Below are 121,896 nucleotides of genomic sequence, written 5' to 3' on the forward strand. Positions count from 1 at the left end.
ATGCAAAAAAGATAATGATGAGTTGATTTGTGGTGATTTTGGTTAAGGTTGAGTGCCCGACGACGGTCGACGATGTGCCACTGCATCGGTTAGTTGTGATTGAGCCATCAGACGGCTTGTTGAGTTTGGTTTTGAATTATGTTTAATGCTTTTGCCAAATATATAGTTCGCTTTCTACAGCTGGAGAGGAAGTAAAAAGCTTTAAATTTAGTAAATGGCATTCTCCGAAGCTAAATCGGCCTATATTCGCTGCATCTCCAGCTTCTGGATGTCTATAACAGCATTGTACGGGTTGGACAATTCTAAACAAGGTTTATAACTAGAGCTTATAAAGTATTCATATTCTGGACAAAAACATATTCTGCGTTAATAAGAGGATTTCATAATTTTCGGGCCCTAGAACTTCAGTTCTCGACTGTAACTCATTTACGGAGAAATTTATAAATGCTAATAAACGATCGAATGTTGCTAGATTTGGAAAAAAAAGAGAAAGCTTTGAAAATGTTTAGTAAACCTGTCATAAATTCACATCTAATGTTATCTAAATTTGGTTCCTTCCCAGGACGCTACTGCTCAGAATCTGAGCAGTTGCTCTAAATCAACAGCTGACATCAGGTTATTGCGCTCCGGAACAGAATAACGTAGCAATTCGTTCGATTGCCCACTTTCAGAACACATTCCTACAGCACACATCCAAGTAGTCATTTCGCATTTGTATCATTGGATCTTTGGAGATACTTCTACTACTCACAGGAGAGTCAGTAGGAGTCAATAATGTCTATTTCATCAGTATATCAAATAAAACAACCAAAACTTATCTGCACAAATAATAAGTAAATGGAATAACAGTTTTAGAAACAATATTATGTCCTAGGTGCCTGGGAACGACAAGCACTAATTCGGTTTCCTTTTTTTTTATTACGATGACACATCCAAACAACATCTTCGAAGTGAATTAGAAATGCTTCAAACAGTGGGCCAAAGTAACCACGCATACGCTCAAAAAACTTCGTGAAACTTTCATCGGACACCCCTTATCGGACGCATAACATCTTGCAACCCTTCATTAGACGGTAGCGGCGCGCTACCGAAAATATGCTAATAACGTGTGAGAAACAAACTCCACAACCCAAGACCGCTAGCGTTATTCCCATCGGCAGCAAAAAAAAGCGGTCGTATGTTCGGACGAGTTCAAAAGTTTTAAAATTCATTTCGCACTCCAAACGATCGAGCGATCTTCAACACCGATCAACACCGAAACTGGATGGAATGAAATGTCACCCCGTCAATCGGGGTGGTTGGCATGGCAAAATGAGATCGGCGCTGGTGGAAAGAGCGAAAAAATAAATCTAAAAATGTGGCGCGTAGTTTGGCACCGTCAATGGCGTTGTCGGCTGTCATACTAAACAGATCACGGTGCCGGTGTCGGGAGCTTTTATCGCACCCGAACCGTTTGCCACCATCAATTGCGAGGCGGCCTGCTTTGTTTGAGTTGCACATTGAGCAAGGGACAAAATGTTGGGTGTTGAATAGAGGGATACGTTTCTCCAACGGTTGCTTTGATTAAGTAATGCTCTGTTGCGTACGTATCTGGTCGAGACTCGTGAAGGTGGTGGAGAAAGAACAAATGAACTAACCAGGAGTGGATGAAGCCTCTGATATAATCAATTAGCAGCCGAAATGCGTCGCTTCGAATTGCTACTGAATCAGACGCTAGCGTGAAGGTGCATCACACAATCGCACGAACGATCGCCTAAACGATTAGGGACAATTTTCCCGAGGTCACTATCAAACCCGCTTGCTACCTATCGGTGCCCATCTTCCTCGGGTGTTGCTATTTCATTTTCACTGACACCTCACGAGCGTGTGGGAAATAAACGCACGAACAGAATCATTTTGCGCGATGCTTTGCTACCCCCGACACGGCACGGTATTTATGGTTTGGTGTTAATGAGTTACCCTTAGCATGCGGAAAAGCTCACCCGGGAAAATTCCCCCCCCCCCCCCCCCGAGGTGTGGAAGGCAATTGGCAGGTTTCGCTTGATCGGTTCAATTTCCGCGCACGGGTGTCAATATCGGTTCGGCGTTCGGTTGGGTTGCGGTTGAGTGCAAGAATTCGCTCATTAAGGGGCAAACAACGGCGGTACGTCGATCGAATTTGGGTGATTTTGGAAGTTTTGAAGCATAATTGCTCGTTCGAAGCAGTACAAGCGATGGCACACACGCACACACACACCGGAAGCGCACTGAAAACGGGTGTGAACGAGTTAAAAGGTTCACAGAACGCAGAATGAAGTCATGGACAGGGATCGATCGATTTTGTGTGTTTGCGTTCGTGGAGAAATTTGCTAATAAATCATCAATTTAAAGGAGGCCAATTTTACAAATAATGGTTATGCAAAGAAGTTTTTATGTTACAAATAATTAACAGAGTTAAATTTTAATACCAACTAAAGATGGTTAAAAATAATCACTTCAGTCACATACATTTAAGACTTTTACCTCTTTAATCTTAATCTTATTAATCTTAAGAATTTCTTTAATGCGAACAACGAAGATATGTCATTTTTAACATATTTTGTTGGCCATCAATCATTCAGAAATTAGCAATCAAACGAATATCTTTGTTCGGCAACCAGGTTAGCCTCAAGCAATACAAATCATGATCCTATTTCCTATGAGAGACTCAGGTCTAGTTGTGTCTTATCACATTCATAAGTAAGCAGTGCCGCCTGTGTAGATCATAGATCAAGGCAAAAGCTACCGTTTTTGGTCCCCGGTCGTGACAAAGACATCGTTTCGCAATCACCCCTGGAACCGAAAAAGCTCCAACCCAACGCCAACTCCCATCCGTCAATAGCTTTATCGGTGACCATTAAATGCTGCCCCGTCAACTCATCGTTTCTGTGCGAGTTCAATTGTAAAGCCGCAAAGAACATAATTTATGACCGCAGGTTCGGTATCCACCACCGTCGTGCTACTGTTCTTCCTAAGGTCTACCTTCCATTCAGCAGTCCACCGGGTGAAGATGGATCGATCGAAACGAAACACGCAGTAGCGGGTGGCGCTGACGGGAAGGGAATTGACTTGAATTACCAATTAGCTTAGTTACGGACGCGCTCCAGCTCTAATGTCACTCGGTGCACGAGAGCGGTGGCCACACTGCCGTGGAGCGTTCGAACAATAAATATTTCATTGTGATGCGTTGTTGGGGCCGGTCGCCGGAGCAGCGAACCAGCGTCTTTGCCGAAGACAGTCCGTTCATTTGTTTCTCGCCCGGGTGAGCGTCTCATTAAACAATGGTTTTCCGTTTCGAATAATGAAATGCGGCACTGCTAGCCGAATCGCTACAAGAGGCCACCAAACAGTTGTCGTAGACCTCGCAGCCCCGGAAAATCGGACCTATAATGTCGCCTACGCCCCGACCGATTGCAATCACGCGAAAGGAAAAGCCCCCTTTTCCCGAGGCTTTACTTCGTTCCCGGCGTTGGGACAAATGTGCCAGCCATCGGAGGGCGGAACGCGGACGAAGGTGCGGATAGTAAAGGGTTGATTTCTTAAATTACATTAAGCAGTTGTTTCTGTCATGTGGTGCCATAAAGGGGAATGGAGCAGCGGCGCCTTAACCAAGAGTAGCACCCGAAAACAGCGCCCCAGTCCGCGGGTTGTTGCCACAGTTATAATGAATAAACAACCATAAATCTGTAATGGAAAATCAAAACCTGCCGCCTGTTCCGATTGCTGCTGGACTTTTGGCGTGGGATGTTCTTTTTGTGAGTCGCCGGTTTTGTCGTCGTTTATTATGTTTCGATTGGAGAGTGAGAGCTTAACCAACGGTGCGATCATTTGGTTGACACCGATCGACCGGCGGTGCAGGTGAAGTAGTTGGCAAGGGTGCTTCAAGTACATCAGTATGACAGTATAAAGCATACGATAATATTTTAGTATGCAGTATAACCATTTAACAATATGTGATGTATAACAGTTTATTTTTGACGTATCTTTTTGACAGTTCAATTTTGACAGCTTCTGCGAAAAAGAATGTCCCAAACATTGTCAAAAGATTTATTGAAACCTTGGGTTAGTTTTTTATGGTTTGGTCTAATGTTTTAGTTCGTAGTATAACAGTGTACTAACATATTTTGTACAATAGTTATCGATTGGTTTATCTTTTGACAGTTAAATGACACGAAATTTTATTATATCAACAAGTATATATAAATAATTTTTAAATAAAGGAAATTACTAAACTAAAATGATGGCTTCTTTCTCTGATCATTACCCTGATCGCGTTTGTTGTGGGTGTAACTGTTGAAAGCTAGCGATGAACACCAAACAGCGAGATATGCACAACTGGTTGTCTCACAATGGAACGATAAAACTACGCGCCCGACCCAACCTAGGCAACACCCACATCACAGCGCGCCGACCGGTAAGTATATAGTAGTAACAAGGGCCGAACGGCGAATCAAACCTACACCTTTTTGTGCCCTAAACGCGAGCTTACGTACTTGCACTGTTTCCGCTGCCGGCGGTGGGAAGTGGGAGACAAAAGAAAGAAATCGAAGCGCTTTAAATTGACAAACTTCAGCGCGGGTGACACAAGGCAAACAGCACCGCCAGGAGAGAGATTTTTATCGCAAAATGAACCGAACAAATCGATGTTTGAGGCCGTCCGAGGTTTGCGTGGCAAAACAGTGCTAGTCGCGCATTGCATGTAAACGTACGCCTTTTGGGGAAGGGAGGGAGATTTTTCGTTTGTCGGTGAAAAATATTGAACTCTTTGCCGGGTTTTATTCCAACCAATGCCGCAACCTACACCGCAAACACAAACACAACGGTTTATCGATAACTTCCACACCGGCTAGATTCGCTGTATTGGCTTTTAACTAGTTCGGTCCTCCATTCCCGACAGGTTCACCTACCATTCTTTGTTGGGAAAGGGCCTTTTTTGCTGTTGGAAAACTGTAAAAAAAAAGATTCTATTCCTCCCACATGTCATCCAGCGTGAAACAAACCGAAAATGAAGGAGCAGCTAGCATGAAAATGATTTGCCGAAATATGTGCACCGCTCGTTGACAGGCGGGCGGCAAAAGCAAAAAAGGACACAATAAGACCATTATAAGTAAGATTTATATGACTTACTTTTTGGCTTCCAGCGTATTGTTTGCTCAAGGGTGGCAAGGCAAGTGCCATTGGGAAAGTTTTTACCAGCGATTCACCTTTTTTCTGGGGTGGGTTGGAACACAAATGTGCCATCTATCGGGTGTCCTTTCGTGAGGTTAGAAGCAGCACCAGGGTAGGAGTTGCGAGCAATTGGTTTGCCTTTTCGTGAAGTTAATTGTTTGATCCAATTAAATGAGGCAAGTTTGGCAGTTGTCAGTTTGTTTCGGCGGTAAACCTCCGGCAGGCACGCAAACCCGGTAGTGTAAATTTGTTCGGCGTGCGGTTATACTGAGCTTGGTCGAAGTAGGCTGCTTGTGAGATTGCTTTATTTTTTCCTTTCTGTTGACAGCTAGAATTTTCCGTTTTGTTTGGGATAATGTGAAAATTGGATTTAAATGATTTTGATTAAAATTGATACAACAGCTGGCAACTTTCGCATGCGAGGAATTTGTTTCCAAAGCGATCGATTCGCATAGCCTGCTTGAGGTAATAATAGAAGCAGCTGGAGAATATTCTACACCGGAAAGAGTCGAATAACATTCTGCAATAAGCCTTCCTCACCTTCCGCAAACGAACGTTAGCACGATAGAGGTGTTAAGGAATTCGGAAGTCGAAATTGAAGTCAGCTGGTCGGTACGATGTCTAGCGGGTGTCCTTGCCCTTGAAGATAGAGGCGTCTGCAAAATTCGGATGGTATGTGGAGAAATAACACTCTTCCGGCCCACGGTAGCAGTCCTGCTGACCTACTCACCATCTCTCGATCACTTATCTCCGGTCTCACATCTTGATTGGATCGAGCGTTATTTCGTTGGCTAGCTAGAAGATCTTGTTCACATCCGCTAACAGCCCAACGCTACCAGCGGAAGCCAAATACGACGGTGCACCATATGCATCGCGGACGCCAATGTCGGAAGATGGGGTGATAAATCGTGCCTAATTCCGTTAACGGTTTGGTGCATTCTGTCATGACGCTTAGCAAGGTGGAAGCATAATGGATGACGAGAAAAGAGTTATAGAGTTCGAAACCAGTTTTCATCCGCCGTAGTCTTTGCCATGTGGTGGGTGTAAAGACAGAGCGACGATTGTTGGACGGTGTATGCACCAAATGCATTCGATGCAGTAGCATGTGTTACGTTCTTTATGCAAATCGATGTCTAAGCATAAGGGAGTACCAAAAGTGGAATGTAATATGGATGATTGAGGCCACCAGGGGAAGGCCTGTGACAAACTTAATAATTTGCTTTGCCGTTGCGTTGGGAAAAGAAATTAAGAAAAATAATTAAAGTAAATAAATAATTATAAATATTTCACCTAACACAGATAAAACAACTTTATGGTCCATCATCAAACCGGTTCAGTAAGCGCATGCAAAATAATGCTACATTACGTTACATTACGTGCATCATGCATTGTATTGTATTGTCAATGGTGGTCACCTCTTAAATGAAAATAAAAGCCGTTAGCATGTGCGTTATCTACTATCTAGCCACAATGGGAGCGGACAGGAATGTAATAACTCACCGCTAACGAGCAACGCAAATGAGCCATCAAGCTACGCGGCTAGGGCTACGGTCGTACAAGAATAATCGACTCTCGAAGTAATCACGATCGCTGTCGCCGATGTGAATGCTGATGATGTGCTGTTGAGGACGGTGAGGAAGGAAGGAAGCAAGGAAAGGATGGTGAGGAAGGTGATCTCCATTTAATTTGTCCAAGCGTTGCTATTTGACATTTTTTATGCACCTCACACTGATCGTTGACTGTAGACGTAAGGGGTGTGTGTGTGGGGAAGAACTAGGTGAGCGTATGCAAGTGATTTATTAGCATGGGCCACGTCCTTTTGTGCGATCTATGCAGATCTATGCACGTGTTCACAAGGCAGAATTTCAGAATGAGATACGAAAGGCCTGTTTAGACGATACGAATGGTTCATGGTTTTATATTATATGTGTAACGGCCTTAAGCGGTTGAGAACAGGTTTTCTAATAGAAATAAACCTTTGTTTCGAATGTTTTAAAAACAAAATGGTTGGCTAATATGAAAAATAAAACAAATTCGAACGTAAGATTTAGTTTTTTTTTCTATTTTGTAATATTTTGAATTTTTATTTCTTAAAATAGTTTTTTGTGTTTTGTTTTGTGTTTCTTCTTTTTTTTTTCTTGCAGTTTGTAGTTTCATATATGTAACTTTCGCTCCTTTCTTAACTCCTTCAATTATTGCTCTTTTACGACTTACAAAAATAGTCTAAGGTTGTGTAGTTTTTTGTTTGTCTTGTTTGTGTTCTTGTATGATGTTCTAGTTGTCGGGTTTACTTGCACACACTGTTCTTTTGCCTTTTGGTCTTATTTTTTTGCTTTTCGTTTTTTTCAACTTTTCTTTTATCGTTTAACAAATTTCCACTGCTACTCTCGGATTTGCATGTGTGTGTTACACACGCAAACACACACATACGTGTCTTTCCATTACAAACTATCAAATTTAACCATCACTGGGCAGGTTAGTTAGTCTTACCGCAGACAAAGAATTCCACTAAATGCGTTTTTTTGTTGTAAATGTGTATTTTTGTCATTCATTTTTTTGTTGTTTTGTTTCGATTTTCCTTTTTATGTTACAGTATGGGACTGGCAGAACATTGTATCGATATCTGCATGCCTTTACAATTGTGTGTAATGTTGTTGTTTTCATTTTTTTTTCTTGATTCCGCCCGTTTTCTTTACCTTCTACTTGTGTTTTTAACTTTGTATGACTTCTTCTTGATACCATTATACCATTAAAGCCATGCCCTAATGTTGTGTTGTTATTGCGTCGGGGTAAATTAAAATAGAAAACAAACACAGCTGCAGTTGCAGCAGCTTGATTTTTGTGTCGCTTGTATTTACATCGTTCCATTGCGGCCATTTTTCTTCCCTAGGAACCAACGGATTATGCTACTTTACTTTGCCTTTTGTTTTTGTTTTTTTTTTCGTCAAAGGTGTCGAACACATTCAAACAAACTCACAAAGCAAATTGCGTACTAAAACGAACTAAAACGTTAATGGGGAGCTAGCCGAGCGATAAACCTAACACCATTTTGTCTACTTTTCTACTAAGCTCTGCCTTTTGCTATTCTTCGCGCTACGATCTCCTGCCATAGGGAGGAGCCTGGGGTGGTGAGGGGGAGGATTTGTATGATCCGATCAGCAAAGGTATTGTAAGTCAATAAATTATCACACTTGTCAGCTAATAACGTGCACCACATCACCGCCGTGGTGAGCAGAACGCGTTCATGGTAAGATAGGCTGAGGCCTCGCATCACGGTTAAACCTCATCCGTTTCGTTGCTGAACAGACTAATGCAGTAAAATAGAACAACAATCAACAAAAAGGGCAAAACAAAACTGTATCGTGTACTAAGTTTATTTTACTTTTACTTTACGTAGGTACAAAAAAAAAACATCTAGGCGAGGAACAGTTCAAAGGGTTGGCCAAAAGAACGAAAGGAAAGCAACAGTGATTGCGAAAATAAATAATGTCCTTTATTTTGTTTGCTTGTGATGCATTGTGTTTTATTTTGCTTCGTTTTTGCAGTGAATAATTTAAACATAAAACCGTCTTAAACGTTTTCGGCGAGACGAGACATTTCTAACTAGGTCTAAAATTACTGAATAGCTCGCAGTCGCTGAATAGTCGGCCGAACTGCTTACACTTTGAGTGCGCTTGAGTGTGTAACGGGGGGGTGGGTGTTTTTTGTTTAAAGTTTTAAACGAACAAATTAAATACTTCGACTCACGCCGAGTGTCACGACAGAGCCCAGAGCGGTAGGAAACTTTCGGTGCACAATCATCCGTTACGCGAAGCAATTTTAAAGAGTGTGGTAAAAGAGCAAAATGTGCAAGCCTCTATGCTTGTACCTTACCACTCGCCACCTAGTTTTGTATTGCTTTCCTTTGTCTGCTTTCTATTCTGATATCTCTTTTGTGTGTTTCATTTTTCTTTCTTTTTTCTTTAAATCCTTCATTTCTTTTTCACATGCAGATGTGTTTTGTGAGAGTTGGATGTTTTTTTCTTGTTTTTTCTTGCAGTTTTTGTTTTATAATAAGCTAATTATATCGGTTCTTCTTCTGTTTTCCTTACTCCAGTATGTACAACATTTACAATCTTTTCGGTTTTTTCCCCTCCGATTCCAGTTATGTTTGCTCTACGCGATTTATTCAATTACATCCTTGTAGCGTGTTTTTTTGCGTGTGCTTGGTGAGAGGCGAAACTGTCATAATGACGTCATAACTCGTTTGTTCCATATTGCGTTTACATCCTAATTGCTTCGGTGATCTTTTTCCCCACACCACGTGGGATGGTGACTTCCTTTAGTAGTGGAATAATTTCGTTACTTTAAAATGTCTTGCATCTTTAGGGGAGTCAAGTTGTGACGAGTGAGTGAGTAATTGTGTGTGTTTGTGTCATAAAAACCCCTACTCAATTGTTCTTCTGTGGTGAAAGTGTATGGAAATATTAAAAAAAAAACGACGCTTTCTTCTTTCCGGGCCTACCTGCCTCACTCACAGACCCCGACGGTACCCCTTCATAGCAGTGATGTTCTTTGGTAAGTTGTGACACACACGCGTTCTGCGTTATTCAAAGAAAACAGAAACAAGACGAGCGACGATGAATGGCGGCAAAATGGTGGTGGTGCAAACGAAGAGGACACGGAACACACGCTGCGGAACACTAGCACGCTCTGTGCCGTGGCTGAGGAGGCCTGATGGGTGCCTCTTCCGACTGAAAGGGCCTAAAATGTCTGTGTCTGCTATGTACAGAACGGTCCGCTTGGTTTGCGCACGCGTGCACTACGACATGGAGCCGTAGTGGAGCGCATCGCCAGGACCGATCGCTAACTGTCACATATCCTGGTCGAGATTGGGACCTCCGATCCCAGCACCAACACCGCTCTCGACCGGTACGCCCCGATCATACAGCCCGGACGTGGGATGGTACTCGCCGCTCACCATACGTCACTGATCGTGCGCAAGATGGTGGCTTTTCGCTCCATTGCTGTCGACGGTTACCGTGCTGCCGTTGATGTTGTGCTTCACCTCCAGCCCGTTCACCATCTTCTCGATGCTCTTCAGCTCCGACGGTGAGTTGGAGGAGGGGGGCGGTGGCCCTAGTGAGGGCGGTGGTCCAGCCGAAGCCGGAGACAGGATGGAAGCAGCGGAGGGTGGTTGTGCCGTCGGTGCGGAGGGTTGTGAAGAAGGTGGCAGCGGGGGTGGTGGTGGTGGGGGTGGCTGCGGCTGGGCTATGCTGCTGTTCGGGACCGGTGGCATGTTGGCGGCCGCATTCGCGTCCGCCGTCGTTGGCGAGGTCGGATGTTGGGTGGGAGTCGGTGAGACGGAGATGGGTCTGGTGGGGGGCGAGTTGGAGGCAGCGCGCGGATGGGGACTGCTGCTGAGGCTGCGTGCGCCGGCCGAGTTGGATCCGGGCGTTACCGCGTCGAATGCCGACCCCAGCCCCGACGGCAGGCTGTACGGCGAGAACCGGTGGCCCTTGAGGCCGTGGAGTGGCGAGGTGGGCGAGTGGCCCGAGTAGTGCCCGAAGAAGGCGGGATGTTGAGCGGCAAGCGCGAGCTGGGCGTTGAACAGCAGACTCGGGTTCATGGCAGCCGCAGCGGCCGGATTGTGCAGCAGGGACAGATGTGGCGGTGGGTAGAGACCGTGCGGGTAGAGATAGGGCAGCAGGTGAGGTGGCGGGTGGATCGGTGGCCCGACGGAGATGTTGGGCGAGGGGTAGGACGTTCCGGCACTGCTGGACGACTCCTTCGGGCTGCCCGAGGTCGGACGAAAGGCACCTGTGCTTCCTGACACGCTGTCCGAGCAGTTCGAGTCGCTGCCGTCCCGCTCGTTCTCGTCCGACTGGAGGCGCCTTCGCATCGCTTCCTCCGCACGCTGCACGTCTTCGAAGTTGAACCATCCTGAGGAAGCGTATGGAAGTGTACGAAAAGCAGAAAGAAACGATATTTGTGAAACATTCTTCGTGAACATTCGTCGTAAGCAGTTTTGGCTTGTTGGAGTTGAAATGTCCGAGGGATACTAACCTGACGCATGATGGTGCATCTGCTGGCTGAGCGAGAGTAGTGGGCTCTGCGGTGGTCCCACCACGTCCAACAGCTTGTCGTCATCGTCCAGCGCTGATATGCTATTCGTTCGGTGGTCCAAACCAGCTGGACCGCGCGAGGAGCTGACGGAGCTCGGACTGAGCTTGTCACCGTCGGAGCTTCGCTGTCCCATCAGCGATTGCCTGAAAGCAGAACAACTGAAACCCGTACTGGTTAGCGAGGGTTCGCGGGGTTCGCTTATTAGAATTCTTGTTTTCTGTTCTGAACGAGTCTAGTAATATAGAGGCTAGATGGTTGGTAGACGACGATGACGACATTCTTGTGGAATTTTGAGCTAAAAGCTTCAAGAAGGTAGGTTCTGGGAAGGTGACGACATTGAGTGCGGTAAGAAAGAGTCTTGCAAGAAGAATCTCCCATAGGAGGATGTCCTCTTTTGATTTTGATAAGGTTAAGTACTCAAAGTAGAAGAAAGATCTCTATCCTTCAAGGATTACTATCGACGGAGCTTCTCAGGATTAGACGACGAAGTAGTTGAACCAAATTCTGGCTCTTTATTGAGTTTTTGGTAAGGCTCTGATAGAGTGGCATAAGACCACATCGATACAATCTCTAGACGACTTATAAAACTTAACGACCAAACTAGCTTATTGCCATCTCTGTCTATTATAAATGAAGTCCTGAAGTCCTTGATCAATTCTTCGAAAAGGCCACTTAGAAATAGTTTTTTTTACCATAAAATTTTATTGCAAACAAATCAAAATGCAAAACTCCACATCGCAGTACATTCAAATCGTACGCACGACATTCACGATCCAGTTCAAACACCCAGGTTAATCGCTCCGTCATTGTAAAACTGCGCCCCGAACGGTACTACCAAACGTCGCAAATAAACTCCTTTTTCCGGCCGACGTGCAGATGCTGGCCGTTTTGTGAAAAGAAAATCACCTCCTATGATGACTCGCTTCGGGCGCTGCTCGAACACTTCACGGTGTGTTGCCGAGCAAAGGGTGCCAATTTGTACCCGGCAATGAATGTCCAACGGTGACAACAATGTCGCCGGAACCGGCCGGGAATGTGCACAACGGGAAAAAAAAAGAAAAATCTACAAATCATTCAACCACCGTACGATTTGGCCCCGGAGTCCGCGGGCGAATAGGAGGAAAACTGGTTTCACTGTGAAAGAAGGGTTCGTCCCATCCTTGGCAATGAGTGCATTTGAATATGGGTGCGCGGACGTGCCCGCAAGGATTCGATGCGGTAGCGCAATTCATCTCCCAATCGCCACAACCACCACAAGACCCCTTGGGGTGTTCGGTGACGGTATAATCGTTTCATTTCTCTGCCGGAGTTTGAGCTGTTTTGTCACCGGAGTTGTTCTTGCTGCGTGTGTGCGAAAGATTCTCCACCATGACGTCGCAAATAATAAACTGCTACGCGGCCAAACTCTAGACACGCTGTTGGCAGCAAACCGGAAACGTCCGCACGTGGAGGAAAAAAAGTCGCCACCGAACGGATCGATCCGAATTCGGCGATGAGTTCGTAGCGCCGCTAGAGCAAAGTGGAATGGAAGATGATAAATGGTAACGTCACGCGACCGGAAACTCGAATCAATTGCCAATGCTGTCGCGCTCGGCCATGCTGGTGCTGGTGTCTTTTTCATCACCTCGATAGTTATCCAGTTCGGGGTTTTTTTTGTGGAAAACGGGTGAACGTTAAAAAAATAGAAGCACACACACACAGTTATGAGCGGTTTTCGGTCATTTGTCGGTCGGGGTTTTTTTTCCGCGCGGTGGTGTTAGATCCGATTTGCCACACGGTCGTCCACGGTGGGGACCCATAAATCTTGCAAATGGGGAAGCGGATTTTTTTTCGTTTCGCCATCTCTGGCGGTACGTTTGTCACTCGCTAAATGCTCTTGCTTTCCGAAAGGCCGAAAGGATACAATCGCCGGTTGTAGGATTGAATAAATAATCACACCATCAAACTGGCACGCACTCGATAAATGTGCGTGACGGGTCGTTCCACCGGGAGTTTGTTTGTTTTTGCATTAGCTTCTCCAAGTGGTGTGGAGGGACCAAGGGGGGGTATAACTCTTTCACAGGCAAGCTTTTCTTGTTAGGCCGCGAGTGCGCTTAACCCCTTTTGTGTTTCCACTTTCACACACAACGACAGGATACCGCGAACGAACGGCCTATAAATATATGGATCCGTTCCGTTCGGATCAGTTTTTCCCTTTTTTTTTCCACCGCCTACGTGATGATCGAAATCAAACCATCAGGTGGAAAATGGGTCCCAACTTCACGCAACCAACTGTTAACTGCTGCTCATAATTTATCTCCCGGCCCGGCCCAGTTGTCAACACACACTCGCACGAATCGCCCGTGGACTCTTCTTTTCGGGCGTTCTTAGCGTAGCTCCAAACAAACGCAAAACAAAAGCACGCTTAAACGGATGGATGTAAACACCACCGTTTTATGAGCTCACCTTCCATAAAGTAACGAAAATCACACGCATCCGTGCGTGACAGGGCGCAAAAGGGTTAAGCGGCGGTGGTTTCGATTTTTCGACCCTCCCCCCCTGGAGAGCCGAGACCCCCATCGCACACGGAAGGTGCGCCAATGCAATCAAGCTGGTGCGTTTTCGGGTTTTTTTTCTTCTCTCTGCGTTTGAGGAGTTTTCCCGTGGAAATTTGCATCAACGTAGGCCGTTTTTTTGGAGTTTGGGTTTGGGCTTTGTCTTCCGTTCTATAACCATTGGTTAGATGGTCATATTTTTATTTATGTCTGAGCAAAAGGGGTTCCGTGGGTTAAATATTCCTATTGAGGTTAGGTGCTCAACACTTCACGTAATGGCGTAAGGGGGGAGTATTGCGTTTAAGCGTAGTTTTATGATCGGTTGGTGTCACGTGAAAGCGAAAAGGGGCAAACACCATCGCTAATCAATAGTGTTTTGCGTTTTGCTAGTACTATTTGACTTTGGTTAGTTGTGCTAAGAAGAAAGGGCCTTTTTGTACCTCCAAATAGTAATGCTCAAGAGGAGATCCGGCGACATTCGGTCGGAAAAATTTTGCGAAATTTTCCGGTAACATATTTGTTAGAAAATTTTGATCTGAGAAAACGCTACTTAAACTCTTGAAGGTCTTGATATTTTCCAACACAACGGACCCTATACCTTCCGACAGGTAATATTCGTCACAGCCTAACCTTTCGGATTGTTGCTTATGTTGCTGAACAGAAAACAATAATTTTAGCAACAATTTCATTGCTAGTCCAATCAGCAGCAACAACAGCATCATGCAGACTCACATTTATCAGCCTTAAACCATTCCATTCCGGCTGCACCACCTTAATTAGAGCACAAAGATTGAAACATATTCAAATCAGCGCTCCTCCCGCCCTTTACCGGTGGTCCTGTTGGTGGCCAATTTCTCACTAAATTAAACACACACACACACTCACTCGCATCCCGTCCAGTCCACAACGAACGAGGTCAGCCCACTACGGCGAGCGTTCCACAGGAATGATACATTGTTCGGGGGTTGCGCGGTTGTGCTTAACTGTCCGCCCGATGGCTAATGGATTGAATTAGAGCAGGGTATAAATTTTACACCCACGAATCAACGCTTCCAACGCCCACTGGCCGGAAGTTGGTTGGTTGGCTGGTGCCCGGGCCCTTTTGCTTTGCATGTCACGGAACGGAAAGGGCTCTCTCTCGGTTGCTCCAATCCGCCCGGTTCCGACTAACGATGTTCCGAAACAGCGACCGATGCCGTGTGGAAAATGTAGACATTCACCTCCACCCGGTGCTGGATCTGCTTTCGGAGGGCTGGTTTTTGCAAATTTATTGCGATTTTCTACCACCGCTTGTGTTCTAGCCTTGTATTAGGAAAACCACATCACCAACAACTAACCCATTGTGTGTTTTTTTATCCTTTCGGAGCAGTGTGGAGGTCGGATTTGCAGTAACAACTAGCAGGCAGAGGAGAGGCGAAAAAAACAAACCTCACACGAATATTGGTGGACTTCCGGTGGTGCACCAAATTTCCGCCTCCAAAATGAAGTAACATCCGCCTCCGATCCACTGGAGTACCTCGCCGCGTTGGATTGGTTGTGGGAATAAGGGGGCTTTAGTCATGTACGGGAGAGCGCAGCTACAGGCAAAGGCTACAAACTCCCATTACCAACCACTACACACTTTGTTGACCGTTTCGGAACAGGGTTCCGGGAAAAACTTCAAAACTTCTCCAATCAAACCACCACCACCAACAACAACTATCCCGTTCGGCAACATATTGGTGGGCCGGTAAGCGTCGTACCGGTACCGTGTGCCAATCTTTCGAACTGGCCGCATAAATCAGTACGGGCGTACGGGGTTGCAATCACGGAAGGCGGAAAAGCGGGAAAACTCCACACGATCCGGAAAGTAAACATAACCTTTCCGTTGTGCCGTTTGCCATGGGCACTGTTCTATCTGTGTAGCGTTGCTGCCAAACGTTGCTGCATCTGCAATGTGCATGTTAGACGATTTTCTATCTCGACCAGATTCGGGCTGCTTCACCACCAAGCGAGAAGAAGCCCAAGAAGAAGTCGTTGAACCGACGGTTTAGGTCGCCCGTCGACGCCGTCGGTCGTTATCACGATGATGTGTAAAAAGCTTATACACTGGGTGTGGTTTAATTTGCCACCAATTTGCATACTACATGAGCTCGGTTTATTTTATGGTTCAGATCACGGTACCGGAACGCTACTACCGGTGGGATGCACGGGTGTTGGTGGTGTGGGATGGTAGGGAAAGCGTAGCGACCACTCCCAGCGTTTTTCCGACACGATGATCTAGCGCTCTTCTTTTTTTTCTGTTTTGTTCTTCATCAAGGTTTTTCTTCTTGCTCGAGTGATGAAAATTCAATGATCTGTAAGCCACCGTTTGAACCACATTTGCTCGTGATGAGTTTGTGGAAAATTCTTGTAGTAACGGTTTTTTGAAAGTCTTGAAGGAATAATAATAGAACTGATATTAGACGGGAAGTAGTCATGTTACGGAGAGTATCGGAAATAAGGCAACGTGTTTCTGTTGTAAAGTTGTATGTTGTATGCTGGTATCTGAAGCATTATGCTTCTTACGGGAAAATGGGAAAAGTTAGTATCTGTTTCCTGTACGAATATGGGAACATGCTGCAAAGTGCTGTAGCGTAAGCTTCATATTCATATTCAAATAATATATTTGCAAATTCTTAGTTGAGTTAATAATTTTATAGCAATTATTACAGCTCTTTATATTATAGCAAATAGTACTAGCTAGTATAAATTTAAATAAAAAATTAGTAGACAGTAAGCTAATAGCAATAAACAGCGATAGCCATTAAAAAACCATCCGCACTTACATTTTTCTCCACCAACATGAATCACACTCTCCGTCTGTCTGCCTGATCTCCCCCTTCACTATCATCAGAGAAATACTATCAACAGCCATAAAACCATCTTCCTTTCAAAACAAATCTTCCTCCCGCATTACCGATTGCATCCGTAATTGGTGCCACCCAGCACGGGTCGCATTTGTTCATTTGCAGCTAAACTGTGCCTTTTACAGGCCGACATTAAGTTAACCAGTTTTCTTTCTAGGCGACAGGGAGAAAGGACGGTGCCATAAATCTTCCCGTGTGTCAACACACCAACCAGCCGTAGGCAACTACCAAACGACCTCCCTCCTTTGCTGTACGCTAAGTGATAACCGTTACAGCTCAATTGAGCTCGCGGACTATCAATTCCCGGTCTGCGAAAAACGGGGTGTCCCTTTTTACAGCACTTTCCCGAACAGCGGAGGGCACCGGATTAGGGTGAGTTTTTGTAAATGATACTGAAAAACTATTACGATAATTGACAAATATCGCTTCGAGCGTCCCTCACTCACCCTTTATTTTTGTCATTCGCCCATTAGCTTGTGGCACGTGTCCTTGGGACAGGATGAAAAAGGAAGTCTTTTGTCACCAAAACTCTAGCTGCCGTGTGGGAGAAATTCGCACGGATGAGTTGTTTGCTCAAGAGAAGAGCGAAGGACTGACGTTCGAAAAACAAGCTACATCATACTTTCTCGAGTGGAGGACAATTCAAAACCGATTAGTATGACTTTTACTTTAGCGGAAAATTTTAGCTAACAAAAAAAGAAAATCACTTGCTATTCTTTTCGAAAAATGCTATTTCATTTTTATCGTTGAGTTTGAGTCTTCAAAAGGACACCACAGCGCTTGGCATAAGGGCACACAAAAAACGTTCATCCACCGTCGGTATTGAGCATCCAAATCGCATAGTTTTTCGTCGCTGAGACACGTATGCCTTAGTTTTGCGTACTAAAACGACCTGGCACGATACAAAATGCCGCTTAGCTCAAGCTTCCCGCTCGATTATAAACTCTTTAAGCCAGCAGTTCTTGCTGGGATGTAAACAAATAAAAACATGTTGTTAAAACTCGCTTACAGTAAACGATCGTCGATTAAACTCTTGACCCATTTCTTCGGGCGAGTGGAAATGGCTATTCCTTGCCATGGAAGACAAAAAAAAAATTCCGCCTCATTTCGTTTGACCGAATGGATGTAGCGTATTTTTTAAACCAACCAATAACGACATCATCCTGTGTTGGACATCATTCACTCGGCAATGAAATTATGTCATATTGAAGCTCATTACATTGCACCTAGACACTCCAAGCGAACTCTTTTTTTTTACATCATTACGTGAGTGAACTTTTATTTAACAACACCAGGACGGGGGGAAAAACCCCCATCTCTTTGGTGACATTAAAATAAAAAAGCAAACAACCAACTGCTGCCTAAGTGGCTCGAGCGTGGTCGAAGTAGGCATGGCTTCGGACTACTAAAAGCTTTTTAATTGCCCACTTGCCCCGTGGGTGCATCTGCTGCAATGGGGTTCAATACTGCAATTGCAGTGACATTCGCCGTTGGGCTGCCGCTGGCAGCTTTCAAGGGTGGATTACAGACCGGCCAGGATGAAGCGAGCCGTTGTAGGTCATTTTCCTGTCCATCTAGAGCCGTTTTTTTCATCACGTTCCATTCCTTGTGCGCTGTTTGCTGAACTATTTCATCATGTTTATCTTCCTGTTTTCACTTGATTACTCTACGTGACGTTCAGTTATGTTGAACAGAACCGTACCTGAGGCATCATTTAATAGAGCCATCTTTTGTTCATTATTTGGCAAAGGATTGCGAGAATTAAATACCAATAAAGTATTATAATTTCTCGTCTAAAATCAAGCATTTTAGTGTACCAACAGAAGCTCAATTTAAGCGTCTACTCTTCGAAGGATACGAAGTATTACAACGCCCTGAAAGACATTTTATTTCAGGCTGCGTAGAAAGTACACCCATTGCTCGCTCCAGACATTTCACTGACTGTGCAGGGACGTGAGTGAGTTTCCTTTCCGTATCCTGCGGCAATACAGCGTGAATTAATGTGACGTTAGAAGTCTGCAGACCACAAGCAGCAAACTGCCTTCATGTCTGCCTTGTAATTTTCGCATTACCCAACCAGACCCGGGGAAGGCGTTCGCCAAAAACCGTCAGCACCAACGCCTTTTTTGCGCCGGAATTACTGCACTCCTCCCTGCATCACTCCTATGGCCTCTGATCCCTAGTCCCTGCATAATAGGTTATGTTGGATGGAATATTCAACACCCTCTGCTAGCATGCGCAGTGTTCCACACATGCTGGTGCGGTACCGGTTCTTTGCACGGCAGCTAATCTTTATTTATATGTATTTATGCATTCTTGAGGTGTTTTCGAGGCCCGGGTCCGGGTAATTTTAATACCGTGCAATTTTCCACCTCACCCTGGGTGGAGCGTAAGTCAATTGGCGAAAGAAAATTGGCATGTTACATGTTGTGTTTTTTTCTCCTATGGTATTCCTTTATGTTTCGTGAGGCGTGTTTGGGGCGGTTATTGTGGTGTGGTTCGATGGATGGTGGAGAAATCTATTTTCAAAACGCAATATGTTCTTTGAGGTGCAAATGGGATAAGCAACGGTTAATGAAGGAGAAAATTTGACGGCAGAAAATTGGCTTCAGACATAAAGAAGAATGAACTGGAACGAAGGTTCATAAGAAAATACTGTTTAAAATGGTACTCCAGTTCTTTGCCAATCAGTTTCTGAAATCTTATTCCTTACTAAACATTTTATTGACTGTACATAAAAGTTCAGTATAAATCGTCCTTTATCATTATCATAAAATGGTGTATTTACTGCTAAATCTGATAACTGACCAATGGACAACCCATTTTGAACCCAACAAAAACCATCGTTCCGTTCCGCTTCATTTTTACATGCGCTACAAGTATTAAGTAGCATCTGATAAGACGATATCCTCGGAACGAATTAAAAAGGCACCACAAGCACTCCCTTGGGTTCGTCTGTTTGCAAAAATTGCAAATGTGGCTTGATCCTTCCGGCCACCGGACACAACCAGCTGCCCCGGCCAGCAGCAATCAGCGAAGGTACGAACGAAGAAATCAACCGAATCGGTTACCCATTCTGCCCTTTTGTGTCGTATGCTTTCTTGAATCTATTCCGGGGGAAAAAAAGCCGACGGATCGCCGTTGTAATTCGATTCGATTTTTCAAACTCCCTTAGTCCCTTGCATGTTATTTTTTTGCTTGAAGATTCGTCTCCGTTTTGCGGTAGGGGAATAGTTGTAAGCCACAGCTCACGTACAACACCCGATTGTTCACGGTAGAAAAGGCAAAGCAAATCGATAAGACGCACGGTTGTAGTGGATTACGTTCAAAGACGATCGAGCAGCGATTAGGAATGTCCTAATGCTGGTCCTGCTGCTCAAGATGATGATGATGATGATGTTGGGAATTGATTGCTTTTCTCTGCCCGACAATCTCCATCTATTTCATCCTTTAGTCCAGAGCGGTGTCTTCCCACCCGGTAGCGGTAGCTGATTGGTATGAATTTTGCAGTCGAGATGGTCAACGCAGGGCAAAAGGTCCAGCACATCCGTTCCCTTATCGACCCGGGAGCACCGATACAAATAGGATTAGAAAGGATCTGATAATTGATATCGAAAGGTTTTTCCGCATCGTATCGTGGTAACGTCTTGCTTTTTTGTTCGAAACCCGTACGGGGGTAGACTGTTCCGGTCACGGGTCGTTGATCGGGTCGGTTTCTTAATCTTGTACGAGCATCCGGGCATTCCGGAGATTCGATGCGCATCGAGCACACTTTCGACTACCGTTTTTTCGGGGGCAGGTTAATTAATGTCCTAGACAACGGTTCGTGGCAGTGGGATGCATCCCACATGTGGAAATGGCTCTCGCAACACGCCACTACACAGACCCATCAACCCCTGTGCACGTGGGATTGTTTCATGTGAAGCAAGTGGAGACCAAAAATATTTTCAGCACTTGAGTTAAAAACGGAGCTGCCTGACAGATTGAACACAGAAAAAGTGGCCGCACTTGCCGCATAACCAAACAGCACACTCAAATCCGCTCAATCAACCACTCTGCTGACGCTAAATGAGAATGACTTCTAATGAGACATTTCTTAACGTCATCGGCATGTTCGGTGGCCGTTTGTCTCTGCAACCACTGCCACAGTCACCACTGCCAACAAATAACGAAGCATCCCGCAGCGTTCACGTAGTCCCTTGTTGCGCATGGAAAATTGCTGCCTTCCTGACAATTTTAATTAAATTACACAAAACATCAATTGAATTTGCACAACCCTACCCGACGATGGTCCATCCATCCATCCATCCGGTGGATTTATTCGATTTACTCCCACAATCAACTTCCGACGCAGTCCGTTGTATCGGACTTTAGCGAAGAAGGTTTGAAGAGCTCAGGAAGGGGACGGTTTTTGGTAGTTGCTCGGTGGCATAAAACGTGGCAAACTTGTCACCATCTGGGTGTTGGGTGGAATTAGGGCCGGAAGTGATGTCATGGGTAGATATTTACACGCAGTGATAAAAAAAGCGGCACCTTAAACCTAGCGGCATACACATAGATCATCGGATAACAATAGGACGGTAAATGATGTAACGCATCAGTTGAAATGGCAAATATTCTGCGGTTGATGCAAGCGCTGTGGAAAATGCCGTGGTCATGCTGTGTTCCTTGTTTGTGTGCATTGAAAAATAACCGAAAAATGGAATAATACGTGTAATTTCAGCGGCGGATCAAACGGTAGGCGGAGTAGGCGGTCGCTTAGGGCCTCGCCGTGTTGGGGGCCCCGAATGATTTGTGCCGATTGTGCGATTTTTGGAAATTTAACAGCAGAGTTAATTTATAGCACAAAATCTAATTAAAAACGTAAAACATTGATCAAAAATATCTTCCTTGGTTATATAAAACATTTGTTTCTATGTGATAAATGAAATGCAGAGAAGAATATCGACTTTGTGACTTTAAAATATAAAGGAAATTGCACCAGGATTTTCGAATGTATAGTACCAGGAAGGCATTCACGGAAGAGGTAGCCCTTGTACAGCAATTTTGGTCGAAAACCGCCGAAAGGTATGCAATTTTTAGACACTAACTTTCCCGTTGGTCGTGAAAAATTTCTGCGAAAACTACCAGTTTTCGAATTTATAGTACCAAGAGAGCATCCACGGAAGAGGTAACACCTGGTAATTTTGCCCGCCTAAAGGTAGGCAATGTTTAAACACTAACTTTGCAACCAACTTGCAATGCAATGCGCCGTAAGGTATGCAATGTTTAAACACTAACTTTCCATACAAACCAGCTGTTTGGAGATTTCCGATACCAGGAGAGCATGTCTCTCAAGAGGTGACCCTCAGACACTCAGGCACTCAGTCACTCAGTCACTCATGAGTGACTGGCACTCATGAGTGACCGGCACTCATGAGTGACCGGCACTCATGAGTGACCGGCACTCATGAGTGACCGGCACTCATGAGTGACCGGCACTCATGAGTGACCGGCACTCATGAGTGACCGGCACTCATTAGTGACTGGCACTCATGAGTGACTGAGTGACTGAGTGCCTGAGTGCCTGAGTGTCTGAGAGTCACCTCTTGAGAGACATGCTCTCCTGGTATCGGAAATTTGAAAACAGTTGGAAAGTTGGAAGTGGAAATGGAAAGTTAGTGTAAAAACATTGCCTACCTTACGGCGCAGTATCAGGAGTTACCTCTTCCGTGGATGCTCTCCTGGTACTGTACATTCGGAAACTGGTGATTTTCGAAGAAATTTTTCACGACTAACGGGAACGGGAAGTTAGTGTCTAAAAATTGCATACCTTTCGGCGGTTTTCGAGGAAAATTGCTGTACAAGGGCTACCTCTTCCGTGGATGCTTTCCTGGTATCGGCAATCTGAAAACATCTAGTTTGTATGGAATTTCGTACCAGCCGACGGAAAGTTTGAGCGAGATGAAGGATGCTTTCAGTTTCATCCATCTTCCTTACACTAGCGATCGCTCTCACGGGTTTGATAGGATGCAATGCAATAGTACTGGACAAATTTATTCCACACTGCAGGTCACCTCTTGAAAAACATGCTTTCCTGGTTTCGCAAATCTGAAAACAATTGTGTTGTTCATCGCCTAAAACATAAACATGAGCGAAACAGATTTCTAATAAATTTGTAAGTAAGTTTCTAAGAAAATCGTAGAAAATGTGATCCAAGTAGTGGCGTTATGGTTCTTTTTTGCGCATACAAACTATTATATATAGACTAGCTTACTAGGCCTGTTTACAAGGCTACGCAACAGAACTCTGAGGTGTACGCAAGGGAGCTCTCTTTCCGAGACTTTGCTGGTGTTGTTAAATCATGTTTGAAGTACACCTCCCTAACACCGATAATGCCGTAGCAAAGTTATGGGCCCTCCTTTAAAAAATCCGCCCGCTGTGTAATTTACAAAATTTTGTTTATTATTGTAAATAATTATTTGAGTTCTGTGAATGATTTTTCTATAAATTATTTTGTTATGTTATTTTCATTATCTAATATTTTATAAAATATTACGTTGAAAATAACACTTTTATAGCACTAATTTCCATTCTTTTTAATGAAATGTATCAATCTCATTTCGCTCAACTGCAACTTGTAATCCAATTTCCATCCTTCTACCTTCTAATGGTTTCATCATCCGTTGCTGTGGGATGCTGTGGGAAATGCTTCGATTAATTTCCAGCCTTACCCCGAGCATAATCGACCACGACATTCACAACGCAGCAAATAGTCCTGGCGCCTACCACCAGGACGTCCACATAGAATAAAAAGGGGTTTCTTGTCGTGTAACGAACGTCAGCAGTAATCTGTAACCTATGATTATCACCCGGGCCACAGAACGATTACACGGGTGTCAAAATATTTGTCACCATCTCACCGTCCGTTCACCGCTGTTCCGCCCCAGAGGGAGGGAAAAAACGATTTGTGGCAAATTTTTGTGTGCTTCTATTCAACTCTTGCCTTACGGTTATCGTTATTTGATACGGCACACAGAATGTTGCCATGGAGGGTAAGGAATTTGATACAAATTCTTTATTTGCCCTAAGGATAAGTGGCACAATCATTCAGCCTGTGTTGGGACATCATTAGCAGCAAGCACTCGTTTCGGTGGGTTGGATTTTTGGGCGCTTTCCCGCTGTTAATGTAAGCGAGTTGGCCAACAATGACGATTATTTTAGAAACCAGTGAAGGAATTTAGGAAAATCATGGCTTGCTATATAGAGTAAATCGTTGATCGATAGTTGCATTTATAAAATGCAAATATGCATTTACTGCTCCAGCTGTTTATTAATGCATTAACACGCTTTGCTTTCTGGAATCAGATTTCGGTTAGGATTGACTTTCCTTGGGCAAACTGTGTTACACAAAACCCTTCAAACATTCACCTCGTTTAAATTCCAGCCAGCAATACAGGCTTTTCATAAACAATTCTCCTTGTGCATGGAGAGGTTTACTAATCGTAAACACATTCGTTGATCGAACATCTGGGAAGCTGCACAAAGCGGTAATGCTTGATGGAAATGGTAAATGATTTACGCAAAGTGCACTGTCACAGCTTTGGTGGACGAGAAAATGACTCCTTCTGCACATATGAAACCATCTTTGCTTTCAGATTAATTCACAACACAAACAAAAGTGTGTTTGTGAGCGCAGGCTGATGCAATGGGATGAAAATGTGATGAACAAACCGGCACGTAAGGCAGGAACTGAAACGATATCCTGTCAGGATGTCAGTACAAACAAAACAACTCTGCTCTCTGCTTTCAATGGTATTGATTTTCCATTGCTGCCCCTTTCGAGGGGAGTTTAACCTTTTGTTACTTTTCTTGTGAGTTTCTGCCTCTAGGGAAGAGGGATGTTACGTTGATCTTAATGTCCCCTCAATTGCAGCAATACATCCTCAATTCCTGCTCGAATTCCATTAAGATAAATTTTAAATAACTCAATGATCTATCTCAAGTGTGTTACGGAAAAGAATAGCGTCATCGTCGTGAAGAAAATGTTATAATATTTAAATGGAAAATGCAATAAATCAAGACTACTTACTTCTTTTCCCGTTTGCCGGCACCAGTATCACGAAATCCTTTCGCGAAAGGATTATTATCTATCTTCAATTGCGTTATCTGTCGATGGGAAAAAGAAATCAAAGCAATTATTAGCATTTTTTGGGGGCTTTTTTTAATGGCCGTCGGTTTTGATGAGCTGTATCGCATTACTTACTTTTTCATTTTGATATGCAGTTACGGCTATGAATTCGGTTTCCTTAAACACGTAGGTACGAAACGTCGAGTACGGTAGCTTCAGTATATCGTTCGCTCGAACTAAATGAAATCTAGGCTGGTACTTGTGCATCGAATTCAGGATTGTCTGCAAGAAGGTAATGAAAAGTGCGTAAACATTAGTGCGATGTTCCATTACGCTCGCCCTCGAATGTGGTCATAATGAATTGTAACGGCCTGGGAGCGTTTCTTAATATTTGTTTTTTATTGGTAATGTGAGGTTAGGTTAATGTACGTCATGAAAATTAATTATACTGTAGAATGTCGCAAAAAAGCGGCCATTGAGCTAAAGGTAGCTAAATTTTTAATGATTTCTTCCGGTTGGAATCGCAGTAGGCGTCGTGCACACTGAAGGTCGGTGCGGAGAGAAAAGGTATCAAACGCGTTAGAAGATGATAACAATGCCTAACTCCCCGAACAAAAAAAAAATGGTAGTAAACAAAATAGCTACCATAAAGTTAGCAAACTGATGACCCTTGTTAGGAAGCGGATCCGGATGTACAAGATGATGAATAAAAGATTCACTCCAGTTTAAGACCACACACACGGTGCTCCACCGTAGCAGGTGTACCGGAAGACAGAAGATGATAGTAAAGCTGTGCCCTAGCAGGGAAGAGCGGACTTGTTCGGAGCGCATAATGAGGTCAATGAGAAGAGGCTGGATGTGGTTTGTTTTTTTTTTATAGCATACGCGATTCAAAATCTTACCTAAAGTTAGTTTACACTGGGCACAAATTTGAATGAGCTTTCCCAGAAAAAAAAAAACAAAACAAAAACGGGCATTTCTTTTGTGTGAGTCAAAATTCCTAGCTCAGCAGTACTTAAACTGCTGATCAGAATAGTTTTTCTTTATTGCGGAATGAAATAAACTTCATGTTCGGGGTTGGAAGATCCGGTTCTTTGTATGTTGTTTTTTTTTTGCACACGTTAGCTTTCTAGCCATTTTGCAGACGACTTGTGGTGGCTTTCACACCATTCCTATAACGTCAAACCCCATTCGGGAAGGTCGCTCATTAATTCCATTACTTGATTAATTAGATACATTCGTTTTTTTATGGCTTAAGCTTTGTCCCTCATTGCTGTGGTTCTCTTTTTTTCAGAAGAGAAACAAACGCCAGATCGCTTGCGGTAGTGTTTCGGAAGCAAAGATCCGCGAATTCATTCACTAACGAACGTGTCGTCGACAAACACCGGTAGCAATCGGTTTGATTTACCACCTAGCGAGTGCGGTGTGTGTTAGACAGATCATTACTTTATGTACATCGGGTAGTGGGCTAATGAGAAGAATGATCATTGAGTAAGATAAACATTCGCACCTAAACGACGAGCGTTAGAGTTCACACTGATGACACATTTCAACTTCAATTTCATTTAATTACAGTTGAATGATGGCTACCGACCGCACGTTAAACAAGAACGAAAGACGAAGGTGTGATACAGTGAAACAGTTTTTAATTCTCCTATTAAGTAAAAAGAAATTAGCACTAACTTGATCAACTTTCAAGAGTAGCTGATGGATATCAAATGCCATTGATATTATACAAATGTATAAATAATCTTCCTGTTCCACAGCTCCTACAGCAGTATCTCAAGTAGCATCATGTCTTTACATCGTCAACAGTTCAAACAAAACAAAAAAAAGCAGTTGATCATTCACTTGATGAAGATATAACATTTACCTCGTACCCTCGATCACTGTCATCACCTTGCCGTACTTGACCAAACATCAGGAAAACCAACTGCCCCATGCGCCGTTCCGAAGCTGTTATCAATTCCGCAACTGAAACCACCAACCATTACCTTCGCGAGTGTTCGCTTTCCACCGGCAGAAGAAGCAGACAACACCAAAACAGCCAAGAATCCCGGAGGTCCCAATCATCATTTCATTAAACATCCCACGTCTTACGGAAAAGAAAACAACGAAAATACCGTCCCGAACCAATTCGTGGCCCGGCCCCGGTTGCGACGGGTGCATTTGAAAGGTTCGAACGTGCGGTTGGCAAGTGGTGGGGTCAGAAATAATGATTAAATAATCATACTCCACCGGGTGGTACGCCGTTCGGACGCCAACAGCGTCCATTTCGGTTTCAAAACCACCACTCCGGCCGAATGTACACACCCATCGCCAGTCACCCACCTCACCCTTACGTCCCAGATGGTTTAAGCATTATCTTGTTAATTTTTCCATCTTAAGCTCATTCGAAACTTCCTTTTCTCGTAAAACCTCTCACTTTGCCTGGTTCGATCGGCACCAAGCAAGGGGGTGGGGAAATGGTGGGACCACGGTGACCACGGTAACACGCGGAACACGGGTAAGATTGCGGTGATGATCGCGTCGTCGAAATAATTTCGCCACTCTCGCCACACTTGAAGGCCTCCCTGGCGGGGAACTCTGTATTTCTTCGCCACTCAACATTTGGTGAATGATTTTTGGGACTACTCTTCGTGTGTTTTTTCTCGTTGGTTTCACTCACAAAGTTGGGGGATTTTTTGTTTGTTTCGTATTGGACGAAGATAATTTAGTCGTTTTCGGGTTCGTCTCCTGCTTCGCTGTTCGCTCTTCCTTTTCCACCATTTTTCCACGATTTTCATTAATTGGTTAGTGTACTACTCGCGCACCGGTGATGATGCTGGGGGGGCATTGTGGAACGGGTTAATCAAGCGCCAAACTGCCATTTGCCTGGTCGCAACCGTCGGTTCAAGCTCGCCTGCAGTATGCCAAGTGCACTGTGCAACAACGATACAAAAAAACCCACTCCGAAAATACACCACGCCCCTTTTAACTCTGTGTGTGTGTGTGTGTGTGTGAGATAGGGGGTAGTTCTCAAACATGAAACACCCCACTAGAGGCCACCCGTCTGCAAATCACGCTCAAAGCTCTGTTGGAGTGCGCCCCCGAACAGGGGAGCCTTAGCCCGGGGGCCAAAAGTCAACGTAATCGTTTTCCGTGTCTGCAAAAGTGCAGTGCCGAGTGGTGAGTTTTTTTTCGTATTGCTTTCTCCCCTCTCTGTCCGTGTTTTTCCGTGGTGGTGAGGCTTAGAAAGTGCTGTCTCCATTCTTGTGGCCACCCTCGAGTGCGCCGGTAGATCGCAAATGAGCTCTCGTTTGAGCGCCGTTCGCGACCGTAGCATCGCATCTCGGTGTCGGTGGCGACCACCCCATATAATCTACCCCCACCGGGGACTTTATGCGGCCGGGGTGGAACCGAGGGTAAAATGTTCTTCGTGATGTTCACGATCGGATCGGTGGTGGTACGCAGAGAGCAGAGAGCAGACATTAATAACGTTCGTCGTCCGCTTCATCCCCGTGCCCGTGTGTGTGTTGAAGTCTTCGAGGGTGAAACGCGAAAAAGTGATTCCGATCGCGTTTCTCACCGTCGGTACCGTGTGGGCACCAAGACCACCACCGGGGTTGAAATCATAATTTCACAGCATCCTGCTTTCATTCATCTCCCTATCCGCTCCCGGGCTCCATCCATCCAATCCGCCTCGTTTGTTGTTTTCGTTTTTGACGCCGTTTTAATAGGTGGAACTTCCTTGTTTTGAAAACCGTTTGATTGTTTTTAGAATCGGTGAAGGAGTTGGTTGGTTTTCTCTTCATCTTCATCCCCTGTTAGACCCGAAGGGCATCGGCCAGGCTCGCTAGTTAACGTTTTCGGGGGTTTTCCGTAAAACGGAACCCGGGGATAATCATCTTGGGCGGCCCACACGACCATCTCGCCAGCGTCCGCTTGGGTCATCATCGTTGTGATCGGTGGCCGGATTTATCGGACCCCGTGGTGTTCGGGTGTTCATCGATCGAGCAGGTGGTCATCGTTGACCTTCTTTTTTCCTTTCTCTACCGAAACCTCCCGGAAGCTCCCGCGAACGCGGCTCCCGGAAGTGACTGGAATGGTGGGTAATTATTATGAACTTGTCAATGGGCCGAAATGGGATCCAACGCTAGCCCTGGCTGACTCATAAGGGAAGTGACAAATTAGCCGCTGAGTGATTCAAAAACCCCAAATGGTATATTTTTAGGGGACAGATCGGCTCTTTCACCTTGCACTGTGGCGAAGGAAATTGGCAACGAAATGCGCCTCTCCGATACCTTGAAGACCTGATGACATCCAGCGGACCACACAGCCTGCACGAACGGAGTCTAGGAGTAACGTTGCTTACACTTTTACGATTGCCAATCGAAATGCAATCTAGCGGAGATAATCGAAAACGGAGATAAAAATTCTATCAAAACCCATCCGCCGCGAAGTATGCGTGCATATTTCCTGCATAATCTTCAACCCTGTTCCGCGGGTCGGGAAATAACGTTAAAAAAGGAAACAAAACTCGTAAAAAAGTCGTAAAGGAACGTGCAAAATGGTCCGACCTGGAATGCTGGATTTTTACGATGGATTAATTAACAGTTCCCTTCGCTCGTGGAAGGAGCGTCCGGTGCGTTCCGCACTCGGTGACAGATCGAACCGACCGCCATCGAGTTGGTACTGCCGAAAATTGTCTTAATCCTGCCAAAGTCGCCAAAGTGCACTTTTCATTTGGCGGGGCGCATCGCGTTCATTGCACCGTACAATCCGGGTGGGCCTCATGTCCGCTCTGTGTGTGACGGTTGTTTTTTGCCGTGTTTTGTTAGTCATTCAATTTTTAGAAACACAACTGCCCTTTCCCAGCCGGCTCACACACACACGGGGCAGATGAAATAAAACGTATCAATTTAGTATCGCGAGCTGCAGCGTGGAATGCCGCAATCAAGAGAATTTTTATTCATTTTCCCTTAATTTAGTACGTCTGTCAGGGGTTTTTGTTTCATTTAGCGGAGAAAGAACATGAAACAGATTGAACGTTCCGCCGTTCGCCGGTGTGTATGTGTGGCAAATGGAATGAAGGTGTCCCAGCGTGTTCTAGTGCACAAAACACAAGAAATGGGAAGAGACCACGAAAAAACAAAACAACACAACGAAAATGAAAGAGCGGCACAAAACACGCATAATTTCAAAACAGCTTTGTGCGGGGCCGACACTATCTTATCAGGCGCTCTGTGAGGTCCGAGGCTTCCGTGGACAAACGCCCGTCGTGCCCCGATGCAGCAGCCGGTGCGTTAATAATATTGTTTTAATCAATACGTTAACCGGGATGGGTTAACCGCGCGGGAAAGGTTAGGACATTAAAAGAGAATCTAACAAGGCATGGGAAGAGTATTGGTGGTAATTGATAACCGAAAAAGGGTGGCATTATAAATTAATTCGAAAGCAGGCGGCCTGAAATCTTAACCTTTACAAACAAGACGTAGAAGTTTGCCCTTTACAACATTGTCCAACATTTAATTTTCACATCCAAAATTTTGAATATTTCGCACAGCTGTTATTGCACCAGACAATTGCTCAACTTTTGAACAGAAGTCATCGTATACAGGCAGTCCCCGAGATACGCGGGTCCTCTTATAGAAATGCGAGTTTGGGAAATTTGACAGCTGAGTTAGTTTATATCACAAAATCTATGCAAAAAGGGGATAAAATGGTCGAAAACTCCTTCCTTTATTGTATGAAGCTTGTGTCTTTATTATATTGTAATATATTCTTTCAAAAAGTCGCCTGATTTGCTGAAATATTAAGTGCAGAGAGGTAAGTCAACTCTGTAGTATATTCATTGAAAGTCTTTACGTATTGATGCAGTTTTACTTTCCCATTTATGCTTCCAATTTCGCACAAGAATAAGATAAAGATTGGTGCCTTCATTAGGCTCTTTGCAGCGATTTGTCGCGTCAACGTCGTGGGTCAAGACGAGGGCATTAATACAGCCAGAAAAAAAAATGGTAAAAAGACATCCACCACGGTGGGTGGTTTTTGACGGATCGATTCATTACCGGTGTGCGATGACATGTCTATCGATTCTCAATCGGACTAATTAGTTTGTACCTTTCCGTCCTGGGGATCTGTGTACGTATCGGTAGCACCCAGACCCGGACCAAGGAGCAGGCGAGTCGAACCGCGAAACGAACGTGAACCGTTCCGTAACCGGTTCCTTCTGAAACGGATGGTGGCTGCTGGTGCTGCTGCTGCTGCTGCCACCTTCCGTTAGATAATTACCATTTAACCGGCTTTTTGAGCAAGCGGGAAGCAGTGGAAGCGAATGGAGCGGCTGTTATCGAAACCGACCGGCTTGCAAAACCGGTTGGGAATACTAAATCGATCGCACTTTGACACCGGCGGTGCGTTCGCCCATTCTCGCGTCCGTATCTCACCGGCCCCGGGCTAATGAGCTCGCGCGGCATTATGTCCCACACCTAGGTGCAGAGTTGTTGATTTAATACATGTTTGTTTTGTCTGTCCGCTTATTACTACCGAGTCCTCCCCGACACGAGTTCCTCCAATGCTCTGCGAGCTTAGCACATAAATTTATCTCGATATAGCAATTTGCGCTGAGTGCCTCCGGATATTCGAAACGCTTCGATCCGACCAAATGGACAGTTTTTTTTTGGTGCGATGTGGAACGGACATTCCCAAAATGTCCGTTTCGCGCCCACTCGAGCTCAACGCGCAATGGTAGGCAATAGCCGCCCGATAGACGCGATAGGGCTCTTATCAAGCGTAGCGACCACCTCGGTTTCAGCTGGCGGTTCGGTGGAATTCGGTTTCCTATTTGGAATTCTCTTCTCACACTCCAACCCGACAGGGTTCGAATTTATGCAGACAAAAAGGTAGGTGACACACGCACCGATGGGGCCGTTTTCCATTCTGGTGTCTTTAAGGAGAGCCTCTTTTCTTTCTACCCCATAGGACGGCATCGTCCCAACCGATCGGGGCCAAGATTCAACCACGGCCGAATCGAAAAACCTGGTGGCCTAATGAATTCGAATAAATTAAATGCGCAAAGCGCTTCGTTGCCTTATCTAAATTGATATCTATGTTTCTTATCCGTCTAATTTACCCGTTGTTTCTTGACTCGCTTTCGGCTTCTGGGTGTTTGGTGGCCGACACTCGTACGCTTTCCCGCCCACCGTCCGGCGTCCAGCCGGCCAATCACATCGACGATTTATAGATCCTTTCCCGTGTATGGCCTGTGTGCCGGGACTGCGTTTGGCGTAAAATGGTAGCACATAAATCAACCAACCAAAACCCGAAACGAGATCTTTTCCCTGGGCGAAACCTCTTGAAATCTAAACCTCCGGTGGACGATTTAGTAGCCACCCGTGGTAAGTGTTGCACAGGAATTTATTTGAATACGTTGCTTCTCTTGTTATGCTTGTGCGTTGCTACTGCTGCTGCATCGTCCCAAAAAACCAAAAAAAAAAGAGAGGTGCGATGGAATGAAAAATTTGGCAAACAATTTTATTACCGGTCGGTGAGAGATAGGTTTCGCTGATAAAGCCGTTTCCCCGGGACGCTTGGCATCGAATCGCAACGCCATCATTATTGCACACAGTCCGCAGTCTTTGACAAATTTCGGTCTGTTTTTAGGCTTCCCTTTTTTATGATTTGTTAGCAGCAAGCAGCAGGAAAAATATGATTGATATGAGCAACATGTGATACAGGTTGCAGTTTTCATGGAAAATGGCCTTAAGGAAGGTTTTTATAAATTTATTTTCTTAGAATCACTGGAAACATTAAAGCAAGATTATCTCGAAATCTGAACAATCCTTCTTTTTATAACTGGTGGAGAAAAAAAGGCTCACGAAGAGAGGACAGGGAATTATAGTAAGTATGATTTTATAGCAAATAAGGGTAAATGCAGACATGAACTATTGGACTTAGACGAATTAATAATCTGTCGAACTAGAACCTTCCGCAATATCATGTCTTACACTCTCGAATAATACGAATAATCAGCTCTCTAGCTTCCTATCTCAAATTAACGTACTTTTGTACGATTATTTTCAACACACGAATAGAATGCCAACTGTTGATGTCTCTTCAACGGCGAAAGAAAAAACAATAGCCCTCTGATCATGTTAATACTTTGTAATCTTTTAATTTTCGATCACCAGCTGGAAATGAATCTCTTTCCCTCCAGAACCCATGTCGACGAGTTGCCGTCCACGGTTTCGGCCAGTTCGGTCCCGTTTTATGAGCGTATAAATATTCTAATAAGCTTAAGAATAACCATCAACAGAGTCGCCCGAAACAATAGGCTCTCCCATGCACGGTCATCATAATCATCGCCACCATCATCACCATCATCGTCATCCGCACCGTCGTTATTAGGTAGTTTTATCGATATTCTTTGCCTACTAATTCCCAAACTTTGGAACCGAACGCGGTACGTGGGGGAGGGATTTTATTTTCACTCCTCTTTTGTGCTTTTACGGTGCAGTCGGCTTGTGTTTGTTTGAAACAACATCAGCGCAAAACGCCAGCTCATAAAGTTTTTGGGTGATGCTGCACCACTAAAGCTGCCCCAGGAGGAGCCGAGGCAACCAGCGCGACGAAAAGGGAATAGTTTTGTGTTTTATGCTTCAAATTAATTTACGACATTTTCGACAAACTCCCGCCCGCGGTCCGCTGATGGAAAAAGCAGAAAAGTTTTCGGTTTCGGGCTGTAGCACCACGCAAGGCAACCGTGATTGAAAAGCGAATGCAGATTGGGGTGTTTACGGTTTGCTCGTAAATCGAACCAGAGATCATAAACGTTTTCAGTAGAACGTTTTGTTTGCGAACGGGCAATGTGTGCAGGTCGGGGGCGGTGGTGTTGGAAGGAATGAATCAGTTGCAGAGATGGATAGAAAGGATTGGTTTTAAAATTTTCTAATCATTCCCAATATCACTCATCGGCTTCATCGAACACGCGTGAGAATGCGAGTGTTTTGGGACCTGGCTGCATGATCGTGGCAGGAATAAAGCAATATTTTTATGACGCTACGTTTTTTTTTGTGGTGTTGTACGATTTCGATCGCTGCCTGCTGAAGAGTTCCACCACCGATGTGCGGGACGTCTCATTTGCGAACGGAAAGGGCACGATGATGATGATGATATGCCCCAAACGCCACACGGTGATCGTAAAAAATCAATCGACAGCGAAAAGTTATAAAAGCCGTCCCGTACGTTCATGGTTTTGTTCATCGGCCGCCTGGAACCTGGTACGCCAGCTAGACCGAAATAAAACCAACGTTTGTTTCTATCCGCTTTTTGTTCGATCGATGCCAGAACGCAAGCGCAGGGAGGAAAAAGGCGAACACGAAAGATCGAATGATAAAATTATGAAATTAATATTACGCCTTTATGGTGTGTCTATTACGCGAATGGGTAGAATATTAACGTCGTCCGTGGATGCGGCTGGCAGGGACGGTGGTTTCGATTTGGTGCTGAAAGGATTTTTAATGACGTTATTATTATTATTACGATATTCCAGTTTGTCCATCGGCGTTCCCGTACATGATCGAACGGGACGGGACGGTGCTTTACAGCAAATTTGCCGACAAAACGGACAATATACGCACGAATCCAGCGTTAATGGGTAAGCTTTACGTGTATGTTGCGCGCGCGTCCGTCTGTGCTATTGCGTGCGTGATCGTCTTCGATCGTCGGGTGTTGCGTGATGAAGTACGTGAGTAGGTGCTTCCCTCCTGTATGCCGGAGACATCCAGCATAGACGGCAGCCGTTAAAAACACCTCCGGGGTGTTGAACCATACTTTACCATGCGGGTTTGTGCGTGTTGCATATGAGTGATTGACTGCGGAGAGATAAAACCCCCATAACAATTGCAGGTGATGCAGCGCCGGTGCTCAGTAATCGTAAAATAGCACAAGTTATTACAAGTGACAGTGCATTAGGCGGTCGTTTCTTCATGAAGCATAAATTAGGTAGAAATCGTCAGGTAATTGACAAATCGATTATTATCTTTTAAGCTACATCACTGTTCTTCGGGTGCCATCAAAGCCATCAAACATACGTGCACAATAAAATGGATCGTAAAAAAAGGAATTTGAATAGAAGATTTTAAAATTTAATATAAATGAATCACACCGTCCAAAAACGCTTCGATTGAAACGTTGTTTATGTGACGTGTTTTTGCGCCCAAACTCCCAAAAGGAGTGTTTGCTTTGCATTAATTAAAATTCGACTAATTGCTTCCAGGAAGCGTTCGGTTCGGGGCGCCGAATTGAACCCCAAATTCTCCGCTGATTGACTTCTTCGAAAAGAAACGAAACGATACCGAAAGCGGGAGGTCGATGAACAAAATGGATGGTATATTTGTAGAGGCAAATAAATACGAGCAAATACCTAATGTGAACACAACAAATCGGGGAAAAGGGGGTTGAAACCAAGGTTGAAAAATACAACGAAAAAAAGGCAACATACTTCGCATAACTTGAGAGAAATATGTTTGAGAAAAATGGGTCGCAACATGATATATCAATGTCGTTTAAAGAAGTAATGCTCTAGTGGAGTTTTTCTTATTAAAAAATATTGTACGATGTTCTCCGGGTATTGTTTACTCTTCTGATATGAAATTAGAGATTTTGTTTTGATAGAAATGACCTTTTCGGGATGGTTATTTGCATCTTGTGAGCATGACATTTTTATGACCGGAATGCAATGGAGATTTTTCAGATATTGACTTTTTAAAACTTCACTCGATTGCATGGAAATTCGCCCATGGCACACTCAGATGGGTAGTAAAACTGTTGACTGTGAACTTGCCTTTGTTACATTCTTGTATTTCTTTCACCCCAAAGCGACTAAAGATCACAACGGTTCAAGGATTGGCACAAATAGGATGGGATATTACCCTCATAAATATTGTTTTGTTTTTTGTTAGGTTGTCTCCCTACTTCGGGGCAACGGGTTTTAGAAGGATCAGACCGCATGTTTCGGCAAAAGTGTTCACAAATCTTTCCCCGGACAAAATCGATAACATGAGTGTGCGTGTCGCTGACGACGGGTGTTGATTGGACAATTTATTTATTATCGGACCATCCGAAATGCAAACGAACTGGACTCCGTAAAGCAAGACGAGCCACCCCACACCGAAGGGTGACAATAAATGAGGAATGAAGAAGCAAACGAGCGACAAAACAAAGCAAGAGCAAGAAAACACATTCCGACAGCATCCCGTGTGGTCCCGGGCCTTTCGCACCGGGGTCTGTTGGATGAAGTGGAATTTTTAAAAAAATCACTCTTTATTACACCGCACAGATTTTGGACGATGTGAGCCACCGTGCGTCTTTCTTTCCCATGAGAAAAAGCGGCGCAACCCGTCCCGTCCCCATCTCGTGCGATCCTACGAAGGAAGTCCGGTGGCGGTGATCATCGCATCGCGTACGTTAATGAGCCACCTCCCGAACGACGTCGACGATTTGGATATCGAAGCTCTGCCATGAAGTGATATCTGGGGACCGGCAAAGCGGTGGCAACGCAAGCGAACCTACCACTACAACACGGAGTGACATGATCCACAACCGGACCGGAGAAAAATCGCCATAAAAACGTGCCCGTCTGCGTGGTGTGGTAATTAATAGTGGAATATTCAATTAGACACGCCGGGCGAGCGACCGAAGAATGAGGGAGAGAAAAGCGTAAAGGATGCGTGCCGATAAAACGATCGCTTTATTAGACATGGGAGCAGTGTCCGGGTGGGGAGGGGGGGAGGGGGTTTCCAATCGGAATCCAAAAACGCACCACCGATTATCACATCATATCATACACGGTCCGAAAAAAAGACGGTGTCTCCGGCAAAAGGGTTCGTCGCTTATCGGACACTCGGTGGCCGTCTTGAAGTCACCCATGTAATTGGAGGGATCGGGCATCCCGCGTTAGATAATAATGAACTCACCATCTTTACGAGGTGCTGAGATGTGGTCAAACTGAAGCTTTCAAGGTTTTCCCTTACTTCTTCCTTTTGCTTTGCTTTCTTTGCTCCCTCCCCCTACCCCCAAAAACTCCGGTTTCCCTTTTTCCCGTCCATCAAACGAGTGTAAATTACGTTTCCGGGTGCCGATTAGAAGACACCTTACGATTACGGATTGGATTGTAGCAGCATGCAATAAACTACTGAACGTTATGCGAGATGCACTGACAAGTGGGGAACTGACTGTACGGTTGCCAGAACACCTTAGAATCTGCTTAGAAATTCACTCCATGGCTTCCGGTGTTGATATGTGGGGGACTCAAACAGCGGAGTTCCACCCCTATCAGCTCCACTCCCGGCTGGCTACACTGCTCAAACACTTAATGAGGTGAAAATTTCATTAAAACACAGAAAAACGAAACCGAAAAGACACTAGTACCCGGGCAGCGAGTGCTTAAAATATTCAGCATCAAACTGCTAGCTACAACTCACGCATTTGCCACGATGCCAATAAAGTATTCGTTTTAATTTGTTTACGTGCCTTCCGGGGGCTGCTAGAATCCCGGCAAGCACGGGTAGCTTTTTGGGTGGTACATTTAATGTTTCTCGCTATCTCAATTCGTTTCGAGGCTCCCATCTCCGTCCCATCCGCAACCACACCGGACGTCGGCGCGGGACCCTTTTAATCCGAAAAATGTTAAACGAAGATGAAAGAAACAATTCAATATAAATATATGGCGAAAGGGAAGATGCGATGTGTGCTCCCAGTGGCCGTTCTTTCTCCAGTGGGAGAAGAGCTAAATGAATGAAAACGACACGAAGCCCGCGTGAGCAAAGCAGCAGCAGCAGCAGCAAGTCAGAATAAAACAAAATAATAAAATAAAACAACGAACGGACATATAAAAAGTCGTTTCATTAGTGCTTTTATCGCCTCGCCGGCAGCTACTGGTTATTTCCATATATCGTCGTCCCCTGGCCGGGGAGTGGGAAATCAGCGCAGAACTTCATCTTCCCGCTGCCAGCGAATGGCATTGTGCAGTGATAGCCATTAACAGCAAAATACAACAGCCCCGTGCGAGGCTGCAGCAAAACGAAACAAACAAAACAAAACCGCACAAAGCTGATACATAAACCCACTCAAATTACTCAAGATCAAGGTCTTTAAAGGATTGACTTAAAAAATCACATGCGCGCGAGATACTTCTGCGCGTGAGCTGAAAACACAGCTTAACAAGTAGAAGAACATTCGGTTAATTTTTTTTTTGGGAAGCTTTGTTGTTGGGAAGTTTCGGACAAAATCATCAAAAGATGCCGTTTTGGGTCGCCCGATTGGGGCGGCATTGAAGCGTTTGATGTGTGTGCTTTTTTTTGTGTTTGCCATCACCCTCTCGTTGGTACCCTCTATTGGCGTGACATCATTTAATGTTGCTCTACCCAATACGCCTCAACCGGGCGGCTCCAATGTACTGATAAGTCTCGGTACACCGCGCTGGTGTGCGGCGTTCAAATGGTTGGCTAAAATGTTTGAGCGTGGCGAAAATTGCTTCCTTATTTTCGCTTTATTCATCCCCGGCATGGGTTACTACGTTACGATAACCGTGTCGGAGCCTACTATCAACTTAAATGTCAATCCAAAGGCGCCGCTGTTGAGAGGATTTGACAGGCCGAGTGTTTATCATTTGATAAGCGAATCTTTTTCCGAGCTGCTGCTAAAAGGAATCGTCATTCGGTTTTTTTGTGTTTTGTTGCACGAGTAGACGTTGAATGAAGATCGGAAGGTAGGCGGACTGTTTTGCTTCAAAATATGCATTCCCTCTTTTATTAATTTAAATATTTTTTTCTCTGGTCCGGCCTTTGGTGGTTACGAATTCCGAAATCAATTCATTTCACCATGCGATTTGAAACTTTAAATTTAAACCCATTTTGCATTATTTTATTGACCCATTTTTCCTTCACATTGGGTTAAAGCAAAAAAGCGTTAGGTGGTTCAAACGGTCGCGTTTTGCACTTTTCCCATATTCCTGGTGCAGAAGGTCCTTCACCTGTTCGCCCGCTGCGAGTGGAGCGACAGTGCAAGCGAGGCACCACCCAGAACGGGGCCCGGATGATCCTGGCCTCGCTCAATCACCCAATTATCCTTTCGCTCATAACTCCGGCTTGATTATGCTAATCGTATGCCAAACATCGAACGCAAACACACGCTTCACGCCATCGTCGGCCTCTAATGGCACGACATCCATCGATCCGTTCGCTTGTGCCAAAGCACGCAAACTAATAGCGCAGCTAATGGTCCTTGCAAAAGACCTCCTGCTCGCACCACAAATACAAGAACTGGTTCCCTGCAAACAAAACAGAAACTAACAGCACACTGGGGGGAAAAAAAAAACCCAACGGCAAGGAATTGTCACTTGCCCCGTGGCCTGTTTGGATTGGCGTTGTAATGGCGTAAAAATTAATCATGTGTCAGATGCCATTAAGGCGAACGTGTTCCGCGACGACGTTTCGCTTCCATTCGATGGTCGGCGGTCGCGGTGTTGGAAAATGGCACCTCGGTTTTTGTGTGGCCAAAGTGTGACCACCGGCAAAGAAAAACCCCCCCATTCACCGGGGCGGGGGCTGGGATACTGTATACGATAAATAAATAAACTCATTTACGCAGCCGGTTTCGAGTGGTTAATTTATTCAGCAAAAGACTTTACGGACAAAACAAAACGATGGAAAAGTCCACTGCCACTGCTGGGCGCCGATCGAGCCACACTAATTGCAAGTGCGTTCGATACAAAGAAGGTACTGCGCCGTGGACCACCTCATTGATGTGGCGCAAGATTAGTGTCAGCGTTTTCCCCACCAACCGACCTCGCGTAAGGGGCCGATCGTTCGAATGATCTTTGGCACTCTTCGTCCGGCATGAAACTGAGGACACACCTTATCAGCATTCCCGACGGTTGACCCGAATCCCCCCCACTTCTAATGCCACTTGCCTCGTCAGCCAATGGAGTGCCGTTCCGTACCATTACCATCGGCAAACCATTGCGGGGAAGCAGTCTTGGACGAACTGAACCACGAAGAAAGGTGGCTAGAATATCATTAAAATTCAATTAGAACGCTGTGGGAAAGAATTTACTGTGGCTGAGCGTGCTCTTACGACAGGTTCAAAATGGCGAACAACTCGCGAAGTTCGCACTGGCTTCATGCAACAAACGATAATAAATATTGAAGATATTTCTTGAACTTCTCACTTCGCCAACCATTCGCTTTTCTCACCACCTGCTCACGCTGCAATCTCAATGCGCATCACTCAATGCGCGACTCGCGGACTTATTACTTCATCACTTCGCTAAATTGGTACCTCAAGTTCAGTAAACAGGTTGTTGTTTCTGGTTGGATTTTTTCCTACAAAACGGTTTCATTAATCAAAGAATCACCTGCTCTGGCAGGGAATGCAAGACACTGCGGCCGGAAATGGCCCATTTGCTGTGAAATGATGTTTATCGCTTTATAAAATAAAATAAAATAAAAACCTTGGAGCCTAGGTTCGATTTGGCCTCGAGATAAGAATGGGAACGAATGCGTACTGCATCCCTGCGCTGTGACGCGATCTGATGCAACAATGTTTTAATTAATAGCTTTAAGTGCGCAAATAAAATCTATTTATAAGCGGCAGCCCACCGCACTAATTGGAACGCAAACGCAACAGCGCAAGGCAATGTGTTCATCAATTCGTTCGTAAAATAAACAAATCGCTTGACTCATTTACCCGGCGCAAATAGTTCGGCCAAAAACCAATTTCCTAGCCTTAAAGTGCTTTAATAAGTTCGCCAGCCGCCTGCGTTCGACACATCTCCAATTTGCGTACGGTGATTTGTAATTGGATCCCACGGTGACCATTCGATTCGGGAGCGCCGCCATGGGTACTTATATCGCGGTCGCCTCCTTTGATAGTCATTTAGGCTGGTGTCTGTTTACAGTTTGCGCTCGGTTTGCTCGGTCCACCGGCGTAGGTTTTGCATTCCTTTTTCATCCCCAAACCCGGCAATGGCGGCAAACCCCTTTTTGGACATCTTTTGTAATTCATGTTTGTGGCCAGAATTTGTTTTGTGTCCCTGATGAGGGAGAGAGAGAGAGAGAGTAGGAGAGCAAAGTGATTTTTTTTATTTTCGTTGTATTTCGTTGACAGAACGTCACGGCTGTTGTGAGGCCGTTGCCGGGTTTTAGTCGGCGCACACTGATCGCTTTCAAGCAGCCGGAACTGGACATGATTTGACCAATGCGCATTACGCGCTGTGAAGTGGCCAGAACCGATCAGGGCCACGTGAGCATTATTCGTTTTCGTCTCGTGTCTCATTTCCTTCTCATTAGTACGGGCTTCTGGAATAGAATCATGCTCCGTGTTTTTGTGTTGTTTTTTCAATTTTCCTGTTTTTCTTTTCACTATTTCCGATGTTTACGCTTGTTGATTGTACCGAGGAGACGACAAAAACAAAATGTTTTCTATTGTGACCCTTTCGCCTTGCCTCTGTTCGTATTTCCCCCAATTCGGTTTCGGGCCGGCGATGGACGACGAAACATCAAACGTTGCCGCCGGTGGTCATAGCTGGTGATTATTATTAATGCCGACAAAACGACAATATCCGTGAGATACTGCTGTTGGGTTGGGGTGCATTTCTATCGAATCTTTATGCGCCCGTTCGCTGCACACTTCCACACGAAGCTGTGAATAGCTTCATATGCAGCTCGAAAGCTAGCTGTACTTCCGGATTTCCGTCAGTTTCGTGTATGCTTTGCACGAGCTTTTTTTTTATCAAATACAAACAATTAAGAAACATGAGCGAAAATGCTTTGTTTTATTTTAGTTATAAATATTACTTCAGGACTTCCGACTCGTATGAAAAAAGAAATGTGTGAGGAAGACCTCACCATTCGTTATCGGGGTGTGTGAAGATCATTGGCAATCTGAAACTTTCCATCAAGAATATTTCGAATGAAGCCAATATTTATGAAGTTCTGTGAGATGGAGCGCTATGTTCAATGTTAAATCGAACCCAACGATGGCTGATGGGGAAAAACCAAATAGTGAACCCTGTTCCAGGAACTCTGTGGTCCCCTAGCAGGTCGGACCCGTTGGTAATGGGTCCCATTCTGTCTAGTGTGCAGATCTTGAATTGTTTTACATCTCACATGAAAATTCTCGAGTTTCACGTTCATCTTGCGAATTTTTTTTTATAAAAAGTGATACACATGGTTTAACTTATTTTATTTAAATTCACCCTCTTCACCCCCACCCACTTCCCATTTACATTGTTACTTCATGAGGATCGCATGTGTGGAAATTTCTTTATCAAAAATTTCCACACTTTCTCTTCCATATCGTGTGACTCAAACAAGAGAGCTTTTCTTTAAAATCACCAGACTTTATATAATCTAACCCACGCACTGTGAGACCCTTGCCCTGTAACTTTCCCCATATGTGTATTGTTGAATATCCTATGTAGTACCGATTTCTCAGCAACTCTGGCACTTATTCTTGTGTCCTGCGTAATGAATGTAATCTCTACACGTTTCGCGGTGCATGAAGGTGCATAATGCAAATGTAATAAGAACATGTTCCCATCATAACGCGTATCAATTCCACACATCCCTCACGGTACAATGGGTCAGTGCGTAAAGGGTTGCGTACCGAGCGAACAATACATAATGCTTGCCGCAAGATGCCACAAAATGGAAGCTCCTTGCTTCAGCGGATGGGTTTGCCACTCAAGAAACGCTATGGAGTTTCGCTTTTGTTTGCATCTTTGCAAGCGGACTGCACCGTCATTAACGACCCGTCCCGTCGTACGATTTCTGCATGCACTGTTTTCCATTTCTAATCCTTTCCCGCCACATAGCACCGCCATCCAAAATGGCGATCTAACAAGAACGCGGTTTTTTCGTTCGAACCGTGCTGCATATGATGAAATGCAGCAACACCTGCCCTGGGCACATAATGTAAACACACAAAGGAAGGAGAAAAAAAAAACAACTCATTGCACTTAGGAAACCGCATGCAGCGAAAGCGAAATGGCGGACAAATTCACCGGGTTGCACACGTATCAGGTTTCTTCCTGTGTAGAAGCAGAAAATAAAAGCAAAGGCCCAGAAACCCTTCGCCTTTTTCCAAAGCGTAGCGAAGAAAATCTCTGTGCAGCAGCGCTATGTGACAACCGGGCGGCAAACCGCAACGACAAAACTCCCCGTGCCGTACCCCCCCCCCCCCCCCCCGGGCGTGTTGGTGTTTTAAGCCGGTGCGAAACATGTGTCATGGCGTGGTGTGCTAATAAAGTGCATCCCCAACCACCAAAAACAACAACAAAAAAAACCCACAACCCCAAACATGAACAAGGTGCAAGGATTGTTACGCTTCGGCAGGTTGGTTTCGCTGTAATATGTGTGCAAGCGGGGTTTACCTTATTAGTTGCCGTTAGAAAAAAAAGCACGCCATTTTTGTACGACGAACGATGGTAGCAAAATGTGACCACTACAGGCGCACAATTAAGCGTTTGAAATGGTGTAGTGTAAAACATCTTCTAATGAGATCATCAGCTGCAAATGGGTGGTGAAGCGAGCGCACACATAACACATAATGCCATTTACGCGTTGAGAATTAAAGTAAGCCTGGTTGCTTTGTTGGGTTTGGTAAAAATATCGGAAAGCTTGTAACGCCTTGAACGACGGGTCATAGGCAACTGTCATAGGCCTACTATTTTCAAACACCTTTCTTTCAAAGTTGTGCCATTCAGTTCAAAATAATCTACATCTACATAGGATTTTATCTAGGTAATAGAGCAACAATAGAATAATCCTAGACGTTGGAAGTGTCGCTCAAAAGTCTTAAGAATGGCTTTAATGGGCTTTAAGTGGCTTTAGAAACACCCGCAATATGCGAAACCCATGTGACAGTATTATTTGTGCGATAAAAGAATAGGAGAGTTATACCGTCGGGAAAAAATTACGAAGCAAGGAAAGGATTTTTGTGTTTAAACTTGTCTCATACTTTTCGCGATGTCACTATGGCCAGTACTATAAACCTATTTTTGAATTCAGAACTAGAATTTCTATAGTACTGAGATAAAAATACGACACAGTAAGTTTATGCAGACGGGGGCACACTATACTTTGTCTGACAACCATTTCTCGATTAAAACACTTCAGTTCAGGAAAGAAAACAACCAAAGCAAAATAATTTTCAGCTTATTAAATGCCTCGACACTCATCCAGAAATGTTTTGTAATGCTACACTATATTCCATATGATATGATACTTCAAGGCCAAAGTCTTCAGTTTCGAATGCCACGAGACAGGTCTTATGTTATGTTTTATGGACAGAAACGAAATCTTCAGCTGGTTTTAATGGGAGTTAGTATTTTTATTTTAATAGCCAGTTATTAAAATATATCGTTCTATGAGTTTACTGTTAACGATATAGCTTTATTTTGGGTTACAGTATGGAAGTTTCAACCTAATTTAGCAACCAACGTGTGTTTTCTTGTGCGAAATAAAGCAATTTGTGATACTTCTCACAAACAATGCCTTGTAGTCATTCAACTTGCGTTAAACAAGGTTCGGATTGGCTGTACACTTCCCTTCTATAAATAATTCCAAAAGTCTAAAAACATACAGCAAAACGAGCATACAGGTCGTTAGGATGTTCGCGTGACGATCCACAATCGATGGGCTTTGAATGGTTGTGGCAGACCGCGTCCTTTTTGTACGCACTTTCCTCCGCGCTCACCAGGGGGCACTAAAAACGTTAATAAAATCACTATAGAAAGCACCCTTCGCCAAAAGACATGCGTATGGTTGCGTAGTACACACACACACTGCACACATCAGTGTGATAAAAGAGGAAAAAAAAAAGGAAACCCATCGGCCGTATTTGAGTCGCCGGCCAAACTATCTTTACACTCCCGGTCGCTCTATTTTTACCCATTAGCGTATTTGGTCGGGAACTTCTCCACCGGGTCACGTAGGTGGGCACACGTTCTCATGTTGGTGGAGAAGAAAAACCGCCGTCCCACTGCTGTTTTTTTATATGTCCTTTGCGAAGAAGCAGACAAAAAAAATCGTCGATGGCCATTGGGGCGGGTGTATGCGTGCTCACGTCGTTTGTGTTCAATTTTATTAATGGATGTAATTTAATGTTATTAATCATCATCATAAGCAGCCCATCATCAGCGACCTTTGTGTCTGGGAGGGTATGTGTATTTTTATCTGTGTTTTCTTGCTTTCCCTTACCGAAGCTGGCGCTACCACCATTCCCGGTCGGTACCAGTGGGCCACCAGCTCGGGACGACTCGTACGGCCCTGTATGACGCACACAGCGCACGTTATCTTATCTGACGCCGTATCGGCATGGGAATGGGCTAAATCACTGGCTACTCGCACGCCTGGGACACCTTTTGAAACGATTTCCCACAGGATTGGTGTTCTTCGCTGTACGTGTTTAGGTTGCTGTACGACGTTTTATTCTGCGAAATCGATTAAATGAGAGGAACCTTTTCCATGGACAAAAAAACACCCAGAATAACTTCGTAAGGTAAGGTTTTAAGAGATAGATACATGAAAAGTATATCATGTAAGGACAATGGCAACTAATTACGCTTTTAAAAACCGACCACTCTCCGCTAATCGTTTTACGTGTTGCCCATTTGGTTTGCCCACATTCATCAACTTATTTGCACAATCGTCGATCGACTGCTGTCGATAAAAGTAGCATTAAACAAATGGTAAAAAGCTGTCATTTTGGTGCAAAACTGTTACAAAACATCCGTTTGCTTTGCAGCCATGCGGAAAGGTATGAACATACCACTAATGTTACTTGGTTCCACCATGCTAACGATTGTCACAACGCTTAATGATCGTTGGTTGATTGGATGAGTTCATTCGATGTTCTACAGTAGTGAGCAGTGAGCAGTGAGAAGTGAGCGTCTTTCATTACTCGTGCCATCTAACCCTCATTATAGCGATGAGGAATACGAATCTGCTAAATGATGTGTTGTTATGTAAATATTATGAATTATTGAATATAGTTTTTTGCAAGCAAAAGGAAATAAAGGACATTTTCGCCACAATATGATACAGAAAATTTCGTATTTTCCTGCATACAGGAGAAGTGTTGAACCGCAAACCAGAATGAGGATGTAATTTAATACAATTTCCTAATATTTTAAATGAGTCAGGAAGAGAAACCCTCACCAAAAAGCCGTAAAACCTTTAAATTTCTACAAACACTTCTAAAAAATATCAACCACAAAAGATTAACCGGAAGGTCAACAGCCACAGCTGCCAAACAAGAATCCGCTTCGCCACACTGTTCTAAAACACGGCAAGAAAAGTTTAATTAACTCCATTCACACTTGGTTCCTTTCTCATCCCGCACCAAGACCAGTGACCAGTTTTATACATCCGGTTGCTGTTACCGAGCAGCGATGTTAGACGAAACGTCTTTGGTCTTTGGATTTTTAAACACTGCTGCTTCCGCTGTCTCCGCAAGGTCACACGATGTACACACGGTTCGACTAATTAATCGGTACCATGTAGCGGTCAGGATGTAGGGCCGCAACCCATTCTTGCCTCGCAGGCAATTGCGGCGGTGTGGTTTGCCCAAAACGTTTCGTTTAACCTTCCGAATGCGCCCGCTGCTTGTGTCGTTTTGGGGATTTCTCAATGAAACAGAAAACGAACCCGGGAAGCTGTAAAGACTTTGCTAAACGTGGAACTAGACCCATAAAAAAGCACACACACATACATACAAAGCAAGAGCAAAAGCTACATACAAATGATGCCTTTTGCAGCTCACACAGAACGCTGGCGAAGGAGGGCGCGGTACGCCGACAAACAAAAGCACCTTTCAGCTACAATCGTAAAAACTACACCAATTTCATATAAAATAATTAAATGAAGAAGAAAGACCACAACGGTCGGGCGACCGCTAAACGGTAGCTAGAGCAAGATTGAACACAGCATGAAGTGTGTTCCCCCTTTTACGGGGTGTTCAGGGTGGCCAACGTGATCCGGACCCCCATTAAGGTGTAGCCCGTCCGCTGCCACAGAACGGAAGGAAAGAAGCAGTAAACAAATAAACTCAACGAGCAAGGCCAACGGTCGTTCGGTTTGCCTCGCAAACGAGCCGAACGCCCAAGCGCCACCAGCAGCCGCGCCTTGTTCGGGGGACGGAATCGTATCGCGCAGGTATCCGGATCGTTTGATTTTCGCAGAACACGGTGAAGGAGGAGGATTGAAAATTGAAACAATTGAACAGCTCATTGGTCACCAGGCGGTGGCGGTGGTGTGAGGCGCGGCGCGAAGGGAAAACAAATCATGCGCCAAGGAAAGGTGGCTAGGGAAAACGGACAAGAAAAGTCCGAACCACGAATGGGGCAGACGGTGGCTAACGATAGCACGAAAGCAACAACAAAAAAGCACGAGGCGAATCGATCGTTTCGCTAAAACGGTCAACCCAAAGACGGAAGGAAAGGGCTCTCGAGACCTAGAAGGATTTCGCCACTACGTGAGAACCTTGGCGGAATTGTTGGAACCGAGCCCGGAATGGAAACCGTCCAAAGGAAGATGCGAGCAAGGGAGCGTGCTGCTACAATTGGGAGTAAAAGGACGGTGACCTGACGGGGAAAGGAGAAGGGGAGACAGGGTATGGCGCCGGCTGTAAAGCCGCACCAGCGCCAGGGTCGCCAGGTGCCAGGGTGGCTTGTATTAACATATGTTTAGATACCAATTATTTTGGATTTTATTTCAACCCCACGAACGAACGAACGCTACGATCGTGCGGTGGAGAATGCGAAGGTAGAAGCGGTGGAGTTGAGAGGGAGCGATCGGTTACAATACGGGAGCCACGGTACGCGGGTTTATTTTGTTTGTTTGTTTTTTACCATAACAGAATTGCCAGCAGGGTAGCCAAACGAGACATCCCGCGATCCGCAACGAACGATCGCGCCGCAGCAGCAAGCAAAGCAAACAGCGAACGAAACGAAAGACTTGTGCGCGTCAGCAAGCGACGAACCGCGGCCCATGGCCTAGCGGTGCACGATCCTAGCGCCATCTAATGGCGTACCGGGGATATTTCTTTTCCTTTCTTTCTCTGCCTTTACTGCTTGCTCTCCACATGATTCATAACCCGTGATCGGGACAAGGGATGAGAAGCAGGGAGAGTGAGATGAGGAAGGATTCCATTTATCATCTTTGCTCCGAACCGAACCCGCCCGAGGTTTATTCGAACCGGCAACTGGGCGGCATTGCGCCACGGGAAGCGAGACCATGTTTGCTAAACGTTACACAAACGTTAAACTCGCTGGAAATTAATCATGATGTGATCATTAAACCGATCGCCTTCCGCTTCTTTTTAGCAGTTCTTGTTTGCTCGTGATTGATCGCCGATCGTTGCGCACATCGGGAGAGTGTATCGTCTCCGTTGGGGGTTTTTGTGGCAGATTTCGCGGAAGTTTTAGGCTCGTAATAGTTGTCACCGTGTGACCGCAAATTAGAGCAGATACCGATCGCGATACCGAGATACCGAGCTTTGTCCTAACGCATCCTTTTGCCATAAACTCATGTTACATTGTGATGATTTTGAATTTGTAAATGAATAATTTTATAAATGTTGGCGCAAATTAACACAATGAAACAAATCATTTCCATCGTCCATCGTCACCCTTTAATTGGAAGTAATACAAGCGCATTAGCGCAATCAGCCAAAAGCCTTCCTTCCGAAGGTCGGCTCATTTAACAACGGTTACGCTGGTTAACTTTTAAGGTGACAGACTTTGGGTTTTAGTCACCCAAGCTAAACCCAAATTAGCTCTCCTTCCTCTGTTTCGATCGCCTCTGGAGCGCTCGGCCGGTTTTATCGCGCAGCCACGATCGACGACTACGCGGTCACCTGTCTCGGGTCGCTCTGGTCAGGTTTCATCGTTTGTCGCTATTGATTAATATACGAAGATTAAGATTAAGAGGAGGTGAACCAACAACAACCACAAAAAAGTTTAGAAACACACAAACACAACCATCGCCTGTAATGTTATACCTTTGATCGTTCGGGATCGGCCTTCGAAGGTTCCGAACGGAAGCGACATTTTATCCGAAATGGTACCCATTGGCCCACTGGTAGGGTGTGCGCTTGTTGGTTCGTCAGTTTGGATCGGAAATTTGTTGGTAAATCGGTCCTGCACCCGGGTGGCAATTAATGGTAATTTATGCTGTTTATTACCGTTCTGTTTGTGGTTTAGTACTGTCATTGTGGCAGCTCATTAGCTCGTTTTCCTCGTGGTAATATTTAGACCAGCGGGAAATGCTGAAGACATCTATTTTAAGTGTCACATTTGCGTACTGCTTGCTTGATGAAGTAACAAGCATAAATGTGTCTGATAAATTACGTTTTGATAAATGACTGACCGGGGAGCGAAGAGTACACGAATTCGTTCGAGATCTCGCACACCAGCGATGATTAATAATGCATAAATCTTCTCGAGAGAAACAAATCCAACCGTTTGGAGGATAATTAATTGGTTGAGGCACCAAATTTAACAGCAAAGATTAAATAGAGCTTACAGGGAGTTTACAAAACGTATTATCGAATTATCAGGCACTGTTATTTCAAGAGACCGGTGTGGATGACGAGAACTACTATGCTGAGCCTTATTCTGTGGAGTTCTCGGTGCAATATTTGTTTGCCACGAATTGAAGTAAAGGATACATCAAAGTAGCGTGTCTCCCACACAGTGAGCCACAAGAAATATGATATAGACACCGAGAGACACCGAGTTGGAAGGATTAATACGGCGAATAGGAAGGAATATTGCTACACAGGTCTCAGTGGTACGGTGGTACGGTGGTCCTAATAAAACCATGAATACAGAAACACCATAAAACGGAGTCACCCTCTCCGGGTTCGGGCGAACGAATTTCGGGAGACTTTAAACGATTTTATACTCTCCAACCCGTCGTTCCGTTCTACCCTTTCCAAAAACCTGTATTCCGAAGACGGGCCATGAAACTCTTTCAGGAAAAAAAACGAAAAACGGGAAGTGGGTGTGTGTGTATTGAACTGCAAAAAGAAAAAACAAACATCCAAACCGGCGTCATCGAGTTGGCGTCGTGTTTCGATCGGAGTCGATGCGTCGGATCGAGACTTTGATCTCATGTGCAAGCGCCCCTCTTTAACATCGAAAAGTGGAAAAGACCTCCAAGCGGGGCGACAACCAAACCGATATCCGGCCGTACGGTTGGGACGGGAGCGATGGGGAGGACAGAGCAGAGGAGACACCACGCAACGAAGCAGTAAAAACGGAACCTCGAAAAAAGGACATTCGAGGCAAACGGTTGACCCCGCACTGCTGTGTAAATGTATCTGCAAAACGCAGATCGTGCACTGCATTCGGGAGATGCATTGTGGGGATTTTAAATAAACAGTCCACAAGGGGGGGTGGGGAGAGTGCTATCTCGTTCCTTTTTTTGTTTTTTTTACTTCTTTAATCCACAGAGACCCGGTTAGCATACATCGCCCTTAAATCGCCGCGAAGCTCCCCAGGTTGCAGGTGATGCTGCATGTGCACATGAGAAGAAGCGGCACGTTCGAAGGAAAGGAAGGAAGTGGGAAGGGATGATCGGGGAATGGCATTAACTATAAACACAAATCTGGCGCCGCTACAAGCACCTTTCCACCTTCCCGATCATCCCCAACCCCGGGGGGGAGGAACGGGGGCTTTTGGGGCATCTTGAAAGTGCACCGCCTCACAAAAGGAAACATGCGCTTTACGATGTTCCTGCCCAGTGCCGCTATGCATTCGTGCATACTCCGACCCGAACGGGGATGGGAGTTTGCGTGACGCACACCGCACAAAATGCTTTGATCGTGTGCGAATGAAGCGATGGGCAGCAGGCCTACTGAGTCGGAGTGTGTAATACCACCACCAGCATCGGGGTGCATCGTATTAAGATTGGAATGATTTTATTCTCACGGGGAGAGATAAAACATTAGGGTCAGCAGAGATAAGACACTATTTGATTTAAACAATTAGCTATCAAACGGCATGCTATTGCATGTGAGGTCTTCCCGGCATGAGCGCATACATTGAAATAAACTTTATTAATTAATGGTTTTCTATTTGTTTTTTTATTCCTTTTTTTATTTATTAGAATAAATAAGAATAGATTTAATTATTTTAAAGTAAGTAATTTTCCCACTCATGAAAGTAAGAACATATTACGGTGTCTCCCGGTGTACCATGACTGGCCACTACTCCGGTGTTCTACCATGCTCATTGGTTGTTTTTTATATATATTTGCTTAAATAAATCATTACCACCTCACACGCATTTCGCACACCAAACCACGGTGCAATGCATACCACCCGTTGTGCATTGCACCGCACAGCAACGGTCACTGTTTTATGTGAATTCGTGTGTTTTATTTTCCTTCCCGCGTGTGTGTGTGTGTGTGTGTGTGTGTTTTATGTGCACCCGTGTCGTGGCGGCATTTTTGCTTTTATGTAAAGCTTGGCGGCGACCAGATCCCAATAATTCTCCTTCGCCCTGCCCTGCCCTGCCCTGCCCGCATCCCATGCCCAACCGGCCAAGTAATATTGATATTCATTTTTATTGATTGCCGGTAATCATTGCCATCACCCGGCGGCGGGTATCGAAACGGATTTTCCCTCCCCCCACCCCAAACGTGGGGTGGGACAAGAAGAACGCTGCGCTGTGTGGCTTGGTGGGTGGGCTTAAGTCACCCGATCCGGGTTCCCCGCACGAACGGTTTATTATCATTAATTATCTTCGTAAAGCTTGTGGGAATGTGAGCGAACAGCACAACCAGAACGAGACGGTGAAATATAAAGGAAAGCTTAAACAGAGAGCGAAGGAAAGCTTTTAATCTAGTCTAAACGTCGTGTTTCTTTTTTCGTGTGTGGATATTCAACTAAAGTTAAAGCTTAACTAACTTTTCCGTTTTTATACACCCGTGCCAAAACCAAAACTACCCGAGTTCCAGACTTCAAGACAAATCCTAAGATATTTACCTCAATCTACGCAATATGTGTTGACAGTAGTGAGACGCACGAGTGCATCGGAAGGTGGCATCCATGGTGCATCATATTTTGCAGCGGATGCACGAAAAAACCGCGTTTCATCATATGGTGGTTAAGGATAGGACGGAAGAAATCAAAATAAAGTGTTACATACCCAAACGGTGGAGGCATCGCCAACCTTGAAGATAAGAAAGTAAACGGGTATTAATGACACTGGTAAATGGAAAATACACCCCCGGATACGCACGATTCGGGTGGTTTTTTTGTTTGTTTGATGGGAGTTTTGGGAAGATTGTTGGTGGAAGATTAATGTTTTGATGGGGAAGGTTTGGCTTTACAATACTACGCAAACGGGCGACTACTACTAAACTGAGCAGAAAGCTTAACCCCCCCTCAATACCTCGAACAGTGGTCGAGTTGCGGACATTTCCCGTCGCAAGTTAGCACAATCATCCCCCACAGCACGGGACCACCCCGAGGAGAGTGCCAAGGTGGCAATAAAAATGGCGATCACCCTAAAGCAGGCGAAAAGAACATTCCCAGCGCAAACACACAACAATAATACAACGCGGAACGATCATTCGCTGAACGATCGAGCATGGACAGATTTTCATGCTTCCTCCAGATTGGCGAATGTTTTAGACGACATTAGAAACGCTATGTTTGCTTTGAGTGTTCCTTCATTTTTCCTCTCCTCTCACGCATTTCCACCACCCAAAAAGTCCCCCCCCCCACCATGAATGCCAAACCGAACATCGAACGGATTCGCGTTCGCCCTCTCCCCCGTTATTCCCCGGCACACAAACAACAATCGAGCATAAATCAATAAATGGCGCCATTATTATTGATACCTTTCGACTCCCTCGCGTCGCGGCTTTCCGCGGTGCTGGCTCATTATTTTTTTCTTCTTCTTCTTCTTCTCCGTCTGCGACTTCGCTCGACGTCGAATTTCCACCGCAAAACGCAAACAGCAAAACATATCGTTTGCACGCCAAATCCGACAGACGGAATTCAATTTATGCGTTCGATTCGGCGGCGGCGGCGCTTTTTGGGGGCGCTTTGTTGTTGGTGTCGTGTTTCCCGTGTGCCTGCTCCTGGTGTGCGTGTTTCTCTCTCCGTGTGTGTGTGTGTTCTTCATCGGTATGATAGAATTCCCGCCAGGAGAGGACAATCGGCGACATACTTGAATGCCAGTTACAAATACGTTCCTTGTCAAATCGCGATCCTTGTTTAGGACGAGAGAGAGTGACGTTTGAAGATGTGGAGTAATTTATCTAGCAGTGGCGTTTGCTTTTTTTTTTGTTGCTCCAATAACTTAAGTCTTGTGTTGTGTTTTGGATGTTTTTGAAATTGCGAGCGACAATGGAATGATGATAATTTTCAGACAGCAAATGTACCTTCGGGTTTTCTTATATTGTGAGATTTTGATGAGATCTTTCTGGATATAGTTTTCTTGTAATCAAATTTAAACAAACAATATAATGGCAGAGTCTAAAGTATTCGGTACGAATTTTTAATTCCCTTTTAAAATCGATGCATCTACATTATTTTTCACCTTTAAACCCAAAACATTCTCAGATCTGATCAGATCTCTCGTTAATATTAATTTCAACGCTCTTACTTTGATGTCGCTATGTACCCGCTCAAGTCGCGCGATAAGCATCCTCATCGAGGTTGAAGATCCTGTTGTGGAGCCGAGTAAGACATTCTCCCCCTTATTCTCAATTACACTTCATTTTTCAGCGGTTCCGTGTCCCGGAGCACGCACCCTACCACGGCTATTGTCATTCTAATGAAGATGCCACCGCAACAATCGCCTAACGAGCCGATTTGTCAATGCCCATTCAATGGTCACACGCACCAGATAAGCGTCCGAGCGACACCCGGGTTGGAAAATAAAACAAAATCCAGCGCTACCTTACGCTGCAGGAAGAGACGTGGCCGATTATCGCCGTACGGGTGTACAGTTCGATTTTCTCGAACCGGGAGGTCTTCTTGAGCGTTCACCATCACCCCTGCGCATTGTTTCCCGCAGGTGTCGACAGGAGGATCGATTTTTTTTTTTTCGTTAACGCGCTGCACAAAAATAAAATCAAAGAAAGAACGAAAAACCCCCATCTTAACCCCCGTGTTCCGTTCCGGGCTCATTAAGGGTGTAGCACCGGTTCCCGTGGTTTTGTCGTGTCGGGGTGGTCCCACCGGTTGCTCATTATCGGCAATTAATATGCAGAAACGAAGAGAAGAGAACCAATAAACCCCCACCTGTACAGCGCACCCGGTACCCAGTCCGTGGTCCGTGACGCACCAAGAAACCAGTTCAAGAAATTGAACACATTCCCAAGGATTACGGTTCATCTGGAACGGATCGTAACGAGCCGGCCACCAAACTGTCGCCACAAGATACATGTCTAGGACCGGCGAAATCCCGAAATGCGGCATAATCCACCCTGGGCGAACCCAACCGGAATGGAGTAATTAAACGGGGTGGAAAGAACTCGGGGTTTTGGTTTTACTATCACCGATACGGCTCTGGCTGAGGTTATGGAGTTTCGAGGCAGGAAACTGATTGGGAACTCGGAACTGGTCCGAATCTTCCCACACTGGCGGGCCCGCAAGTGATCTTATGCTGATCTTGTTTGGTAACTCTCATCGGTTGATTCATCGGTTGTTTGCTCCGATATCCATAAAGGCAAACGTTCACTGCTGATGCGCTGTCGGAGATGCCGAAATCAGCGTCTCCGGCTCATCAATATTCACGCAAAAAAAAACGCGAACGGATCACGGATATTAACGGCCCACCAAAACATAATACAAAAATCGTATCAGCATCGATGCAAATCGATGTCCCTTTCTTCGGCGCTTCTCACGCTGCGTTCCCTTTGGGGTCATTATTTTGTTACGGTTCCAATTTGCATGTGCACTTGGACGACATGCGTGCTTTCACACGCCGGTGATGCTTGCCCGGCCAAGGGTCGATCGGTCGTATCAAGGAAGGCAAGGGCGAGAGGGCATCGTAGGTGATGTCTGTCTGTCGCCCAAACTGGACAACGACGTCGACGGCGACATCGGCGACAATTCTTCCCTCTCCCCACCCCGCCCCCTCACACCATCCGGGAATCGACAAACAAACCAAACCGAAACGAAAAAAAAACCCCAATTCAAAAGGGTCCCCTGGACAGGTACCAGACACGACGCGTGGAAAAGGCAGTACGCGATCTTCTGAAATATCGCGAAACGAACGAAACAAAAAAAAAACCAAACAAAAATACAGCCGCGTAAACAAATACGCCATGGTAGCGATTTAATCAGCTCTTCTCTTCACGATCGGACGATGCAAAAAAAAAAAGCGGAAGAAGAGAAGGAAAAAAAAGGCGCTCACACACCCAACTGCAGTCTGGCGCCTTTTCCGATCCGCCACTTTGAAGCACGGCAGGCTCGAGCAGGAGCACGAGCCCACCGCACTCCCCGGGGGGGGTGAAAAGATGCCGGGTGACGTTGGCCCGGGCCGTGCGGGAAATATTTATAATTTTTCGCCCGAAAAAGCCCAACAAGGGAAACGCCACGAAAAGCCGGGACCACAAACTGTCCTATATAGCAGAAATCAACATAAATAATGTGGCGCCCGTTTGGGGCCGAACATGTAGCGGCGGTGCGTCGGAAAGTGTGCCAGAACGGGACGACGGCAACCGTACTCGTGGTTTTGTATCGAAGAATTTTCGTACGTCTTTGATACAGTTTGGTGTGTTCCGTTTTTTTTTCCTCATCCTCATTTTGCTGCTCCTCGCTTTACTTTCTCGCGCATTCGCGCCACAATGATCGAGATTGTTTTAGGAGTCCGTTCTTGCTCCGTTTGGTTTCGCCTCGTTTTAGTCACGTTCACCGGTGGATCACCGGTTCGTCAGTATGTACGATCGTCAGGTTCGATTGCTCGCGTTTGTCGTTGGCGCCCCATTCGAGATTCACCTGCCCGATTCGGGTACCCGGGGAGAAACGAAAGAAAAACCAATGTGTCCAAAATTCTCGATCCACTCGACACAACACACATCCAATGCAACGAAGATGCGAACTAACCAATCAACTAACCGAAAACATAATGTAAAAAAAATCAAACAACAATATACATTTCACCTCGCTACAATACCTTTCCCTTGTGGATTTATCTGTTTCATTTTCTAATACTCTTTTTCCCAGAAAGTTTTGTTTTTTTTTTGGGAGACGATCGTTACATCTTGTTAACGAAGGGCAATGGGTTAGCGCTAGTGTACCAATCGAATAATGGATGAAAGCTGAACACTTACCTGTGAAGAGAATGGGAGAGAAAAAAAACAGAGAAAGATGATGTTAGAAATTGTGTAAAATAGAATTCAATTATTTTTCTACATTTAGAGAAAATTATTTCATTGCGTTTAGACGATCGCTCGATCTACTCGAATTATATAACTTGTAATTTTTAAGGGAGTATCTTGATGTGCTCAGCGAAGGTTCACCATACTTTTAAGGAAAGTTTTTGCTATCCACGAGTTGATGGAGAACTCGAACCTTTTGCTTGTAATTTAGTGACATTTCACACATTATATGGTGAATTATTGGATGATAACACATGAAACATCGTATCGTATTAAAATAATCGTATTGTTTGACTGCAAAAAGAATGCTTTTCGAGCATCCTTTTTGTCATAGTCTTAACAAGGTTTTTCATAAAAAAAATCGAATCGTCTAAACGCATCTATTTGCTTCGCATCTGGATGAATTAATGCTAATGGTTGGCATTATTTATTTTATTTAGATAGAATGATAAGTTATTTTTTAATTTCTGGACACTTTTCTGGAAGTAGAACATGTTGAGATACATAAAGAATATTTACATCTTTCCGGAGCTTTTTGTCAAATTTACATTAACATTACAAATGTTTTCTGACAGGTAACGGATATGTCAGTTGAGAAAGCTGCATAAATTACTTTGTCACCCGGTAAAAGTTCAATAATGATGGGAAAATTCCACTTCTATCGCTTCATGTTCTACTTTAACTTGCAAAAGATTCGGGAAATGGTTGAAACGTTCTTACTACCTCTCAATAAACCCCTGTTGCTTGTAATCATTTTGTTTATTCAATTTGTTCAATCGTATCGATAAACACAACAGAAACAGCAGATTGTTTGCTGTGATCTACATCGATCAGTACACACCGTGCCGGGCAGAACACAGCACTAGCAGTAAACGATCATGCTTAATCTCACACCACCAACGATAACTAATGGCCGATCAGCTTATCTAGCCGCTGTTTACCCAACCGATGTCGTGGATGGACCCGGCACAAGCCCTTCTGCTCTATTTGATGATGAATTCGTGTACATTTGTACGGGGCGGCATTAAACGGTGCGGATCGGTTAAGATATCGACGGCGGCAGGAAAGTGAAGTGATGCCTGCACAGTTCACAGTCAATTAGAGCTGTTGCTGGTTTGTTCTCGCTACGATACCCGAGATTAGCGATCACGTTTCCATTGTGCTTTGGATTGTTTTGTCCGAGCCAACCAACCAACCAAGCAACCAAGCCGTGGAACCGTTTTGTTTTGCTCATAATCACTTAATTTGTGCACTAGCGGCAGCGATCGGCTGCGGCCACATTTCGTTAATTATTTCATCCTTGTTGCATTGAACTACGAGCGATTTTATGGCCTTCGTTTCGCTTTCACTTCCAGCCCGATGCGTTTTCCGCTTCTGCTTCGTAACGAGATAATCACAGTCTGCGGTGGTGGGCCGCGTTTCGACCATCATCAAACCCTTAACCGTGTAAGGATATTCGCGCACCCGAAAAGCTGCCGTTGCCTGCTGCTGCTGCTGCGCGATGAAGGCAAAAGCTCCAAAACACAAATCATAAATAATTGATAATTATCGTTCTGCTGCTCGTGATAGACCCTCCAGTCTTGGTTGTGTGTGTGTGTGTGTGTACTGAGGGTTCTTAAACGTTTCTGTACGTCGCCGGTGCCAGTTGCTGTAGCTTGGGAGGCTGCGCACGGGACCCTTGCGTGACCGAAAGAAAAACGTGCCCAAACACCAAAAGCGCTCATCATCATCATCATCGCTGGGTGCAACGTCGTGGTGGGGTCCATTGTTTGTTTTGCCTGTCCAATTTTCCTTCGTTTATCGCTTTACTTCGAGCATCATAAAACAAAAGAACATAACCCATGGTGGTGAACTGAAGCATCTCACGCATGGTATAATGTTTCCTTCCCATATTTAACTTTTCGTTTTATAAAGCCCAGGTGTTAAGCTCATGCGCATAAACGTGACGTTCAAAAGGACTTTGATAGCTCTTTATAAAAATAATAAAAATGATTTACTCAATATAATTCTATAACAAAGAGCCAACGACTTTTTCCAAAATTAATTATTTAAGTTGCCATTGGAATGACACAATCAATTTGGGTTTCGGACAAAAGCTTGCCGAACGGAACAGCTATTTATTGCCCATTTCTAAACGACTCGCAAAACTATGCAAACGAGCAATTCACGGATTTCTTTATCCGCTTTTTTCCTATCCATCCGAAAGACCACCCAAGACGGTTCCCATCTCGCACCAGCCGGCCGCGTGGAGGTGATCCTCGACGGTTGAAACCACAAAACCACACGCATTTTACATTTTTCCTCTTCCTGGGAGCATCTTCCCCGGGCGTTTTGATTGGATCTTGTTAACAAAACGGTTCGGCACCGGTTTTCTAAATATTAATCCAAGCTTACAACACGTTTCGGTTGAATCTTTTGCTTACTTTTGTGCCTCGTCAGCCGAGCTCTCTAAACCGCTCTGCAATGGGTTACTTTTGAAATGGGGTTTGAATCTGCCAAACCGAGAACGATCGTAAAAGAAACCACCAAGGAATCACTGTCTACACCCAACATGCGCCAAACCACCATAATTCCATGTGGAATATAAAGTTATGACGGTTTCTGTTCCGTTCTCGTTCCTGCTCCGAGTTTCGAAGCGAGGTGGAAACGAGAGATTCCCCGGTTTGCGCATTCGCCAAGGCGCCAGTTGGTAGTTTACAATTATTTATGAATTATTTGTTTTTGCACGCTTCATCCAGTCGGACGGCAACGAGCGATCGAATAGCGTGCATCCAGACGAGTAATCCCGCGAGCTTACAAAACAGCTCACGGACCACCACGGTGGACGCGAACTGCTCGCTCTGTACCATTCCGCATCCAGACGATCGGGCATGATAAAGCCGAAACCGAGACAAGCAGAACAAAGTGGCCCCACCGGACTTCCTATGAACGTTCAACCCCAACCTTGACTTCACGTCGCTTTCCGCCTGCCCTTTGCCACGGACAATCTCTATCGCCGGTGGAGTCCTGCTCGGTGTCCACTGCGGAGAGGAATTTTCCTTGCAGTGCGCCCGGTCGCGTATTTAAATGATTACGAATCGTGCCGTCGAGATGCTGGTGGTTGGATAAATTGGTCACGCTTTTCCGCGAGGCTCAGGTGAACAGTGCATAATGCGAGAGGGAAGCAGCATGCATCCGTCGCCAGACAGTCGCCATTGTTGGCTTGTTTCGGGGGGGGGGGGGGGGGGGGGGCAATCGTTTGGGGTGAGCGCCGGGTTTTCCCGGCCAAACCGATCGGGTCCACGAGTGTGATCGCTTCCGATAGACCACCTGAAACACGGGGGTGTGACGCACAAAAGGGAGTTGGTTCGTTTTGAATGGACTGCAGACTGGGGCTGGGGTGGCGTTCCTTACCACTTCTTCGTACTGGCCAACCGACGGCACGCAAAATGTGCCACCCACTGCATTTTCTGCTCGGCTCTACTCGGCCTGCAACGCAGATCGTTTATCGGTTTGCTATGGTTGCACCGTTCAAGCACACGAGCGGAGCAATAAAAACTGACCATGAGTTGCGCGGGCAGGCGGCCTTTTGCGAACAGGTTCTGGACAAGGCTGTGAAGGTTGTCGTTGAGTTGGTTGGGCTCATTTGCTGGCTAGAATAAAACGCTAGCATAGAAAATAGCAGCATTGGTCCTACAAAGACCAGCTTCAATAAATTTCAAGATTGTTACAACAACGTAGAGGAAATTTATGAACAAAACAAGAAGAATCTTTTTTCACAGGTTTATTACTAAAAATTATACTAAAAAGTCTAATATACCATAATCAACAAGGGGGACTATATAATATTAATAATATACCATAAGGATCCATACTAATAAGAAAATTATAATCAGTTAATACAACCATTGGAGGTGATTTTCTTCGCTTATAAAACATTCATTCATGCAGTCATTCGAAAGGCTTCCAAAGTCTCTAAATATGTCTCCGAAATAATGAAGAATTCGACCTATTTGCCCCCAAACATGACCAATTAATTTAACTTTGGCGGTTTTTGTGTTAAATAGTGATAGATTACACGTTTTAAATGTTCAAACCAACAAGCTCTTCCACGACTCTAGAGTCGACACCCCCTCAACTCTTCGAAATTGAGTCTTCCCATTGGCAAGACGTTTCTGTGTTTCCACCCGCATTGGACTACATCAAACGGAAGCATGTTCCGAAGGTTGTCATCCCCATTCCATCGTGTTCTGTCGTGTTCCAAGCGCAACGGTACGAGCGAGTTTTTATTCCCTTTTTCCAATCAATTATTCAATTTTGACTCAATTGGACGCAGTCGGATTGAAAAATTCTTCCTTTTTTTTGGGGGGGAATAGCCACCGAAAGCCACTCGGGAATGGAATGGGATTTTGAAGCTCGGCAAAGAGAAAAAAAAACAGCAAGACATGGTTTTAAAGATCATCAAGCGTCGTATCAAATTATGGTATCGAAGATTCGTAGATCCCTTTGCGCCCGCATCACTCAACGGCACCCCGTCCACTGGGTTTCCCATCATTTTTTTTGTTGTCCCCACCCGAATTGCTTGTTATTTTATTTCGGAAAGTTTGTGTTGTTTGCCTTACGTTGGGTTTCCCTTTCACCCTTCGTCCAGAGAATCGGCGTGGCAGCTTCTTGATGTTGTACCGAAAAATTGTACATCTAACGGCCGGACAAAGCAAAACCAGCATAAGTTCTACCCCGGATCGGCCGTGTGCCCCGCTTGACGCTCAACATATGTCAAGTTATTTTGTATTACTGATTTTTATACACCCCACGCTTCCCGCCCATTTGGTCGGGTCCACCGAAGGTTGATGGATGCCGGCACAAGCTCGAAATAGAACGATGCCCGTCTCGTCTTCGAAAAGGGCTATGATGACAAGTTTTCCCCTGCCTGTCTCTTGTTCTCGCTCTGGTTTCCCCAGGATATTTTCGTTTTCTTCACTCCTCTATTCGGCAACGGCAATCGAAGTCCACTGCCTGTCAGCCTTAGGACTATGGAGTAACAGTGGAGAAAAAATGAACATAAATAGGATGTGTAGAATGTCTCGCAGACAGTCCCAGGCCGCCGTTCTGCTTGGAGCAGACAAGCATTTCATTATGTCAACCCTCATCGCTGCCGTCGCGTCTCTGGATCGCAAAGGGTGCAGCCAAGGATTCTGGGGCCCGTTCGACATTTCGTCGATCGAAGCGTTTGACGAGCGGAATGATGTCTATGCCGCTGAGAAGGGGGCCAACAACAAAAAAACCCCTACATACACCGCCACACAAACTCTCTTTTGTGCCGATCGGGAATACGGAAAAACGCCATAAGCGCCGATCGAAACCCGGAGGACCGAAAGGACCGAAAGGATCCAGAGATAATGCCAGGGGGCGCCCAGGATGAGGTAAAAATCAATCTCCCTCACAAATGTCTCTCGCCAAACGTAAACGCATGCCTGCGATATCGATCTGATCTGGTTGTCGATGTGTCCTGTCGACTGTCGAAGTTGTGTTTCTTGTGACTGTTTTTCCCTCCCGTAAGGCCCCACCATGCAAACCCCTTTTTCTCCACCTAAAATCATTATTGCGCCACCGCGCTACTGCCCGTGGCCTGCGTGTATCTGGGAGTTTATTTTATCCTGATTGCTCGTCTCGTTTCGCTCCCTATTTCCCCGACTGTACTTTGTTTCTACAGAACTGTTTCGTTCTAAAAAGCATAACAATTTCAACCGTTCTTGCGCGTTGCGTTCCGGTGGACGGCTGCATGGCACCGAGATGTCGCTTAAAGTCGTCTTTTGCGTGGTTGAACGATTTGTTGCGTCTCGTCGCTGACTTTGGCTGACGGACTTGACTTGAACTGACTGGCTTGTCGGTGGAGATTTCGGTTTGAAATCTCAGCGTGTGTTTGATGTTTCGAATTATTCCGCTACTGGCGCCTGCTACGCGCACCAAACAAAATGGATGGACCGTTGGAGTTGCAACGCCAATGAACAGCGGTATCGCCATTGCTGAAAAACTCTTGTTTGGTGGAATATTTTATAAACTCTTGAATGTTTTCTTTTTAACCAAAATTATGTAGAAACGTTCATACAAATAAATTAAACATTGCATGACATTTTGTTCCCAACTAGACAAGTGAACTGTCAGACCACGTTCATCTATAATCCATCATTCACCTCGCATAGAAAATGCTCTCTAGAACCCCTTTCTACATATCGAACATTACTGGCGCCACCAACAACCCGAACCGTACCACCAAGGAACGAAAAAAAGCTACCAATTATCACATTGACAAATGTCTTCGAGAAATCCGTTCCCACCGTACGGGCTAAAGCGAGCGGCTCGCGGAAGCAAAACCATCCATCATCATCCTTTCCAATCCAGTGACACGGTTTGTTCTCCCTTTCGCGAAACCCAAACACATGACTTGATTAGGGCGGTGGGTACCATCGGTGGACCATCGTCCGGTCGTACCGGCGATCATCTTCGATCATAATCGATATCATGATTTAAAGCGATCGCTCATGTAACTGGCCGAGGCGCCGACCAGTCCATCCGACGCTGCGCCTTTACATTGTACGGCCTAATCTGCTCCGGCGGGATGGATGGGATGAAGAGCGATCGCACGATCGCACGGAACGCGAGAGGAAACGGACGCCGGGATGAAATAAGGGAAGAACAAAACAAACATGTAATTATATGGTTTAACAAAACGTCTATCCCGAAAGAAGACCCCGGGTGGGACCCTTTCGGGTATTGGAGCGCCAGCGGGTCATCGGACCTCGGGACAGGATCATAAATAATCAGGAAGCGCCGGTAACGAGCGAGAAAAGCAAGGGAAATAAAAAGGAGAGAGAAAGAGATGGTGAAGAGCACACAAAAGAAAAAGCAACCTTTAATATGCCATAAAATATCCCTGATCTTCGTGGCCTTTGCCGAGGCGCACAGCAACATTCGAGGCCATCCGCAACCCGGGCCAGTTATGATGAGCTGGCGTTGATGGGTGCTCGGTGTTGTTATTATTCCATTAATAACGGTGGAATCCCTTCCGTACGTACAAAAAGGGCCATACCTTTCCCTTGCATCTGGTGCTGCTCGACGCAGCCCAAAGCCGTCCCAGGCCGTTGCACGAGAACCTTCCGTTGCAAGGAATGTAGATCACGAATAATTGAATTGAGCCGGGTTTAAAGAAGGTTTAAACAAGGGACCCCAAAATCCCCTAGCTGGGTGGCATTGATCCTTCATCAGCACAGCCTGCACTGATACGAAGTTGTACCAAACTTTCACGCCATTTTTTGTACGGAAAAGGGCCAAAAGATTGTTGAAGTACAAGATGTATTCATTTGCCCAGTCTACTCAGTTCACTGCACGGTTAATGCTTCGATTGCAAGCTTACAGAGTGTTGAGCAAAGTTTAACCATCGCAGCAGGCTAAAGGAGGTCAACAAAAGCAAAACAACTCACTTCATCGCCTTGAAGTTTGATGTTTAAGCTTTAAATAGACAACAAATACGCGAAAGGAAAACGAACCGAAACGAACAGAGTCACTGCTAGCACCTAGACCTAGATTCGGCATAGGTGTAAGCTCTCGGAGTTGTGTTTGTGTGTGTTGTTTTTTATTCGTTTCTTCCATTTACTCATACAAAACCTATAAAGGATGATTTATGAGATTTTGATTAGATTACGTTTTATGGCTAATTAATTGAATGCTTCGTTGTTTCGTTCGAAAAAGTAAGGTTATGCTGCGTCATGCGCCCTGGGGGGGAGGAGGTTGTTACCTTTTGCCGAAGGCACCCTTCACGAATGACTTCACGAGTGTTAGCGAGGGTTTTAGGATGATTATTTGTTTAACATGCTTTTACATTACCCCATCGATCGACGAGAGGAAGGTGATAATAATTCGTATATACGTTTTTATTACGAAAAGCTAAGTCTCATTCGATTTTAAATATACGCTAGAATGATAATTTACCTCGTAACTTTTTCATTTTAGATAAAAAAAAATGCCAAAAAAGCCTAGGAAGAGAGATAAATATTCATACTCTCGGATTAAACTTGCAATAGCTAAAACACCCAAAATAAAACCACAATTCATCCTGTTGAACTCAACTGTAAATGCGAAACAAAAGCAGAAAACCGATCCTACCAGAAACAACTGCAAAAACCACCGCTAGAATTAATTACCATAAACTAATATAAACACGAAGTTATGACGTTCTGGTCAGTCTCGACACACCGAGGAAGCTCCGCGTGAGAGCTTCTTTGCGGTGCTATGGGGTGCCTTCAACACACAAAAACGAATTAAACAAAATTGCCCTGAACGCTGAATCACATAGATTTCGGTTTCGGATTAGTGGCCGGGAGGTTTTGTGGGAGGTCCATTGTCTTTGTCTGGGGGTCCATGTCGAATCACAACCCGACGGTAGCGAGGAATGATTTTCAATTTTCTATCCCATAGCGTGTGCCTTGGCGCAGAGATAGAGAGATCAATTTTTAGAGGGACGGTGATTGCAGTTTTGCTTTCCGACACTATTCCCGATCTGTCACGGTGCGTGTTTATCATCGCGAGCAATCGTTAAAATCTGCGACATTTGAAGACACTGTCAGCCCACTACACCCGGGCCAGGACTCGGGTGAGCTTTGTGTATTAATTAATCGCACAGTTTGACGCGGATGTTTCGTTCCTTGCATACATAATTCCGGGACACCACACTAATCGGCGCTGTGTGTGGCGTAAAAGCGCATTTTACTTCGCTCGGGGCATCATGAGCTTTGGGGAGCGAATATGAACAATAATAATAATTTCAAGCAACCGATATGTTAATGAGGCAGTTAGTTGTTTAGAGGATATTTAAATTGTGCAAATGTATTTTGTGTGTTGTTGTTTTGTTCTTCTAATTTGCAATAACAACTTCAACCTGCGGTAAGTTGGGAAAACTCACCCTCGATGGAAGTTTAACTTTTTAATAAAATACACTCACACACACACACTCACGCACCCTGCTTGCTGCTAACGAATGCAAATGGAATCAATCAAACCGGGAGTGGTGGGCTGTCGCCACAGTAATAAACTCCGACACCGGCCATCGTGCTCGCGGTGACGATGGCGGCGGCATGAATTAAAAGATATTCCACCACCAGCATAAAGGAGGGTTGACAGTTTTATGGGAGTTGGTGCAGTTAAAAATATGTGAAGCATTTCCAACGGGTTCCGCGACGTTGCTCTGACGCGATGATAAGGACGCTTTCTTCTTCTGCAGTTGCAAGCTCGGGTAGATACGGAAGAGAGCATAATACAATTCTCGATACAGAATATACATAAAACTCGACTGTATTCGTCTTCCTATCCTGACGGTGTGTGCATTTCCGTTTGGACCACACAAAGCGTACAATACCCATATTTTGCTGAAGGAATTTGAATGTACGAAAAATCAAAGAAGTATCTTCGCCGTACCGACGCGGCACTCAGCAGGGTGCCGTTTGCTGAATAATGCTGGTAAAATCGTGCTGTGGCATAAAGATCGCCTGATGCCCGTCGGGACGATTTTCCGTCCCATAAACGATTGTTTCGCTCAATGGTTGGGGATGGTGTATGGAACAAAATTATTGATTGCAGATTACGATTGTTGTGCAGCTGGATGTAGATCTGCGTGAAATTTTCACTATTTGTATATCTTTTGCTATAAATGTACATGCATTCTTCTTGTACATTTTTATTAAAAACAAAACAAATAATTATAATTTCCACTTCAAGTTGGTTTAGCGTGCGTGTTGTTCTATGTGTTGCGTGTTGCAAAGTGCTTTCGGTTCCCTGTGCGCATTTGGGAGTTGGCAACTATTACTCGTGTGCAATATTGCCCTTCGCCCTCAACACGACACTTGAAAAGGCACATCGAGCGATGCACCAGCACTCCCGCCATATCGGATGGAGTTTTTGCACTTCATAATTCACTTCAAACAGTACATTGCGGTGCACTTTCTCCCGAGGCTGGCTTTCATCCTACCCTATTTCCCTTTATGTGAATCCTCGTATTTTCCTTGTTCAGTAGAAGTTTTCGCTGTATTCTTGTACACACGTTAGGTGTTTTGAGTGTCGGGAGCAGTGCTAGCGATGGAGACGGTTCGTTACTTAGGAAAAGGTGACTAATTATTATCGTCATACATCGTACCACAGTACGCACCATTTGCTTTAACAGCAGCAAATTTGCTCGAAATCCGCCGAAAGGTATGCAATGTTTAAACACTAACTTTCCCGTTAGTCGAGAAATGTTTTTTCAAAAACTACCAGTTTCCGAATGTATAGTACCAGGAGAGCATCCACGGAAGAGGTAACACCTGGTAATTTTGCCCGCCTAAAGGTATGCAATGTTTAAACACTAATTTTCCCGTTAGTCGTAAAAAAATTCTTCGAAAACTACCAGTTTTCGAATGTATAGTACCAGGAGAGCATCCACGGAAGAGGTAACTCCTGATACTGCGCCGTAAGGTAGGCAATGTTTATACACTAACTTTGCAACCAACTTGCAATGCAATGCGCCGTAAGGTATGCAATTTTTATACACTTACCTTGCAACCAACTTGCATGTACCAGCCGAGCAAGGTGGCGCCCAACTTCGTACTTGCATGCAACAAACTTGCATGCAAGTTTTGCAAGCAATTTCTTGCATGAAAACTTGCATGCAAGTTTGTATGCAAGAAACTTGTATACAAGAAACTTGCATGCAAGAAACTTGCATACAAGAAACTTGCATGCAAACTTGCATACAAGAAACTTGCATAAAAACTTGCATGCAAACTTGCAAGCAAGTTTGCATACAAAAAATTGCATGCAAGAACTTGCATGCAAGTTTGTTGCATGCAAGGTCGAAGTTGGGCGCCATCTTGCGCGCCATCTTGCTCGGCTGGTACATGCAAGTTGGTTGCAAGGTAAGTGTATAAACATTGCATACCTTACGGCGCGAGTACCAGGAGCTACCTCTTCAATGGATGCTCTCCTGGTACTATACATTCGGAAACTGGTAGTTTTCGAAGAAATTTTTCACGACCAACGGGAAAGTTAGTGTTTAAACATTGCATACCTTTCGGCGGTTTTCAAGCAAAATTGCTGTACTATGTGCTACCTCTTCCGTGGATGCTCTCCTGGTATCGGCAATCTGAAAACAGCTGGTTTTGTATGGAATTTCATACCAGCCGACGGAAAGTTTGAGCGAGTTGAAGGATGCTTTCCGTTTCACCATTCTTCCTTACACTAGCGATCGTTCTCACGGGTTTGATAGTATGCAATGCAATAGTGATGGGCAAATTTATTCCACACTGCAGGTGTCACCTCTTGAAAAACATGCTTTCCTGGTTTCACAAATCTAAAAACAATTGTGTTGTTCATCGTCTAAAACATCAACATGAGCGAAACAGATTTCTTAGAAATTTGTAAGTAAGTTTCTTAGAAAATCGTAGAAAATGTGATCCAAGTAGTGGCGTTATGGTTCTGCTTTGCGCATACAAACGATTATATATAGACTACCTTACTAGGCCCGTTTACAAGGCTACGCAACAGAACTCTGAGGTGTACGCAAGGGAGCTCTCTTTCCGAGACTTTGCTGGTGTTGTTAAATCATGTTTGAAGTACACCTCCCTAACACCGATAATTATGCAACAAAATTATGGAACCCCTTTAAAAATTCCGCCCTGGGCGTCCAAGGGGATTGATCCTCCACTGTATCGAAACCCTGTATTGTTGTGTGATTTTTGTTTAAAAAAAACTTATTATAAATTTATTTTCCTCACTAGAGACATTTCTTTGATGTTTTTGTCAACTTTATCCGTTGGCGTAAAAAATTGAAACCGAAATTAAAACAATGCCCATCACGTCCCAACGGCCGTACCCGCAAATGGAAACCATCTTGAGAAATCGAAATTCTTCTTCGCCTGTTCTTGATGGCTTCTACTCGCGCCCAACTGCAGTCTCGCGCATTCTCGCAGCGAATTCGTTTCGTTCGCTCGCACTGGGACGCTTCGGTACGGACAGCGTAGTAGTTTACTCGCTTGCTCGCCTTTCCAAATCGCTAGCGCGAGAATAGGGGTAGCAACGCACACACACACACACATACACAAGCACACACGTACGCAATGCGCCAAAAAGAAGAACAGGATAAAGTTCTCAAGAAAGCAGCACGGACGACACGACGATGACGACGCGATTTGTAATTTAATATTGCATCAAAGCGAAGGCGCGCGCTCGAGCGAACCCGGGACCGAAACCGGGTTTCGATTCTTTTGCATCCGTCAGTACATGGATCATTTCTTTTTTGCTTGGTGTTTTTCGAAAAGGGGGCACACAAGGATCCAGCTCAAATTTTGTGCGAATTTCTTTGCAAAGCAGAAATGCACCACACAGCGTAAGGAAGGGTGGAATGAAAAATGGTCAAACGCTCGTACTTAAATCCAAACACCGTGGACAAACTGACGCTGGTCGCGGGACTTTATTTCATTCGCTGGTCGTCCGTTTTATTCCCCGGTCCTTTTTGTCCCGATTGCGGGGTTCGCATTCATGCCAGGAATGTGCGCGGGAAGAACGCGAAAGCAACGGCCGACGAATGGAACCCGCACGATGGACGATATAAGAAGCAAAACGCCAAAACCGTGGCTCCGTGCCGCGTGCTGTGTCGTCGCGTCCGGTGCACTCACTTGCGCTTTTGTGTGGCGTCCCGGGGCTTTCTGCTTTGTCGGCCGTTTCGCAATGGAAAGGTGAAAAAGGATGATCGAACGATTGTGTGTGTGTGAGAGTATTTTTTGCGTTCGTCCTCCCATCGAATGAACGCTCCGCCTTATAAGGTGTGGCCGCCCGGCCGTGGGTCATGCGATCATGAGACGCGAGGATGTGCTCCAACAATATAATGTCCAACGGTCGGAACGAAACCACCCGAGCGGCTTCATCTTGTGCAGAACCACATTTTTAACACAAAAATTCAAATATAACAATAAAATTGTAATGTATATATTATAGTTTCGTGGTCACGGATTTTTCCTTCCCACTTATTATATCATATCATATCAAAATTTAAGCTCACTTTGGTGCTTTGGAGTTGAAAACCCTCCCAATCCGTTGCTTTAAACACAATCAACACGATATGTGCACGTTACCATGGCGACCATGGCGACGGTCGTGTTGCAGGCCCGAAAACGGTAAGAAAGTGTAAATTAATTCCACAATAATTGACGCGCTCGACATGTTTCGGGCGCACGGACGTGTGTCACCGGACCGGTGTCTTGGTGTTTGTAGAACATGGGTGCCCGCTAGTCCGGTTGGTCCGGTTGGACGGACCCGCAACACACCATGACCACAGAAACTGCCCCCGGCCCCCGGGAACCGCCACAACCCCTTCCTGGGCGATGGTTGACGATGGCGGTCACGTTCGGTGGTGAAATAAATGCATCCGCGGGGACGGGAGAATGTGTGTGATTTCTGTGTGTGTGCAAAAATTTGTGCACCAGTGTGTGTGTGTTGCACGCGGTAGAGCGAGACGGAAGCTGGGCGAGAAAATACTAAGTGCGATTTTCCTCACGCAATTTTTGCAACCCCTTTTTTGTACGCCAACGTGTTGTGCGAGTGTGTATATGTGTTTTCGCGCCGGCGCTTGGTACGTTTTGTGTCGCGAACGTGTCACCCAACCATCATCCGATGGAAATTGAGCCTTTTTTTCACTTTTCTTGATTATTATCTTAACTTGTTTAAGCATAACTGCAGGCTCAGTTATTTTCTTCACAGAGCATGCATGGAAACAATTTTCAAAACACTTTATGAGTTAAATATACAACCACAATTATCAAAAATTATAGAGTCCCTCACTTGTATGCTAGAAGCACGAAGAAATGCCTACGAGTCCTTGTAAGATATTTTCCCGAGAGTGCCTCACAGAAACGAAAGAGACAAAGGCATTCGTGGTCTAGTTCGAGATAAACATGAAACTAGAGTTTTATCCCAAGTTTTAATCCGTATAAAGTCTTGTTTACACTTCTCTATAGAGGATCAATAATTTTATTTGAAACCAAACATAGATCAAATAAACATAAAATTTATATTATCATTTGAATAATTTTTGAAAATCGCATCAACTAGCGAAGATAATTTTATCAAATCAATATCTGATGATCTTATTAACACAACTTACACCATAAATATTTCACGAGGAGTAGGTAAATCCTCGAGACTCAATTTTATTTAAGGGACCCAGAAATTCGCATATTACGGCCATCCATGGACATGGAATCCGGATGTAATGTGAGTGAAATAGAGTGCGTTAAGGTCTAATTTGAAAATCCGTATTCTGCATCAAGGGAATGTCTTGCCTGAATTTTTAAAAGCCGAGAAGTAAAATTTCTGTGCATTAGACTCTTCAATGTTTTTTAACGGAAACTACCACTAATTTGGAATATTATTTTTTATCCAGTTACAACTCCAACTAGGGAAATTCACGGAATACAAGCCTTATATTACAGCACCCTGCTGCGAGGCCTATAATTAAAAACTTCATCAAAAGTACATTACATTGTTTGGAGAAAACAACTGAACACGAATTGCGTATTAATTGATGGGCATCCAGTGTTCCCAACTGATTAAGCTCTTAGCATCGTTTGTAAGCGACACCTTCCCATGCAACCACCAGTCCCCTCCCAAAATCCTCTTTTGACAAAAGCCACCGCATCTAAAACGCTTCGATAACACCCAAAAACAGCACCAAAACGATAACCAAACCCGGCCGGCAATTAAATATTACCCATCGCTGTCTGCCCCTCGAAACGATCAGACAAACCGGGTTCCGGGTGCCACGAATCGCAACAACTACGAAAAAAAAAAACATCATCATCATCTCGTCTAATCTTTTACACACCAGCACCAGCACTAATTCCCACGTGACGTGACGTTGCGCACCCTTTCGGGCGCAAGGCGCCTGACGCCTGACGGCCTTTCGGTGACTAATTGGGCCCGGCTTAGCGATGGGATTTTGCGGTCGGTCTTTGGTCGGTCGACGCTAGCATTCCCGCTGCTCGATTGTGGTAACCTTGTCATCTTAAGTGATTGAGCACTGGCGTTTTTCCTTCCCTCCTCTGTGTTTTACCAACGAAGCGTAAATTACAAATGGAAGCGATTCTGTTTCACTCCCGGTGTCGATACTATCACTTTCAAATCGGATCGGTTGGGTTGGGTTTTCCCTTTTTTCGCCACTCGGAAAAGGAATTTTCATCCACAGCGCAACCTTTGAACTTCGGCAGCAAACGAGAGGGATTTCGAAGGGATGCTTTCGAGTTTGAGATCACCAAGGATATTTCTACATTTCAATCCATGCTCAGCCACCGGCACCTTATGGCGACTGACCTGCCAATCTCGATGGCCGATCTGTTTCTGATTGATAAAAATCAAACCAGCGACAAACCAGTTTGCGGATGTAATTAGGATGGTTGCATTGTTTTTGCGTCCTTTTTCAAGAAGAGATATGTTTAATGTGGATCAGAATGAACTAAACGCACAGTTAAGTAGATTAAAGGAAGATATATTCGACCCTACTGCCCCGAATGTTACAAATAAAAGGAAACAGAAGGAATTGTGAACCGAAATTAATTTTTAGTAGATAAAAACGAGGGAACTATTTGAGTGCAATTGATACAACGGCTCCGGCAGAGAAGATAATTTATGAATTTTCAAAACTCCAATCACCCTTCCAAACACGTCTGGTAACACAATTAGAATTGCTTTTCACCTTTGTGTTTTTCGAATTCCTCACTTGAAATATTCTAGCGCGATCTGAACGAAATGAATATGAAACAGTGTGCCACCACCAGGAACAAAATTAATAAATTTCCTACAAACAACCGTAACATTCCAACGCCCAATTTAAGAACCCTCAAGGGTCACTACCACCTCGGAGCGGACCAGTTTGCGCTTGAAGTTCTGACTGGCTAAACCAACATAGAAATGAAAATGAAAAACAACGTCAAGCGCTTGACTTTACGGTGCAGCTGAGAAAGGTGATAGCGGAAAGACAATGGAAAAATGAATGATAATGCTGAACAACGCTCACCTCACGGCCACAAACACAAACACTCGGTTACAATTTTCCAACGCTGCTGAGGTGTCGGAAGGTTTGATTTGCTCATTAATTATAATCTTTTCCTTCGCTCTAAAAGGCCTCTTCTGTTGCGATTGAAATGTATGCTTCTTCTCGTGCACTTATGTCTTCAGAAAAAAAAAACCTCAGATGATAAGTCCCGGTGATGGTGGTGCTGATAAAGGTGAGAGGTGAAAAGGATGATTTGTTGCGAGTTTGTGCAGATCGCTTTTAAGCATTTGGATTGCGATATTCGCCTTGGTGTTTCCGTTTTTTCTAACTTCACTTGAAGGGCTTTTTAGGGGAGATTTTAATGTTTCGAAGAAAATACTTTGATCACCTGTTTTATAAATTGTAAAACCTCAATGTGTTAGTTGCTACGCAAAAGTAAGACAAAAAATGGCAAAACCAAAAACAACAGTTGCCTGTACAGTTCATTTGTACCGCCAATATTTTAAACCTAATCACCACAATCACCAGCCTCACTCACCCTCTGGGAGTTTCAACCGACCGTGCCTTTGTTTTACTATCTAACAAACCAATTTTGGTGCACTTTGTAGCTTTAAGTAAAAGTCATCAATTACAGGTAGCCCAACAGTTCGTGGAACCTAGGCTTATCCACCAGCAACCACAAGCAAATGCCTGAAAACATCCCCTGACACCGGCGGGAAAAGCTGTTGAGAGTAGCGAAGGAAACGTGAAACTATTTGTAAATTATTTATGAGGTGGGTATTGTTATTAATTATCATGTTGTTCCGGGGCACAAAACATAAATAATATCGCTAATTACTCGCGCTTCTTTCGCGCCGTACCTGGCAAAGAAGAACCGGCCGTGTTTCTGGCCAAATGGAAATGGAAGAAAACAGCACCGCATGGCTAAGAGAGCGCCGTACGCAGTACGCTAGTATGTGTTGTTTCCCTTTTTGCTTCTGTGTAAATGTTGACCCCCGGTTGGTTTTGTTTTTTTTTTCGAAAAGTAAAGAAGGCGTCCTACAATGTTGTAAGTAATCGGTCGGCCCCGCAACGGATCGCGCGTTCGAGCAGGTGTCTGAGAAAGTTATTTGCGCAATTTCGTCGATTTATAGAAGCAACGAAAACGGATGACTCAAGACTCGATCACCTATCCGTGTCCGCGGTTGTTTAGAGGGGGAGAGCGAGCGGAACCGTTCGAGGTAACATCAAAGTTGAGGAAACCAGCAAAGAAGCTCAAAAAAAGGGAAAGAATTTTTGTAACGTAGTTGGAGGAAATATGAATTGAAATGATAAAACAAAGAGGAAAAGGCGAGCGAGAGCGAGCGCAAGATAAGGCGTGAATATGCACCAACACACCGAAGAACATTTTCGCCCATTTTTCTATGCGGTTCGAAGGAGCCAAAGGAAGGAACATTCCAAAGCGACCGGAAAGCCGGCGCGCATACCTTTTCGGCGCTCCTGCCGATTAAAGTGGTTCCGGTTCGGCACAGCGCAGGTATGGGCTCGTAGCACCTTCCACGCTAGTACCACGCTTCGGCGCGAGATGTAGCGAGAGAGAAAAAGTGGCGCTTGCAAGCAACAAACCACTTTCCCTGCCCGTCCCGAGGAACGCGTTAAACATGAAAATGGAAAAATTCTTTACCCGCATCCTAGAGGTGGTGGTGAAAAAATGTGTAATAACCTGCCCGGGGCCCGAAAACCATCCAACCGTACCAACAAGCTGCCACCGAAGAGATGGCACCGCTTTTCCGAGAGCAACTCAATTTGATGGCCGCATCGCCTAAAGAAGAAAGTCTTCCCGTGCAGCAGCAAAACTATACGAAGATGGAGGTTATGTTTTTGCATGATTGGAATATTTGAACTATTTTTTTCTTTTTTGCGTTGTTGCATCATGCCGGGAAAAAAATGGAAAACTTTGTATTTTCCCCAGTTTTGGGGACGAACACTGACGATGGTTTCGTTCCATCGCACACCTTTCTTAAGGCAAATCAACGCACGCACCTAGTGGTGACCTGGCGATGCGTTGCCAATTTTATTGCATTCCTGTCAGCACTGCCCGGGGCTTGGCGAGTCCGGTTCAAAATTTCACTTGGCGCCTCAGATTTTGCATTCTAATAATATCTCATTTCATGTCGGCCCTCAAACGTGTTCCCGTTGCTGTTCCCCTTACTCTCGCGCCAAGGATAACGCTGTGAGCAGTAAAACATTCATCTACCCTCCTTTCGCTGTCGTATTTGCGTGTGCTGCGCTCCATTAACAGCGATCCGAGTGTAATTCATTTTGCGACTGAACCGAGACGATGTGTACGATGCGACGACGGATTGCGACACATGAAATTGTGATGGATGTGCTCGGGATGGCATTTGACAAGGCGAGAAATATGATCCAAGCGCTCTTCCGAAGGAAGTCTGTCCCATCCTTAGACGAATATGAAAAATGAGTGACGAAGTTATGCAAAATGTCATGCGTTGTTGCTGTTACAATTATCACCCTGCATGTATTACATCATAAAATATTTACCCATAATGGTTAAGCAAATTAGCAGCACGCTATACAAACTGCTTTGTAAACTTCGTACTCTCCGGGGCGTCCATTTATCTCGAGCATAAAAGATCGCCATACCGTCTAGCTTCCATAAGCCCGAACCGCTGATACATATCAGTGCGTTATAATTCTTTCGCATCATCATCATCATCATCATCATCGTTATGTACATAATTCATTTCAAATTCGAGCTATAATATCCTTACACGTATGTACGCTCACCATCATGTGCTTGGTGTGCATTTGCGCTTTTCTTAGACCGAACATGGCCACTTGGCGCATGGCGGTGTGGCCACTTGAAGGGTGGAGAGGGCCCGAGACGGATTCATACCACACAAGGACTGCGTGTACGTGCAATGCCAGACGACAACGACAGGGTGAATCATTTAGTAGCAATCATTTAAAGTTGGTAATTATCTAATTCCATTATGGACAACACGGACCGTGAGGTTGTACTAAAGCATTGATGAACTAGGGCCCGATAAAGTGGTGTTGTCCGTTGTACAACCTTGCTGGATCTTAATGTCGACCGAAAACGATTTAAACTCGCTTAAAAATGTTTCAAACTATAATAAATAATAAATTTAAATAGAAATAACTGCATGTTAACAGTGGAAATCCTTCGTCCCAATTACCAAAGCCGCACGGAAATTTTCAAATCGAATTCGATTTTGATTTCTACTAAACTAATGCAACGCTTTAAAGAAAAATGGTAACATTAATATAGAATCTGCATCAATCAATGTTAAACTGTCTTTACCTCTAGGTTCAAGGATTGAAACAAGAATAATCCGGTAAGAATAATCGAAATGCTGCTGTAGTTGTTTGACATTTCAAAAATTGAAATCACTTTACTTAAGCAGTTCGTGCTCGAAAGCTTCTCCCACTAAAAATTGTTCGGCACTGTATGTGAAATAAAATAGAGCAGAAAATTATTCTGCTTCGCAAAAACAGCACCGAACCACCCTGTACGGAACAACAGCACTTTCAGAGGTGTGATTTCGTGCACCTTTTTTAACTACTTCAATGCATCACGGGCAAGGTAAGGACGAAAATTCCCATTAGAGGCAAAAGCCTCGACGCAAACCAGCTCCAGTCCCCGTAACAACAGTAGGCTTAGACGCGATGTATTATGGTACATGGGTAGTGTGAGGAGCCTTTTATTCAACCCTCTGAATACTTTTTTTAGTTCTTCTTGTTCTTGTTCGTCCTTTGCATGTATGTATATAGAGTTTTTTCCCTCCGTTGTGTTGCACAACAAGCGTATGTGCAACGGTTAGGGAAGTAGAGCCTAATCCGCGGCCATATTTGCAGCGCCATCATTGTGGTCCGTGCGTCTAAAGTTCCCGTCGTCTATTGGTGTTGGTGTTGGCAGTGCACCAGGACCAACACCCCTTTCGCTTTTTTTTTTTGTTTGCTGCTCTGCTCGCTGCACTTCCAGACGCATTCACCGCGTCAGCTATCAGAGCCTTACCGGATATACGGTCCGGACGACATTCATGTGCACTTCTGTAATGTGCTCGCTTGATGTCTGCTGAGGAGATGCAATTGGCTTTTGTTTCTTTATAATAGACAATGAAGAAGGGTAATTTACTTAAGGGAGAAAAAATACAAATCCGTCTAAAATATGATGTGCTAATGATTATACGACTACTAGTAAAGTCCCCCCTCAAATGCCTAAAAACCCGTCGGACCAGAATGTATTTGTCTATCTGCACTCAATTAGAATAAATTGGCCAGAGAATTAAATTTGCCCATAATAGTAAGAAAAGGTCTTTTGCCCGCTTTCTAAATTACCTACGCAACATAAAACACATTTTGAGCAAAAATTATTAAACCCCAAGGCACGAAGCGTACAACAGCAACGCAACGCTACTACTACAAACAAAACAAAACGTATCCTTTCGTGGTATGGCCACCTTAACAAAATCAGTAAATTCATCGCCCTCTGCACGGGTGCGCGTGGTCTAATTAATAATTAACCCCTAAGCAAAGCCTCACTGATAGGCGACTCGCCTGGTGCGAGAACGTACATAAAGCCATGAGTTATGATCCACACTCACCCGCGTATTTTTGGTTGGCGTCAGTGGTAAGTGTGTACCGCCGGTACACGTGCCCACCTACCGATGATGGTGGGGTCAAAATTAATAGACCTCCTTTAACCACCTCCCGCACGTACACATGGAAGGAAACAACACGGAAAAAACACCTTCTCGCGCAGGGGTAAAGATTCTTTGGCAGATAAATTTGTGTCACGAAAAGTGAGCTGTGCTGTTTGGTCACATTTCACCAGCACACTTCCTCACATAAAACAACACCCCACCCGGGGGGGGGCTTTTCCCACTTTACGACACTAGATACGGGGCTTTGAGTGTAACGATCGGCCGGTTTATGCTCCCTCTTGGACGGTGTACCTTATCGAAGGTGTTTCTGGTCGCACCTCGCACCGAACGGTTAACAATAAATATTTGTCAACCAAAAAATGTAACAACCGAAAGCCCAACACGCTACCGGCCATTTCGTTCGTGCCGTCCGAGGCAACTACCAGCTGTGTTGGCCACGTTCCACAACGGCGGAATAAAAACGAATAATCGCTACTAATTTTTACCGCCCCGTGAAAGTGCGTGCGTGTAATATTCACACCAAAAAGTCGCGTTTTTTGGAATGTTGTCACCACAAATGCTCCGCGTGCTACCGTGAGGCCATTGTTACTGACAAAGCCAAAAACGAAACACCTGCACGCGAATGGTGTGTAGGAATCCATCATTGTTTTTTTGTTGCTGTTGTGAATGTAAGGTCTACAAGTAAGTTCTTAGCGTTTTTAAATATTATTTCCATGAATGCATAAAGGGGCATGAAAGGATAGATTTCTTATATCATTTTCGTTGGGGAGCAATAATATTGCATAATTTTTTTAAAACAATTTTATCGATGCAATTAAATGCGATGCGAATAGTTTTAATAATTAATTTGAAGAAAACTGAACAATAAGTAGAAGGATGAATTAGAAGGCACGTTGAAGTCGAGTTAGACATATGGTGGGACCAGACAAATGTCATATATTGTGAGTTACTTCTAATTGGTCAATAAGCCGGTATCAAAGCAAGCGGTTTTAAATTGAAACGAGCATTTAAATCAAATCGGGCAGAGTATGAGAAAATTAGTATTGGTTTGACTTTCATAATTTCTCGCACATTTGGGAAAAGCTTTATTCTTAGATGAACAATCATTTGAATAAAAACTTTTTTTAGCAAATTTTTCCCAATCTATCCCTAAATCTACAAAAAAAAACACATATTACTTTCTTGTACCCCCAATAGTATGAGTCGTAAAGAAGCAACATAAACTACTCATAAAGAACAACAGCAACAAAAAAAAGTGTGAGAAATATTTGCTACTTAACACCCGTTACAATCGCATGGAAAAATATGAAGGAAAGCAAATAAAAAAAACTGAAAACAACACCTCGAGAAAAGCGCCAGCAAATATGTGTTCGAAACGAAATTTGTCACCCAAATCCCTTTTGCGCGAGGGGAGGGTTGTAATTTACGAGCTAACGCATTCCCGAAAAAATATGTGTTTTGGAAAGATGTAACGGTGTAAGAGGGGATTGGAATATACGCACCCACACCCACAATGGGACATTACGAGTGGATAATCGTGACGATGACGTGAGAAATGATGAATGTTTCCTCAGTGGAGTAACCCGGAGCAATGGAGTAGCGCCCTGTAGCACCCCATCCAGTATCATTGGGTGTTGTTAGAAGGTGGTCAAAATTGGCTCACTAAAACCTCCTCCGGAGACACAAAGGGGCCCACGTGTGTCCTGTCCGGTGAGTGGTGCTACAAACGAATCCACGCTTAATGAGCATTTGTTTCCGTGTGATGGGGTTTTTTTTTTCCTCGTTGCTTTATACCCACTACTGCTTCGTTTGTACGTGTTCATAATACTTCGATGATGCTTATTTATGGCACAAATATTGAGTCCGCCCAAGTGGACGGAAGTCGCGAAGAAACGCGTGAAAAACAAACAACACAGAACGCGTACCGGTGCTTTAGTAACGAAAATCACACTTTTATTGACACATTGTTCGAAACCACGACCACAGGGCCGAGGGATCGTGGGAATCGTATCCATTTTGAGCCGGGTTCGAAGTGTAGAAGGAAATTGGCTCGTTTTAATGAAATTCAACCCACCCGCCAGCGGTTACGGTCGGTAATTATGGGTATTAAAAATATGAAGAGTCTATCTAGTGGCCGTGCCCGATCAGCGCTCGTGGTGGATATTGTGAGTTATTGGACGAATTCTTGCAAGAAATTCAATAGAAAAAAACGGGTTCCAATGTGTTTAATAATCAACTCGCGTACTGGTAGTGCAATGCATCCCGCACAGCGCACATCCCTCAGCGTAACGCATAACGCACCACCTCTCGTAACCATCTCACACTGTTTGGCTTCAGTCCGCCACTCTACAGCACCATAACGAAGGGCCCATTGTGACAGAGGACGTTGTGGTAGTGTTTGCTTTAGAGCTAATTAGATTTCCGAGGTGTGATAACGATTTCACGGCAAACAAAATGGCTCCCGCGTTGGCGCACCCCCATTACAACGTGGTTGATGCCACGTTCCACATGTTTCACTTTCGTGGTGATCAATCATTTCGGGGGTCGCGACGTTCCAAAAGTGTTTATCTAATGAGGATGCTGTTCGTCTAGGTAAAACAAGTTCCATGACAGCAACAACTTCCGGCAAACTTCAATCGCACTGCGATCGGAGAAAACAACATCAAAATTACTACAAAAGAGATGAAACCGATGGACGGTTAAGATAAATGAGTGTTCAACTTTTACAAGACACGCGGGAAACAGATCATAAGCAAAGATCAACCACTTGTCAAACGATGCGATTAGTTCGGTAAGAGGCACCTAGATCAAAGAGATCTTATCTGATCTAGCAGGCGTAAGCGTCGGGCAGTATCCATGCGTTTAGGTTTGACTTCTAGACAACGCTAGTTAAATTGTTTTGTTGGTGAAAAATAAAAACAAACAACAATTTTTATAATATATTTCTATGGAAATGTTTGACAAGATTATTAAAATTGCGCCTACCATCTTCAAAATCAAACAGCCCCTGCAAACACATATTCATCATCCATCCCGAGCACACACCAGAAGGAAGATGAATGTGATCCATCAATGGCGTGTTTGCTGGCCGCCACTGATTGCCACACGCCCCACCCTGCTGCTTCTTGCCCTTAAAAACGCCCCACAGATAATCGTGAAATTAACTTGCACACAGTCACCTCAAGCGCAAAAGAAGTACCGCCGACCAACGAAAAAAAAAACAACAACTCCCCGAAATATGTCTTAACCGAACAAAAAACTGACATACCCCGCCGAAAAGGAACGAGCGACGTGTCCCCTTACTGGAGTGCCACACATAGTTTTGGTCATCGGGATTTTAGAGCACACACATATACACCCGCAAAAAAAAAACAACATGTTCCAAAGGCCGACACCGTCGTCCATTTGGATATCCCCCGTGATCCTGAGCGCACCGATCAGTGCGCTAACGGTGGCGGCATCATTTTCGAAGCGTTCTTTCCGCATCTTTCGGTTTCTTCTTGCCCAAAAAAGCAACCAAAAAAAAAATCACTGCTCTTCCAGCCCGTTGAAATCTCTACACCAATTCGAATTAGCTTACATGTCACTTGAAAACGCGACGAAGTGTTAAGGTTTCAACCCGGTACACCAGGGGGTTTCGCGTTTTTGCCGATTGGGGACACGATTTACACTTCTGTCCGCTGTCGAACATTTCGTTTCAATTTTGCCGAACGATGAGCCCGGTGTGAAGTATACTGACGTGGTGGTTTGTGCTTAAAATACGCACCGAACTGTTCGAAATTGAATATCACGCTAGAATGTGCGGCTCTGTGCGAGAAAAAAGTGAAATAAAACCCCCAGTCGGAGACCTCTTTGTCTACGGGCTTGGTTTCATTCATTTCACTATCTTCACTTCATCCATTGATTGGCATCGTTCGAATCACAAAAAAGAAGCTCGTTCGCTGTCTAATACGTTCCTCGTTCGCGCGGAACAATTCTTGAGGACGTGTACGCTGAACGCGTTCTTAAGCAACGCAACTCACCATTTGAATTCGACATTGAGCGAAAAAACATTATGCAAACCTTCGCGCTCGATCGTGATTATGAGTGTACGCCCGGGCTGGAGGTTCTTGCACGCCCCTCACCGGGTCCGGGTGTCGCCGGAATAAGTGATGAAGAAAATTGGCCCTATTATAAATATGGACGGCTACCGGTGTGGCATACCAAATGAGACTGGACGACAGTCAAGGTGTGTCTTCCTCGACCACCGTTGCTGCACCGGACCGGAGCCGGTTTCGGTCTCAACAACGGAGATGCCTTTTTGTTTGATTTCTTACCGAACGGGCACGGGACATTTCGGGCGCGCTCGACCCATCAAAGACGCTCCCGGGAGAGAGCCGGATTGTCCACAAATAAAATCTCCGCCTTTGATCCGAACCAGTGAAGTGTGCAGACGGAATCTAGGGGCATCTAATTTCGCCAGCGACCGATTATCCTTTCGGACCGAGGAGGGGGGGTTTTTGCACTCCACACACACACACACACCGGTAAGTGATCGTTCCGATGTCTATTTCCGTGCCGACATCACAGTCACTTAAATCTAGCTGTCCTTTTTGGGACCGCTCAGGGATACGGGACCAGGTCCGTATCCCAAAGGCAATAAGGACGAGTGCCAACTACATGCTCCACTGAACCCGAACTGGAACTTTGGTTTTACAGAACGTATTTGTGTGCATGTGTGTTGTAAGATGTCCTTTGTTGCGGAACCAACAACCGACGCGGTTTGGGTCACGTGTGAGTGTGCAAACGCCCTTTCATGTGTACCAGGGGACGGTTACCGAAAGGATGATTTGAGCTAATTTTAAAACCACACCACAACCTCCGAACACGGGGGTTTTGCAAATTGGGTACTCGACCCGTTCAGGTGAACGAAGGGTGGTTTTATGCCAAAGTCTCCGGTAAATGTCAGTAGAAAGAAAAAAAACGGCCGGGATGTATGTAGGGCTAATTTTACGCGCCATCAAGCTCAACTGTCATGCGTGCTTCACGTGATTGAGGCTAATGAAGTGAATGGGTTAGAGCTGGAAAGCCACAATGAAAGTGTGAGAAAATAAAAAAATATTTGACAAAAGTTTTAATACTGTAAGGTTTACAAAATTTATCAACAACCGTTCGCCGACCGAGAATTGGTAACAACTTAATTCTGCCCAGCAATTTTGCAATTGTTGATCGAACAAAAATACATTTCCACCCCAATATCGCTCCCCGGGCTGCTAACGCTAGGCAAACATCAAACAGCTCGCTCGATCAAGTGCAGTAGCAGCCGGCTACTGGCCGCCGAAAAGAATCGACACGCAAACAGAAACGACTCCTAACCAAATTTACACACCGCCCAAATGGCGCTCGCTACGAAACGGGACAAAACAAAGCACTTGCGCTCACACGTATGCAGCGCGGTGATTCGATTACCACCACGGGCGGAACGAATGGCGTCAGCGAAGTGCGTTTGGAAATGATGAATTGCGCTGAGCGAACTGGGCAACCTTCGAGGTTGCGGGGCAAATCGTTCGAAAAAGAAAAACAGCAAACTGTCAAACCGGGTGAGAGGTTTTTGTTTGCGCTCAAGATTCATTTTTCCTTCTCCCGCCCACGGCAACCGTACGGCACGCTGTGGGGCGTACGGCGGGTGTCACGGGAAGGTGACAAGTCAATATTGAAATGCACCCATTTACTCGTCCACTGCAACTGCTGGCGGGAGTGTTCTGGGTGCTGGGTTTGTGTTGCACTGCTGGACGGCGCACGGATGCGTCCCGAAGGAAGTAATGATACGGCAAATAGAAACGGGAAACTGAGCAGAATCTTCGTGGCAAGGGTAGCCGGTGTTTGTCTGTTTGCATAGCCTTAATGTACTGAACGCGTCTGTGTGCTGACGGTGCAGCGTGATTGAAGGGAAAAGGCGGCATTCGTACCGTCAAAGAATAGATCAACCATCAGCTGGCTGATCAGGGAGTTTGTGACACTTGTTTCCGTCTTCATATGCCGTTAAACTAGAAAAAAAACGTCGAGTACTAAAATTGTTCTAATTTTTTTTAGTACAACGCGCATCAGGATCTTTAGCACAGCCGAGTTGAACGTGATCTCTTTGGAATGCAGTTGCTCTGTCTCCATCGTTTTACCAGCTGTCGGGTGTTATCCTTCTGAAGGGTTGAGCGACTGCGCGGAGGGCATTCAATTCCCAGTCACAAGATAATGGAACCGATCCTCACCTTAATCTCTCAATTCCATCATCAATTTGTGCGTTCCTGCCGACTGAGCCGGGCGCTCTTCAACTATTACCTTCGGTTGCTTCCTTCATTGCATTATCCTTACAAAAGCAACGTCCCCATGCTCGATGACAGTGGCCCAGATATGTATGCCAAGCGCAGCCCAAAAACTGCTCTCTTTTTGCGCTCGGTCGCTTCTCGTCACCGGCGACCGAGCCACTTCTGCTACCGATTGCGGTTTCAGTTCTCCAATTTTTCGCCAGCTCGCTCGGGGATGTGCTATCGAAATGTCTAAATCTAAATAGAATTTCAACTCGAGCGCAGCAGCAACCGCGGTACCAACTCGTACAGACTGCTTGCAAAATCAGTCAACCGTTTGCCGACACAATGGTGCTCGGAGTATGCTGAAGAGAGCAAAACCCCCTGTCGCCATTTACCCATTACATCCCATGATGCTCGACCTAATTCCAAGCCAAGCCAATTCCAGCTCTAACAGCGTGCAGCGTACAAAAACCCTTACCGAAAAGCATTGGATGCAAACACCACAATTGCCCCGGGGCAGCGTCGTTTTGTTCCGCGGCGTCCGTTTGTACTTTGCCGACCTTGCGGTGAACACTCTTCCAAGCGGGCGACTCAATTACCGTACCCCCGGGCCCAGCTTAGCCGTCCCAGGATCCGGATCCTTACGGCATCCTTCTGCGAGCGAAGAATCTTTGCAAAGTCGAGTACCTTGCCAGGAACAATGGGATCAATGTCTAAATAATATTCCTAATTTTCTAAAACATTTCATTGTGCAGCGAGGCTGCCTTGCGGCAATGGTTGTGGCATGCCGAGCACGATGTCGAAAAGCGGGCAGTGAGGGCTGACAGGCCTCCCTCATATCTCCTGGAGATTTCTGCTACCGTGCGCTTCTCATTCGCAAGCAAGCTGGCTTCAAGGAATTGAACTATGCGCCTCCGGTGCTTCTATCGATGCGAAGTCAGAGTTCCTTCCAAGGAGTCTGCTTGGGTGCTTGGCATTTTTCGCCACTTCCTAGGGTGTGCTGGTTCTAATAGTTCCAGCTTTTTTTTTTATTTCCAGCGATCGCAACCACGCAAAGGATGCAAGCTGAACGCGGTAGAACATGACGTTACGGGAAGGATCCTTCAACGCTCCGCTCCTCTTGCGCTGCGCCGCTCAGAGCTGATGCACGCTAGAAGTGGTCCTTTCCTATCGCAAACGTGCTAGACCTGAAGCCTCCTTTCTGTCACTCAACGAACCAGTGAACCGTTTCCGAGCCGTTTTTCTTATCCTCCGGTGGTTCGTTTTGCGGTCGTCCTTCGGTGCTACGGGATCGGGATCGGGATCGGTGTCCCTGCCGGCAAAGTAAACTGCCGCATCGACCACAGATGCCACCACCACCAGAAGGGGACAGGGTGGCATTACATTTTTTTATGGATGTTTTTATCGGTCAGATGTCCTACTATCTGTCCCTTCTGCGTTGCGTTGCCTTCGGTTGAGGGCGGGCTGCTGGATTAATGGCATGTCGGAGTAATTTCCAAACAAGCGATTATCGCTCTTTTACTATCAGTGTCCTCGGCTACCGAAGTACTGAAGGCACAGGCGATAGGCGACGGCAAACGACCGACCAGCAATCGGTAACCTGCTACTTGAACTTTTTTTTCAAAGGGCTCATTCCCACTATCATCCGTTCGGGAAATAAAAAAAAACCCCTAACCGGGATACCTTTTGCCCAGCTGTTTCGATAATTAGAAAGGTAAGAACGATAATCTATCTGTCACCCACACGGCACGGCGTTCGACTTGGGAAGGGCCTGGTTTTACTAGCGACAGACTGGGTGCGGTGTTCAATCCGTACCGCGATGTCCTGCTATTTTGTTCGTTGATTATAATTTGTCTTGAAGTAATTCAAGAAAAGCGATCTTTATTTGCATGGATCGCACCGCTAAAAAACCCAGTAGCGGGCCACGGTAGTCTAATTCTCTATCGAAATCAGACCATGTGTGTGTGTGATTGTGTGTGATGAGTGTTTGTTTGTTATTATCATGTTCTTGTTCTACTCGCAAATTAAACCATCCATCAAAGATGGCAAAAAATAAAAACAACAACTTCAATGCAGTACAACCGCCAGTCAAGGAGAAGCGCTATGCCTTGTCTGCCTGGTCCTTTGGCAATGTCCGCGCGGATCCGCACCGCGGGCCCCGTCTTTATCATCCATTATGTCGGACGCTTGTTTTAATTACGCTTTTGCGGCTTCCCTCTTTTTCTGAGTGTACCTCGAATAGCGAGGCAGAAGGTTTTTTTTTATTTCGGATTTTATTTGTCTGATCCGCTCCTGCCCGACACGATCGTCTATTATTTGCTTTAGTCCGAGCTTCACGTTACCGTCTTATTTGTGTGTCGTCTCGCATTTGCGTACCGGCGTGTACTCGGTTTGCACAAGCGTTTGATTTCGTCGTCCCGGTACCGGGACCGATTAGCCGATTTGGGCGTAGATCTTTCGCAACCGCATCCGCTAACCAAACGCGTACGTACCTCCCGCCATCCTTTGGGCGTCGTTTGATTATTTGCTGACCCGCACGTTTGTTTTTCCACGGTTCGGTTTTATTTCTGGTTTTATTATTTGCCTCTCGTGTGCTTCCTTTGCTTCCGCAGAAGCAGTTTTCGGTGGCCCCAAATTCGACGGTCATCAAATGGTGCTACCGGTTTGACAGGCCATTTAGACAAATTTGGCACACCAAACGTGCGCATCAACAGGGAACTCTTCGGTGCTGAAACCGTGACCATCAACGTTATCAGTGGTCGAAGGAGAGAGAAAGAGATCTCGGTCGATGTTGTGCTTTTATGGTTGGTGGTGAATAATTTTTATACTCCTGTAACCCCAGATCGCCCCGGAAGGCACTGATCGGCGATCGTTTTTCCATCGGGTTGAACCGGTGTACTTGAGGCGTGCTTCTATCTTCTAAACAGTATTGAACAATAATAAGCACTTACACAAGCTTACACAAGCTTACACAGCTAATCCTTCAGAGCTGTTCATTCACTGCTGAAGTCTTTGATGCCAAACATGGACTGGACGGACAATTGTGCGGACAACTATATCATCTACAATCTCCTATAAGGCACTGTGCGAGATGCTTCCCGATCGCTTTATTCTACGATAAATCAAATATTAAACAAATCAACCCTTATACAACCATTAAGACAGGCATATCTCCCTGTACCATCTCCATTGTTTTGCTGGCGATAATTCGCATGCTACAAAACCATATCTCAATTAACACACAGCAAACTATACGAAGCACGAAGCACAATTAAGGAAAGATTTACAAACTACCGATCGCATCACATCATCGCGCCGACGTTCCCATGGGCCCAGCACAGCAGACATCCAACCGAACCCGAGTTGCGTTTGATTGCTCTGTAAATAAGCTCATGCCTTTATTTTCCACTTTCATGTTACCGCCACTGCGGAACGCACTGCGAAGCATCTTCCCCAAAATGCTTCCACCGATTAAAGGCGTACTATTTATTGATAGTAAACACAATTAACCGTACAATCCTGCTCTCGTTGAGGGCAAGTGTGGCCGCTGTTGTGAGCTGCGGCAACAAACGGAAAACAAAAATAAATTGTCACACAGAAACCCAACTACTCTGTTTGCACTCGGACATCCCGTCCGCGAGCGCGGGATCATCATCGGGGTGGAAGCGATTGGGGAATGAATCAATACGGCAGGCAAATTCAGTGGCGGTGCTTCTGGTTGTATGTTTTTGAGTCGATTAAGCTAAACGCGTAGTGGCTTAGATTAAGAGGACACCATTCTTTCACCTTCACGCCACCACAAGTGGCTCGGGCCTGGTGGGGAAAGAATGGTGATGCTGGATCCATTAGCTTCAACACACGCACACGCATCGTACAGGACAGTCGGCATTAGTTCAAAGGGAAGTGCGCGGTAGTCTTCGCCGACAAGGTACGATCATAAAAACGACGCGCTTTCTTTTTACACTCGCCCTCATCGTTTAATGGCACGTTAGATGTGGTCATTTCTTGGTGACCTTACTGGCAGGGAGAGTACCGAACAGCATGGACATTAATGCACACGTGCGACAACTCCGATCAGCTCGTTCGCTACTGGAGTTTAGACATTTTTTTTGTGCCTTTTAGCTCATTACCTACTTAACCCTCGAGGTTTAATGGGTCTATAAACCGGGTAAGTCACTTAACGTTGCAAAAAGTTGTCCTTGAGTTGCGATTTTATTTTTTTTAGACAACCGCAAATAATTCATCCAGATGGCAAAAACAAAATAAATGAACCACTACACGCAAAAGAATCTCAAGGGTACTTACAAATCCGTGCTTATCACTAATGTTGTTGGTAAGCTTCAGCTTGTGAAACGAGACCACCTTCTGCATCCACTGTTCGCCGGTCGATGGCGAATCCGGATGGATGTACATGCGTTTCGGCATTTCCGGATCCGCCTTCCCTGCGACCATCCACCGGCTGTAACAAGAAGGAAGAAAGCAAACCACAATTCATTCCCTGACAATCTACGCAGTGCATCATTGACAAAAAACAAGGACGTGTCATCTATAGAAGTGATCGCTTATGTACAAATTACTACAAATAGATTTTTTTTTCGAATGGCGATAAAGCTAAATCATACAATGTTGTTTAATAAAGCTAATATTCTTAGAATCCTTGTAGTGTAATATTTCGATACAGGCTAAAGGGTCTAAGGCCAGCTGCTCAAAATTTTGATACAAGACGATGCTTTCTTTCTCAAAATTGTTGGATTAAATCCTTGCCTAAATCTCCTGTCTCTCAGCAAAACGTTTATCTTTAAACATAGTCTCTTTAGTGATTCTATTATTAAGTCGGCTCTTGATTGGATCTAAAGATCACTACTCTCCTTGCTTATTTTTCGTGATGACGGGGGTTAATAGCACTCTTTACATAGGAGGACGATTTGAGACTATATCGCAAACTTCCGAATTTAGATGTCCACAAGTAATCCACAAGTCACAATTTAATTTACAACTATCTTCAATCTCAGGAGGGGCTACTAAGGACGAATATTCTCAAGCCTTTCGTACCGACCACTGTCAAGAAGGTCTCTTCTAAGGATTCTTCTAAGGATGTTACACTACATTTCAAATAAATTCTGATTGCCTACCAATGCTAATAATATATTTCAGTTTAACAATGTTCATCTTGATCTGATACTACTCCATCATCGAAGATCTCTGTGACCGAAACTAGGTTTCTAGAAATGAAATTATATTTTGACTTCATCAAATTAATCCAAAATGCTTCAAGATATCTAACTAATTTGCTTCAATGTCTAATTCACAAATTAACTGCTAAAGCCATTAAATTTTCACTCAGTTTTCCATAGGGATACTTTGAAACGCTGGTAGAATTCGTCCTTTTTGTTCTCATTCAAATCATTCAATCCCTGACGGTAACTTACCTGTTGTGAAACTTGTACCGGTAGTCATCCGCAGCCACGATGTCGAGCAGCAGAATGTACTTTGCTTTCGCGTCTAGGCCGGACACGCGAAATTTCATCTGCGGAAACATTTGCCTGTTGAAAGAGACACAGAGAAGGCAAGAGGTGGCGCATAAGTTTCGATTCGCATACAAACGCGTGAGTGATCGTTTACGATTGGTGAAGTATATATCGTTGCAACAAAGTGGACGCTAAAATTAAGCAATAACTCTTAAATGTAACATCGTAAAATGGCCCCCCCCAAATCATTAAATCGGCTCAGGTTTTCACTTCAAAACTTCGCTATATAACCGTTTTATCATCACTCTCTCATCAAACCTATCCAACACACGGTTCACATTATGGGGTTGAAAATTGAAAATTTCCTTTCAGTGGTTGCTTTGCCAGAAACCATCTCACCCGTGTCAACCGTGTTTTTGCACCGTGCAGCTGCAAGACGGCGTCTTGAAGGCGTCCCCGTACGTCACACTCAGCAATCCGTCAAACGCGAAGATTTATGTCTAAACCGACGGTGAGCGACCGGTTGCTTAGCGTTTTCGGTAATTTACACCATTTTCGCTATGCACCTTCACTGGTGCCGTGCGCACAAGATGGCGTGCCGGCCGCATTCGAACGCCCCGAAACTCGTGATCTTTCTCGCGCAGCCAACCAACGCACCGCGCGGAGAACAGGAAACGCTTGTTCAAGGGGATCATTCAAGGTGTCTATTGAATTTATTTTGCACAAGCGAGGGAAAACGGGAAGTAGGAGAGGTAGTGTGTGACGACCATTTTCCGAGTGTGGCTCGTAAAATCATCCATTCCGGCTTAAATTTAAACACTCTGCTGCTCGGCTAGCTGTCACTTTTTGGGGGAAGGCCCAATGCCGCACCGTGAGGGTGAGGGCCCATCAACACCAGACACCCCATCCCAGGCGAACGTGAGCGTGAGTGTTACGCCTTGCTGAACGCTCACACGAATGCTACACAACCGTTGGCAACACCTTCGACCGGTGTTATCTCGTCCCATCTTGCCACCCCCGGGCCCATGCCGGAGTGCAGCAAAAGGTTGGTCAAGATGGTTGGGTTTTTAGTGTACACATTTCCAAACTTATCTGCCCGGGCCAGAGCTACACGAGATTTGTGTCCGGCAGTTATTAAGCCTTTTTTCTCATATTAAAAAAAACCCCTTAGTTTCTTTAGAACTAGAACTAATCCCCCGGGGAAGTAGCGATGTGAATATTTTAATTAACGTTGCGTTCCCCAAAAACACACACCCAACAGCGTCAACCAACCGGGAATTATTAGGTTAGTTTAAGTGTTCCAAAAAATGGCCGACCAGCGAGATCATCCCCGAATAAAAAGGTGCCTTCAAACGTGTCGGGGAACAGTCACCTCAACCAACTGTACATAACCGAACCAGAGGTACAGAAACAAAACAGTTTACTACTTCAAACTCTATTTCCCGGCTTCCAAACACCACCCGGGTTAGTTACCCAAGAGGCCATGGGGTCAAGAAAGGGAGGGGGTTCCTTTTTGGCATATCGCTTCGGAAATCATCTTCCGGTCAGTGCCGCCGGTCCCGCTGAGTGATTTTATAGGTGTGGAAAACGCCAGACTTTTCATGATAATTATCGAGCCCGGGCCCGAGCCCGGACCCGGGGAGTAGGATGCGGCATACGAATGTGTACATTATTACGCTCGTAAATTATTTCTGGGGGCCCCACAAAAAACCCCGTACGGCCTCACACACCGCACCAAGCCCGCAAAGGCTCGGTATCAGTGGTTTTGTGTTGTTTGTTTAATGAGCAACAAACGGGGAAGGTGATGGAGACGCGAACTCTGGCCGGCCACCGAACGGATGCCCATTTTCTTCCGGGGCTCTGTTCGAATAAAACTTCATGGGGCAGGAAGTTGGGCGGCGTGTGAGGATTGAGTTTTGAAAATTGAATCTAGTTTAAACCCGCGCCCGCCGGTTTCGGTCCGGGGCTTTCCATTTTTTCGGGGCGGGCTACATTTGTTACCCCTTGCTGCTGCTGCTACCTCCTTCACCCCCGTCTGCCACGCCAAACCCGATGGATGGATGGATTTTCTCATCCATCCATTTTGATTTTTGTTGTGTTTCGTCTTAATTAAATTTTCTCGCCAGCGATGGGGCGGAGGTTTCGCGGTTCTTCTTGCTTGTGGGATTCACACACACACACCGAACCGCACCGATGTAGCAAACGTATTGTCGACATTTTTGTTTTCTTTTTCGGTGGGATGACGAGGGGTTGAAGATCTTGAGCTTGATCGTGTGCTTTTGTGGCTGTATACATTCCGCTTGTTACGTGCGTTGTGTACACTTGCGGCAAAGTGTTGGCGACCCGTTAGACCGTGGTTAGGCTAGCGACGGTCAACATGCGTTTTAAAATTCGTAGATTTTTTTTGCTTTTTTTTGGGGGGGGTTTCTTTGACTCGACGCGATAAATCCGAGAAGCTTTCTGTAGCCCGATAAATCAACTGTGTGCATGTTCATCATTTTTCACGCCGACACGTTGCTAACGCCGAGTCGTACGGCTGTCGTACCGACCGAAGCGAAACCGTGCGGGAAACATATTTTTTGAGCCGTACAAAAAAACACTGATTTTTGTTTTCGAAAGCACACGACGGTAACTAGTGTTGTTTTTTCCCTCTCTTTTTCCTGAACATCTAAAACAACCAACATGAGTTACAATTTTAATTTATTCCTTTTCCTAACGCTACCCCGCAGAAGGCGGCCCGTATGTGTCCTCCTTTACATGGAAATATTCTTCTCTACTTTACAGCCCTGCAAACAAAAAAAAAACACACACAAAAGTCTTCCTTTCTCACACCACAATTGGGCGCAATTATTTGATGGTTTTATTAATATTTCCACGCCGTGCACGCTCATTATCATCGGTCCGACCGGCTTCGGAGCGGGCCTACAAATGGTTCCCATTAGGTGCATTAGCACCCACTGATGGGTGAGTGCTAAATGCGCCCAAAGTGGAATAATAATCTGCCTGTTTAACCTCCAGCGTAACAGAAGATACAGGTTCGCAACAACCACAACAGCAAAAAAGCAGATCCACACGGTAAAGATTCGTAATTTTTGTAACACTCTGTTTTTCCTCTCAGCTGCATAACAATTAACGCTTCCAATTATAGTGCACGCGTCGTTGCACTGTTGCAACCGTACGCTACAATTCGTGTATGCACGGTGGACACACTAATTGCCGTTTGAATGGGCCGTTTGCAGTGGATCAAAACTGTCCGAAAGATTCTATAAAGAACAGCTTCGGCACTTTATGCAATAAAACATTGCCTCTTAATTGCCACCCAACCAACGTTTCCGCTCTTGGTACTAATATTTCATTTAATTACAGCGCTGTAAAAACACTATTACGGAAGAGTGTCACAATCACCACGAGTACTCGGTTCGAAAGGCAAACACTTGGGACAAAAAAAATTAAAAAGAAACAACAAATCTGTCCCTTTTATAACCAGATTAACACCAATCAGTGCCACCAACGATGACGATCCACTACGCGGCCACTCAGCGAGAGTGTCAAACCAGTTTCCGGACATTGGGTGGCGTGAGATGACCGGAAGGTAATTTTCCGAGGCCAACCGAATAGTTTGTGGCTGTGTACTTTTTTTCATTCGTGTGGTGGACAGTAGTGATTGTGGTGAGCGATATGACTTAATCACTATCTCGCGTGATAAACCCTGGCGAGACCGATGATGCGTTGAAATGCGATTTCCCGTTTGGAACGTAAACAAAACCCCTCTAATTCATTTCCAATTGGAAGCGATCCCCCTGGAGAGTGTACCTTTTTTCCCCTTTATCGCGATCACGATCGTCAATTGGTTTTCCATACACAACGCTGTCGCGATCATTAATTATATAAGTTACGATAATAAAAAAAACAAGTGAGAAAGAGCTGACTGAGCCATCACTAACTCAACAACTGCATCTTCGCGTAACAGAGATGATGGATCGTTCTCCAGAATTTTGGGTGAGTACTAACATTTTTCCTGGAAACTCTCATATCACTATTTTTTCTGTCACCCTTCGGAAGGGCCTACTAACCAAAGCAACAAAAAAAAAACACTTTCCAAGAAAACACTAACTAAACTGTCACAACAAGTGTGATGTGTAGCGAGGAAAACACACCCCAAAAAAAAAGCAAACAGACACACACAAGCAGTTTAAATTAAAATTAATGTGAGAGGATGACAGTAACAAAAAAAAAACAAACAACTAAAACTTTTGGAAGGGAAACAACGACAACAATAAAAAAAACCCCTTTAGACACCCGTACAGAACCACCCAACAACGGAAGCAGTACGATAATCTGATGCGAGGGTAGTTTCAGCGGATGCATCAACCATCGCAGAGGACAGGCGGACGTAAATCAGTGTTAATGAGATGATGATAGTGGATCCGAACTGCGACACAAGTGCACGCGTGTCCAACGTTGATAAACTGCATCGCACACCGTGGCACATTCGATGGAGTGTTGCAGTGGGTTGAGGACTTGGGCGAGAAGGCATTCACTCACATGACACGCAACAGAAGAAGGGAGAAAAAAAAACCCGACAGGAGACAGCTCAACTGTGACAAGCCGCTCGGTTGACAGTGCGCTGTGCGATTTGTACGGCGATCATCGCGAATGAGGTTTAATTAGACCGTTCATAACTGGTACGCTCCATCCAAGCAAGGATGGAACGGTGGTGGAGTGAAGGCAGGCAGCAACAAAAACACGATTGAAACATGCATCAATATGTACCATCCCATCATCGTCGTGCACCAAACGGACCAGATCGATCGGTTTGCCAGACAAGCTGTCTATTTAGCACACACCGCCGTGTTTTTAATCTGACCACGGTGCTAATCTGACCTCACCCAACTGTCCGCGAGGTCACCGGACCCCGAGGTTCGAGGTGATCGACGGGTCACCCTCACCGACAAACGGTTCTCGCTGTTCGAGGCCTGGTGACAAGCAAAAACCCCGTCCGACGCTGATAAGCCTGACAATCTGGCGATGATGGCGAAGTAGTTTAATAACCGCGACAGCAGCAAAAACAACAATCACGGGCCAGAACCGTTTGTGGCGTTTTGTCACACCGTGCAGCTCATAGCCGGCTGCCACGGTCCATTTGAGGCAGCTTCCGGTCGTCGATAACGCAGCGTGTCTTTTCGGGAGGACCACAGCGATGCCGGTGCAATTGCTTGTGTCCGATAAGATTAGAGCGGACGTTTGATAGCGCGACCAATACACACAGTAGCCGATTGAATTGCACGCAGCGATTTGCAACGCTTTTGCTCGGGTTTGATTACTTTGTCTGCTCCTGTCAACCATGTTTTGTTTTTTTGTTATTGAAAGTTAATTGCAGCATGTTTTGTTGCAGAAGAAAAATTGTTCTTAATGAAGTTTTTGAAATGAGTCAACTGAATCACTGATTCATTTCAACACTTTATTGAATCAATTCCGAACGGAGTTTGCAGAAGCAGTGTGAGTTAAAAGAAGGGAAAAGCAAAAACGACCCTTTACCACCCAAAGACTTTCCAAACAATCATCACCCATTTTTATTTGCAAATTCGCCTACCTTTACGTACTGCAGCGAATATAAAAACATAAAAACACAAGAAAAACACTATCCCGAGGATGGGGAAGAAAATCGTGACATGAATACTTCATAATTTGTAATGTTTGCTTAACCTCCAAACCGGGCGTGCATGAGATGCGCGGGCTGATGATGCTGGAACGGCCAACAACGCCGGTGGTTCGTTTACGACCACTGGAGGGAAAATTATAACTGGCCCCGGCCAATATGATCATGATTTTCCGTTTCCATTCTTCGCACACACACACTCGCTTCTTTCTCGCTTGCTCGTGCTCGTGGGCCACGCACTTTAGATCACCGGGTAGAAAATGAGCTCCTCATTCAACAGATCACCTTCCAAATTAGCCCCCCTCGCTCGGATCGGGCGGGAAGGGTTGTTGCCAGAACCGAACCGATGCCTGCAGGGTGCACCGTGTACCGAACGATCGACCAGCAAAGCGCACCAGCAAAAAAACGACCAGCGCGGGTCCAGCGCCCCAAAAGGGACGCCACACGATAATGGGCCCCGTCATCGAGGAGCCACTTCGGTGGAGGTAATGTTTATTTTTTAACGTGTGTGTTTCGTTTTTTCCCTTTTGTCTTGCCACTGCTCGTGTGAGCCATCATATCCGTGACACAAGACGGGGGGTGGGTGCTTCCTTTCCGCGTCGCTGGGTTAAGCATGGGGGTAGTTGTAGATTTAGCGCCACACCATCCTTTTGCAACGCCGGGTACGTGATCTCGGTAGGCGCCAGTGTAAAAGGGGTCCCGAACGTCTATATTGAGCGACGATTGGGCCAGCTGCCCCGACCCGAAACCCGCGCCCAAACTAACCCAACCCAGCGACGAGGATGATGATGATGATGGTTGCTGACTGGGCCCGGGTCGCGATGATAATGATGTATTTAAATAAAACAATTTGAATTATTTCACTGGCCGTTCGGCGCGGGGTGGTGGGTGTGTGTATGTCCACCAGGTGAGGTAAACGTCCGCACTGGGCTGGGGGTGGAAAAAAGGATGAGAAATCACTCAATCTCGATCAGCAAGGCGCCAGCCCAACGGCCACGCTTCCAGTGAGTCTGTCGGTCTGTCGACCAAAACCTCGTCACGAACTCGGCGGAACGCTTCGACTTCGTGGGTTGTCTTGCTTGAACGCTAGCCCACGGTAACCCGCAGCAGGTTCGGTATGGGAAACATGCTAGTCCCAACGCGAAAAGGTTACGTCGAATAGAACGATCGACCTGGAAGGTGATCTTCGTGTGTTTAAGAGTGAATGAATTGAGGACCGCACGATGATAGATGTTGGGCAGCAAACGATTTGGGTTTTGGGAACGCTCCGGAGAAAGACGTTCCGATGAGCGGCTGTACTAATTTGTTCCGCAGAGGTGAAAGATATTGAAGCTATTAAGACATTTAAGGTCCATCTATGCGATGCCTTATGCACCATCAACCTTTGACCCTCAATAGTTACAAGCCCTTTGACGTTACAAGCTTTTGTTTCTTCAAGGGCTAATAATATCGATACTTCACGCACCATCTCAGACTCACAGTAACGGTATTTAGCTCGAAACGAAAACATTCCTTCTTTGGGGAAATGAAAAAAAATGTGCACACAGGGCGCCAATGATGATGATGTGAAAATTCATCACCTTCCCACAGCACCCCAACAACAGCTCGTTAAGAAAGTAAACATCGACGGCCCCGGACCTCACCCGCCAAGGAAAAAAAAACCGAACCCAAAATCAATTTGAGACGATCTTGGTTGCTGCCGTCGAAAGGAACTTCTCCCTCCCCCCTTTTGGTGTGGTAGACAACGGGGTCTCTGCAGGACCTCCTAATCGATGCTACCTCCACAGGGCACACACTGGGCACAAATGTGAAACAGTGAAACAAAAAGCGAAGCACAGAAGAAAAAAAGCCTTGGATAACAAGAATGCTGGCGTGGTTGGTTCCAGCTAGTCATTATCACCATCTGCCCCGAGGGTCTCAATCTTACCCGGGACGACCCGTTCCTCAGTGTGAAGTCTTCCGGACGATCCGGCTAAAGTGTTCAAACACGAACAGCAACATCAAGCGAGAAACAGGACCCACTCCACGTAAGCCAGCGTCTGGGAGCTGGGACCAACCCCAAACTGGGTGGGGCACGGACAGGATGATAGTGATCGGGCTCGCGTTTCGCAACCTGGCCATGTGATTAACAGTGCCCCAAACGCCCGTACGGTTTTTGGACGGGATCTTCCGGTTTTAGAACGAAGTTCGAAGGAAAGAGAGCACCCCAACAGCCAGCCAATGATTAACAGCCCGCTCTTCGATTTTTGGCTGGAGGATAGGTGCTGCTGGAGCAGTGTTTTATGCTGGCGTCGCAATTCTGGCCGACCACCGAATCATAATTCGTGATGGGAGACGACGGCCAGCGAGTTCACGCCCCAACGCCCAGGACCAACGCCGGGTGATGATGAACCACCATCGATGACCATCGTTTGCTTATTTGCTTTACGCTCGATACGCTTTCACCCATCCTGCCTGCTTGGCCCTTACCCTGCTTGCGCGATGCATTTTTATTGGAGAAGTCCCTTTTTTTTAATGTCCATGCTGGATCCTTTCCATTCAGCATGGGAGGACGATCGGGAAGGGCTCCCAGCTTGTTTGGGTTATTGTTATTGGCAGTAATGCTGATATAGTTATTATAGGTTATGAATATTCATGCTGCAGTGTCTGGTAGCGTCTTGTACATTTTTTTGCTTGCTTACTTGATTGTATTTCTACATTCTTTTAATTCCTCTTTTAGCTTTGGATGCGATTTTTTTATATTTTCGGGAGTATTGTTTCAACATCCTTTTCTCGCTGAACTTGTGTTTTTCGTTTTTCACTTTTTTCACCCCTCAATTGTACTGCTTGTTTGTACATGTTTGCATAGTCTTTGGCGTTTCTTTCTTATCCATCCATTAGTGTTTTGCGTGACAACGGACCAAAGTCGAATCTACATAACCGTGCGATTCCTGTAAATTGTATGCCTTGCCACAACTGCCAAGTCAATCAACGCTTCTTCAGTAAAGCATTTGCATCCGCGATGCGCAAATGGTGGCTCGTCACATTCGCCAGGATTCCTCTTTGTTAGGCGCTTCGAGCGATTAATTGAGATGCAAATATGAGAGTGTGTGTGTACGTGGAATGTGGCCGATGTTATCACCGAGTCCTTGTTTAAGTGGTGTTAATTTTGTCGTCTGTTTGTTTAACTGCACCACCCTTAATTAGGGGATGGAAACATAACCACAACACGTAGAAGAGTCTAGCGAAAAACAGCCAGTTTTCGTGTGCTTCGCGCAGTGGGTGAAAGCGTTGCAAGACTTTCCTTTACCATTAACCAGAAGTTTTGATTTTTTGTGATCGATCTTTCATTTCCTTCGCCTTAAATTGATTGAATAATTTCGCGCTGAAATGAACATTGCAATTACCATCCATCAGTAGGTCACGAGCACGATACACCGAACAGACCGAACAGACCAACCTTCGACACCCGTTCGGACGCACATCGTGACGTTACTCATTTAAATAAATTAACCACCGAACGAGATCCAGCGAAATGAAGCACCAACACCGAGGGACGCACTGACTGCTCACGCAACGCACCCGAGAGAACGTGTGCTGGTTTCAGCTGTTGTCGTCGTGTCGTGTTTTTTTTTTGTGTCGTACTTTGCACGTCAGAACATCGAACGACGACGAATCGAACGGTCTGCAGCGTCTGCAGAAATTAATTCATAATTTACGACGCGTCCCCAATGTACGGATACACACCGTGCGTCCACGATCGCGCGGTCCCGGATCGAACGATCGGTCGAAACTTCCGCCTGCCGGGTGAGTGCTGCAAGCAATTGATTGATTTACTGATTGGCCAAACCGCGAGATCACCCTCCAGCCGTTGTCGGTCCCCGTTGTCTGGCGGCTCCCCGATTTGGCGGTTTTAATGGGAGATCCTTGCACGGTTGGGTGCAAAAATTAAAGGTGATCAAGAACCATCCAGGATGGTCGGGCGTAGTGTAGTGTAGTGGAAAGGAATTTCTACTGCCAGCTCAGAACGGAGCGAACATAATAATTTGTATGCTGACATGCAAAGGACCGGACGCAACAGATTTATGGCACTGACATTTGCCTCGGTGCACTAATTATTTGGCGTCAATCGTCTGAATCATCGCTTCGTGCGGTACAGCGGATAGTGGCGTCAACGTTAACGGTAATCAAATATTACCGTACCAAAGATCGAAATTATATTTTATACAAAGCAAAAGAAAAAAAATTCAACAAAAATCATGTAAACTATTCACGTAGAAAAAACTTTTATAGACGGAGCAAATTATCTCTTCCTTTAGCAATAAACACATAAATCATAACACGCATTAACGCTTCCACCGTTTCTATTTTTTTTGTGTTCAATAGTGCCAGCTACGCGCTGCTTATAACCACGCCAAGGAATTCAATCGAAAACGAATCGTATATGCACGCACAAGTTGTAATTATATTGCAATCTGAGGTATAAATTAAACACGACACTAATGATTTATGCTCGCAACCGTTTACCGCCCTCAGATGTGTTTGAAATCCACCCCTGGGAACTAGGTGTGTTTGTGTCTATTGGACTGTTTTTTTTTTAAATTGGATTGTCACGATCGTAAGTGTCCCGCCGCAGTCGAAATCAATTACACACGCTAACGACGGATCGGAATTGGAGCTGTGCTACTAAGCGCTCTTCCGCTGTTGAAACCAATTACAAATACGATTTTTATTATATTTCTGTTCTGCTTTAGCGCACGGCGCATTTAATTGCAAACAGAAATGAAATCATAAATCAACCCGCCATTAAAGCTGCTTGCTAACGTTCTGCTAAGTATGAACGCAGTAAGAAACTGCACTTTTTACAGCAAACCCAACCCAATCAATTTATGATCAAAATGGTAATGTTTCAATCAATTCCAAACCGCAACTGCCCCGAATCTCGCTGGGTGAGCGGAAAAATGTGATGAAACATAATGAGAACAGTCCGTCGATGTCACACCACCACCACTCATCAGCTGGTTTCAATTTGTACGTTCGGCTAGGCGTTCATTCCGCCCGAAACCCGAAGGCCACCCGGGGCAAACGAAAAGTTAGCTTCCGAGGGGAGCCACACGATACAAGCAAGAAAAACATAAAAGTAGCCCAAAACGGAGATCACGCAAACGGAAGAAAACGGAAAAGGCGTCTGCGAGTGGATCGCTCCGGTAGGCAATAGGCCGTAGCAATGAGGTGAGGAAATAAAACACAAGATAACAAGCTGACCGATATGTATATAAATGCTCGTAAAAATTGTGGAAAGTGAGGCTAGAGCCAGAAGAACAAACCAACCACAGCCCAAAACGATCGCAAGTGAAAGGAAGCGAAGAACGAACGGAAACAACGAACCGGCGCAGCCAGACTGTCATGATGACAGGTGCACAAAGGTTGGGGGTCTTCGGTCGTCGGAACAACTTCAAAACAACCCCTGACGGAGTACCCCTTGGGTAAGGAATTATGCTGCACATCCTTGACGCATATAATCTCCCCCCATCAGTGCTTTCCGTTACCCCGGGACCAACCATCACGCGAATGGATTACTGGGTCGATCCGATTCGGTGAGGCTTTTCTGTTTTTACTTTTTGAATAATTTCTTAAACAAATAACATAATTTGAGTATTATAAATTATCGTTGATAGCATTAAAGGTTTACTCTCCCTCTTATTTGCTGTCTTCGTCGTTACTGATGTCCTTACTGTTCCCTACTTCCCGTTTTTTGTTTTGTCTTCTCCTGGTACCACTGTCTATGTTTTATGCTTTATTTCCCTTTTCCTTTCAATTGGAACAATTTTGTCTTAGGGCCACAGACTTTACTGTGTTGCTTCTCGTTCGGTAGTTTTTTTGTTCCTTATTCCATCGGCAACATATTACCAACCATTTCGGTCCTCTTCCGTGTTTCGCTGTTCGGCGCCAACGACGGAACCAGTTTTCATTGCCCGGTGTGGCCCCCGGTCCCTGGTATTCGTGCGTAGAAAACCGATTGCCGATTTATCATTCCCTCATCATCGGGCTCATCATTATCGAATAAAAATGTAAGGAAAGAATAATAACATTTAAAACACAACCACACACACACACGCGCGTGCACGTAAAATTGGTGCACTTTTGGTGTGTTTTTGCCTTGTTTGTCTACTGATCGGAGGGTTTGTGTTGTTTTGTACTTTTTGTTTTTCGTTCATCCCTTCAGCTGACCCACATCAAATGGGACTCGCTCACTCACGGTGGATGATATTAATAATTTATTTAGCAGTAATTTATCACAATTTGTTAAAAAGTCCTCAATCTTATCGTGCTTCGATGTTGATGATCATGTAAGCATGATCTCGTACAACGTCGTACTGATCATTTCCCTTTTACATTCCGCGCTGAGCTGAGGTTGAGTGTGGTTTTGCGAATGGAGCAATTGGAAGTATGATTTTTATGTTAGAAAACTAAAAACAAACAATCGCTCTTTGCAGTATTAATGCCATCCAACCATCATACGTCCTTCGATCACGTGGCAGATGGTGTTGAGTCTGGTCTGGTTGGGTCGTTGTTATTAACCGACCCATCCTGCCCAAACTGGTGCTCTGTTTTTCGCCCAGTGCTAACCGCAGCCTGATCGGGCTGTAGTTTCGATTCGCCATCACAACACGCTGCCATGCCACGGACTCATTATCCTGTCGCCGATCGTCGACGTGAGGAAATTTGATCAATTATAATTAAAAACCTTAAAGGACGAAACCATTTGCGCTTGTGCCAGGTACGGTAGGACTTAAGAATTATTTTAAAATTTTTTAACTTTATTTTCATCACCGGTGACGGAAACGCACAGTGAAACACACAAACGACAGAAGACGGGCAGAAGAAGTTAATTAGTTTCTGCTCGTTCGTACCGTTCGCTTCGTTCAATTAAAACATAATCTTTCACGTTCGGTTCATTAATATTTATCCAAATTTAATTGTCCTACCCCCAACGAGCACCGTTCGATGCGTCTGTCGTTATCTAAAATGCAAAACGCGTAACCTCCCGTGTCGCAACTGTCGCCATACGTCCGATCGCTGCATGTCCTTTATGCATTCGTAATAAGCGCGAACTGATGGGCCGGCGAAACCGCTCTGGAAGGGTCGTGGTTAAGTATCGTTGGTTTTGGGGCGAAGGCACAAGCGGTTTTATGTACCATCGAAACCAACAAATCGCGTCTGCTGGAAAGTGAAGCTGTTTGTTTTGGGTTTTTGCTTGAAAGCAATTTTCTCGGACGACATAATGAATTGTGTTGTGGCCAGCTGAACCGGGTTGTGTTATTTTTTTTTGTTCGATCGAACCGAATGTGATTAATTGCTTAATTAAGGCATCGGGAAGTATCTCATCTGGAGGGCATGTTTAAGAAAATAAAAGGTAATCCATAAAGAATCTGCATGTTTTGCAACAGAATTTAACATGTATAATGAAGATTGTATATTACGACATTTTTCGAAGGTTCTTTTCAGGCGAAAATTCTAGTGATACCCCAATGTAAGGCTACTCAATCAAGCCATCTTCAAATAATAATGATTTATGATAGATTTCCAATAAGTAATCGAATTTCTGAATTAATTCTTCAGAAATCTGACTTATTACTACGTGTTGCAAGTGTTAACTTAAATCGCAACTTAGGTAATAAATTAATATAAATTGTCACCTGTCATGAGTGACTTATGAATGATACAAATACAACTTTCCGTTGCCAGTTGTTGCAAAAAGATATTCTCTTCACGAACAAATATTATTTTTCCCCCTTCAGAAACCACAAGAATAATGCGTTATTAAGGAAACATTGGTCTTATAAGAAACTCTTCACCTATCATCGTGTAATTAATCAATTATCTAATGAGTAGTAACCATCCACATCCACAACCATACTCAGTGAAAATGATCATATCACTCATTTCCTACCAATCAACATGCAGCATGATGTTTATCAGTGTTATTTCCGACCCTTATTTCTCGTACCGCTCACAACACAATTTTTCATCATTTTCTCCGCAATCAGACCACCAGCCGGTGGTGGAAGAAAATCGCATAAAAATGCACCCGTAACGAGTTATTCACTTACACCCAACACCTCGCCCGGACACCTGTCAAGCTCGGTCGCATGGAACACACATGGCTGAAAGGGACCAGAGGTTATGCCGTTATGCCGTGCCCGAATGCACTCAAAACGGATCACAAAACGCACAACCAGCAGCAGTGTAAAGATTATCGTCTTCGGGTGAAGGAAATTTTCATTTCAAGCAATCAACACACAATGGGTCCGAGCAGGCGGCTAGCGGTCAGTGGCAAAATAGCAAAAAACAGCAAAAAAAACGCCATCATCACCTTATCTACGACCAGACCAGAGCAGAGGTGTTTGATAATTTATTTATGCTGTGATCAACAGCAACAACTATCCTCTAAAGAAAGCGTAACCTGCCCGGCCTGAATGGCTGGACCAAATTATGCCGTTTTGCGCTTTAATAAAGTGTTGATAAATTGTAAAATTACATACACCACCGTTCATGGGGCGCAGTGCGCAAACATTGTGATTTGGTACCGTCGCACAGCGAGTGCAAGTCTGCACAGTAGCGGCAACAGCATCGTACAAGATGCACCGCGGACTGTAGCGAGAAGCGAGAGAACGAAGAAAAAACCCCAACCTCACAGTCACATAAATAACCATTCGCCAAAAGGGCCCCAACCTGGGGGGGGAAACGGAGCAGCAGCAGCGAACGCACCAGAAGAATGGTATGTAATTGGCAAGCGTGTCAACAGTGCCCGGTGACATAAAATGCCAACGCTCTCATTGGCGTTATGATGGTCAACATCATCATCACCATCGGGTCAGGCGCAGCGTTATGATAGTCGGACGGACACGGCAACGGTTGACGCGCCGGGCCTTTTTCTGTAGCCGATGCCCAAAGGTAGCGATTGAATCCAAAATGAACTCGGCTACGGCCACCACGGGGCCACCATCAGATTTGCACCTGATCAACCCAAGCCTCCCGGGTATGGAAAAATGGCGTGGGTGGGAGGTGGGTGAGGTGGGAGAGCGGTTTTTCCACCCCCCCCCCCCCCCCCCCCTCCCACCTGGTACCAGGCGTACTTTGGCATTGACTTGAGCGTGTGCGTCTTTCGTATGGTGCGAGTGCCCATTTATGGGTGCAAAAACCGACCGTCGGCGTATTCATTCGCCATTTAGATTCGCCGCAGGGTTGTGAGGGAACTGTGTGTTTTTTTCTTCTTCCTTTCAACACATTTTATTCATCCAGCATATGTGTCTTTACTTCGCCTGATGTCTTTTATTCACTGCACCTAATACCATCGTACCGATCGGTGCTATCCTTCCAAGATGGATGCTTTGCATCAAAAGAAATTGAAAACCCAACAGTGTGTACACCTTTTCGTTGTAAATGAACTTGTAACGTGTTTTTCTTGCATTTTTCCACCACCAAATGGAAATGTATGCGCATTCGGGCCAAATGATTCATTCCCTTCCGTTTGTGTCTTCCATTTGCTTAGTTCTTGTTTCGACCCTTGAACGTTATCTCCATCACTCTCTCGCTCTCTCTCCGCTCCATTTCACCCTCTTGGGAGCAATAATCATTAATGGTCAAACAGCAGTAAGGGGAAAGGAAAGTCACCACGTCAATATCGATAATTACCGAACTGATAAACGATGGGGTACGACAAAAAAAAACAACCTAAAGGAAAATAACACGTTTTGCAGACGTAAAAGGATGAATGGGTACGGATTTAATCTTTTAATAGCGTCCACTGGGAAAATGTAAGATGAGATGAAGTCATCGGTATGTATGCTGCGGAAGCAAACTGTGTTACGACTTGGCAAAAAGGGAATTTCGTGTTTCGTCGTTGGGAAAATTAATGTTCAAATATCGTTCCATTAGGCTCTACCGAAAGCTTGGGAAATAATGTATTTTGTGGGTAGTGCTTAACAAAATATGAAGAAAAAATGTCTTGACATATTTCACTAAATCTTATTCACTTTTCTAATCAAGTCGGATTTTGTTTTCATGCGTAAATATATTCAGACTTTAAATAAACTCCCCCAAGCCGTCCAATCTAATCAATCGATCGATCGTCTCGATCGTGATAAGATATGCAGCGACATTTTCACATTCCTTCCAGTTCCACATGTCAGTCAGTAGATTGCATCACATCAAAAAGCGTACAAGTGACAAACGTGTCTGCTGCTCTGCTTCTCAAGATCCTACACCCGTACAGCGATGCAAATGCATTGCAGCTCTAATTAAATGTCTCCGGTCGAGAAATATGACCACACCGAGATATCGGAACAGCCACAGTGTATCCGCACGATCTCGGCCGGGCCCTCCTCACCTGCTCACAAATCGCCTAAATTAATCATTAATACATCAGCTGATGTTCTCACTCACTCTCCATGTGTGTTTTATTGAGCCTGTCATACACACACCACGTCAATAATAAAATATGAAAATGTACGCACGCTCCCAGACCTCACCATCAAAGGAAGCGACGCCGTACGACGACTAGATAGATTTCAATGGGTTGCCCGATTGCAAAACTGCTGCTACTACTACTATTTCTATCACTACTACTACCACTGCTACTACCAGCCTCTAATCCTTTGACTATAAATATAAATTAATTGCCTCGATGCCCGCGTTGGCGCACGGAACGGCTTTTTTGCCATTAAAACCCGCTCGCACATGGGGATGGCGTCTGCGTCTGTCGGCAGGCAGCAGCTAGCGAGATAAATCTCTCGCCCATTAAACGACAGCGAAGCTGACATGGCAGCCGTTTAGGAATCTGATTAAATGCTGCAGTCAAATAAAATACGTGCAAAAGTTATGATTTCCTGTCCACGGCGCGTAATGGTGGGTCGGTTTTTTTTCTCTCTTCTTCAACCATTGGAACCGTTCTAGATGTCAAACTAGGGTCGATCATACTGCATAGAATGCACTCAGTTGGATTGGGTTTTAGATGCAAAATCAAGTGGTTTTGAAAATAAACTTATAAATTACATAAAATGAATTGAGTAAGCTAAATCAGTTTGTTGCCACGGCGGCAACCGACTCTTGTCACCCGATTTATATTAAAGTGAGACAATCGCGTATTATAACAATCCAAGTTTATTTAAACGGCGCTAAAAAATCACGTCGACGTCTCGGGTTCCTTGGGTAGAGTGCCGGTTGCCGGTCGAATCCTTTCCACCAAGGCCACTCGGTCATTCCCCCTTGGAATCGGGAATCCTCGTTATCGTACCGATCGCGATCTCTCCTAGCGCCATCTGTCGTCGAATCCTGAGTTTGGTCGACTTGGGCAGCTGTCAGTTGAATTGACCGTTGATTTATCAACACAGTTACTTAAAATTAATTTGAATTAAACAAGAAACTACAGGGATTTCCGAGTTCCACTGAAAACTGTGAAGATTTTGTTCAGTTCTTTTTTTCGTCACAATATTTGGATCTTGTCCTAAGGACCCTAATTCTGTTCAGAGCTCCTTTAAAAGACTGACACTGAAAGCTTTGTAAATGATCCATAGCTCCAGCAAATGTGAAGAATTCAAGATGTACCTTCACATATTTTAGTTCAACATAAAACCTGAAATGACTCCGACTTTGTGAGGAGAACTCAATAATCCTGAGTATCGTTAAGCAGCTTCGAACTGAAAGCAAACTCATTGCAAACTTTACAACACTCAACGAGATCACCTGTTGTGTACCTTTGATAGGACGTGAAACAATGGTAGGGCCGTCTTATTGTGTGCGTAACATTTGACCCACATTAAACTGAAGAATCTGACTCATCCTTCCCAAGGCTGCAACCCAACACACGAGATCAAGTCCTGCTCGGAAGGAATACAAGAAATCAAACTCGTTAAACAAAAACTACCCCCAACCCCTGCAACGGAGCCCAGGATGCCAGGAACTTGTGGCTTCTTTGGCTTCGAAAAAATGCAAAAAAAAAAAACAACAAGCAAATGATGCTGATCGTATTGTTACACCACAGCAGCTTATGCTGCAAAACAGCGAGGTGATAACTAGGCGAAAATGTGCACGAGAAAGCCCGAACGATCAGCGGGCAAAAGTGGCCAGGCCACGACGAAGGGCAGCAGCAACAATATAATAACAGCGCTGGTGGCGCTGGCATCGGTGGAAGATATATTTTTGAAATATAAACAAAACACCATGAAACGTGTAATTATGATCTCAACAGTCAGGCACCCAATATTAATAACGATAATGGAGGGGTTTCTGCTGGTCCGTTCGTTCGTTCGCTCCGGTTCGCTTCCCTCCTTTCGTTCGGTTCGCCTTGCAGCGGATCGAGGCAAGCACCAGCTCCCTCGCAACAGGACAACACGGAAAAGGATCGTTCCCAAGTGGGGACGAAACAGAACGCAGGAAAAAAACAACACCCAAGCCGATCGAGCCCAACTCTGGGTCGGGGCCTTCTTGGGTCTGCTGGGGTTGTTCGGAAAGTGCCTGTAGGATACATTTTCGCTCGTTTCCGTTTTGCCGTCCATTCGCGCCCGTTGGTTTGGGTGGCTTTCCGTACCGTCTGCTCGGCCCTAAATCATAACAAATTGATGAGCAACGGCAGCAGCAAGATCCCTGCTGCTGACCCACCACCGAGCATCTCAAACGCTTCCAGCCCTGCCCAGCTCGGTCGATTCTAAATCAACAACAATTTCCAGCCTGCATGCGTTTTCAATCTCACAAGTTCAACATAACAAAAAAAATTATACCCCAACCGTACGTACGAGCATAACATGCCAATTTGGTGGTGCTAATAAGATGGAATGAGATTGTGCCAATAAATTTTGTTTGCTCTGCTCATGCGTTTTGGTTTGGTGCTTTTTCGCCCCACCGTATTTTTTGGGGTTTTTTCGTTGCGTGTTGCGTGTATCCGTCCGGCAGATGCAGTTCCGTATCGGAAAGCTAACAATATTGTGGTTTGGTTCGAGTTTGCCAATCGACAAGGTGGCATTTAAATTCTTCGCTTCGTGAGGTGATTAGGGACAACTCAATCAGTGTGACAATATTAATATTTGAGCTGTTCACTATTTATCGCTCACTTGCGGGGGGGTGTCTTTCATTGCAAAACAATGGAACGCGGGTTATGAGCTTCAATGTGATTGTGATCGACTGGAAATACCACGGAGGAGCTTATATTTTTCCCACGGGAAATCGATCGACTGTGGGTTTACATTGATCAAGAAAACCGTCACACGAAGCTGTTTGACCTCGTATCAAACTAATCTAAATTAACGCATTCTCTTAGCGTTTAGCGCCCTTTTATGATTTTGCAGGTAGAACGTGCACCGGCGAATGTCAGATGGTTTTTAATTACCAAACAGCACAACGAACCTTCAATACGAATCGAACACGATGGCTCCAGCTGTAGTACACCGCTCCGACCATGTTCCGACACTTGCCGAACAAGGGACAGGAGCGGTGTACAACAATGTAACCGTATCATCTGACGCCTCGCCTACAGGAGGGCGAGTGGAAACAGCTACAATTATCGCATACTTACACATCGGTTCGCCCGCGTGACCTCGGTACCAGTAACGCCAGAGGGCTAATGAGGCAGCCAAAGCCCTCACACACAGCCGTTCGGAAACCCCTTTTCACGTGGCACACACAACAACAAAAACAGGAAAAAAAACACATTTGAAAACTTGAGCTTCTCGCTAATATTGCGTACCGAACTACACACGCGCATATACTATGAAGACGTGGTACCAAGCCCCACCGAGATTATTATTATTATTTTTGGTGTGTGTGTGTGCTTTTCTTTTTTTTTGCTTTATTTTGCAAAGGAAGCTAATATGAAAGATGATATCCTTATTATTGGGACACTTTTGCCGACACCGTGCACAATTTTTGGTCGATGCAAAGCAGGGACTCACCATGGTCTATTCTACACCAATCCCGCTTCCAAACCCGCTCCGGATGACGAAGGGGTGTGTGTGTGTATGCGCGGTTTTGTCGGTTTATTGCATTGTCTTGCCCGACCTGTCGACCTGCAGTTTTGGCCACCGAAAAAGGACCTTTCTACCCTCAGGGAGGAACAGGGGGACGGAAAACACAGACTGCTCCAAAGCCGCAGCAATAGAAGTTGTCAATCTTATTTTTTTCCTCGAGACATCGGATGTCCTTAGATGTGTTCCGACCTTTGCCGCGCACGGAGATCGCCGGAGTCATACCTCATTTCTCGCAGTTTTTTTGTGCGTGTGGATCATAATACATGTGTGCATGTAAAATCTGCATCCCGTACCAGGCTAAGGGGCGGACCCCTTCTTAGCCCGGGCAGGTGAAGAAAACCCTGGCGCGTAATCGGTTTGCTTTGTACCGACAGCATAGCAGTGGTTCTTTTTTCCCTTTTCGTTGCCCAACCGCAAAATATACGGAAAAAGGAGAGTTTTTTGTGATTTTTTGTTTTCCATACTACCGATTTCCGTCCCGACAGCTGTTCTGATTTTTATGCTGATTGTCGGTATTACTGTCTGGAAACTAACAACATGCAGGAGCCTTGGTGGAGCCATTGCGAGCCAGACGATACCGATTCGTTTCGGCTGGTTTTACCAGAGATTTCATGCTGTTTTATGCACTCAGCACAACCCATCAGCACAACCATAACTGAGGTTCGAACGGGACAAAGTACAGCAGTGAGGCAGGCACTACAAAAACCACCCACCCACCGAACGCAGATCGAAAGGTATTCAGGTCTTGCACACCAACACACCATTTGCGTACTGGCATGCGTACGCCTACCGTCTTTGGTAGTCACGCGGTGCCTTATACGGTTCGGTTCTAGCTTCCTGTTGGCTTCGAATTTCGAGACACGCAACACTTATCCCGCACTTCTTGAAGCTTCTCTTTCTACGATCAATATCCGACCCTTGGGAAAAGGTTAAGTGAATTAAAATTGAAAGTAAAATGATGAACTACGTCCGCAGAACAAGACGGCTTGTTCAAAGCACATAAAGTAATAAGGAGATGTAAAGGATATTGCTACTCTAACAACTCTGTAAGAATCATCAAACACTGAACGATGAATATTATAATCAGAATTTTTATTACAACAGATTATGAGAAGTTCCTGTCAAACTTCCTTTTCAGGTTTGAGGTTTGAGGCTTCTTATTTGGTCCTCAATTTGGGCCTTCAACCCAACCAAAGGGTTGTTTGGTGTTATTCTGATAACATGATCAGCCCAAAGGGGAGCTTTCTGAGTCATATTCGGTATATGGTAGTGAGTTCACTGCAATACTCGTCCGTAATTAGAGAGTCTCTTCGTTGTCCTTCCACGCAAGCGGAAGCAAAAATATCTCTGAGCATTTTCCTCAGCAACTTTGAGGTTTTCGGCATGAAGTTTGAAGTTTTTGCTCTTTTGGACGTTTTTATCGTCTTTAAACATACTCCTTGGCTGAGAGACGTTGACTAAAGGTAAAATGAGTTTTAAAAAATGTGTTATTCTACTTATTAAATTCTTTGGAAGTCGAACACATCAGTGGATTCTAAACAACCTGTCCCAATCCGGCTCGAGGAAGAGCGAGAGCTGGCTAAGGGTCCGTTTTAAAATTATCTAAGCACCAATCAAACTGTCCACTACCTGCGTCAACTGTTCATTATCGGTCGTGAATCTTTCGCTGCACCACCGGGCGCACCGTCACTGTCACGGTCCAGTTCCCGGTTGTCACCCGGTGTCGGTACCGATCGGAATTGCAAATTTACAAGCTTGCGCCCGAGATGACAGCTTTTCAAAACGCATCATGCTGTGCATGTGCACAAATTATACACAACAAAAAAACACCAATACACCTCATCGTGACTGACATTGGACGGGCCCATTTCTGCATTGTCTAGCGTGCATGCGATCTAATTGCAAACGCCGTTTCGCTGCACACATTTGCAAGGGCATCTGTCTCTCTCGCTCTCTGTTTTTTTTTTGACGAAAACATCCATTTCTAAAACCTTATCCCAATCTAACACCAGAAAAGTAAGTAAGAACTGAAGGAAAAATAAAACAAAATCTGCACTCACACGCACACATTTGGACACATTTTTCTTCCACGCAAAAGCACACACGGGTTCCTACGGGTTCTGCACCGGCACGGTTCCCCCGGGGGTGACACCCGATACGCAAATGCTGGTGCCGACTTACAGGCGAGCCCGTGGTACTCGTGGTGGCGGTGCAGGTTGTACCGGGACACGATGTGTTAACCGCACATTCTGTTTCGCTTTTCTTTAGTTTTTCCTCGTTCTTTTTTGCTTCCAAGCTACCCCCTTGCCGCTTGTATGCAACAAGCGTACTTCTGCGCCACTGGACCGGCGGGTACGGGTAGGGTTGGACAAACGCGGCCACACGCGGCCAACGTTGACACACAACCGTTGCGGCCCGTTTGCATGCGATTTGCAATTAACGCCCGAAAATCCTCACTCAGCGCCTAGGCAGGGCATGTTTGTTAGGTGGCCAGTTCGGTTGTCGGTGCCGTGACACTGGACGCGGTTTATCACCAGCTGGTCAGTGTTCGACAACGTTTCCGCAAAAAAAAAAAATAACAAAAGTTGCTTATGCACTTCATTTAAGTTACTCTTTTAGTTGTTTTATCTTTTTAGAAAGTATTATTTACTTATTTCTTTACAAAATTTGATAAAGAAACTTACTTCTTTATTAAACAAAATCGCTAATATCGTGCAAGGGTATCAGCATCAGTTGTTCACTCGCTAACAGCCGACCGCTCTTGTTCCGGTTGCATGTGTGCAGCTTCGTGACATTTCGCAGTTTGGGGGAAAAAAATGCATTTCATTCACATTCCACCAATCGCCACCCCCTGGTTACCCGGGACGCGGTACTACAGCAAAAAAAAAGGAAACATTAGGGGTTGCAACGGCACCAACGTGTTACCCCGCGATATGTTCAACTTCCATATCTAAAGCATCAGCGCGCGCCAAGAGTGCAATTGAGCCGCGAAACGTCACAATTTAAACACCACACACACACACTCACACAAACGGCAACAACAAAAACACACATGTGGTACACAAGGGAGCCCTTGCACTTATACAAACCACACACACAATGTGTAGCGTTGTACTTGACTTGACTTGAAAAAAAAAGCAGCAGCAGCAGCATGCTACCACAGACACAAGAAGAAGGAAACAAACAAAATCAACCCGAAAAAAAAATGAAAACACCACCCATCCACTTCTTGGTGCATACTGGTGCACTTACACACCGAAAAACCCCCAACCCCCCCCCCCCCCCCCCCCCCACGGGTGGGCGAATTTCCACGTGCAGGCAGCATAAAATCGCGCCCGGGTTGGGTCGGTGTGAGCAGGAGCAAGGGGGACCTTAGGGAAGATATCGCATCATCGCTTTCCTTCCTTTTCGTGCGCCTTTTGCGTGCCTTCGAAGCCCAATGCAGTGCAATGGGCGTCCCGAGGTGGATAGAAGCGGATGAGGTGAGTGCTACTCATTATGCGAGGGTGTTAAAAACTGTTTTATGGACAAGAAATTTTAACACCTCACCACAGTTGCACGCTGCACCCCTTGCGAATGGTGGCGGTGAGTCGGTGAGAGTTAGAGTGAGCGTGAGAGAGGAGAGAATGTGAGAGAGAAACAGGTGAGGAAAAGCGAGTAAGAAATTCTAAATGCCGTGGAAGCATGTTTATTCACCAACGTACAGTTAATAACAGGCGAGTTAACCGAGGATATCTGTGTCGGTTAGAAAATACAATACACTGTCAATAAGTGTGTGGCAAACAATTGCAGATATGCAAGAATTTTTCACGCTTGTTTCACTTTTCTTTTATTTTGCAAAGATGTTGCAGAAAGTTTGTTAAATAATGTTGAACGTAGCACTAATTCCAGCACTTCGCACTGCCACTTCGCAACCAATCAAATAATGGTAGTGTTGTTTAGAGAAGAAAACAGGATCAACACCTTCAGCACAGTGGGAAAATTTCTGCCTGCCCGGAAAGTGCTCCGCACACACGCGTATAGTCGGAATCAGTTCTCGGGGAGCATAAATGGACGTATCCAGTACTCTCCCATCTTCCACTTCCGTCCGGATGGCCAACTAGGAAGATGACAGCTGTGGAAAAGTGTGGAAATGATGGGCACACCTTCCCTCTACTCACTTGCCGTGATGGGCGTTCGGTCTGCTACAGCTACTTCAGAAGCGTTACACCCCGTAAGGTACGTGTCTGATCGTGGTTTTCCTCGGCTCTAGGGCACAGGACAAAACTGGTGCATCTTCCTGCGACTTCTCTCGTATGTCGTACGAGGAAAATGGGCCGGGAATAGCAGTGGAACCCCACTCGGTACGTGTGAAAAATGCACGGAAAATGGTTTTTCATGAAAAGCCCTCAACGGACGAGTCTTTTGTACGGGCTTTTGAATATTCTGTTCCTTTTTCGCGCCTTGTTGTGATTCGGTTTGCCGTCTCTGTCATATGCAGAAGAATTGCACAGATCCTTAAGGCGGGTTCCGTGGTGCGGGATGCGGAAGACCAGAGCCGGACAAATTGAATGAAACTGCACTGCACGGTGGAAAACTCAAACATAACTTTTTTGCACATTTTCTCTCCTTCTCACTCTCTCTCTCACTCTCTTTCTAATGTCATGTAACCTTGTAGCATACTTCCACGCCAGAGAGAGAGAGAGAGAGAGAGAGAGAGAGAGAGAGAGCAGATGTGGGAAAGCTTTCGGATGTAGTACAAATGCACCGCAACAGCTTTCCGTTCCGATTTCCGACCTGCCCGGGGGGCTTATCCGGGAAAATGCCGGTGGTGGCCGTATTGTGCATCACTAATTCGCTGTTGAGCAGCCAACACTTTTGTATGCACACAAAAGCACACCGCGCACAGTGCAAAACCCGTTTTGAAGGCCACCGCTGGCAGAAACCGTTCCAATTCTGCCTGAATCAATAACACTTTCGCTCCGGGTTCGCACTTTTGCTCCATTACCCAACCTCAAGCACCTCGGGTAGGGGCTCTATACGTGTGTGTGTGTGTGAATTGCAGTTGAAGGTGGTGAGGAATGCTACCAATCCCACCCACACACCTCACGTCTTCCCAAACAACCCCAGCACTGTGGCTCAATTGATCGATAGGATCAACAAATTATTTTATGAATTCATAATCAATTTTCAAACCCACTTGCAAACATTGCAAACTCGCGCGTGTGTGTACCGTGTACTCACACAGGCACGGTGGAGGTTCCTTTCCCTGCTATCCTTCATCATATACCACAAACCCTGGCAGGATATTTCAGCAAATGAGGCTGAAGCCGATTTTCCAACCCGATTACCGCTTAGTACGGTGAAGGGAAGAAAACTCCTGGGGAATGAAATTGAAAAACTTGGGTTTTCCTATTCATTTTCTCTCTCTCTCTCGCTCTCTCTAGCTCCCTTTCTCACTCTTTCATTCTTTCTTCCACCCACAAAACTCGCTTGACACCTAGAAATGCAGCGTGCGGTACAACACCATTGCGGCACAAGACCCGCCAATGCGTGTCGTCGTCGTTGAAAAATGCTCCAAAGATGAAAAGATAAAAGTGCGATCGAAGTGGAAAATTGAAAGTGCGCGTAAATCATAATCGCGAGTTAATACTTTAGCTCGCCTGGCGGTTTTACACCTTCCGCGCATTTGCATTTCTCCTCGCTGATGCAAGCACATTTGGGCTTAGCAGCTTTCATGTCGCTCTAGCCCATCCAGTAAGTTAAGTGGGCAAATTAAGCGAAGCTCAGCGTCGGCACCGGAAGTGTCGGGGCAATGATGGGTAGTAATAAGATTAGGATGCTTGCTACATGGAATGAGAAATCATCACTTCTTTTTCCGCTTTATGGTGGTGTCAATTTTTTCATTCATTTTTCATTTGCATTATTCCCTTTTATTATATGTTTTGGATTTTTCTTTCGTTCTATGGTTCTTTTGTGTATTTTGTTGTGGTTCTTGTTTCCTTTTTTTGTAATTTCTGTTTCTTCTGCGATATTTAGTGTTCTAGCTTTTCTATTTAAAAGTTTTTCACAGTATTTGTTTTCTTATCTATGTATGTAGCAACATTTTTAATTCATGTAACAACTCTTAATTTTTGGTTTCATTGTTTCTGTTTTAAATTCTTTATCGTTGTTCGTGTTGTGATTATGAATTGCGATTTTTCCCTTTTTCTATAAAACTCACTACTGCTACCGCTGGATTGTGCTTACCCGTGTCTGTTTGAAACCCTTTGCTGCACATTCGTGCCCCATTCACAATCGTCTAATTAGACACACGCCGCAACATGTTCGCTTGTTGCATCTCGGTGTTTGTCGATTTGTTTGACGTAAAGTGATGAAATAAAAACCACCAACCGCTTTGGTACGGGCGTAAGGACGTCACGAGGTGCCAAAATAAGGAGGCACCTCAAAATAGGCCCCCGTGTGAAAGTGATGTGGGGGGGGGGGGGAGGCCCCCGAAAATGGGTGCTGCAGGTGAATTATTTCCCAAACACACGCCACCCATAGCCGTGCTGGAGGGTAAATGGGTGCTAACGCTACATAAATTGCTCGTAATTAGGTTTGGATGGTTGTTCGGTCGTACTAGTTCGCTTTGCTAATTGGGATGAAGCGTTCGGGAGTGTTGGCAAATGCAAACAAAACGGAACGAAAACGTAAGCGGCCGAAAAAAAAACACAACAATTCTACACCGAATTGAGACACTTGAAAGCGCCTCAACAAAACGCTTTTGTTTCGATTGTTTTGGAGCGATGTTTTCAATCGTTGACGCGCTCAACAACGTAATGCTCAGTTTGCACCATTTGTAGCCTTCCTAAGCCGACAGTGAAAGATTGGTGAGATAAGGCCGTTTTTTTTTTCTTCTTCAACTCCGTTTGCTTCATCCAAAAAGTCGCCAGGCAATAAAGCATAATCTAAATTAGCTTCGAATCAAGTGCATAACAGAAACCGTTTAAAAAAAACTGAATCCAAACAGACCTCAAACACAACAACAAAAAAACAGGTCGTGGAAAAACTGCACATTTTGGACTGTTTGTGGGCACTTTCTAACGAGCCCCGAGTTCGTTTCGTTACGATACGGTATGATTAGTTGTTGTTTATTTTTCTGTTTTATTTCGTTGCCACAATCTGTCATCATCATTAGTAGTAGTAGTTTTTTTTTTTATTAATGGGGACAACGAGCCGCGCAAGATGATCTGGTGGTACAGTTTAGCGAATTAGAAATGGTGAGAGATAAAATTATCATCCAAGCACCCAGCGTTTGCGGTACTTTTCACGATCGCTCTTATTATGAACTTTAAAAAGGGGGTTGGGTTTTAAAACGAATATCGAAGTATATTACGTTTCAAGAGGATTACTAAAATCTCTTCAAAAATACAAATTCACTTACTTTGCTAATTTTAATTTTGGGAATTAATAACGAATACCATGGAATTTTCCTTCAGGGGTGTCAAAAGTTGATGTTGCACGTAAACTTAGTCTTGAACTTTATTTATTACTCATTTGGCACACCTCAATAATAATCTTTTTGTAACGTAGTCTTAATCTGATGAGACTAGACTCTTCGAATCATGCCCCATCAATCTGGTGACATTGATCCTGCATTATGTCTTGATCATTTTCCCAAATCCAAAGCTTTGGAATGTCACAGCAGTTCCTCCTCATGCGTATCGATTACTCTTTGCTTTATAAAACCCCCAATATATATTGTTAATGACTTAATATGGTAAAACATATAGGAAACAAGTATTAAAATTTTAAACTCAAGTTAACAGCGTCCAATTGACCACAATCGCCATTTTTCTTTTTATCACGAAGCTTTAACGAAGTTTATTTTCATTTCAGTAAAATGGTAACTCCACTCCACCTTCATTGGTTGCATAATTCATGCATATCAATCCACATTGATCGAATACAATGAGTGAATTAAGAGGCATTTTATGCCAACAGCTTTACAAAAGAGATTTATATTAAGCTCTGCTTATCAGCAGCACCGGATTTATTTTTTGCAGCAGCATCGCTTCCGTAACCCCTGAGAGTTAATAATCTCTCGAAAAATACAGAAACACAGAAATAGGCAAGCGGTGTGCGTGTCAACACACCACATTTATCGCTTAACGATCGGCGTACCGGCGTAACGGGCGGTGGCACAAAAGATAATCCATACTATCATCAACACCCGGCGGTATCGATTGAAAATGCCGGGTCCTTCGCACTCGCACAAGGTGGGTGGTAAAGCTCCAATTTGGTGCGATCCACCCTCCAGCACCAGCAATGCGAAATGAAATTAATCACGAAAAACCGACACCTTTCGCACACAACAAACAAAAAAAACCCCGTTCCTAAAAGAGTAAAGCTTATGGAAAGCAACAGCACAAAAAATGATAATATTAAACATAAAAATTTAACCACACGCCCAGGAAAAGTGTTCAAAGCGAACTTTTATTTATCGCTTTCCAGCGTGCCCATCCATCCGGTTGTATCACACTTGAGAGGAGCTTTTTAAAAAAAAAACGCGTTTCGGGTAGGAAATAAAATACGCAGTCGATAGTTTTCATCGAACCACCAACCCCAACAACACGAAATTAACGTCAGATGCACTCTAGGAGTGGATCGTTTTTGGAACGATTTTTTGTTTTTCGTTTGTTGTTTTATGTGTACATAAACTCCACTTTTGCAGCTTCCCGTGTGCCTTCGCAAGTATAACAACACTTTCGGTGTGATGCATCAATGCAAGCGTTTTACATTCGTTTTGTGCCGTTTATTTATTTGTTCTTGCTGAGAGTGCTTGCAATAATGTGTGTGTGTGTGTGTGCTTGTGTTAAAAATATTTAATTTTTCCAACAACGAAAACAGGCACTTTCATTTTGTGCACATCCCCATAACACCCGGGTAACATTGAAATGCACGAAAAAAAAACATGGGTGTTGAAATAAATGAAAAATTCACCAATACACTCGGACGGATCGATGATCGGTTTTATTAACAGCAACAACAACAAAAAATATGATAACTTGCAGCGAAGGGTTCGAAAAACATAAAACCCTATGAAACACACAATAAAAGCTTCACCATTAAAAACACACACAAGAGAGAGAAAAAAAAATGGTTCAAAATGTGGCAAAATGGGAAATTTAACACACGAATCAAATTGAGCAAAAGGAATACGCGCATCGCTGCGATCGCTATGGCCACAGGACAGTGGGCGTGAAATTGCAATCCTGCATCACACACCGCTCAGTTCACTAGGCTGCACAATCACTCAATTGCACACGCGTTTGCACGCTGATAGATTTTAGTTTTGCGTTCACACACGACTTCAGCTGAACAATGATGAACGGCATGATTTAATATTTTATCACTTTTAACACCGCACACACACACTTTTGGCGTGTAAAACCAGCGCATAAAAAATATGGAGATGTCACCAAAACTAAATAACCTTGCTGTAGGTGCTTTAATTATTTATTCTGCAATTTTTGAATTTATTCTGAATTTATTCATCTCATTGAATCATCATTGAAAGTCTCATTTCACGCGGTGCTTCTAGTGAGAAGAACACAATTCACAATTCACAATTCATTGGTGAGATTCAGACACTTCCGAACATACTCACCAAAGGCGACAGATACGTGTTCAATTGAACCAAAAAAAAAACACAATTACAACAGTCTAGCTTCCACACGATACGCAAAGGTTAATACGAGTTCGCCCGAATTTAATACAAATTGAATCATAAATTCTATTGCTTCCCACTAAAGCCATCGATTAAATAAATTGGTCTGAAAACGAAGTTAAACATTAATTGTTGCAGTCCATTTTTTTACAGTTTTACAGGGTTTCCAGTGGACAAGTGGTAAAGACTTGACTATTTGTGGGTTTTTTATATGGAAGGAAATCCTAATTGTTTGTAAAGAAAATGCAGAGGTTAGCGAGTCTAAAACATTGATACAACCGATGCATAATTGTCAGTCAGTGTTTGCTGCTTACAACTTGTTTTCATTCGAGTTCAACGTTGGAAAGCAGCAGCCATCATCGAAATCACCTTCAATCATTCAACACCTGCAAACAGTAAACCACGATAAGAAGCGACGCCTCGTAACGACAAACAAAGCAAACGAAGTGAAAATAAAACTCGTCCACTCGAGTGCACTTTGCCTGCTGCATTTATACCTTTCTTTAGCACATCGCTACAAAAAATTGATAGCCCCCCTTTACCCTGTACCGCAACCGGGGTGAGATTTCGCAACTGACGTGATGGGGCCAACCTGGGGGCTTAGAGTGCTGATTTTGTTGTCTATTCTATTACACTTGCGCCCACAGTTTTTACTGCTGCTGCCGGTAAACATGATGATGATTAGTGGCAAACAATCAACCAACTGTCGGCTCTGTTGAAATTGTCTGGTGATGAGCGAGTAGCGAATGCGTTCCTTTGGCTCCAAAGGAACCGATCGACAGTCATGGTCGAAAATTCGCAAAAAAAACTTGTAAGGAATCATTTAAAACAAGTTATCAGGATTTCTCTGTCTTTCAACTGCTTCCGATATCCGCCGTAACGCTCTTTAATGATTTTCCAAGGATTGTGGGACGGTAACGCCGTGGCCAAACATTTTCCCTACTGCTCACACCTTAATAAAGCATAATTATCGAATTAGTAGCACTTGAACGTTATTGTTTCAGGACAAAATATAATGAAAAGGAAGGATTTTACAAGACGAGGCCAGTACAAGATCTCTTCAGGATCAATTTTCTATACGCAGAACTGTCTAGTTACTGGTAATGAAAGTCAAAGGCCAATGAATGTGGTGCCAATGTTTTAGCTGTTAACGTTAAGCTATAATATTTGTTAACAGTTGTCGAAATCAGAAATAATCTTACGCAGCATAACTATTTTTTTTTTCAGATGAAAATTTGAAAAAAAGTTACACTTTTCTATATATTTTATTTTTCCAAAATATTTCCATTATTTCAGAAATATTATGAATTTTTCACGAAAACAACCACAAATGACGAATGGAGATATTTTCAATCGCTATAATAATATAAAGATTTTATAAACCATTATACCAACAAGAAGTATATTAAATACAAAAACTTCACAAATTCATGATAGAATCGAAGACACAATACATTCAATCCGTCCGAAGCGACGAACCTTTTCGATGCATGCGTGTCATTAGTCGTGTTCCAAAATGCCGTCGGTAAATCGCACTCGGCACGATTATCGGGAACTTTTCCATTTGAAGGCCTCAAACTTATTTCCTCATTAATCAGTTTGATTTTCCATCGATTTCCTCATATTCCTCCCACCTTCACACCCTCACCCCCCACCCTCTTCCCACATGGTAACCTACCTGCCGCTCTTGGTGATGACCATCTCAGTGCCGAGCTTGTGGAACTTCTCCCACAGCTCCTTGCCTTCCAGTGTCACCTTCGGATCATCCACCACACCGTCGTCCTCTGGTTGCATCGCGCGTAGCGGCCTCATCGCCGGATGGTGCTGATGGGCGGCCACCGCCGCCAGCACCACATCCTCCGCCGTGGTGTAGGCCGTCCCGAGCGGATGGTGGGCGTGCGGATGGTGGGGCGGCAGCTTCGGCAGCAACGCGCCCGGATAGAGATGGGAGGGCGGTGGACCACCGGCACCGGGCCCACCGGACAGGGCGGCGAGGGCGGCCGCCGGGAAGTAGGAGGGTGGCCCGCCGGCACCGGGTGGCGCTGTGCCGGCTGCCGTGGCCGCCATGTTGATGGCGGCCGCGGCTGCGGCAGCCGCCGCCGGCGAGTTTTGCTGCTGGGCTTGCGCTGACGGCGGCGAACCCGCGGTCAACAGCGACGAGACGCTGAAGTCAGTCGGTCGCGGTAGCTGCAGGAATGGATGATAGGCCATTCCCTTCGCCGGCCTACTGAAGTCGTCAGATTGGAGCAGTTCTTGGCCGTCGTATCTCATTACAACATCACCAGGATTGGGATCGGACGTTTCACAGGGTACGCCAGCCGTCTCCCGCGTATTGGCCGGGTCGGGTCGGTAGTGTACGGATTGTCGGCGCACTAGCTTTAACTGGGCGATTTGGTTTATAACCCGAAGACCTCCTGACTGGGTCGTGTTTCTTATACTTTTTTTTTGGCTAACTTTTCCACCACCGTGTTCCTTCCGGCACCGGGAATGGTCAAAACTATTGCTTCACCTTCACCACGAAATCACACTCGAGAATCACCAGAATCACTGCTAAATTCGTTACAATTCACGTTTTGTGCACAGGAAACACCGCAAAGAACCATTCACAACAACGTTTCAAAAAATCTTTCGATCCATTTTCCAACTTTTCGTTGCTATTTTCTATCACACCCGGCTCATCGACATTCGCCAGCTGAGCTACATTACGCACACGGCAATGCGTACTATTTCGTTCACGCTTTGCATTTTCACTTTTCCCCCAAACACTGCTGAACACTGGCGTTTGCTCGTTCAATTTATGTTTCGCCGAAGTATTTAATTTGTTGAATTGTTGCCGGGCTTTAAGCTACTGATACACCCGTCAGATTGGAGAGGGGAAAAAACACTGTTTCGGATCGTTGGTGGAAGAGAGGATATAATTGGTTAGAATTTTCATCATTTTCATCGTGATTTTACTATTTGGGTGAGGCTATTTTACCAAACTTTTTTAGTGGCTACTAATCAAGAAGATATTAACATGAGCATTCAACAAATCAATCAACTTTTTTAAAAGCTTTGAGATTTTACATTGCATTAACGATTTTTATCTCAAAAATTCATTATTTTAATTATTCTTCTATCGTTGCGATGGTATTTAAGGTGCAGGATTACACCTGCGCTAGGAGTCAATGCCTTTTTAACGCAATTCCAACGCGTAGGGGTACAATTTAAATTTATTATCCAATTCGTTCATTCACTAACTCGAGTGTAAATCTTGCATGGAAAATTTTTCTATTTGTCACACAAACAAATCGCACACAGTACCACACAGACACAGGCTCACACAATCTTTCGTAGATGTTAACACACAACAGCATGGAATGCAAAAAATGCCAAAAAGGCAGCAGTGTCACACGCATTACACAAAATCCAGGTGTGCAAAATAATTACTAACAAGCGCACGGAAAACACAGCCAGATCACCAGAAACAAAACCAGCAACCAAAAAGGATTGCCACCGGGGTAAAAGAGAGCGAGAGAGGGCGAAAAACGCAAACGCGATACAAATAGAGGCGAGAAAGAAACGGGAGCAAACAAAACTGCAATGCACAATACAACAATGCACACACCCGGTGCAACACACGCACGCACAACCGATCACACCATACACCCCAACCCCAAACGGGAGGGGGTGTAGTGGGGGATGGCGGTGGGGAGATGAGAGTAAAGGGGTGGATGAGGGCAGGGGTAGCAAGGGGGAGGGAAGAGGATGTCCACAATACACACTCACGCGCCACGCAATCACGCAAAACGCACGCCTCCGATACGAACCTCACGCCGGTCGACTCTAGAATGAGTG

At 44.9% G+C, this 121,896-nt stretch overlaps 1 protein-coding gene across 1 annotated transcript; it reads right to left on the reverse strand.

The window, feature by feature from the left end:
* Positions 1-8,713: 8,713 nt before the first annotated feature.
* LOC128307342 (optomotor-blind protein-like) lies at positions 8,714-120,330 on the reverse strand. The gene is made up of 8 exons (XM_053045129.1): positions 119,738-120,330; positions 88,668-88,781; positions 87,544-87,697; positions 52,024-52,047; positions 24,960-25,106; positions 24,786-24,862; positions 11,233-11,462; positions 8,714-11,109 (listed from the first exon to the last, which is right to left on the reverse strand). Exons 1-8 carry the CDS (start codon positions 120,328-120,330, stop codon positions 10,154-10,156), a joined length of 2,295 nt encoding a protein of 764 aa, XP_052901089.1. The 3' UTR covers positions 8,714-10,153.
* Positions 120,331-121,896: the final 1,566 nt, after the last annotated feature.

This window comes from Anopheles moucheti, chromosome 2 (assembly GCF_943734755.1).
Source record: "Anopheles moucheti chromosome 2, idAnoMoucSN_F20_07, whole genome shotgun sequence".
Lineage (NCBI taxonomy): Eukaryota > Metazoa > Arthropoda > Insecta > Diptera > Culicidae > Anopheles > Anopheles moucheti.

Bases quoted from the DNA above. Each gene is read 5' to 3' on its own strand.
- LOC128307342 (XM_053045129.1), bottom strand. From the start codon at position 120,330: ATGAGATACGACGGCCAAGAACTGCTCCAATCTGACGACTTCAGTAGG. The intron at 87,698-88,667 runs GTAAGTTACCGT...TTCTTGTTACAG, and splicing joins CGGTACAAGTTTCACAACAG to CCGGTGGATGGTCGCAGGGA. The intron at 24,863-24,959 runs GTAAGTAATGCG...TCCCATCGACAG, and splicing joins CTGCATATCAAAATGAAAAA to ATAACGCAATTGAAGATAGA.